Source organism: Sciurus carolinensis, chromosome 4, assembly GCF_902686445.1.
Source record: "Sciurus carolinensis chromosome 4, mSciCar1.2, whole genome shotgun sequence".
Lineage (NCBI taxonomy): Eukaryota > Metazoa > Chordata > Mammalia > Rodentia > Sciuridae > Sciurus > Sciurus carolinensis.
Genome location: NC_062216.1, coordinates 131,848,211 through 131,992,389, shown reverse-complemented (window position 1 = coordinate 131,992,389; position 144,179 = coordinate 131,848,211). Strand labels below are relative to the sequence as shown.

At 33.7% G+C, this 144,179-nt stretch overlaps 1 pseudogene; it reads right to left on the bottom strand.

The window, feature by feature from the left end:
* Positions 1-62,712: 62,712 nt before the first annotated feature.
* Positions 62,713-140,956, bottom strand: LOC124982941 (40S ribosomal protein SA-like; annotated as a pseudogene).
* Between the last annotated feature and the right edge of the window lie 3,223 nt (positions 140,957-144,179).

Sequence of the window (144,179 nt, the reverse complement as noted above, 5' to 3'; positions counted from 1 at the left end):
TCTGCCTCTTTATTGAAGTGATCTTTCACTTCCTGTATTTTCTCTGATACCATCCCTTATTTCAGAGATCAGTCTAAGTATGGACCTTCTAAACCCCTTCTCTAACATTTCTTCTACTGTGTTGTCCATGGATTCTATTGTTGTAACATCTTGGTTTGTTTGAGGTGCTTTATTCCCTTGTATTTTCATGTTGTTTCTATGTCTTCCCCTCTAGTGGTAAGGATTTGAGGCTGTAGTTTCTACCCTGTAGTCTTAAAGTGTCCCTGAAGGCTTCTAGTACCTCACCTTTATGGGGGAGACCAATGTCAATAGTACCCAATGCAAACAATATAAAACCTTAAACCAAATATTTCATATTAATGCATCTACAGTTTTGTCATAATATACAGAAATGATGTGTTCAATTATTGTCTACAACATAAACAGTAAAAGTTTGCTAAAAGGGTTTACCATTTCAAATGATGGACAAAGAGGGAACAGAAGTAGTGTAGGATGTGATGTATATGAGGGAGAAGGAGAGGATATAGAGGTAAAATTTATAGTAAGAGCAGAGAATTAATAGAGAAGTCGACTGTTAGCATGAGAGAAGTGACAAAGAGAATCCAGGGAGACAGAGAAGTGAGAGAAAAAAATTATACAGATCTTTTAAAAGTAAAAATGTAAGAATACACAACTAAACTGTAATGTACTATTAAGACATTAAAAAAAAAAAAAAGAGGAAACGCAATGTAAAATTGCTTCCATTGGCTTTCAAAAACTTTCTCAGCTTTCCTTTTCCACCCATAGGTGGAGTTGTCTGAAGTTTGATAATAGCTCCAGTCTGGTTGTCAGACTGCTTGACTGGGCAAGCCAATAGCAAATGCCTTCACACCATCTTCAAGTCTTCCCACCCATTGTAGCCTGCTCTTTCTGTTCCTGTGCACTTTAGGATTCACTGAGCTGGAGATAGCCTGGTTTTTAACTTTTTCTCCATGTGCTTCCCCCAGAGGAACTGTCTCCAATCTCTGGCTTTCCACAAGCTTACCATGCCCAGACTGGTCCAAGCAGACTCAGCTACAATCTGAAGGATCTGGGCCTCAGATTCCCCAGCCTCTGCCTTGCTGCAGTCCCAAGATCTCAATGCTGTTTTAGCTTACAGAGAGACCACCAGGTAGGCACTCACACAAAGGTGTAATCCTGCAAAGAAGCAGACAGATAGTGGCCACTACCACACCCAGCAGGACCACATGCAGCAGGAAGTCCTCAGATACAACAGAAATGCATGAACCCAAACTAAATGGCTCCAGGCCCTGGCCTGTGCCCCCAGACTGAGGCATCCGTGCCCAGAGATGGTGGTGGTAAGAGGCAAACTGGCAGGCCCCTTGACCCTGGACTCCTAGTCCGTGGTTGGTGTCCCAAAATGGCAGTAGCCTGTGGGTACCCTGACAATGGGCTTCAGGCAGCAGCAGGCAGCAGTCAGTGGCAATCTGTGGGTGGTTTGTGGGCAAACAGCAAGCTATGGGCAGGTGGATGTCAGATGGTGGGTGATGGGCAGGCAAACCACAAAAAATTAACAGTGGTCAGTGAACAGTTAGTTAGTGCTTTGTGCAAAAAAGACTGGCAATATGCTGGTGAATGGTGGACAATTGCTTGGGAAGAACAGGGGGCAAACAAAAAGGGATCAGTGGGCAATGATGGCAGCCTCATAAAGAAATAGTATTTCCTCTGCTTGAATCCCAAGTCACAGAGTGACAAAGATTGCAGTCTCCCTCTAGTCCGCCATTTGGATTCCCCAATAATTGCATTTTTTAATTAGATGGCAAAAGAAGTCTTCACAGATAACATTGGAGTAAAACCTAAGCACTGAGAAATGGTACCATGCACACATCCATAATAAGACATCCCTGACTGAGGAAGCCCCTGATCATAGTGTATTTAAGCTTCCTCAAGAAGGGAAAAGCATGGACTTGGTGTGACAGTAAAAGATGAAGCAAAAGATAGAAGACTGGGAGCAGTGTTTAGGGATACAAGTAGATCATCTAGGTTCTTGCTGGTCATGGTGGAGGTGTTGGATTTTAGTCATTCTAGAAAATTAAAATAAAAATGAATTTTGTGTTTTTTTGCAAACAGTACTTTATTTGGTATTTATATCTTAAGATTATTTTCTCTTAATGGGCACATGTTACAATCAAAGCATAATTAACTTTCTATCAGCTAGATATATGTACTGCCTAATAATCAATATATATCGAAGTATGGGTTACAGTTAGTTCTTTGTAAGTCTTAATGTGAAATCTACATTCTTCTGTGATTTTTTGCTACACTATCAGGAGGTATGATATGATAGCTTGTCTAGATTCAAGCCAAAGCTTCACTTCTGTGCACCACCCTTGTTACCCTGGATAAATCAGTACCTCCATTGGTACCTCCATCTTCAAAATGAAAAAAAAAAAATTGTACATGTAGTTTTGAGGATTAAAACAATTAATTATAGGAATAAACTATTATTTCAAAAAGTAAATGTCATGTAAATGTTGTCATTATCATATTATCATTATTAAATTATTATTAACAAATCAATTACCTAAAAATTTACATATATGCAAACAATTTGAACAAGTATTTAGGTGTCTTTTCTGCATACATTTGGATTTCCAGACACAGTTCTGAAAATAAAAAATAAAAACAACATTGGATCAACAAGGAACTTTTGTTGATTCCAAATTCTCTTGCACTTGAAAATAGACTTGCCTGTATCTGCTAAAGATGTATTTCTTGCAAGCTCCCCATCCACACATTTATTAATTCAGACAGACTTCCCCTGGTTTTTGGCCTGCATGCACGTTCTTGTAAACAGATCTACAGATGGTTATGACAAGTTCTTGTTTGTGCATATTGGAGGACATGCTGAGTGGCAAATTGCACTCTTGTTTTTCATTAGTAGACCTCAATGAATTTTCTTCCTGTTTCATTTTTCCCTGTGATAGGGCATCATATGGCCCAAAGTGAATACACGTAAATTTAAAGTATCATGGCACAAAATCAAGTGCTGTATCATTCATAAATAAAGGGGGAACAGTAAAACACCATGTTCCTGAATGCCCACTTTCTGTTCTCAAAAACCTAGCAGTTAAGGGAACAATGGATCAGAAAGTCCAGATAAATATTTTCTGGAAGGAAAATGACTTTTCTGGTACACCCTAGAAACTAAGGCAAATTACTGTTACCCGTAGAAAGGTGCTTTGTTGCGTGTAAAATGTACAACATGGAGAAATGACTCTTAAAGTTTAAAAAATTAAATAAATAATTCTATTGGATAAATGAGGTGGTAGAGAGCAATTTATGCTCATTTATTTATTATGCTACTGATACTGAGATAAGTATATTAACAGTTGAACTGAAAAACAGGTAAATTCTGAAGACACGTAAAATCACATAAAGGCTAAATTCTGGTGTTGGTCTATCAGGTAGGTATTTTCAAAGGGGTTTCATTTTGATTTTTTCATCCAAGAAAAGATAAAAAATTTCAGTGGCTTACACAAACACCTTTCCTATACTGCTTTCTAATACTAGTAATTTTCAAGTAAATTATGCCAAGAGAACTGAAAATAGATCAGACCCAGGAAGCATTATAATCAGTTTTATGAGATAATAGACTGAAGATTCTACTTCCAGTGGACCAGGCAGGATATCTGAATTGAAATTTAGTTTTCTTCTGCAAATCCAGTTGATTTGCTTAATGCACCTTACACACAACTTCTAAAGGAGCTCAGCAAAGTTCATATCCACATCAGCTCTGAGAAAATCATCACATTTTGCAACAGTACAGAATACCAAACTGATTATTATTATTTTCTCCCATTTTATCTAGTAGACTTTAAGAAAGCAAAGCTAAAGGATGTTGACAGCAAAGATGAAAATTAGAATTGAGAATTTCTGATTCCATATACAGTTACTAATCTACAGTGCCATTCACTGGAGAAATTGAACAAAATCCATAATACATTCCATAAACTTTAAAGTCTAAGTCATTATAACTCTCAAAAACCTTGATTTTTAAAAAATGATCTTATATTATCCTTCCACAATGAGAACTGCAATCCTACTGAGTTTCATGTTTATAACTTTAGCTGATCTTAAGTGAGTACAGATAAACTGTACAGGGATTTTTGTCAGAGTGGAAATATTAATATTTTTTCATTCCCATATAAGTATAAGGAAAACCCCTACTAAATAGATTTTGTTCAAACTTTCCAAAATGTTCATCTTTAGACTGAAAAAAATCACCTCAAAATGATTTTTGATGAAGTTATGTAATTTGTGAATGATTTAAGTTCTATGTCCCCTTTACCTTTAAATTTAGTGTTCAATATGAAAAAGTTTGGTATCTAAGAATAATACATTTTATGGAACTCATAAATAATAAAAAAAATAAAGGGAAAAGACAAATAGCTTATTTAGCCAAAAGCAACAGAAATTTAAGCTCATGCGGAATTTTTTCAAAATGATATAATCTAACTATATTTGAGAAAGTTTACAGAATTGGGGCAAACTCTGAACTTTTATGCTAGTAAGTATGTATGGTAAATAACTAGATGACCAGTCAGTTTTTAATTCAATAACTTACAAATCTCTTCTGTACTAGTCACTGTTTGCAGAATACTGTGGAAAGAAAATATGGAAAAGTCCTTAAAGTATAGATCATTTTCTTTGGTCTGAGTTTTGCTGAGCAAAGGGTATTAGGAAATAAGGATTAAAAATGAAACAACCACAGTTTTAAAAATTAAGTAACTATAAAGTTTTGTACTCACAGATCCATAAATAAAGGAATTGTAAAAGACTTCAAAGACAACTTAAGTTCAGCAGTTCTTAATATAGTGTGCTGACCAGATCATTGTGATAGTTCTCATTTTATTAGTTAGGAAACTAAAGAATTATAAAGTTCAAATAAGTTGACAGCAAAAATAAAATTATTCAATAGGGAGAACTTTCCTGAATATTACAAATGTTTAGTAGACCTCTTAGTATAATGATAGAGATGTCCTACCAGTTATAAGAATAACTACAAATAAAACATGTCCCTCCCATGTCGAAGAGTCCTTATGAAATAGACCTCTTCCCAGTGAAAACTGCAAAGGACAGTCCAAATTCCTTCAAATAAGAAAACTGAAGTCCATAAAATTGGGTCTCACAAACTATTTTAATCCCCCCTTTTAATTTGATAGTACAATTTGCATGCTACGTAGGTTAGCTGTACTATAGATTTTGGTCAAATCCTGAGTTATCGGTGTTAAGATTAATCATTTTATTCTTAATTTTTCAAATTTGCTAGAGTATAAGAAGTAAATTAACTTGTAAGTAAGGAAAAGTGAAACAAAAGAATTTTAAGTTTAAATATTATTATTTACATTGTTATGATAACATTAAGGTTTTATGTCTTAAGCTGAGTATGGAATAATTAACTTTAAATGCTTAATTTTTAAGGTGCAGAGCATCATATGATGATTTGCTATTATAAAATGTAAAGAATGACAGTACTTAATTTAAACAAATTGGCATGTTTCAAATCATCAGTGGGTTTAAATAAATCCCAAAGAAAATAAAGGACCTCACAAAGAATTATAAGAAACTTTAAAAAGTTTCATATTGTTTTATACACAAAAATCAGAATATTCTAACTATCCTTTTCTTGTATCTATTTTTCTGAATGCTAACCTCTAGATTTCTAAGTTTAGAGAACACTTGATCCTAACCTTCGGATAAGAACAATTTCTTTTCTAGGACCTAGAGTTTGACGTCACATCACACAAAATGATTTATATATATTTATATATATATATATATATATATTTATATATATATATATATATATATATTTATTCTCAACATAGCATTGTCCTGTTTTTTACTTGTTTTTCTCCAATGTGTTTACTTAATGATCAAACTATGAAACTCTTCTTTTTTCTGATACCCAAACACCCTCTATCTTCCTTTACATTCTCCTTCCACATGCACTCATAGAAAGGCATCCTACATTCTTCTGAAATAATAGAGGGGGCCCTACCTACAGCTAGAAATCCTTCCCCATGTCATCTGTCAGAATCCTGCATGTTTCTCTATCTTCTTGGATACAAGCAATTCCAAGATGTACATCTTCCTTCATGCTAATTCATTCAATTCCTTCCTTAGAAGACTGTCTATTGTTTGTTACCATAACTTTCAAAAAAAATTTTTTCTGCTGCATTTTGCCAACTGCTCCTGACTTTCTCCTAGTACCAATAGTTGGATCTGTTTTCCCCAGAATCCTCAGTTTCTTCCATCATTCTATTATGGTTACTTGCTTCTCTTATAATACCCATAGTATTGGCCTCTGGATGTCATAGTCTGTTTTATGGTTACCCAACCAAAAGTGGGATCAAGATTTCACTCCATATTATTTTATTTAGTTTATAGTTATTATATTAGTTTAGTTGCTAATATGGGGGAGATAATTTCACTCTCTCTCTCTCTCTCTCTCTCTCTCTCTCTCTCACACACACATATGCATGCATGCAAACACATCAAGAAGGTATAGAAATCTTTACTTCTTATGTGATGGAACTTTCTAGGGAGAGTGGGACAGACACCCAGTATGAAATGGATTGAGTGGAAGGAACGAATATCAATAGAAGCTCTGGTTTCTGTTATGGTTTGGGTGGGACTGGGGTAAGGGTCCTCATGAGTAGCCCCAGGGGTTGATAGTTAGAACTTCTCTGCTAGAATCAAGGGAGATAGTGTTAGAAATTTCCTTAGAGCTTGTCTACATAAAAGGGGGAGTGGGGAGGAGATATTTGAAAACTGTCAGCAAACATCAAAATAATGTCAGACTTTTTATTAGAATTTATCCCTCATATTTAATCAATAATAGAAAAGTGCCATGTCTCATATAATTAAAATTGAACATACTTAAGTAAATCCTTAATACCTGCATGCCAAGGCTGGTGAGAACGAAAATTTTATTGTGTCTTGTTGAAGAGTTCAAGTATATTTTGAGAAGTGAGAAATGAGGCCTGATTACTATCAATAATGTATAGAACTCCAAAGGGGATAAAAAGTTTCTCACATTAGTTTATAGAGAAATGTGTGAGCTTACATATTGTTTCCTTTTGCTGCAGTAAAAATTCACCACACTTAGTGACTTAAAAATTTTAAAAGTTTACTTATCTTGTATTTCTATAGGCTAGAAGTTTATTTTATGGCTCAGTAGGCCAAAATAAAAATGTCAGGGAGTGGCATCCCTTTCTGGAGACTCTGGAGAGAATCAGTTGCCTTGCTGTTTAGTCGTTTAGGGCTTACCTCTATTCCTTAATGCCCCCTCCTCTGTCTTCAAAGTCTGCATCATTAAACAGTTTGACCATCTTTCTCTGATTCAGTTTTTCTCCTTCCATATTTCACTTCCAAGGACCTTTGTGATGGCATCAGGATTATCTAAATTAGTCAGGATAATCTCATTTCAGGGAGAACTGATTCAAAATTCCATCAGTAAACTTACTTCTTCTTTGCCATGTAATCTAACATACTTAAAGGTTTTGGAGACTAGGACATGGCAATCCTAGGTGGCCATTATTCTGCTTATTGTACATTGATTCATAGATTGAATCTCTTTGAGGCAAAAAATGCTCAGAAATCTCCGTTCCAAAGGGTCAGCTTTAGGTGAAAAATTATTGTTATTCGTTTGACAAGATAGACAGACATTTAGCAACGACCTGAGTCTGATAGGGCAAATTGTCAGTTGGTATGTTTTGTGTTACTAAAATGGCTGCCTGAGGTTGAGCCAATTGTATTTTGTCCTTGATCAAGGAAGTCCTGGTTAAGAGACGGACAGCAATAACTCCCAGTGGAGTTTTTCACATGTAATAATGTGTTTCTATCAGTAAAATATATAAGCTACTGCTTCTCATCACTTAGTTTACTCTGAGGAGATTCTTAGATTGCCAATGGATCTGATAGATGGATGACCTCCTTTACCACCACTGTAATTAGAGACCAAGATCAGGAGAAGCCATTTCCTCCTGTCAGTAGTATACACCAAAGGGCCCATATTTGACCATATTCTGTAGGCCAGATTCTATTTCCACAAGGAAGCATCTGTGGCAATAATGAAACTGTAGGCTGCTGCCTCCATGCCTCGTAGTAAACTGCTAGATAATATGAGTTCCAAACTTGGGGCAGTAACAGCCTCTATCTTTAGAAGGGTCAAGGAAATCTGGGCAGCTCAGGGCCAATGAGTCTCTACGCATGGGCCATTAATATGTCTCTTATATTCCAGCATGGGCAAATTTTCTAGAGTCTTTGTTGTAGGTGACTCATTCAATGTTGGCATCTTTTTAAAATCAACAAAAATAGGCTTAAATAATTTAGTAAATGAGATAAATGTTGATTTAAGAGTTTTTTTTTTTTTTAACTGTCTGAAAGATTTCAGTCTTGTTTTAGACCTGATTTCTATGAAGGAAATAACTTTTTTCTTTAAATTGTCTTTATTATAAATAAGACAATTAATAAACTCTGTAATAAATATACATTTCAAAACCAAAACTCATTCTAATGGATGAAAATTGACTCTCAGTCTTCAGCTTACTATAATTGTGCCAAAGTCTACTCACAATTAGAGTACATAGTTGATTCTACTCACTGGTATGGGATTTTTTTCCCTATCACATTTTTTATTAATGTATTAAATGATGGTATTCATTCTTACATATTTGTACATTTATACAATATAATAATTTAATTTTATCAATTCAGTTGATATTTTTTGAGACCATTGATGGAACAACATTCAATTGACCAAATGATTCCCAGGAAATTAACTGATATGGCAAGATCATGTACTATATGTAGGGCAATGGCTTATCTCCTTCTTGTAAGTTCTGTGTGAGAATTACTATGTTAAGAATGAATGTGTTAAATGAATGTCCTCAAAGGAGAATGTCATCAATGTAATATCATATCTATTCTCTGGAGAATGTTCTATGTGTTTTAAGATCTTGCCTGAAAATTTGTGTGATGTTAAGGTTACTGCAATTTCCTGTAGCTAAAAGTGTATTTTGTTTCCTTTAGAGGTGAAGTGCTAAATAATTAAGAAGTACTCAGAGAAAAGTCCACAAATGAGTTATATATAAGGAACACAGAAGTCAAAAAAAGAGCTCCCAATGACCAAACCTGAAACAATTTGAAACAAAAAATTGAAGAGATATTGGATTGTAACCCAAAGTTTAACATACTCAAATTGATATAAATAATGATTGGATAAATTGATAATTTGGGGTGAAAAAATAAATTCTCATGCAGAAGAATTCTAGTAGTTACGTAAATATTCTTCCCTAAAGAAGAGAGGACATAATTTCCACTCATTAAATATGAGATGCACAGAGTATCATCCTTTCAACGAGTACAGAATGGAAAGGAGAATGAGGTGCATATAACTTTATGGTGGAAAAACTTACCACATACCTTCCACCTTAACTAGGTGATCAAAATGAGTAAAAAGAATCATGTCATGTCATCCATTGGTAGATTTCATATAATGTGATGATATGTTACTTTACCTCTGTGATCTTCCTTCAAACCCAGTGTAATCATAGAATTGCATTAGGATATTACAAGAATTTTTCATCACTGTGACTGACAACAGCAGTCTAGAGGAGGAAAATTCATTTTGGGGCTCGCAATTTCAAAGGTTTTAGTTCATGGTCAGTCAACTCCATTTCTTTGAACCCAAGGTGAGGCATAACATCATGGTGGAACAACATGGCTGAGGAAAGTTTCTCAGCTCATGACAGTTCAGGAATCCTAGAAGGAGCACAAGAAACTAGGGACAAGATAGATATAATCTCCAAGGGCACACCCCTGGTGAATGACTTCCTCCAGCCATGACCCACTTGCTTATAATTACCACCCAGCAATCATTTAATTTATTCATTCATCAAATGGATGAGATACAGATAAGGTTACTGTTCTCATAATCTCATCATTTACTCGTGAATATTTGTGCATTGCATGAGCTTTTTGGGGACATCTCATATTCAATAGTGGGGAATCCTAAAAGTACCCGAGCAAGACTTCAAAACTACATAGGTCTTCAAGCACCAGAAAAATCAGAAACTTTCATAGACAAGAGAAGCCTGAGAACTCATGTCAGTCAAATACAATTCTAGTATCCAGGAAAAGGACATTAGATAAAACAAAGGAACTAAAGACACTATGAATTTCAGTTAAAAATAAACACCAGGGGCTGGGGTTGTGGCTCAGTGATAGAGCACTTGCCTAGCATATGTGAGGCATTGAGTTCCATTCTCGGCATCATATTTAAATAAATAAAATAAAGGTCCATTGACAACTACAAAAATATTTTAAAAAAATAAAATAAAAATAAAACACCAGAGTAAATTTACTGATTGCAGCAAATGAAAAAATCTAATGTAATTTTGTTAATAATAGGGAAACTCGGGCTGGAGAGATAGCTCAGTTGGTAGAGTGCTTGCCCTGGGTTTGATCCACAGCACCGCAAAAAAAAAAAAAAAAAAAAAAATAGGGAAACTCTGTGTGAGCTGTGTGAGGTGTATGGAACACTGTGTACTGTGTTCTCAGTTTTTGGTATATTGAAATTGTCCTAAAAATGGTCTAATTTTTAAAATAAAGATGATGTATAATTGGTGAAATCCACATAAGGTCTACATTTAGGTCATAATATTTTTCTAATGTAAATGTTGTGTTCTTGATAACTAGGCTAAGGATATAAAAGATGTTCACATAAAGGCAAGCAGAAAAGGGACATAAGTGAATCTTTATATTATTCTTCAACTTTTTTGTTAAGTCTAAAAAAGTACTTCAAAATAGAAACTTACCACATTGAAAAGTGTAATTAAATTCCAGTACAAGAAATTCAAAGATTTGTCTTGTGGAGCTGCCCAGATGAATACCTCCTCTTTTGTCAACATCTCTAGATTGGTAAAATATTTTTCTGAATAAAAGTTTCAATCTAAAGATTAATGACAAAAGAGAAAGTAATAAGAAAAATGATCAACACCAACACAATATTCATGTGTGGTGATGTTAGTGAATTTGAAGAACAAGAAAGAATCCTCAGAGAAGTTGAGATGAAGTAGAAAATCACTAACAAAGAAGAAAATCAGAATAGGTTCCCATTTCTTTATGGAAAATTCTAGTGCCATGAAAAATACATAGAAATCATGTCTATAGTTTTCTGTCAAAAAAAGTACTTTTTGTAACCATAGAAGTCATATATTTTAAATAAGTAGGAATTCACACAGAACAAAATCAAGAACCTAACTTGAAATGAAACAAAACAGTTTTTGAGAGAATACCAATGTTCAAAAGATGAGCAAATATGAAATGAATAAAAAATAATAAAAAGATAGGTGGTGGACATTTAATAGAACTACCATAAAGCAGTAATATTATATACAGTTTATAAATACTGTACACTTTGATAAGAACAAATATTGATTTATCTAATAAAACATAGCCAATGAAGTAGAGGGCTATACAAAGTAGGAGATAGTTTGCTAATTTCCTCATATTTTATGGAATAAAGTCCATAAGTAATATAAATGCTTTAAATTGTAATTTAAAAATAAAATTATTTTTGGCACCTTTGTCTAGTATTAGAAAATTGTATTTATTTGGGTTTGTGTCCATGTCCTCTATTCTGTACCATTGATCTACCTGTCTATTTTGGTACTAATACCATGCTGTTTTTGTTACTATTGCTTTGTAGTATAGTTGAAGTTCTGGTATTGCAATACCCCCTGTTTCATTCTTCCTGCTAAGGATTGCTTTAGCTATTCTGGGTTTCTTATTCTTCCAGATGAATTTCATGATTGCTTGCTCTATTTCTGTAAGGTACGTCTTTGGGATTTTAATTGGAATTGCATTGAATCTGTATAGCACTTTTGGTAGTATGGCCATTTTGACAATATTAATTCTGCCTATCCAAGAATATGGGAGATCTTTCCATCTTCTAAGGTCTTCCTTAATTTCTTTCTTCAATGTTTTGTAGTTTTCATTGTAGAGATCTTTTACCTCTTTGGTTAGATTGATGCCCAAGTATTTTATTTTTTTTTTGAGGATATTGCAAATGGAGTTCTTTTCCTCATTTCCTTTTCAGCTGTTTCGTCGCTTGCATATAAAAATGCTTTAGATTTATGCGTGTTGATTTTATAGCCTGCTATTTTGCTGAATTCATTGATGAGGTCTAGAAGTTTTCTGGAGGAGGTTTTTAGATCGTCTAAATATAGAATCATGTCATCTGCAAATAGTGACGGCTTAAGTTCCTCTTTTCCTATTTGTATCCCTTTAATTTCTTTAGTCTGCCTAATTGCTCTGGCTAGAGTTTCAAGGACAATGTTGAATAGAAGTGGTGAAAGAGGACTTCCCTGTCTTGTTCCCATTTTTAAAGGGAATGGTTTCAGTTTTCCTCCATTAAGAATAATGTTGGCCATGGACTTAGCATAAATAGCCTTTAAAATGTTGAAGTATGTTCCTACTATCCCTATTTTTTCTAGTGTTTTGAGCATGAAGGGGTGTTGTATTTTGTCAAACACTTTTTCTGTGTCAATTGAAATAACCATATGATTCTTATCCTTAAGTCTATTGACATGATGGATTATGTTTATTGATTTACGAATATTGAACCATCCTTGCATTCCAGGAATGAACACCACTTGATCGTGGTGCACAATTTTGTTAATATGTTTTTGGATACAGTTTGCCAATATTTTGTTAATACTAGACAAAGGTGCCAAAAATATGCAATGGAGAAAAGATAGCCTCTTCAAAAAATGGTGCTGGGAAAACTGGAAATCCATATGCAACAGAATGAAACTAATCTCCTATCTCTCACCCTGCACAAAACTCAACTCACAATGGATCAAGAACCTTGAAATCAGACCAGAGACTCTGCATCTTATAGAAGAAAAAGTAGGTCCAAATCTTCACCTTGTTGGCTTAGGATCAGACTTCCTTAACAGGACTCCCATAGCACAAGAAATGAAAGCAAGAATCAATAACTGGGATAGATTCAAGCTAAATAGCTTTCTCTCAGCAAAGGAAACTATCAGCAATGCGAAGAGAGAGCCTACAGAGTGGGAGAATATCTTTGCCACTCATACTTCAGATAGAGCACTAATTATTTCCAGAATATATAAAGAACTCAAAAAACTCTACACCAAGAATACAAATAACCGAATCAACAAAGGGACTAAGGATATGAACAGACACTTCACAGAAGAAGATCTACAAGCAATCAAGAAAATATGAAAAAATGTTCACCATCTTTAGTAATAAGAGAAATACAAATCAAAACTACACTAAGATTCCATTTCACCCCAATTAGAATGGCGATTATCAAGAATACAAGCAACAATAGGTGTTGGAGAAGATGTGGGGAAAAAGGTACACTCCTACATTGCTAGTGGGACTGCAAATTAGTGCAGCCACTCTGGAAAGCAGTGTGGATATTCCTTAGAAAACTTGGAATGGACCTACCATTTGACCCAGCTATCCCACTCGTTGGCCTATACCGGAAGGACTTAAAATCAGCATGCTACAGAGTTACAGCCACATCAATGTTCATAGCTGCTCAATATTCAACAGACTGTTAAAAATAAATCCATCTTTATTTACTGTAGTGAAAGTGTTGGGTTATCCACTTATATTTTGAGGATGATATTACCAGCTCTTAAGTCTTATGGATGAATTTTTTTCTGATAAAATTCATATTCAAAGTTCCAAAATATAACTATATTTGAAGATAAATCCTTAAAAGAGGTGACTAATTCACAATAAACCTATTCTAATCCAATCTGATTGGTGATGTCATTGTAAAAAGGGAATTTAGACACATGGACAAATTCCAGTAACGTGTATGTAAGGAAGAAAGACCACTTAAGGCATAGCATCTGCACCTATCCTCTATCCTCTGAGGATAGAGACCTCAGAGGAAACCAAACCTGTGAATGCCTTAATCTTGTACTTTTAGCCTCCAGAACTGTGAGAAAATAAATTTCTGTTGATCAAATAACCAGTCCATGGTACTTCGTTATGATAATCCTAGAAAACTAATACAATGTCTCAGATCATGGACTCCGCAACTGCACCAAATCCTAAACTTTACAATATGCAAGCCCAATGATTGCATGCTTCTTAGTATCATATAGATGTCACTTCGAATTATGGAAAAGAAGATTGGTTTGTGACCTGCCACATTAATGGCACAGATGGAGGCTGGGTATGAAGTGAGTACCACAATTTTAATTCTGTCATAGAACATTCAAATGGACCTAATAAATTAATTCATATCTCAAAAAATAAACATAGCAATTGACACATTGCCTTAAACATAGTGAGTGCCCTACAAAGTTTCCATTGCTTAAATGATTACTGTGTATAACCGTAGATGTAAAGTTATTTAATACAAATTATACCCCAATACACATTTCAGGACTTTGGATAATGAACTTCATAACAGAAGACTCATTGAAGGTTAGAGGGTAGCAAATTCATCCCTGACACTTAGACACCAAAACAGTATTTTGAGCACCTGTCTGGGTAGATGATAGGGGAAAGGAACATAAACCTGGGTGAGAGGACATAATTCTTTTAAAATTGTATGCAAAACATTGTGCATACATATGTATTGAATTTTCAAGGGGATTCCTGAGGCAGAAAATATTCATATTCATTAATTTATAGTGTAAAAAACTACTTTATACCTGATTATTTGAGGAGGCCATTCTAGTTCTATTAGAATGAGAATGAAATAGACAAAGCTGTGATTTATTGGTGCAATATTGAAAACAGTATATTTGAAGCAGCTCCATTCTGTTTGAAAACAAAAGGATCTGAGACTCATGCACAAATAATTACTTTATAATCTTCAAGGCAAATTAAGATAGATTGTATTTAGATATGTTCATATACATTCTTCAGGATGCTCAAGTGATAACATGACCATCATTCACAGTTTTACTTAGCGGTCGTTTTATCCAAATGCTACTTGTATGAAGATTCCAGGGTCACGAACAGGATGGTTTCCTCCAGAACTTACCTCCCAAACAAAGCACAAATGCCCTACACTCTTATGGATGGTTCACTTAAATCCTTCATGTTATATGTGTCCTGCATTAAAATTCATTTGCTAAGTTTTTAAAAAATCTACACTGATATATTCATACGATAAATGTAGGTTTTTCATATTTTGATTTAATTGCAAAAGAAGCAATAAAAGAAGTCTGTTTCTTTTGAATTATTCCAAAACAAAATGAATAATACTTAAAGACAACATAATTTAGTCCAATGTGATTATTTTATTACATTAATTTTAAAATAGCCATATTGGAATGAAAGAAAGGAGAGAAGTGAAACTTCATTCTAACTCATATTTGTTTATTGTGATGTCTAGAGATTACCATAGACCTTTCCATCACCTGAAAGGCTTGTTAAAAGTGAGGATTCTGAACTTCATCAGAAATAAATCAGCATCTCCGGGATGACACTGTGTCTGCACATGTTAAACACATCCCTTTGTGACAGTTATACACATTAAAAATCAATAATCACTGCCTCAAATGTCTTTTTTTTTATAAAAAGCTTATCTATTTGTAATTCAATGTGCATTGTGAGGGGGAAAGTTGAATTTTTTGTTTTGAGTGGAGCAGAATACAAACAGAAGAAATGCTAATGCAGGTTATAGCATCCTTTTACCTGCATTATATTATTTTAATTATTTCAGCAACCTAAGTACTAGTAATGCACATCTAATTATCTTGCTTTTCAGGGAAGATCATTGACAAGTAGACAATTTTAATAAAAATACTAATGAACTGTTCAAGAAAATGTGTTTGTTTTTCTCTATAATTTTTATAGTGATACAATTGTGACTGGATCCTTGGTTATCTAGCTGGAGGATTCCCTGTCTTCCAATTAGCTTGCCCATGATACTATTTTCTTACCTATTAGTGTTTACAAAAATTATATGCTGCTGATAGGTCCAGAAAATAGGTATAAGTCATGCATATGCTACATTCTCTCTGACTTTCCATGAGCTGCTACACACTCACAAAAGATACAAATTTCGAATTGGAAGATAGCCAATCTTGGATTTTTTTGTAGAAAGGTAAATAAACATAGATAATCCTTAAATCAGTGTATTTTTATCTGTTTTACTAACATAGTTAGCTTCTTTTCTACAGGCTCGAAGAGCTTAGTTTGTCAAAGGCCATCTAGTTCTTCAATGGCATATATTTGATGTAGACTTCAGAATTATTTCTATTATAGTATGCTGACTTTCAGAGTACCCAACTTAAATAAGGATTACATTATCTGTCAAGGTAATTACAAAGATATTGTCTAATAAAATAAAAATAATAGGAACAGTCTACTTTCATATTTCCATTTTAAAAATAGAATTCCTAAGTATATAGTAATTATAGAGCAAGCTTTATAAGTTCACATTTATTATCGTGAGTTGACTTAATCTAAATGAAGATGCCTATTATTTCCACAAAATTCTGAGATAAGAGTTACTTCAGGCATATATTCTTTAGATTTATTACCTTGGTGGCTAACAGTTGACAAATATACCCAAGATTCTAGGACCTAAAGTAGACAAAGCCAGATAGAAAAAAATCCCTAACAAGGTATTACTACACAAATTTTATATTAATTTTTTCCAGATTGATAATGGCAAAATATGTCTATTTAGTTACCTATAATGATAATTTAATATTAGAAGTTTAGCAATGGGCCATGAAGAACAAAAAATATAACTTTCTTAAAATCCTGTGTATTTTCATCATGAAATTATCTTTTCTTCATATTCCTTTTCTGTCCTGTGCTATGTGATTCTGATACAGCATTGGTAGGACCCTGATTTTTTTAATATTCAAATAATTTGGTTGAACAAGTTCTTGAGATTTTTGTCCTTTTCTAAGAAGATCTCATAAGTTCTTCTAAAATTTTTAAGTTAATAATCCAAGAAATCATTATTGTTTAAAGTAAATTATAATGTTTGGATTGAGTAATTATCAAAAGACAAATATAAACATGTAATCAAGACATATTTTCATCTTTACCACTATGAAAATTAGTTCACAATTAAAAACCATTGAAGTTAGAACCACGAAGTAAAAGAAGGGGAAAGGAGGAAAATAAAAGTATGTATATGTCTTATAATGTACGGTGAATCGTAAGTTAATAATCTTTATGATCCTTACAATTGGAGAAATTGCTTCTCATACAGAACTTAAAATTGAATAGTTCAAAAATTGCCACAAGAGATACAATCTTTTGAAAATTTATTTATCAAGGAACAAAATAATTTCAAAATTTTACTGGGAACCTTTAGTAGAAAGTATGATAAACTAAATGTATGTATTGTTTTTGACATTTCCAATTATTATTGATGACTTATCTATTTATTCCCTCAGTTCTCTGGTTTTGGTTCACTTATTTTGGGTCTTTGTTGTTCAACCCATACACATTTACAATTTTTATGTCTTCCTGTTGATTTGGAATTTAATCATTATTAAATGTCATTTTTTGTCTCATAACAACTATTTTTTGAAGTCTATTTTGTCATATACTAGTACAGCCTTTCTAGCTTTTGATTATGGTTCACATGGTATATTCATTTCCTATACTTTCCAACTGTGCCTTTGAATCCAAAGTGTGTCTTTTGTAAACTGAATTTAGTTGCATAATGCTCTTTTTTAAAAAAAAAAATCATTTTTCCCATCTCTGCCTTTTGAATAGTCTTTATTCCATTTACATTTAATGTTTTGATTGCTAGAGTAGGATGTGTATCTGTTATTTGTTTCTCATATACCACGTGAATTTTTGTTCATTTATTTTTTATTACTACCTTTGTGTGTGAGTGTGTGTGTATCAAATAAGTATTTTCTAACATACACTTTTAAATTTTTTGTGTGTAACATTAACTTGATAAAAATTATTTTCGTACTTGTTCCTCTAGGGATTACAATTAGCATCTAGTTCACATCAATACCAAGCTAACTTCAATAATACATACAGAAAGAAGATTCCACTCATTTTAATTCAAAATAATTTCAATTCTCATTTTTCTTTGTTGGAACATTATATATACACATTACATATATATATAATATCTTTTAAATATTCAACATAATTTTATAGTTACTATTTTTATCTCAGAAGAAGAAACATTTATATTATGTTTTCATATTTCTTTTTTTTTTTTTTTTTTTGAGGTGGGGTTCTGGGGATTGAACTCAGGGTCACTCCACCACTGAGCCACATCTCCAGTCCTATTTTATATTTTTTTGAGAGACAGGGTCTCACTGAGTTGCTTAGGGTCTTGCTTTTGCAGAGGCTGTCTTTGAACTCATGATCTTCCTGCTTCAGCCTCCTGAACCACTGAGGATCATAGGCGTGTGCCACTGTGTCTGGTTTCATATTTATTTCTATAACAAATTTACCAATCCTCTCTCTATCTTCTTGTGGTCTCCAGATTCTGTCAGATATCCATTTATGTCAGCTTGAATTTCTCTCGTGCTTCTTGTAGAGAAAGTCTTCTAGCATCCAATTCTTTCTGTTTTCTGTTTTTAAGTGGAACATCAAAATTGCTCTTCCATTTTCTGAGTAGAGGTTTTGCTGGTTATGTGTTAAAATTGGAAGGTGACAGTTATTTTTTTTTCCTAAGTTTGAAGATACCATTTCCTCTCCTTTTTTCTGACTCTATGACTTTTGATGAGAAACCAGCTATTAAGATTATCCAGGATCCCTTGTAGATGATAAAGGATCTCTTAAAGCTTTCAAGACTCTTCGATAACTTTGCTTTCTGATAGTTTGCCTATAAAGCCTATACTGCATCTAAATCCAAATCTCTTAGTTCATTCTACTTAAAATCCTTTGAGCCTCTTGGATCTAGAATAATGTTTTTCCTCAAACTTGGAAAATTTCAAACATCATTTCTTCAGAAATTGTATATGGTCTTTTTCTCTTCTAATTATGGGATTACCATTATGCATATATTGCTTCAATGAAGATTTTTCCACAAGTATGCACCATTAAAACTTTTTTATTTTACTTCTTTTTATTCTTTAGATTGAATACGTCCAAATTAACCACACTCAGATTTTTTCAATCTTCTGCCTGTTAGGATCTGCTGTTGAATAAATTTTGAATTTATTTAGTAAAACTTTTATTTCCAGAATTTCTATTTAGTTTTTTTTTTTTCTTTTAAACAATTTCCATTTCTTTACTGAAAATTTCTATTTAATGGGACTTTGTTCTTATACTTTCCTTGAATTCTCTAGACATGATTTCAGGTGTACTTCATATGTGCGTACCTTTCTTCGACAAGGAAAATTATATCAGTTAAGGACATGGAAGTGCCATAGTGTGTTCGTGGGGTCCTGTAAGTCCACAAACATGTTTCAAAGCAGTGCACATGCTTTTTACATAATTTTTGATAACTTTTTTTTATTGAAAATGACATTTTATATGATGTAAACTGGCAACTCTGGAAATCAATTTTCCTACCCCCATCCAATGAAATGCATCATTGTTGTTTGCTATTTCTGTTGTTATTTTTATTGAATAGTTTTACTGGAGTATATCTGAAAAGTTTGTATTCTTTGCCATGTGCAAACACTAAAATCTTTGCATAATCATCTTAGTGACCACCTAGATTTAGCAAATGTATCTTAAAAATCCCTTAAAACAATGTCTTCTTTTCTTGTGTAGAGGCAAACTTCAATGCATTGGCAGTTAGAACTCTTCCCTAGCCTTCATTTCATACGTGGAAAAATCTTCAAGGTCAACTGGAGATTAAAAAAAAAAAAAAAAAAAAAAAAAGATGCATTCTCAACTTTTCCTCTGACATGTAAACAGCATTGTACATGCTATGGACTTAAAAAACTTTACCAACATGCTATATGCATTTCTAAGTTTCTATTGACATCTCGTTCCTTTTTTTTCCCCTTTCGATTTTTAATATTTTCCTTTAAAATTTTTGATCAAATTCTAATTTTCCCCAACTAGTTTCACTACTGCAGGCAAATGCAGTATTGTGCAATCGCCGCTTATTATTTCAACAAACATTCAGGGCATAGATGTTTTTTCATTGATGTAGCTCTGAAACAGGTTGAATGAAGACTTACACTGTGAATGGGGCTTTTCCAAGGAGACGGGAGTCAAATAGTGACAGTTCTTGGAGATGGGGGGATCCTGGAGCAGCAAGCCTATGCTGACACCTCTAGGAACTACTATGCTGTGAGTTTTCACAGCAATCATGGTTACCAGGGGGAAGGTTCAAATGTGACAAAGCTCACTATTACTGAGATTTAACTCCTTTTTTTTAATAAAATACTGCTTGGATTTTTATAAGCCTTTTGATAATTTCCAGAGTTGTGAAAAATTTTATTTTGAAAATTTTTGCCAGTTTTTATTTTTATGGGGGAGCAGATGATTCCCGGAGATCTTTATTACACCATTCCAGAAGTGCTTCTACCAGGCATATTGTGATATTATGAAAAATAGATGAACTTTACTCTTTTTTAAGAAAAGAATCTGTGTAAATATTACTTAAAATTAAGCAAACATCAGTTGTATTCCAAGCAACACTAACAAAATAGAATTACATACAAAGTACAAAACAAAAGCAAGTAAAATTGACATAATATTATTAATATCAGAGGATTTAAATTATTGGAGTTCACACAGCATCTATAATAAAGAGCATCACTTACTGTTACACAAATTTATCATTCTATCTGATAAACAATAGCGTAAAATTCTTAAAAATAAAAATACTGGTTATCCAAGATGGCAGACTAGAGGGTGACTGCATCTCCAGTCGCTCCAGAACCTAGGAGTTAAGAAGGGGAGACATTGAGAGACTCGGACTAAAATAGAGCCACGGGTGAGTCTGCCCACTGGGTTAAGCTCAGCCCGGGTGGCAGGCCCAGATAGAGGTGGCTTATCGGAGCCGGGCAGGGCAGCTAGAGTCTTCCACAGGCAGCCCTGCGCACTCCGGTGGTGGGCCCCTCCCACATAGCCAGGTTCTCCAGGTTCTCGGAGCAGGCCCCCTAGTGAGAGCCTTTCTGATCAGAACAAGCTCCAAGTCCCAGAGCCAGCGGGGCCTGCTCCGGCCCACAAGCGGCTTCAGGGACCAAGACAGGGCAGCCAGAGACTTCCCCAAGCAGCCCGGCCCCCTGCGGAGGGAGGTGCCTTTCAAGGCTAGCTTCTCAGAGCAGACCGCCCAGTGAGAGGTTTTCTACATAGGGCCAGCCACAAGTCCCCGAGCCAACAGAGAGCTTTGATCCACAAACAGCCTCTGGGATCAGGGCAGGGCAGCCAGAGACTTCTCCAGGCGGCTCTGCCCACTCAGGCCTCAGGCTCTTTCCACGAGGGGGATCCAAAATGGTGGACTAGAGGGTGACTGCATCTCCAGTCGCTCCAGAACCCAGGACTCAAGAAGGGGAGGCATTGAAGACTTGGACAAAAATAGAGTCACGGGGTGAGTCTCTCCCACTGGGCGAAACTTGGCCTGGGTGGCAGGCACAGATAGGGGTGGCTTATCAGAGCAGGGCAGGGCAGCTAGAGTCTTCCCCAGGTAGCCTTCCACACTTCGGAGGTGGGCTCCTCACACACGGCCAGCTGCAGGGTGCAGGCCCCCAGTGAGAGCCTTCCACACAGAGCCAGCTCCAAGCCCTGGAACCAGTAGGGGGCTAGGGGCAGCTTTCTTCGGAAGCACTGCATTATCAAGTTCCTCCAAGACTTCAGGCTACTGAAGGCTGGGAGGTGATACACTGGAAATCTACCGGGACACTATAAGCCAATAGAGGAAATCTGCAATATCTCAGGGTCCCAATGACATCTGACCAATATGAGAAAACAAGGGAAGAAAATGTTCCAAACAAACCTAGATACTACATCAATAAAACCCAATGACAGCATAGCAGAAGAAATGTCAGAAAGGGGGTTCAGAATGTACATAATTAAAACAATCAGAGAAGCAAATGAGGAGATGAAAGAGAAAATGCAGGCATTGAAGGAGGAGATGAAAGAACAAATGCAGGCATTAAATGATCGCACCAATCAACAGTTAAAAGACCAAATACGGGAAGCAAGAGATCATTTCAATAAAGAGTTAGAGATACTGAAAAAAAAACAAACAAACTGAAATCCTTGAAATGAAGGAAACAATAAACCAAGTTAAAAACTCCATAGAAAGTATAACCAATAGGATAGAACACCTGGAAGACAGAACCTCAGACATTGAAGACAAAATATTTAATCTTGAAAACAAAGTTGAACAGAGAAGATAGTAAGAAATCATGAACAGAATCTACAAGAATTATGGGATATCATGAAAAGGTCAAATTTAAGAATTATTGGGATTGAGGAAGGCTTAGAGAAACAAACCAAAGGAATGAACAATCTATTCAATGAAATAATATCAGAAAATTTCCCAAATCTGAAGAATGAAATGGAAAACCAAGTACAAGAGGCTTATAGGACTCCAAATATACAAAATTACAACAGACCCACACCAAGGCACATTATTATGAAAATACCTAACATACAAAATAAAGACAGAATTTTAAAGGCCGCAAGAGAAAAGAATCAAATTACATTCAGAGGGAAACGAATAAGAATATCAGCAGATTTTTCAATCCAGACCCTAAAAGCTAGAAGGGCCTGGAACAACATTTACCAAGCCCTGAAAGAAAATGGATGCCAACCAAGAATCTTATACCCAGCAAAACTTACTTTCAGATTTGACGATGAAATAAGATCCTTCCATGATAAAGAAAAGCTAAAGGAATTTACAAAAAGAAAGTCAGCATTACAGAACATTCTCAGCAAAATATTCCATGAGGAAGAGATGAAAAACAACGATGCAAATAAGCAACAGGAGGCACTAGCCTAAAGGAATAGCCAAATAAAGGAGAAACAAAATCATTATTTGTCAAAAAACAAATATGACTCAAATGACTGGGAATACAAATCATATCACAATAATAACCCTGAATGTTAATGGCCTGAACTCATCAATCAAAAGACATAGACTGGCAGATTGGATTAAAAAGAAAAAATCCAACAATATGCTGCCTGCAAGAAACTCATCTCATAGAAAGAGATACCCATAGACTAAAGGTGAAAGGATGGGGAAAAACATACCATGCACATGGACTCAGCAAAAAAGCTGGAGTATCCATCCTCATTTCAGATAATGTGGACTTCAAGCCAAAACTAGTCAGAAGGGATAAAGAAGGACATTACATGCTGCTTAAGGGAAGCATAAATCAGCAAGACATAACAATCATAAATATCTATGCCCCAAACATTGGTTCATCCACGTACGTCAAACAAATCCTTCTCAATTCAGGAAATCAAATAGACCACAACACAATAATACTAGGCAATTTTAACACACCTCTCTCACCACTGGATAGATCTTCCAAACAAAAATTGAATAAAGAAACCATAGATCTCAATAACGCAATCAACAATTTACACTTAACAGACATATATAGAATATACCATCCAACAAAGAATGAATACACTTTCTTCTCAGCAGCACATGGATCCTTCTCTAAAATAGACCATATTTTATGCCACAAATCTACTGTTAGCAAATACAAGAAGATAGAGATACTACCTTGTATTCTATGAGATCATAATGGATTGAAATTAGAAATAAATGACAGAATAAAAAACAGAAACTTCTCCAATACCTGGAGATTAAATAATACACTATTATATGATGAATGGATAACAGAAGACATCAGGAGGGAAATTAAAAAATTCTTAGAAGTAAACGAGAACAAAGACACATCATATCAAAATTCTGGGACACTATGAAAGCAGTACTTAGAGGAAGATTTATTTCATGGGGTGCATTCAACAAAACAAGTAGAAATCAACAAATAAACGACCTAACACTACAGCTCAAAGCCCTAGAAAAAGAAGAGCAAACCAATACTAAAAGTAGTAGAAGACAGGAAATAGTCAAAATCAGAGCTGAAATCAACGAAATTGAAACAAAAGAAACAATTGGAAAAATTAACAAAATAAACAGTTGGTTCTTTGAAAAAATAAACAAAATTGATAAACCCTTAGCCACACTAACAAAGAGAGGGAGAAAATTCAAATTACTAAAATTCAGAATGAACAAGGAAACATCACAACAGACACGAGTGAAATACAAAACATAATTAGAAGCTATTTCGAAAATCTATAATCCAACAAAACAGAAAACCTCGAAGACATCAACAAATTTCTAGAGACATATGAATTACCTAAACTGAACGAGGAGGACATAACACACAACTTAAATAAATCAATTTCAAGCAATGAAATAGAAGAGGTCATCAAAAGCCTACCAACAAAGAAAAGTCCAGGACCAGATGGGTTCTCAGCCGAGTTCTACAAAACCTTTAAAGAAGAGTTCATTCCAAACTCCTCAAAGTATTCCATGAAATAGAAGAGGACGGAATCCTCCCAAACTCATTCTATGAAGCCAATATCACCCTGATACCTAAACCAGACAGAGACACATTGAGGAAAGAAAATTTCAGACCAATATCCTTAATGAACATCGATGCAAAAATTCTCAACAAAATTTTAGCAGATCGCATACAAATATATATTAAAAAGATAGGGCACCACGATCAAGTGGATTTTATCCCAGGGATGCAAAGTTGGTTCAACATTTGGAAATCAATAAATGTCTTTCACCATATCAACAGACTTAAAGTTAAGAATCACATGATTATTTCAATAGATGCAGAAAAAGCATTTGATAAAATACAGCATCCCTTCATGCTCAAAACACTAGAAAAAATTGGGGTAGTGGGAACATTCCTTAACATTAAAGGCCATCTATGCTAAGCCCATGGCCAATATCATTCAAAATGGTGAAAAACTGAAAGCGTTCCCCCTAAAAACTGGAACAAGGCAGGGATGCCCTCTTTCACCACTTCTATTCAACATCGTCCTTGAGACTCTAGCCAGAGCAATTAGACAAACCAAAGAAATTAAAGGGATACGAATTGGAAAAGAAGAACTCAAACTATCCCTGTTCATTGATGACATGATTATATATTTAGAGGAACCTGGAAATTCCACCAGAAAACTTTTAGAACTCATAAGTGAATTCAGTAAAGTAGCAGGTTACAAGATCAATGCTCATAAATCCAATGCATTTTTATACATAAGTGATGAATCTACAGAAAGAGAAATTAGGAAAACTACCCCATTCACAATAGCATCGAAAAAAATAACATACTTGGGAATCAATCTCACAATAGAGGTGAAAGACCTCTACAATGAGAACTACAGAACACTAAAGAAAGAAATTAAAGAACACCTTAGAAGATGGAAAGATCTCCCATGTTCCTGGATAGGCAGAATTAATATTGTCAAAATGGCCATACTACCTAAAGTGCTATACAGATTCAATGCAATTCCAATTAAAATTCCAATGATGTACCTTGCAGAAATAGAGCAAGCAATTATGAAATTCATCTGGAAGAATAAAAAACCTAGAATAGCTAAAGCAATCCTCAGTAGCAAGAGCGAAGCAGGGAGTATCACAATATCAGATCTTCAACTCTACTACAAAGCAATAGTAACAAAAACGGCATGGTATTGGTACCAAAATAGACAGGTAGATCAATGGTACAGAATAGAGGACATGGACACAAACCCAAATAAATACAATTTTCTCATACTAGACAAAGGGTCCAAAAATATACAAAGGAGAAAAGATAGCCTCTTCAACAAATGGTGCTGGGAAAACTGGAAATCCATATGCAACAGAATGAAATTAAACCCCTATCTCTCACCCTGCACGAAAGTCAACTCAAAATGGATCAAGGACCTCGGAATCAGACCAGAGACTCTGCATCTTATAGAACAAAAAGTTGGTTCAAATCTTCAACTTGTTGACTTAGGATCAGACTTCCTCAACAGGACTCCCATAGCACAAGAAATAAAAGCAAGAATCAACAACTGGGATAGATTCAAACTAAAAAGCTTTCTCTCAGCAAAGGAAACTATCAGCAATGTGAAGAGAGAGCCTACAGTGTGGGAGAATATCTTTGCCACTCATACTTCAGATAGAGTGCTAATTTCCAGAATCTATAAAGAACTCAAAAAACTCTACACGAAGAATACAAATAATCCAATCAACAAATGGGCTAAGGAAATGAACAGACACTTCACAGAAGAAGATGTACAAGCAATCAACAGATATATGAAAAAATGTTCCACATCTCTAGTAATAAGGGAAATGCAAATCAAAACTACCCTAAGATTTCATCTCACCCCAATTAGAATGGCGATTATCAAGAACACAATCAACAATAGGTGTTGGCGAGGATGTGGTGAAAAAGGAACACTCATACATTGCTGGTGGGGCTGCAAATTAGTGCAGCCCTTCTGGAAAGCAGTATGGAGATTCCTCAGAAAGCTTGGAATGGAACCACCATTTGACCCAGGTATCCCACTCCTTGGCCTATACCCAAAGGACTTAAAATCAGGATACTACAGAGATACAGCCACATCAATGTTCATAGCTGCTCAATTCACCATAGCCAGATTGTGGAACCAACCTAGATGCCCTTCAGTTGATGAATGGATAAAGAACTGTGGCATATATATACAATGGAATATTACTCCGCAATGAAGAATGATAAAATTATGACATTTGCAGGCAAATGGATGAAATTGGAGAATATCATGCTAAGTGAGGTAAGTCAATCTCAAAAAGCTAAAGGACGAATGATCTCGCTGATAAGCGGATGAGGACATATAATGGGGGGTGTGAGTGGTTAGCATTAGGGTTAGGGTTAGGTTTAGGGTTAGGGATAAGGAGTGTGGTAAGAATGAAGGAAAGAAGGACTGTATAGAGGGAAAAGAGGGGTGGGAGGGGTGGGGGGAAGGGAAAAAATAATGAATCAAACATCATTGCCCTATGTAAACGTATGATTACACAAATGGTATTCCTTGACTCCATGTACAAATAGAAAAACAGCATGTATCCCATCGGTATACAATAATAATAAAAATAAATAAATAAATAAAAATTTAAAAAAAAATAAAAATACTTTTGGAAAGTTTGACTTGAAATCATCAAGTCAGTGATAAATATATTGCCATGCACAAATACATACATAAATAGTTTGAAATTTTTCCTCCTATATTCTCACTCCACTTACTAAAATGAACTAACCAACCAACCAACAAACCAACCATCCAACCAACCAACAAACAAACAAAAACCAGCCCTAGGACTAAGGATTAATAAGTAAATTATTTAAACATTGTCACAATGTATAATTTCAGTGATATATAAAATGTTAAAGACCACAAAAATGTAGTTAAGTACTCAGTTGCCTTTAATGCAAGTGACAGATTTAGATTCATAGACTTGCAATAATGGACTACAAAAAATTTATAAACACCAGAACTGAAATAGAACAAAAGAAATAGAATATGACAGTAAAATTATAATTGATCTACCATGCATGGTTTAGTTTGGAATGTAATAATGCACCCATCTGAACAATAAATTATACATGAAAAAGTATACAAACTCCTTAAGTATGCTAAAAAGGCTTTTGAAACATTTCTCCTGATAAGTTATTTAAAAGTTGGGAGTATAATGCTATTTAATTAATACAAACATATATCTGCTTTCTTTGACATTGTAATTTTAATTCTCTGAGTTGATCCATATACACCAAATTTAAAGAATATTTGAATATAATGCTTCCATATGCAGTTAGAGAATTATATACCTTTAAGCACTTTTACAAATTGAGTTAAAAAGTCAAATACCAAGTTATTTTTTAAAGAACACAATATTATAATTGGTATAATTTCAGTTTTGAAAGAAAATAGGACCAGGAAAAAAGACTTTATAAAGGTAATTGAATTATAATGTTGCTCAATATCCTCAGATGATTTCTGTATTTACAAATATTTTAATCCAATTTCACTATTATTAGTAAATAAACTAAAGTTATTTTAATGGACTAAATAACCAAAAAATTTGTCTGGTATCCTAAGCTCAGTAGTTCCTACATTTATTTCTATCTAAGTAGTAAGCAATTCATTTATCTTGACACATATACTAGAAAATTAGATGAAAGGGTTCACAATCACTTTCTCAGAGTCTTTTATTCCTTTTCATGTGTTCCTAAGCTTTAAAAATAAAAAAAAATAATAATAAAAACTCACCATAGAAACATGAGCACAATCATACTAGTTCCTTACCATTAAAATGTCTACTTTCAGAAAATTCCTATTTTCGGTTATAGACTGTGGTTCAGTCCAAAGCAGAAGTGTCTCTGGGAACAGCTGGGCACAGATGCCTTTTGCATCTGGCCTCTGAAGAAGTAATCCCCAGAGCCCAGATTTCTAAAACAGCTTGTATGTTTACCAGAGTTTTAAAACGAGACGAGTTATCAAAGAAGAACTCTTTAAAAAATTATTCATGGAGGTTTTAAAGTTTCTTAATCCTGTCCATTCTCCAGAGAATATTACTTAAGCTTTCATAAGATCCTTTCTAATATTTGAAGTCTTACTGTCAGAGAGTCAATGCTCATACTGAACTTCATGCAGTAGTTAGGGTTGCTTTCTACTTATTTTTTATCCACTGTGATGAGGGTCCTGTATGCCACTGCCTTTGGGATGCAGAACTTTTCCAAGATTTATTTCCCTAAAATGTAATAGAGTCATGGAAATAGTTTTATTTTACTTTTGGTTTTTCTAGTTGGGTAGCATAAATATTAACTACTCCAAAAATTAATGGTTAATGGAGAAAAGTGTCTGAAAAAAATGCTTAAACTAGATGCAAAGGTATTCAGACTTAGAATTACTTTAAATATTGTTAAGTACAATAGTAAGTACATGATCGTAATGAATGATAAGAGTAGACTTTTCTGTATGTAACAGTGAGCACCCTTAGGTGTTTTTTAAAGATACATATATATTTGCATATAGTGTGTACATGTATTATATATCTTAAATAAGAGGATACTTTTTTAGGACACAATGGAAAATGGCAGAGTAGAAAAAATTAGGAATTAGTCTCTGTACTAAAATACCCACTGAGTTGACAAATGCAATTAGAATCAACTATTTTACCACCTCTAAAATCTAATCAAATACTTGTGACATCCAGGGGAGTGCTTCATGAAGAAAGAGGCTGGAAACACTATCCTTGGAGATACAAGTGAAGCTATCTGATACCAGGGTGGAGAAAAGGAACTTTATGCTCCCCAAAATCAAAGTTGTGACTTCTGATCTGCCTGGTGGGTCATTGGTAATCTCAGATACTGATTATTGCTGAAAGAAATTAAAGACCTATTAACTGAAAAGACAGTTCCTGTTCATGGATTGGAAGACTTAGTATTGTTAAGATGATAATATGTCCCAAATCATTCTACAGAGTCAGTACAATCCCTATCCAAATTCCACTAACCTTTTTGTGCAGAAATAGAAAACCAATAATAAAATTTTAAGTTGCCAAAACAATGTTGGAATAGAAGATAAACATTGAAGGACTTAAACTGTTTCAAAACTTATTATAAAACTATAAAAATCAAAACAGTGTGATACTTGCATAAAGATGAACGTTTAGACAAAAGAAATAGAACTGATAGTCTAAAAGTAACCTAAACATCTGCAGTTAATTGATATTCAATGAATATGTCATGACCATTCAGTGACAGACAATTAAATCTCTAACAAATGTTTCTGAGACAACTGGATAACCACATTAAGAAGGGTGCATTTGGACTTGTATCACACTGCATATTAAAAACAAATTAATTCAATTTATATTAATGACTTACTGTAAGAGCTAAAACTATAAAATTATTTGAAGAAAATTACTAGGGTAAATCTTAATGACTTCACATACCATAAGAGATTTTTAGATTTGACACCAACAGTATAAACCATAAAATAAAGTTTAATAATTTGGATTTCATTAAAAATTAGAACAATATGTATATCTAAAGACATTATGAAGAAAGTGACTATACAGCGTACAAAATTGGACAACATATCTACAAATAATATAAAATTTTAATCCAGTATATATGAGGAATACTTTCAGTTTAATCACAAAAGACTTGAATGATATGCAAATGACAAACACAGGTAAGATCTTTAGCTTCACTGGTCATTAAGGAAAAGGAAACCCAAATCATCATGAGTTACTTACTGCTTCACATTTTCTAGAATGACTATAATTTAAAAAACAACAACAATAATAAAAAGAAAACAAAATACAGCACATATTGGCAAAAGTGTGGAGAAATATGAACCTTCATATATTGTTGGTGGAAATAAAATGAAGATTAGCCATGGTGGCTATACTTGAGAAATTTTGTGATTTCTCAAAAACTCAAATTTGGAGCTTCCATGTTACTCAGTCATTCAGAATTAGGGAAATGAAAACATCAAAACTTGTATATGAACATTTATAGCTGCACTCTTTATAATACCCAAAGGTGGAACCAACTACATGTCCATAAACAGATGAATGAATAAGTTATGATGTACAAATAATAGAATAATATTAAGCCATGAAAAGGAATGAAGTACAGCTACATGCTGCATCTTGTATGAATCGCAAATTAAATTAAGCAAAAAATGCCAGACAATAAAAGTATCATTGTATGACTCTTTTTATATAAAATATTCAAAACAGTCAAATTTTAAAGACAAAAATAAAATTATTGGTTGCTTGGGATGGAGTAGGAAGGAAATGGTGAGTAATTATTTCAAGTATACAGAGTGTCTTGGGATAATTCAGAGTTTTGTAACTAGAGAGAGTTTATGGTTGAACAACATTATTAATGCACTAAATGCCTCTCAATTAGACACTTTGGATAGTAAATTTTGTTATGTGATTTGCACTTCAATAAAAGACATATCTTCTTGTATTATATAATTTTATACTTAACATTTTAAAATATTACATTGCTTCTCACTAAATACTCTTAATTCATTTTCAATGAAGTAGGGATGGATAGTGAGAGAGAGTGGATATAAATCACCTGGAATTGGTACCATTATAAAGAAAAACAGTTTCTAATGCAAATATCCCACTGTTTAATCAAATTATAGAAGAAAAATGGACAGATTTTTAGAATGTTTTGCCTCAGTTCAGAAATAAAATAATGTATTTAACATGTAATCTGTTTTTGTATTCCTTTTCTACTGTAGTTTTCTCTTCAGATCTAGAAAGTTGCCCACAACACTTTCTTACCAGTTTGAAGACAATGGGCATCACAAATGTCTTTTGAATTCATTCCTCAAATACTGCTTATCATCCACCTTTTTACAATGATTATCTCAAGATCTTTACCTCTGTAAGACGAAGATGCAGGAAATAAAAGAAGGTGCAGGAAATAAAAGAAGGTGTGAAATTTCTTAGTCGTGGTCTGAAAAGTACCTTTGGTCAAGTAATCAATTTGTTGTAATTTAATGTGTTTAATGAGATTTCCCATTGATTTAAGACTATGGAGGTACAAATTTCACCCCAAAACTTATGTTCTCTCTCCTATAATTAATGAAAGAAATAATAAAACCTAAAAGGTATTCTTAATATATGGTAGAGATACCAATGGTGTGGTGTCCCAAAGAGGGAAATTTTAGCCTTTTTCTATCAATGTATTCTCTGGGATCCCTCACAAATAGGTACAATGTCTGAATCTGTTTTGGGTTGCTATATCAAAACACCTTAGGTCGGGTACCTGAGGGAGCTTCAAGAGCATGTTGCATACATCTGCTTGGTTTTGATGAGGATCTAGAATCTCAATTATACTAGAATATCTGAAAGAACATTTAAATTATTCAACCTTAATGGATTGGGATTTTAAACACTCTTACTTAAAAATTAAAATTGATCCTGCAAATCAGTGCTTCTCTTCACAGATGGCTCCACCTCTTCAGGGGAAATTTGAAATGATTTGGAGGGTTTTACTGATAATTAAAATAATGGAAGCCCCATTGACATTCTGTGCATCAGGCAGGGATGCTAGACCTCCTGTTATTTGTGGAACAACCCCAAACATTTAAGACTTTTCTTTCATTATGTACGAATTCTGATGAACCAAAGAAGTTGCATGCAAGTGAAAGAATGTGTTTGTAACTATTTGAGATTACAAACTAAATAAATGTTTAAAGTAAAAACATTTTTTGTAAGGTGTAATTCATACCAAACTTTTAACAAATGAAATGATAATGTAAATTGAGAAAACAGTGCACCTTGTTTTGCATGAAAATTATCCAAAAGTTGCCTCAATTGCAACTGAAATAATACCACTTCTGATATTTGAGTCATCACAACAATAGTCTGTTCATCTGATTGTAAAATTTTCAATTTTTGATGATTCTATGCAGAGATGCAAGATTTTTACTACTTCAGTATGTCTTCTACTGAAATCTGCTCCAAAAAGATTAAATATATTGACGTTTAGAATGTTACTAGCATATTACTCATGTATGTAGGTAGGTTATATAATGATTACCTCATTCTTGTGGATAATAGAAAGAACATTATTAATCCTTAGTTAGAGAATAACAATGTTCGATGTGGTATAGTTCACTACCTCTGTAGCAGACCAAATATAGTTGAGCATTAACATCTGCAACAGATCCCCTATGTTTCTTTGTGTTCTGGTAGTGCATACTCTCCAAATTTATCATACTCCCATGTTTTTCTTTCCAAGTTGCAGGTATACTTACCTTTAATTTTTTCCATAGGCCAAAGTGTTTCTTGATTCAGACCATTCCTTTAACTGTGAATGGTGCCTGCCTGCCTTTACTGCTTTGCTAGCTCTTAACTCTTTCAGTCCCCTAGTAAAAATTATTTTCTTAGAGAAGCCTTTCCTGTTCTTTCAGTAAAACTTTTTTCTTCATCATAGTATTTGTAAAGTTCATAGTTACACGTTTGTATTATAATTTGTTCAATATCTACATTACCACTGAACTGTAAGGTCCATGAAGTTGGATACCATACTTTATTTTTCATTTCTATACATCCCCAAATTTTAGAGTGTATAATATTTATATATACATATATATAGTGCATATTTTTATATAGTGCATATTAGTAAATATTAATTTAATAAGCTATTTAGAAATGAAAATGATATGAATTTTATGATTTGCCATAGAATAAAAAAAATCAATTTTGATTGATATATTAAATATTCACTGCATACCTATTACTATTGTTTGAATATGCTGTAATCCCCACACTCATGCTAAAATTGAATCTGCTTTATGAGGTATTAAGAGAATGGAAAGTTAATATGACTATGGTGGTTAGAGGTAGGGATTTTGGGAAGTGAACAGAATTTAAGTCATTGGAATAGAGTCCCCATGACTGAATGCATATCACTTTATGACAAGAGAAAGAGAGACTAGAATCCACACATACACATGCTCTTTTTCCTTGTGATGTCCTGATCCACTAAGGGATTCTGCCAGCAAGGTCATTATCAGATATAGCCCTTTAACCTTGAATCACCAGAACCATGAATCAAAATATACCTCTTTTCTTCAAAAGTATTTTGCCTTGAATAATTTGTTATAGAAAGGATTAATGACCTAAGACAACTATTATTTAATGATTCATGTTTCAAATTCTGAGAATATAGCATAATTCAGTTTACATTACAGTGGAAAGGTAGTTTGACATGCTATGTCTACATATAAAATGATATCTATTATGTATGTAATCACACTGTATATTATGCTAGATAATATATAGTATAAGAATAAAATCAAAGTAGGAAAGAGAGTTAAGAAGTTAGATGACTGTGAGATTTGATTGGGTATCCCAAGAAGGCATATTTAGGAGGTACTACTTCAGTACAGATCAGAAAGAAAGGAGGAATGAGGGAGACAATTTAATACAGAATGGAAGATTTGAGATAAAAAGCAAATTAAAAATAGCTTGCACAAAAATAAGAAAAAAATGAAATTGTTAAGGTGTTTAGCATAAGTGAATAAATGGATTCCACAAATAAGAAGATGGTCTGTGTAGAAATTTCCAACCCAAAATTGAGGGCAACCCAAAAGGAGATTTTTCAAATTGTTGATTCAGGTGCCTAATATGATATAAGTACAAAAATGGGAAAGAATATAAGTTTAAGGTTTTTTTCTGTGGCACGCAGTTCTTTCTATTAAAGTCCTGATACCTTACTTGAAGTATTTGTCTACTTTTTCCTGAGCTGCTGTGGCAACCATCCCCAGACACTAGCTATAAGACATTTCACTGGATCACACGATTATTTAGTGCCCTGTTACAATAATTTCTTCTGTATTAAATGCATGTTTTGCTTGAAATTTCTTCATATGGTAAGCTCTCTCTATGTGGTTTAGCTGGTGATAGCAGCTATGGTGCTTCTGCCCCCTAACCTCACCTGCCATAGCTTCAACTGAGCATGTCCTCTGCCAGCTAAGCAACTGGATCATTGGAGCCATAGCAAAGTCAGTACAGACTCGGTATTTAGGGTTCACAGCAGGCAGCTTTTGTGCCATGGGGGATCCTCACAGACTACCTAAACCAATGCTACCCCAGTCCTCTGGGTGACATGAATGTATGATTTTGTTTTTGCATTATTTGAGATTAGTTTTGCCATCTGCATCCTTAAAAGTTTTCTTAAGATATCCACCATGGCTCATAAAACTTACAGTCACACAGAAAATTGATTTTCTACGTATTTTTCTCTAACCTACAAATTCTTATACAAAACTTACATAAACCTATTGAAATGATGCAGAATAAGTTGAAGCAGGGAAGATGGCTCTGCAGTTCCACAGCAGTCTGATTTTTCTTGTGGCGGGAAGTAGTCCCAAATGTATTTTCTAAGAACCCGTCCTGTATAAATATAAAGAGCAAAGTGCAGCCTCTTCAAACAGAAATTCAAACTCATCAATGATCTAAGTTCAAATCATTTGTATTCCCTATACTCTACTTCTACAAGTATTTTCTAGACAAAATGAGTTCAATGTCTTGACCTTGAAGTCAAGTCATTCCTCATTCCCATCTCCATGAATTTATTCACATTACTTCACATGAGTTTCTTAAAGTAAAATGATACTTAAGTCAAATTCCATTTGTTTGTGCCCTTCCCTGATAGTTTTAGCTTTAAACCATGTAACATGCTTATTTCTACCAAATACTGACTGCTGAGTTCATTTAGAGCTTAATTTTTTTACTTTAAAATTTTGCTCCTAGCTTTTGATTATTATGAAATGTTCTTTGCAAAACAAAAATTTGTTATTTACTGCTTGTCTGTGTCACTCCAAAATTTCATATATTGAACTCTACTCCCCAATATGATGACATTTGGTGATCATGACATTGGGAAGTAAGTAGGTTCAGAGAATGGAATTAGTGACATTGTAAGAAGAGATACAGAGCCAGGCACCATGGCACATACCTGTAATCCCAGTTATGGGACATGTTGTTACTTGAATTCCAACAACACCATGTTTGAACTAAAACCCTTGTAAAATAGTATATATTTTAAAAAATTACAAGCCTGCCTACATTTGGGGCAAATGTAAAACAATAAAAATCTGATTATAAAAAATAAACTGTGAGGGCTATCCTATTTAAAATCCTGATTTGAATTTTGCTATTGATTATTAAGACTGTCAACTTACATATTACCTCAAAGAAAAAATAATACTAAACTGCTGACAGACTATCACTACCATAATATGTACTAAACATGGGACTGTCAAATCTTTCTATTATTGAGTTCATTTATCTTCATTTATAGTTAGTGTTAATTCCTCTTTGACCTCCAGTAAAAAAGGATCTTTTAAGTTTTTTGCTTTATAAATATCAATTATACCTCTAAACAGTATGCACAGCATTGATTCTGCTAAAAGCATGAATATTCCTTTACCAATACTCAAGAATTTTGGGAACAGCAGAGCATGGTGGCAAGCCTGTAATCCTAGCTACTTGGGAGGCTGAAGCAAAAGGATCACAAGTTTAAGACCAGCCTCAGCAACTTAACAAGCCCCTATCTCAAAAGAAAAAAGAAAAAAGTGCTGGGGATATCATTCAGTGGTACTTTTTGAATTCAATCCCCAGTACCAAAAATAATAATAATAAATTTTAGGCTCAAACATATATTTCCTTTAAATCATATCATTTTTTTTAGTGTCTAGAGTTTCTGTCTTCCATTTATGTGAAAGTAATCAAATAGCATGTCCTGAAATATTTTTTGAACTTTAAAATATGTATAAATTTGTCATAATCTGATTTTTAAAGCATAATAGTTAAAATGATATACAGCCTTTCTTATTTTAGTATCATAGGTCCTTTAACATTTTTACAGTATAAAATTTGTTCTTTAAATTTTTTTTAATTCAATATAAATACTTCTTTAAGTTTTCTACATTTTACTGTGAAAAACAAGATTCTGGACAGAGGTGAATACCATTGAGATAATTTGATCCATATAATATTATCTTTGTTACTAACTTGATCCACAGAATATCATCACTAATAGGGTGAAAATTGTTTGTGTTTATGTTTTTTAATTGGTCAATGTAGTAAATAATGCTAATGCACACACCTGATCTCTTGAACTACAATGTCATGATAGTATCTGAAGTAACTAAAGTACGTAAATGGCCTAAGGAGACCATGGTAGGTATTAATACAAATACTAAGCATATTGGGATTAAGGAGCACAAATGTATATTCAGAGTAAGCAAAATGTCAACTCTAATATAGTACCTCCATCAACTATCAGAGTCTACTCAGAAATTTTTTAAAAAACTGAATAACGGAAAGTTTGGAATTTACATATTTTCTATAAATATGAGAGGTTAATAATTATATCTGATTATTGAAGTAAATAACCAGTTGGAAAATAATTAACAAAATTTCAGAATTTAATAGATTATTCCAATTCACCTAAACTATCTAATATCTTTTGTTCTTACCTGATGAGATATAGTGAAATATAAATTGAAAATTAGAGTAATGTCAAAACAACCAAACATGGGAAGCCATAAGACTTTCTAGATTTAGGTAGAAAACAGTGTTTTCATTGTATTTGATTGTTTTTAAGCCAATAATCCATCTGTTATCAAAATCTTAAGATTGTTCTGAAAAACAGGACCCTATTAAGTACCACAGTAGTAGACAAATGTGCCAATATGTAAGGGGAAACTTGAGAGGTCATGCTAAGAAATTGTAGTCATCCCTGAGTCTCACATGTTGCCTCATGATCATTAGATGATGGGTAGTGACATGACTTACCTACTGATTACCTGCTATGATTCAGAGAGAGCAGGACACAGGAAAACATTGCGTTAAAGACACGAGAGAAAAGAAAGCACGAAGTGTCTGTAGTCATTAAATATTCAAGTTTTTAAAACTTTTGATCACAAGTCACAATATTTAAAAAGTAACTGAATACTACACAGAGTTAGAAATGTCTCAAAATATTTACAACTTTGCCCTTTCTCTTCCACTTAATACCAATGAGATCCTAAACATCTTGCTTTTTCATCAAGCCTCGTCACATATCTTGCATGCCTCCTAAGTGAAACTCTTTCATGCTTTCTAGTCTATGTATTTACTCTTCTTTTTATTTCCTCAACAGCATTTATTTGTATTGTTTAATTCCATTTGTAGAAAAACTGTTTTCATAAAGTGTCCTAAAGGAGTTGACCTGTCATTTTCTTTTGCTATTATTGTTATATAACACCATTTACTTTAAGAATCCATTGCCTATTATTTGCACCCCTTCTGATTTCTAAAGTGAATAAAATGATGAATAGATACTATTTTCCACACCCTCATGAAGTTTATACTCCCATGGGAAAGATAGACTGATGTAAATAATTACACCATGTAACTTATATATTGATTGATAATAATGTTACATTGTAAATAACCACAAAACCATAAAGACACACAAAAAATAAGGGGTTATTATTCATTTTTCTAAGGTAGGAAGCTAGGTGGCTTTGCTGATCTTGGTTAGACTCATATACTAAGGGGTATTTGGCTGTAAGGTGATCCAATATGGACATATTTGGGACAGTTGAGACAATTTGAATCTTCCTGACATGTCTCTTACCCTACATCAGTATAGCCTGGGCATATTAGAATAATAAGGAAATAGTAAGCCTCCCTTTCAGGCTCAGACTCAAAATTGACTCATTTTGTCATCACTTGCTCATTCCCAAAGCCAAAAATATCACATGGCTGAACCTAGAACCATATGCAAAAAGATGGTGTCCTTGTATATATGCAGCCTGTGAGTCCATAGCTTCTCTACGATTGTTACTTCGCCCTGCATTTTTTATCATTTTTCTCTCTTCATCTTTACAAGAGGCAATGGCAGGTTTGATCCTTTCTCAGACTTTTATGTTTGGTCCATCTTTCTCATTCTAACAGGGAAAGTTCTCTGCTTTTAAAGACTAATTTGATAAGAGTGGACCCACTCAGTTTATCCAAAATCGTCTTTTTATGTTAAGATTCATATATTAGCTACATCTTCAAATTTCCATTTGCCATGTATTACAACATATTCATAGTGTCTAGGTATTAGGGTGTGAACATTTTTAGTAAATCCTTTGCCTACTGTACCTACATGCCGACTCAAAGATTCATTTCCCTTCCAAATACAAAATACATTCGTACCAGTCCAAATTCCTTAAAGGTCTCTTTCTATTATAGCATCAACTCAAATCCCAAAACTCATTTAAATTTCATCAGCCCAGTAAGTCAAAATCTCTTTATCTAAATAATAATGGAAGTTCTTGATATAATCCATTAAACACAATCCCTGACATACAATGCCTCTTCAGTTGTGAACCTATAAAACTGAAAACATAAGTTATTTACTCTGGATATACAGTAATGGAAAATACATAGGAAATAGTTATAGGTATCCTCATCCAAAAAGAGAAGAGTAAAACCTAGTCAACAGTCCAAGAATTTTCAAAACAAAACTGACTCTGAGTAACTGTCATTGATTTTAACTGCAGACTCTGACCTCTGGGCTTCAACTTCAGAATTATCATTCCTTCTTCATCAAAAGTAGCACATATTTGCTATTTGATTTCTTTCATCCGTCTACTGGTAGAATTTTGGGAACCCACATTTTTTCTTGGTTCCTGTTGAAATGATTAAGGACAGGATCTTACACTTCCTAAAGAATCCTAGTTTGATTGAATGGATCTGTGAGTCATACCTGTCATATATTAAGAGTCTTTTGCATGACTGAGCACTTGGATCTTTTGCTATCTAGGTACCTTGAAAATTTTCAGACCTTCACATTCTAGTTTCATTTAGTTTAGCAGTCCTTTCTTGAATTGCCTCTCTCCCCTTGTATTTTATTGTAAATTGCAAGACAAAGTATTGTTTGATACACAAAGCAATACTCAAAGTAGTATACATTCTGAGAACTTTGCTTAGTATTATCCTCAGCTAAATATTCAAGTTTATTATTCACAAGTTCAGATTTCTACATAACTGCTTGAAATCATTAAAATAAGCTTTCCACCACTACATATTGAGGGTCCCTTTACCAAGTTCCCAATAACATATTCCTCGATTCTTTCTAAGAGTTTAATGGTGGTGTCTTTGTTGTATAAATTTCTACCAACAATCTGTTAACAGAGATGCAGATTTTCCTTAAGATGATTTGTAATTTTTCTTCTGAGTACTCATGGAGAAAATAATTAGAATTCATTTCTCTACCAACAATCTTTGGAAGGGAACCTGTTTTTTTCTATTATGTTCAAAATTCTTCCAGACTCTGCCCACTCACTGATTCCTTAGTGATTTCCACATTCTAAGTACATATTACTAATATATTCCACATCAATGTATCAAATTTTGCTATTAGTTTTTATTTCTCTAGTAGCAAATATCACAGACCTATGATTTAAAATAACACTCATTTTTATTTCATAGTCTTATAGGTAAGAAGTCCAGGCATAGCATAACACAACTCTGTCCTCAATTTAGGATCTCACAAGACAAAATCAAGGTGTCAGCAGAGTTTTGTTCCTTTCTAGAGATTGTGGTGGTTACAGTTCACTTTCAGGATCATGAGGTTGTTTATGGAACATACTTACAGGAAGACACAAGACTAAAATTTCTGTTTCCTTATTGCTCTCACCTGACAACTTTCTCATCTCCTCAGTGCCACCTGTATCACCTACCATGTTTCCCTTTCCATCTTCAAAACCAGAAATAGTCAAGTCCTTTTCACATTCTGAGTCTCTCTGACTTTTGCTACAAATCTCTAACTCTACCTGGTAAAACTTTTTTAGAGCTTATTTGAATAAAAAACAGGTCCATATGGATAATCCATTGTAGATAAGTTCCCAATCCTAAGATCCATAAGCTTAATTATACCTGCAAAGTCCCTCCCCACCCCATGGATGTAACATATGTTATATGCACACAACCCACTGATAGATATGCAGATATTGTCAGGGTGGGGACATGGTCCTGGGTATGCTGCCTACCCCAGAAACCTTTTTTTACATCCTGATAATGAACTACATGAATTCTTTCCACTCAAATTAAACATCAGCAAAATTCACTGAGAAAGTCAGTGAACTAGAGGAAGTCATTTTCTAATAAATCAGTCTTATTAAGAAATTAAGTTTTGGCAATGCTAGAGAGCAAAACAATTAGCATTAGCTAGTCTACTGGTCAATGACAGATGAAGGTTAAAACCATGAGATCCTAAAAATGGCTTTACATTTGACATTGCAGGTGGCAGTTCCACCCTCTGAAGCATTGATACCTATGCATTCTGAGGAAGTGATGGGTGAGATATAAAATGAAAATTTGGAAACGTTATGACTCGAGTAATAAAGGTTGGTGAAAAGAGTCCCATTTCCAGTTCAGTATACTAGTAATTACTCTAGCTACAAGACTGGAAATGACCCCTGGCATAGTGCCTTTTCTGGCAATGCTAATTACATCATCTTACCGAGCATTAGAAGAGGAATCAGAGTAATTGGTGTGGAATGTTGAATTCAAGGGACTTCCTGACCTCATTTCAATTTCAGCAAATAACCCCTGTGAGATAAAACATTTTTGCAGCACTGAGGAGTTGTTCCGTATATGAACTCAGTCTGCCAGACTTCTGCATAATGACTTACAAAGGAAGAACTTACTGAGAATTTATTTTCTGTGTATGTTTTTGAACATAAATCTACTTGACACCCTAACCAGTGGAGAAGATAGGAAATAGCCATTCAATAAGTATTGAAACAGAACTAAAACTGCCAATCTGCTCCCCAAGTATGTGAAGCAAACCATCTGGTTGCATCTTCAAAGATTGTTTTCTCAAGAGGAATTTAGGTGAGAACTACTAAGCAAAGTGGGAAGGTTCTGTCACCTATTCTGTGAACAAGATGACACGTTCCTCAGATAACAGGCACATGCCTCTGCAAATGCAAAGTTGGGCACATCAGGAAGTGTAAAATTGGTATTGAGCAGAGAGGGAGAGAATACAGATGGGCTTTAATTTTTTTAACTCCAAATGAATGACTAATGAATAGAGAGATGAAGATGGAATTCAAAAATTGTCAATTAAACAGCTGTTTCATGAAACACCTCTCTATCACAGAAAACTTAGCCATTTCAGTAAAACTTTCAGAAAGTCAGTTCCAGAAATATAGTCTGTAAAGAAAATAAGCTAATATAGTTTTCACTTTACTGAAACATTTTTTTAAATGTGTTTTGTTTATAAATAATGTAATAAATTAAAACTACTTTCTGTTTATAATTAAATCATGAAAAATTCCACAATAATGTATATGTCATTTAAGGGGAAAATTTCAGCACTGAAATATCTGGTCAATGACATACAAATTAATTTATTTATTCAATCAATTTATATTCTTCTGTTAAGAAGTGCTTATCTGTTCCCACTTGTTTATAATGTAAACTTCAAGGTCCTAGTTCTTACTTTATGCCTTTAATCTTTTGCTTACCTATATCTTCCAACATTCTGTCAAACAGTGTGTATAATCTATTCAAGTTCCACAAATAAGCCATTTGTCTGCCTTCTAACAAGTGCTATTGTGCCTATTGTGTTCTCAAGTCAATTAAGACGTATGTTAAATATCAACACCCTTATCCTTAAGACTTCTTCAATAATTTCAAGCTGAATTAATCATTTTATTTCTCTCTACCATTAGTATAGTTCTACCATCTTTCTTATGGATTTGATGTATATTTGGTATGCAAAGAACAATGAGCATTGGCTTTAGAGTGAGATAACTCATGATTCAAATGCTGGCCCCATTATGGGTCATTAACTTTATAATGTTAGAATATATTACTTTTATTTTATACAAAGATTAATGCTTATTTTAGAGGAAGATTGAGGGTATTGAATGGATACATATATGAAAGCCTCAGTTCCTGTTAATATATACTCAATGGGTGTGTCTTTTTCAAATTTGCAACTTAGTTATATATGTAACTTGTATAACTAACCTCATCTACCTGCTTAGCAAATAAACATATAATTCATTTTATTATACTTTTATTATATTATAAACATATTATGTAAGCATATATCACATATTATATACTTATACTTAGTGCATATGAATTGTACAAAACAATGGACTCATTAGTGACATTTTTATACAGGCACTTGATCATATCTTCCCTCCCTACTACTCTCTCTTACTCCACCTCCAACCTACCCCTGGTCCATTTCCCCTACCCTAATAGTCTCCCTTTTGCATTCTTCTCATCTTTTATTTTATTCATGGTTTTATGGTATATGATCCATTAGCTTACTTCCTACAAATATTCTATATAACATCTTATTTATTATTATTATTTGCTCCCAAAGAGAGATGTGTTATTCAGTTTTGCATCTGTGACAGTTACCTGAGAAAAACAACTTGGAGCAGGGAAATTTCTTTTGACTCACTGTATCAGAACTTTCAATCCATGATAAGCTGGATCAATTACTCTGAGTCAGAACTGAGGCATAACAATACAGTGGACAGATGTGGAAGAGGAAAACTGTTTAGTTTATGCCATCCAGGAAAGCGATTGGGGGGGAGGGAGAGGGAGGCAGAGAGAGAGAGAGGAGGAAGAGAGAAGAGAGAAGATAAACAGATAAACCTTTCCAGGTTGCTACCTCTAATTAAGTCCCACCTCCCAGCAGTCCATTCAGCCTTCAATGGATAATCCATTGATACAGTCAGAGTCTTCATGAACCAACCATTTCCTGAAATCACCAACTCTGAGCACATGAGAAATTGGGGTAAGTTCCAGATCCAAACCTAACAGGAAATGAAGGAATCAAGAATTTATTTACACAGGTTTGGTGCTCTGGCTATACCTATTGTGGGTATTTGAAAGGGATTACTAGAGACCACAGGAGAATAAGTTTGAGGTGTACAAGAATAGCTGTTGTGTTTGTCATTTATCTTAAAAGAAGAACTAGATACCCACTTGTGTACCATAATTGGTCACACCCAAAACATTTTTCAGTAATCTTTTTGGAAATTCCCAGAAATCATTTTTTCTTCTGTTCCTATTGACTTCTAGCATTGTAAGTATGCAGAGAGAAATTTTTCTTAAGTATTCAAAGATTTTTGAGACTGTCTGGAAACTTAATAGAGAGAATGTAATATTTTATAAAATATAGATCAAGAGACGTGTATTTCTGTTACAACTTCATATTTCTCTTTTTTTACTACTATGTTTTTGTGATCGAGTCAAACAAAATCCAACAAGAAATTGCAAGATAGCTAAAATAGTTTCAGAAATTAAGTTGTTAGAAAGAAAAGTATTGATAGGAGTTAAAGGAAGGAAATAAGAAGCGAGAGTGAAGTTTTTCATTAATATATATTTGCCACCACATTCCTTTATTTTCTTTCCATTTCTAAGAGACTGTAGCCACAATCAAGACATAAATGAACTATTCATTAATCATTTTCCCAATGTCCTATCCTCTTTCATTTCAAACTTATTTTCATTATAGCTCACTAACATTTAACAAATTGCTTCAAATTATATACAGATATACATATATACTTATAGATAAATACTCATATGTACATACACACATACATATAGACATAAAAATATTGGTCACTCCGGGAATATTAAAATATCTCCTATTTTATTTTCTTTGACTCAAAACTGTGATAGATAAGTTGATCTGTCATTTCTTAATGTATAATTTTTTCCTGTATTTTTTTTGTTTTTATATCTTAACAGAACTGCTATTCCTAAAATAAATATAATAGTTCCTTTATGTAGTAATTTTGACACCATTGTCAGTAGTTTCTTACCACTTACAATGAAATATAATCATACATTTTTACCTATTCTCCAGACTTTTCTTCCTTAATAGTTAAGTCTTCTATTTGGAGTCTTCTTTTCCTCTTTTCTCAATAACATCAAACACCAATGAGAATTCCTGAGCTGTGGTCCAAACAGGTTGTCAATCTTAAACTACTGGCCTCCAGGAATTATTGATGTTGCCCACATCTTTGTCGTAAAGCACCAACTTAGAAGCTGTGCAGATGTGCAAAAGAAGCAGGAACCACCCCCCCCCACCCCAGGATCTCAGAGAATCTCATCATATGAGGTAAGAACAAGGCGTGAGGAAGAGGCAACCATAATAAGATACTTAACTATTGTAATTGAATAAATGCATGGAACATTTTTAAGATACTGAAAGCAAACAATCAGAGACCGCTTCTAAATGGAGATAACAAGATAAAATTGCATTAATACTACCTTACATAGTAATTTGTGGGAATAAAAAAGAGATATTTTTCAGATATTCAGAGGAAAAAGAGAAGTATAATCATAGAAACTCATGTGATAAGGATAATGTTAATTTTTAAGAAATAAAAGAAGAAGAGACCATTGAAAGGAATACAGGTAAGAAATTTTGGTTAGAGCTTGCTTACTGGTGCATAGTTAGGGCTCAAAATGTATTTGCTGATTTTTTTTAAGTAATAGAAAGTAGGAATTTTCTTAGTTTTGCACTAAGAAAAGAAGAAAAATGACATGTGATTGATTGCAAAATATCCTTCTCCTCTCTTAATCTGTATTATTTGCAATGTGTATTTTCAACTTCTCCCATCAATAAAAAATTGAGATAATTTTCCACACCTTAAATCTGGGCTTGAATTTTGATTTGCTTGGATCAGTAGAGTTTGGCAGAAAAAATAAAAATCATAACAGCTTTGAATACTTTAGTTTTTGTTCTTAGAATCCTACTGAGCTACAATGTAGACAAATTCCTGCAGAACCATAAGAATCATAAGATTCTTTGACTCTGCTGCTCTAATCAATAGCCAACCAAACCCCAGAAACAGAAATTCCTGGGTAAATGGAAGAAGACTGAAGATTCATGAGTGAACCTGGATGAGATCAGAACTGGTCAACTGAATCCAGGCAAACTGCTAACCTCTGCACAAAGGGCAAGTTAAAAAAAAAATGGTTTGGAGGAATTAAGTGAGCCAAATATTTAATTCAAAATAAAATGATGATATGTCATTGGTAAGTATAAATGTAAAATACAAAATGCTTTATTTGAAAAATATTTATTCTTATTAAATAAATTCTTATCTTAGACACTGGAGTAAAACAAACATAAATCCTGTTCTTATGCAATTTATATTCCAGAGGGATGATACACAGTAAACAAAGAAAGTAATATTTATAAAATGTAAGAAGTTGATAAATGCTAAGGCCACATCTAAATAAACTAAAAATGGTGGGTTAGAATTATTATTGGGCACATGGGGAGGAGAGAAGGTTTTAGTTCAGATGGTATTTTGAAACTGAGAGAGAGGCAAAATAAATCCTCATCCAAAATGTGGTTTACATATCATGACTATGGGCACCCCACATGTCAAGAGAATACGTCAGCAGGGAGAGAAAAGTGCATGTAAGAAGTCTTGGCTGATTTGATGGGGGCAGAGGAAGGGTAAGTGTTTCTATCTTCTAGAGAGTGGGTTTGGAGAAAAGTTTTCATGTGCAAGCTGGAGAATTGCAAGTTTAGAAATTTTCAGAGTATCCGAAGGAGGAGGCATGCATGGATGGGATTTCTTGTCAGGTTGTCCATCTATAAAGCCAAAGAGAGCAGGAAGTAAAGATTTTAAAAGAAGTCAATAGTCAAATACGAAAGCATGGAGTATAATTCAGAGAGCCAGGGAAAACTTTACTGAGAATGTAACATTTGAAGAAGACTTAGAGGATGTAGGGTATGATATAATAAATAATTACCTGGCCTTTGTTCCTTGGCATCAGACTTCTAAAATTTCTGGAATTTCCTAAGTGATAAAACTATCCCTATTAGGCAAATGAGGTAACTCATTATGGACCATTAGGTAGTTTTAGGATGAAGGTGTGGGACAAGTCTCCAAAAAGACCAACCTTGTGATTAGAGGTTTGGGACATTGGGCCACCCAACCACCTTAAAGGATACAGGCTAGAGATTGAGTTCAATCACATGACTGATGCCTTCATCAATTATACCTGCATAATGAAACCCCAAGAAAACTCTGAGGTTTGAAGTTCAATAGAACTTCCGGGTTGGTGAACTCATGGAAGTGTTGGGAAAGTGGCATACCCTGATCCACAAGAAGAAGGAGGAAGGACTGGCGTGGAAGCTCTGCATCCAGGACCCTCCTACACCTCATCATATTAGTGTACTCTCCTGAGGTATGTGAACTTTTCTACTCAATTATTAAACCTGAGGTGGGGGAGTCATAGATATCCCTAAATGTGTTGCCAGTTGATCAGAAATATAGCTGCTGTCTGAAGTAAGGATAGTTTTATGGAAGACTGAACCCTTAACTTCGCCTTTTGATCCTAATGCGAGGTGGTTAACACAAGCATTGTATTACATTACATCCAAGTTGTGTTACATCAAGTGGGTTTTCACCAGATTATAAGGAAATAGCCCTGAACAGAAGAAAGGAGAAAGAGTTTTCCAAGCAAAGGGAGTAAGAAAGTCATAGTAATTAGGTCACTGTGGCTAAAGAGGGGTGAAGAAAGTTGATAAGTAGTACACAAAATGAGACAGGTAGAAGGGTGAAGAGAACGTGCTGGACTTTTGGGTCATTGCAAGGGTTTGTTTTTCACTCTGAGTGATGCCTGAGAGTTTTGACCAGAGAAAGAGCAGATCCTGAATAAAATCTGAAAGAACTACATTTTTTGTTTTGTTTTTTGTAACTGGAAAGGCAGACACAGGGACATCTTTTTTTTTTTTTTTTTCCTCCTCTCTTTCCTTTTAGAGACAGAGTTATTCATTCAGAGGCTATTGCAATGACAACACAAGTAGTAATAGTAACTTGGCCAAAATTTAATTAATTTGGCAAGAAGATTTAAATTACAGATATGTTTTTAAAGATAGCAGAAAAAAATGATCTTCTGTTGGAGTAAATATTGAGTGGAGTTAAAGAATATTTATATTTTCTAACTAAGGACCTATCAGAGTTGAGTAGTATGGCTTCATCTTTCAGAAAAGACCTGAGAGACCCAGAGACCATCCTGGGTCACCTGTATCACCAGCTTGGGCCATGGAGGCCCTCTAATGTCAGTAAACTGATCTACACTCATAAAATAAGTCCATTTGTTTATTCTCATGAACCACATTTAACAATACAATTACATGCCAGTCTTCTCTCCTAAAAGGTTGTATCTATACATGGAATTATTAAACTCTCAGAGCTCTTCTTCTGCTCCCAGGATATATTATTGAATTAATTTTACTTCAAGATTTTTAATTAGAAAAATAGTATCACTTCTTGTATTGTTTTGTATTTCAATAAATGTTACTATGAAAAGAAATGCATAGTAAAAAAAGTTATTTCACTATAGACATTTTTTTGTAATCATCTGATGACATTGAACATACTCAGTGTATATTTTAGGAAAAATATCTTTCTGAGGTTAAATATTAATATTTTATTTTTTTCTGTAATGTTTGAAAAATAGGTAAATGTTTAATGAAAAAATACAAAATATTTCTAGATCATAAATGCTATTTAGTTTTTATCACAAGAAGCTACTCACTTATTATTTTCATTGTAAAATATTGCAGTTTATTTTATAAAGTATCCTGATCTATTTCATATCCAGTGTTAACATATAGATATTTTAATAGATTTTTATGTGACACTTATTTTGGTTTCACCACACATACTCTTTGAGTCAACCTTATTATTTTCTGACTATGCTTCAGAATTATCAGCTATCTTGCTTAATGTTGCTTCGAACTAACACTTTTCTACTATTCTATGCCTACCATCCAAATAAATCCACGTGAATATACACACACATGCATTCACAACCAATAAACAGAAGGAGAATCATTTGCAGTCAAATAACTTTATTCCCACTAGAATATTTCAGTGAAAAATAAAATATGTTAATTCATCATGTCTGCTTTAATAGCTAGAAGAGTAAGAGCCAGCATAATGTGTTCTAAGCCCTATTATTTCTTAATAATTGTACTCGTGTCTATTCTTTGGGAATCTTGTGTGATTAAGGAGAGCATTATCAAGTGGGGATTAAAAGAATAATAGTAGTTATAGTAGAAAATTTACATGATTTACAACATGACAAGTTTTCACATAAAATTCTCATTTCTGACTTTTAATCTGCTCTAATATTGTGTTAATATTACTCTATATGAACATAATTTTGACATCCTCCTTCACCTTGCATACAAAGAGAATTGCTTCTTTCTTCTTAGAAGGTTCATAATGTACAGCTGTAGAATTTTTAGTATCTTTTTCCTTTTACCATTTTTTAAATGGATTAATAGCTTTGAATTTCTTAGAAGAAAGCCTAGAGGCAAAAGGAGACAGAAAAAATGTTTAAATGCAATTTTATTTACTATTCACAAGAAGTACAGTATTCAAAATTAAAATAATTTTCAACGTAATGACTTTTCAAAATAAAATACCTGAAATCAGGAATTAGAATAGGAGTCACAAAGCCCACTTTTTTCCCTAAAATTTTATAGTCCTATTGTACAGAAACGTTAGAATAAAATTAATTATGTTAGATAATAAATGAGAGCCCTTTGAATTTCATACATGTATTGTTTAATAATTCAAATCAATATTAAGAAATTTCTTTATAATGATATAATTCTCTTGGATAATTCCACAAATGCATTATACTATGTTTAGTTAAAGTACTGATCAAGATATTTTGGGATATCTAAAATGGGCAAAATATGCACTTTCCCACAAATTATTCACAATAAAATGGAAATATATGACATAGACACAGTTTAAATTATGAAGAGCAGAATTATTTAAATGACAAGTAAATGCCAAAGTTCTAAATAGAAAAAGAATACAGGCAATTGGTTCAGAACATAGCACTAGAGAAGGTTTCATGGAAAAGATAGATTCAGAGTGTGGTATTAAAAGATCCTTAATTTACTATGTTAAAGTTTTGAGGGGCAAATGTGGGAAGTTTAGTTTAAGACACAAAAGACCAAGAAAATAAAGATGTAGAATAGTATTATCAATACGTCAAATACTGTAAAAGAGTTAGAATTTATATTACTCAAAAGATAATAGATCAATTTGTCACTTTTTCAAATGCTGAAAGAAGACAGAAGACTCCTGGGTCAAACACAGTACCCTGTATTATTCCTGGCACAGCAGGAAGAAGGGGTTCCTGTGTCATTAGTTCACATCCTCCTCCAAGGCTTATGGGAGTAATGGAGAACTATAAAGGCTATGCTGCACCTGCTGAGGCTTGATATCAATATGAGGAACCCGGGTCTTAGGAAACTCCCCATCTATCCAGCCTTTGCCTCAGAGGAAGACATTATTTTTATTATCCTAGGTAATAATGACATCTGTCTTTGCCTCAGAGAGAGAGAGACACTTCTCTATCATTCTAGAATGTTTGCTGTCCAAATATCTTTGAAAATATAATCCAGAACAAAAAAAAATGCTATCACAAGATGTACTGAAATTTGAAGGACACATGGAGAAACGTCATACAATAGTACAAACACATGATGCATGTAAACAATGAAATATTTATTGCTATGAATGGAACAACTGTATAAAAATGTGAAATTATTTAATTAAATGTATTTTAACATATTTTTATTTAATTGCTCCATTTATAGTAAAGCTGTGTTTATTGCACATATGTATTATGCAAGATAATAAATATCTGTATATTAAATTTTATGAATATAATACAATTTGCAAATATAATGTTTGTATTAAATATTATATAATTACTTCTTTTATATTATTCTTCTCTATTGTGATACACTATATTAATCAATAGTACATATAGATTATCATATAAGTTGAAGGAGAAAATTTCTAAACATCACTTACTCATCCATTCTCCATTAGTGACATATTTAACCCATAGATTGATTTTTAATAAGTTGCATAAAGATTTTCCTCTTTCTTTTAATGCTACTTTTTAGTTTCTTCTTATTTTCATCCAGTCTTTTCAGTATTGTGCCTAGTTCCTATAGTATTTATATACTAATATCCTAATTCAGATTCAATAAAATTCAAATTCAATAAAATTCAAATGTGATTTTGTGTCTTTTTTTTGTGTATGTGTGTTTGTGTATGTATATGTGATTGGGTCATACAGCTTCAGAGAGAGAGTCAACAATGAAAAAAGATTTGACACTAGAAGAGTCAGTATGTATTCTCTTTTTTAGTGGGAAAAAAAAATCAGACTTTCTGTAGGCAATCTGCCCTTTTGAGAAGAAAGCTATTAGATATTCTTAAAACTAAGCTTTGTTCTGGTTGTTCTCACCATAAGTCTTGCACTTCTTAACCTCCTCTCAGGATCAATCTAAAAGATCAAAGAGAGGGCCTCAGGAAAAGAATATCCATGTCATATAGATCTCACAGAATTAACAACTCCAAATGCCCAAAGCTACTTAGGAAAATTTTTAAAGAAATTGACTACAAATAAGAAAAACCCTCCTAGAGTGGCAATTTATTTTCATCTTATGCAATAGATATCCCATAGCCTGAATGGTAGTTCAATATTATTAGTAGGGACCTAGGGTCTGTCCATCATTCTACCCTGCTTTTCTATGTTTGTATACTTTGAACTTCATGCTTACCACCTCATGACTGCAGGATTCTCGCTGCAATGACATATAGCACATATTCATCTTAAGAAGGAAAAACATTGTTGTATGTATATATCATAAAATATGATTTCCTCACAGCTCTCAGCCTCTATCCCCTTGACCAGAACTGTGAAACAATGTCATCAATTCCTAAAAAAGGGTCTTAGCTTTCACACGTCCACCAAACAAAACTGAGGAAAGAAAAATGAAAACATGTATTACATAGTCACCTAACAATGTCTACCCCAAACACATTTTTTTAATTCTAGAACAGACATTTAAAAAAAAAAAAAAAAAGCTAAAGGAATAAACAAAAGAGCAACAACTTGAGATTGGAAGTGAATTGAGTATTTTGAGACCAAAGACTTAGTGTAAAATTTTACTTGCATTGGTCTGGAAAGAACCAAGTAGAATTTTTAAAAATTCCCATTCAGCAGCCTTTGTACCCAATTACATTCTCTGTTTTTTCTGTGTCTTAGTTAAGCCAGTTTCTTTACCCTTGCACTAAATTCCATCCCTTCTACTTCAATTATTTTGTTAAGGCAATCATTTCTTTCATTATCTTCTTTCTTTTTCTTTGCTTTTTTCTATAGCATAAAAAAGAGGTTTTAAATTTACTCCATTAAAAAATCTAATAGCTTTGTTGGACTCTGATCTCCAGTGAAGGACTCTCCTAATTTGTGCTTGAAATGAATTAACACTACTCACTCTTTCTTATTCCTGTTCCTGATTTTCTCTCAAACTCACTTCAACCGAATTTTTATGCTTAAACTACAATAAACTGCTTTGTCAATGACATGTCCAGTGATTTACAGTTTGCAAAACCCAGTATAAAATTGTTAAACTCTTATTAGCAGTTGGTAGAATTGATCATTTCCTTGTCCTCAAAATACATTTCTTGATTCTTGTTTTAGTACATAATCATCATGTTTGCTCTCTCATTTCACTAATCCTGCCATCTCATCTCTTTACCTGGTTTTTACTCTACTCCCTGGGTTTCATTATGGTGGAATGGCCCATGGATCAATTTCTCAATTTTATATTTGCTATTACTCTAACTCCTCTGATTGTTTTAAATGTCATCTATATGCTAACTCATTCAAAATGTATATCTTCAGCCTAATAACTCTCCACATTCAAAACTCATGTATCATACCACTCCTCTGCTATTTCAACCTTAAAACTAATAGATATCTCAAACTCTATATGGGAAAACCTGGGAACTTCTGATATTCCCACATATGCTCCATGAACACCTTTTTCTATCATAGTTGGTTCAACACCTTCCTTCTGTCTTCTCAGGCCACAAAAACTTGAATTCATAGTTCATTTCTATGTTATTCTCTTACCTTAGATCTTATTGATCAAAAAGTTCAATTAGGACCCTGCCCAGGCCCAGTTCCCCCACACAGATCTCCAGTGCCAACACCCCTGTGAGGACTCAGCGTCTAGCTGCAGCTCCCTATCTACCAACACGAGGGGAGGCCTTTGTCCACTATCGTAGATTACCCCTGACCCAGATGCTGCCATCTTTATTTGGGGCAGCTCCCATCCTGGGACACTCCATTATCAAGTACCTTCCATGCATCAGGCTACTAAAGACTGGGAGGTTTGAATACTATATTACTGTTTTGTTATAGTTTTTTTGTAATAATTATTACTATTTTTCTATTTTTCTGTTATTTTTCTCACTCTATTTTCCTCTTATCTGTTTCCTTGAAGTCTCCTTCACGCTTTTCTCATGCTAACAACCAATTTCTTTTGATTCTGCTTTTACTCTTCCTACCATCGAATACCTCTATATCCTGACTTCTTACCTCATTAACATTACATCCTGCACCCCTCCCCATCCTCTTTGTACACCATTAGAAATTGTAGACTTTATACAAACCTATTGTTTATGCTGTAGATAATAATTGAACACATCATCTGTTTATTACAACTTTTAACATCTTAATAGGGGCTATTTGGTTTAAGACTACATATTGTTTGTATTGTATGCTGCTAATATTGATCTCCCCCTTAAAGGTGAGGTATTGGAAACCTGTAGAAACACTATAAACCTATAGAGGGGAAATTGTAATACCTCGAATCTGCACTGCTAGAGGGGAAGATACACGAACAGCATGAAAAAACAAGGGAAGAAAGTGCCCCAAACAAACCAAGATGCTATATTAATAGTATCCACTGACAGCATGATAGAAGAAATGTCAGAAAGGGACTTCTGAATGTACATAATTAAAATGATCCAAGAGGAACTTGATAATGCAGTGCTTCCGAAGAAAGTTGCCCCTAGCCTGCTACTGGTTCCAGGGCTTGGAGCTGGCTCTGTGTGGCTCTCACTGGGTGGCCTGCTCCAAGAAGCTGGCTGTGGAATGAGCCTGCCGCCAGAGGGAGCAGGGCTGCTTGGGGAAGACTCTAGCTGCCCTGCCCTGTTCTGAGAAGCTGCCCCTGTCAAGGCCTGCCACCCGGGTCGAGCTTCACCCAGTGGGAGAGACTCACCCTGCAGCTCTATGTTAGTCCGAGTCTCTCAATGCCTCCCCTTCTTGAATCCTGGGTTCTGGAGCAATGGTAGATGCAGTCAACCTCTAGTCTGCCAGATAGAGTGCTAATTTCCAGAATATATAAAGAACTCAAAAAACTCTACACGAAGAATACAAATAATCCAATCTAGTCTGCCAGATAGAGTGCTAATTTCCAGAATATATAAAGAACTCAAAAAACTCTACACGAAGAATACAAATAATCCAATCAACAAATGGGCTAAGGAAATGAACAGACACTTCACAGAAGATCTACAAGCAATCAACAGATATATGAAAAAATGTTCAACATCTCTAGTTATAAGAGAAATGCAAATCAAAACTACCCTAAGATTCCACCTCACCCCAATTAGAATGACTATTATCAAGAACACAAGCAACAAGTGTGGGGATGTGGGGAAAAAGGTACACTCATACATTGCTAGTGGGGTTGCAAATTAGTGCAGTCACTCTGGAAAGCAGTATGGAGATTCCTCAGAAAGTGTGGAATGGAACCTCCATTTGACCCAGCTATCTCATTCCTTGGCCTATACCCAAAGGACTTAAAATCAGCATACTACAGAGATACAGCCACATCAATGTTCATTGCTGCTCAATTCACCATAGCCAGACTGTGGAACCAACGTAGATGTCCTCAATTGATGAATGGATAAAGAAACTGTGGCATATATATATATAATGGAATATTACTCAGCCATAATGAATGATAAAATTATGGCATTTGCAGGCAAATGGATGAAATTGGAGAATATCATGTTAAGTGAGATAAGCCAATCTCAAAAAACCAAAGGACGAATGATCTCGCTGATAAGCAGATGATGACATATAATGGGGGGTGGGAGGGGTTAGTGTTAGGGTTAGGATTAGGTTTAGGGTTAGGGTTAGGGAGGTGGGCAAGAATGGAGGGAGGAAGGAAGGACTGTATAGAGGGAAAAGAGGGGTGGGAGGGTGGGGGGAGGGAAAAAATGGCAGAATGAATCAAACAACATTGTCCTGTGTAAATTTATGATTACACGAATGGTATGCCTTTACTCCATGTACAGACAAACAAAATGTATCCCATTTATTTACAATAAAAAAAAATAAAAGAAAAAAAATGATCCTAGAAGCAAAGGATGAGATAAGAGACCGAATGTAGGCAATGAATTATGACTCCAATAAACAGTCAAAAGAGCAAATACAGGAAGCAAAAGATCATTTCAATAAAGAGAGATTCTGAAAAAAAAAAACAAACAGAAATCCTTGAAATGAAGGAAATAATAAATCAAATTAAAAATTCTTTAGAAAGCATCACCAACAGAATAGATGACTTGGAAGACAGAACCTCAGACAATGAAGACGAAGTATTTAATCCTGAAAATAAAGTTGACCACACAGAGAGGATAGTAAAAAATCATGAATAGAACCTCCAGGAATTATGGGATTACATGAAAATACCAAATTTAAGAATTATTGGAATTGAGGAAAACCCAGAAATACAAACCAAAGGAATGAACAATCTATTCAATGAAATAATACCAGAAAATTCCCAAACCTGAAGAATGAAATTGAAAATCAAATGCAAGAGCCTTGCAGGACACCAAATACACAAAATTACAAAAGACCACACCAAGGCACATTATAATGAAAATGTCCAATATTCAAAATAAAGATAGAATTTTAAAGACCGCGAGAGAAAAGTATCAGATTTCTTATAGGGGGAAACCAATACGGGTATCAGTGAATTTCTCAGCCCAGACCCTAAAAGCTAGAAGGGCCTAAAACAACATATTTCAAACTCTGAAAGAACAGGGATGCCAACCAAGAATATTATACCCAGCAAAACTAATCTTCAGATATGATGATGTAATAAAATCCTTTCATGATAAATAAAAATTAAAATAATTTGCAAATAGAAAGTCTATACTACAGAACATTCTCAGAAAAATATTCCATGAATAGGAAATGAAAAATAACAATGAAAATCGCAAAGGGTGGAACTACACTTAAGGAAATGTCAATTGAAGGAGAAACCAAGTCATGTTAAAAACCAAAAATAAGCCAAAATGACTGGCAATACAAATCATATCTCAATAATGATCCGGAATGTTAATGGCCTAAACTCATTAATCAAAATACATCAACTGGCATATTAGATTGAAAGAAGAAAAAAAAAAAGGACCCAATATTATGCTGCCTCCAAAAGACTTATCTCATAAGCAAAGACAACCACAGACTGAAGGTGAAAGGATGGGAAAAAACATACCATGAAAAAGGATTCAGTAAAAAAGCAGGGGTTTCCATTCTCATATCAGATAAAGTGAACTTTAGGTCAAAATTAGTCAGAAGAGATACGGAAGGACATTTCTTACAGCTCAAGGGAACCATAAATCAACAAGACATAACAATTGTAAATATTTATGCCCCAAACAATGGAGCATTTATGTACATCAAACAAATCCTTCTCAATTTCAGGAGTCAAACAGACCACAATACAATAATACTAAGTGACTTTAACACACCTCTCAAACCACTGGATAAATCTTTCAAACAAAATCTGAACAAGGAAACCATAGAACTCAATAACACAATCAATAATTTAGACTTAACAGATATATGTAGAAGATTCCATTTATCAATGAGAAAATACACTTTCTTCTCAGCAGCACAAGGATCCATCTCTAAAAGAGATCATATGTTATGCCACAAAGCAACTCTTAAAAAACACAAAAACATGGAGATACTATCTTGTATTCTGTCAGATCATAATGGAATGAAATAAGAAATTAATGATAAAATAAAAACTAGAGACTACTCCAACACCTGAAGACTAATTAATATACTATTGAATGATAAATGTATAGCAGAAGACATCAGGAAGGGGATAAAAAAATTCTTAGAGATAAACAAAAACAATAATATGACATATCAAATCCACCGCCAACATCATTCTAAAGGGAGAAAAACTGAAAGCATTCCCCCTAAAAACTGAAATAAGGCAGGAATGCCCTTCCACCACTTCTATTCAACATCCTCCTTGAAATTCTAGCCAAAGCAATTAGACAGACCAAAGAAATTAAAGGGATATGAATAGGAAAATAAGAACTCAAACTATGACTATTTGCCAATGACATGATTCTATATTTAGTAGGCCCAAAATCTACATCATGTTGTCATAGGACCAGACTTCCTTAACAAGACTCCCAAAGCACAAGAAATAAAAGCAGGAATCAATAAATGGCATGGATTTAAACTAAAAAGTTTTTTCTCAGCAAAGGAAACAATCAACAATGTGAAGAGAGAGCCCACAGAGAGGGAGAAAATCTTTGCCATACACACTTCAGATAGAGTGCTAATCTTCAGAATTTATAAAGATATATGAAAAAAATATTCAAAATTTCTAGTAATTAGAGAAATGCAAAACAAAACTACCCTAAGATTTCATCTCACCCCAATTAGAATGGCTACTATCAAGAATACAAGTAACAGTAGGTTGACGAGGATGTGGGGAAAAAGTCACACTCACACATTGCTGCTGGGAGTGCAAATTAGTGCAGCCACTCTGGAAAGCAATATGGAGATTCCTTAGAAAACTTGGAATGGAACCACCATTTGACCCAGCTATTCCACTCCCTGGCCTATATCCAAAGGACTTAAAATCAGCATACTGCAGTGACACAATCACATCAATGTTTATAGCAGTTCCATAGTTAGATTGTGGAACCAACCTAGATGCCCTTAACAGATTAATGGATGAAGAAACTCTGGTATATAAACACAATGGAATATTATTCAGCCATAAATAAGGATAAAATTATGACTTTTCCAGGTAAATGGATGGAGTTGGAGAATATCATGCTAAATGAAAGAAGACATTCCCAAAAACCAAAGGTAGAATGTTTTCTCTGATAACTGGACACATAACAGGGAGTGGGGAATGGATAAGGAAAGAATGGAGGAAGGATAGATTGTGAAGAGGGAAAAGAGGGGTGGGGAGGGACTGGAGAAGGAAAGATAATGGAATGAGACAAATGTCATTACCCTATGTACATGTATGATTACACGAACAGTGTGACTCTAGATCATATACACACAGAAAAATGAAAAGTTGTACCCCATTTTTGTACAAAGAATAAAAAAATGAAAAAAAAAAGAAAGCACTTAATGAAGGCTATAGTTTGGACTGGTTTTATAGGAGGTGTGGGAACCTTTAAGAGGTTAGAGCCTAGTAGGAGGCCCTAGATCATTGGGAATATGCCCTCAATGGTGGTGGTGGCCTCTTCCTATCTCTTCTCTCAAGTCTGTTATGAAATGCAGAGCTTTGTTCTTCTACATGCTGCCAACATGATAGGATGTGCTACCTTACCACAGGCCCCAAAGCAGTGAGGCCAACTGGCCACAGACTAAAGAGTTAAAGCAGTTCAATTAGCTCTATCCTTAAAGTGTATCCAGAATTTGATCATATATCACAGCTCTAGTGAGATACCATTATTTATCATGCCAATTACCAAAGTAGTCTGTTAATTGGTTTTCTTTCAAACCAAAGCAATAATTAGAACAGTAATTTTTAAAAGTATCAGTAAGGTCAAGACCTTTCTATATTTGAAATGCAGTAATAAACTCTAATTTCTCTCAGGGTTTAAGAAAACATGGTACATATACATATGTTCAGCCACAGAGAATGAAATCTTGTCATTTGTGCCAACATGGATAAAACTGGAGGTTATTTTGTTAAGTGAAATAAGGCTGACTCAGAAGGAGAAGTCTTGTACGATCTCATTCCTACGTGGAATCTAAAAGTTGATCTGATACAAGTTGAGACTAGAACAGTGGTTAATAGAATCTGGGAAGAGTAGCAGGCGGGAAAAATGGGGAAATATTGGTCAATGGGTACTATGATGTTGAATCTGGATTGCCAACTTGATTGAATTTGGAGACGCTTATGTTTGAGAGACTTCTGGGGGTATCGATTAGGGTGTTTCCAGAGATGATTGACATGTGAGATAGTAAACAGAGTGGAGAGACACTTCCTGAATGTGAGTATTACAGTCCAATAGGCTGGGTGACTGGATGAAAGGGGGGTGAAAAAAAGAGGAAGTCAACAACAGACAAAAGCTCCATTTTAGCCGGTGGGGGGAGAGTGTTGCTTGGATGGCTACTCTGATTGTCTGATCACACAGGGCACACTTCCAAAAGAGACTGTGATCAGTGACTCTCCAGGGAGTTCCCAGGCCTTCAGTCTGCATCATTGGTCCCTCTTCTTCTGAGGCTCAGCTTTTTGCACTGTGCAGCTACTGGTTCCTCCTGCCCTCCAGTCTGCAGATAGCCATTGTGAGACTATCCAACTTCGGATTCTATAAGTCAATCTAAAAAATACTCTTTCATAAAAAAATTTTTTAAAGTAAAATAAAAAATTTGCGTACGTATATTGATTCTGTTCTTCTAAAACAACCCTGACTTAAAAACACACATGCTATCTCTGTACAAATGCACAAATACCCATATGCATTTATGCTAATGTTCAAATATTCAATTGCATATGTGTACATGTATATGTGAATGCACAAGTAGATGAAATATGTATATGTAGTACCTCTAAGCTGAACAGATACCCTCAAAATAAGAGAAAAATGCAAAGTATGGATCCTGGGTAATATTTTAATCCCTTTTCCCAGTTAAACTACCAGGGTCATCTTCAATTATTTTTAAACAAATTAGTGCTCCTTGAAAAATAAAACCTTTCACCAGGTGAAGTTGCTTGCACCTGTAATCCCGGAAGCTCAGTAGGCTGAGGCAAGAGGATCCCAAGTTCAAAGCCAGTCTCAGCAATTTAGAAAGTTCCTGTCTTAAAAAAATAAAGTGCTGAGGATGTGACACAGGGGATAAACACATCTGGTTTCAATCCCTGATACCAAAAAAAGAAAAAAAAAATTAGAAAACCCTGACTAATACAAGTTCTATGTTACAGTTAGGAGTAAGAAATCCTGGAGTGCTATTGTACAATAGAAAAACGATAGTGACAATAATGAACTGGACATTCTAAAAAGTTAGAAGAAATCATTTTTAATTTTTTAAATTAAATTTAATTTTTTAAACATTTGAGTCAGGGTCTTGCTAAGTTGCTTACATACTGGTTAAGTTGCTTAGTATGGCTTTGGATTTATAATCCTCCTATCTTAGCCTCTGAGTCACAGGAATTACAAGTGTGTACCACTGTGCCCATCTTTTGAATATTTTTAACCATAAAGAAATGATAAATGAGGCGATACATATGTTGAACCTTAATTAAATTAAACATATGAAATGTATATATGTATCAAAATATTACATGTACTCAATATGTAAAAATTTTGTTTTATTTTAGTTGAAAATAAATCTAATTCAAATTTTGAAAATTGGTTTTATCCTTCAGTGTTCAACACAAAAATCTTGCCCTTCATCTTCTCTTATTTCCCTCTTACTTTTACTGTGGTCATACTGGTCTCCTGGCTATGATTTGAATTTTCCAAGTATATACATACCTTAAGAACATTTTATAGGTAATCCATTTGCTTTAAATTTGCTTTCTTCAGTTATTTCAAAATGAATTATTTCCCCTTCTTGAAGTTCCTGTTCAAATTCTACCTGAAGTCCATCCTATTATATTTTAAACTGCAACCACCATCACATTCTTAGTACTTTCATCTTTGATCTGCATTCTCTCTCTCTCTCTCTTTGCTTTGCTCTTTCCTTTGCATAACACGTATCACCCTTTACCTACTTTGTAATTTACTATTTGTCATGTTTATTATATACACTCTTACTCCTCTTGAATAGAAGTTCCAAACAGTCCCACTGTTTACTGTGATGTCTCTAACATCCAGAGCTTGACATTTTCTAGATACTCCAAAATATCTAGCTGTGAATGACAATAAATTTGGAACCTGAAGTGCAATGATGCTCAGTAATGATCTGAGTTACAATCTAAGCTCTGGCATTAATTATCTGTGAGACAACAAGAGATCATTTACATTCATAGAAGTTGTTTTCTTTCCTATGAGGTGAAACTTTGTGGTTTTAAGATTTACAGTCAGATTATCTAGGTCTCAGTACAGAGAAGTCTGTCACTCGAAGTCTTGGTATCCTCAATTGAAAACAGGATAAAAATAGTTCTTTCCTGATGAGGTTGTTATAGAGGTATAGTTGTCAGCATTTAGCATTGATACACAGTAAGATACTATCTAGGCTGTAGACAATGGTAGTAATTATCCACATGTGTCTTTTTTAGCTTAAATTAATTAACATTAAATAAAGTAAAGTATTCAGTTTCTTGGGCACAAGAGTCACATTTCAAGAGCTTAATAGACACATAAAACTAGTGGCTACTGTACTGGAAGGAATAAATATATATAATTTCTGATATCACTGAAAGTTCCATTGGATGGTGCTGGTACCGTGATGAAATAGGTTTCTTTTAACTCTAAATTTCTCTAGGGCAATGAACCTCAGTGCTCTGGATCAATCCAATTTGCTTTATAGTTGTAAGTAAATGGCTACTTTCCTCCATTCATACAAAACCTCTAGGTGGTAAATGTATAAATCCATTGCAGAACAATCATGTAAAAGTTAAAGTACGATTGAATGATTCTAGAGTTGTTAGCATATTTCTCCAAATTCAGAGTATGACTCCGTTTGTCTTTTATCAGATCTTAGGAGAAAAGCTTGACTTACTCCCCTTTAGTTGTAATGTTAACTGTGGGTTTTTCATAAATGCCCTTAATATTTTGAAAAACTATTTTTTTATACCTAAACTTCTAGGAGTTTCATTTGAAAAGGGCAGGGAATTTTGTTGAATGCCTTTTATGCATCGATTGATATGATCATGTTTTTTGTCTTTCACTCTATTAATATGAATTCACATTGATTGATTTGTGTTTGTTAAACTAACCTTGCATGCTGAGGATAAATCCCACTTAATCATGACATATGACCTTTTGGATATGTTATTGAATTGAAACTGCTAATATTTTATTGAAATTTTTATATGGATTGTTATCAGAGATATTGGTCTGTAGTTTTCTTTTTTAGTGGTAGTTTATCTGGCTTATGTGTAAAGGTGATACTGGTCTCATAAAGTATGTGAAGAAGTATTCTCTTCAACTCTGTTTTTGGAATAATTTAAGAAGTGTCGATATTAACTTTGCTTGTAAAGACAAGTATAAAGCCATCTGAGTTTGGGCTTCTCTTTGTTGAGAGATTTTAAATCATAATTTTAATATCTTGTTATTTGTCTGTTCAGGTTTTCTATTTCTTCCTGAAGCGTTTTCTAAAATTTATTCATTTCCTCAAGCATAACAAAATTGTTGACATATAATTGTCCAAATAGCCTCATTATACCTTTTATTCCTGAGGCATCTGTTGATACCCACTTTCCCACATCTATTCAACAGAGTACTGGAGGTACTATAAAGAGCAATAATAAGAAGAATGGTACATAAATTGAAATAAAGAGGTAAAATTATCTCTATTTACATGTGACACAATTCTATATGCAGGAAACCACAAAGACTTTAACTCTCCCTCAAAACAACATCACCAGATCTAATAAATAAAGGTGGAAGAAATAAAACTGACCTATAAAAATCCGTAGTATTTTTAAATATATTTTTGAAATATTAAAATTTTTATCAGTGCCTTATAATTATAGATAATATTAGGATTCATTTTGACACAATTATGCATGCATTAAAAAAAATTTATTCTACTTCAGTACATAGTACTTCCTCTTTTCCTCCCTTTCTCCATTCCCCTGCTCTTCTTTCTCTATTCTACTGGTCTTCCATTTCTTTCTTTCTTTATTTACTTATGTAATTTTTTGGAAACATGTTTATTTTCTGTAAACTTATTTTCATTTTGCTTAAGTGTTTTCAGAAGAACGGAGTAGTGGGAGCTGCAGATCAGCCTTCAGTGGCCAACTTGGCCCTCCTATCTTAGGTAGGGAACTACTGGGTCAGCAGAGAGGGCAACTGCCCCTCTGCAGACCAGTCTCAACCTCAGCTTGATTAGCAGTGAACTCAGGAGCTAGAGCAGTCCATTCGCCCTAAAATTCCTTCTTATCCACAGCTTTTTCAATAATGCCTTTTCACTTTCTTCAGGGTCTCTGTAGAGATCAGGCATGATCTTCCATGGGTGTTCACAGGAAAAGGTGCCATGCATGAACAGAAATTCTAAGGCCAGCATCCACCACATCATACCCATAGAGTGAGATCCCTTGATGTTGCACTGAATGGGAATCTCCACATAGCGTAGAGGAAAATCTGTTACGCAGAACAGTGGTAGGCACTTTGACATAAGATGCTTCTTAGCCATAAAAGGTTGGTGGTCAGCCCTAGAATCAGTAACACCAGAACATGTGGCTCCCAAAAAGGCTGCCTTGATCTGTAAAGGTTCCAGAGCTTCTGTGGCAGTAGCAAACTTCAGCAAAGCCTGCTGGTCAGTGTTCCTGGAGGATATGACACTGATATCAGCAGGATTCTCAATGGTAACAACAGCACAAATTTCCAACAGAACCTTTTCCCAGGTCCTCTTCAGATTTATGATGTCGATGCCATCACTTTTCCTCTTATAATATGTTGTTCCATCTGTAAATTAAGATTGGTGCCTCATAAATGGGTTTTTTACTGCAGGAGTTTTGAGGACATCCTCCTGTTTCATTTGTAGGACATCAAAGGCTTCGGACACTTTGACATTTCCCCTTTTAAGTTGTGATAGGAATCAAGAACAGAGTCATATGGACCCCACCCTGGATAATACAGAAAGCCTATTTTTTCAAAGTAGTAATTTATAGATACATATAAATTACCAACATACCATGGTATGTTCTTATATATATGTAGCATAATTTTTTCAATTTCATTCCACAGTTCCACTCTTTTCCCATCCCTCCTCCTTCACCTTCTATCTGCTTCTTTTACTTCTTTTATTTTCATGGATTTCCCCCAACTTTTTCCACTTATTTTGGTCTATCTTATGAATATGAGAGAAAACTTTGACTTTCTGAGTCTGTTTTATTTCATTGAGCATGATTTCCAGTTTCATCTATTCACCAGCAAGTGTCCATAATTTTATTCTTCTTTTAGGTTAGGTAAAGTTCCATTATGTAATATATACAATATTTTCTTTACAACTGTTCATCTGTTGATGAGCACCCAGACTGGTTCTATAACTTGGCTACTGTGAATTGCACTGCTAAAAACGATGTGCCTGTATAAATACAGTATGATGATTTTTAGCTCTTTTGAACTCATACCAAGGAAAGAACATACTATCAAAAGCATGATGCAGATTAAATGCAATCTCTACCAAAAGATCAAATGACATTCTTCACAGAAATAGGGAGAAAAAAAGTTCCAAAATTAATTCGGAAGAATAGAAGACACAGGAGAGCCCAAACAATCCTGAATAAGAGTGATGCTGGATAATAAAAGCTGGTGAGGGTGTGGCAACAAAGATACCCTCATATATTTTTGATGGGAGTGGAAATAAGTGCAACCACTCTGGAAAGCAGTACAGAGATTCCTCAAAAGACTAGGAATGGAACCTCCATCGGAGACAGTTTTCCCTGATATTTCTATATACAATCACCAAGTTAAACAGAAAATCAAGAAAACTCTCTCTTTTATGATAACATTGAAAACTAAAATAAAGATCTTAAGAATATATTTGACCAAGGAATTGGAAGAACTGTACCATGAAAATTATAAAACATTAATAAAAAAATTGAAGAGGGTATGAATAAATGGAAAGTAGTGCACACTCAAGGACTGGAAGAATTAATATTGTTAAAATTGCCATACTACTTTAGCAATATGCTAATTCAGTGCAATACCTATCAAAATCCTAAAGGTATTCTTGAGAAAAATATAAAAACAATCCTGAATTTGTATGGAATTGCACAAGACTCCGAGTAATTAAAGCAATACTGAAAAGAGCAAAACAAAATTGGGGGCACGACATATCCTAATGTAAAATTATACTACAAAGGTACATAGGCAGCAGGTACAAAAGCAGAAAAATAGACCCGTTTAACAGAATACAGAGCCCAGAAAAAAATTCAAACATATACAGTCAACTACTTTCTGATGAGAGCTCCAAATATACACACATATACATACACACATACACAAGAGGGAAATGATGGTCTCTTCAATAAATAGCATCAGGAAAATTGGATTTCTACATGTACAAGAATGAAGTTGAACTCTAATCTTTTTCCACACATAAAAATAAACTCAGAATGGATAAAAGACCTAAATATAAGACCTGAAACCATAAAATTCTTAGAAGAAAACACAGGCAGAAGTCTTCTTGACATTGGACTTGGCAATAATTTCTTGGATATCACATCAAAAACTCAGGCTCCTAAATCAAAAATAAATAAAAGGGAGTACATCAAACTGAAAAGCTGCTGCACAACACTGAGAACAATTGAGAGTAAAAAGATAGCCTAAAAAATGGGAAAAATTTTTTCAAATCAATATGGCTTCAGGGGTTAATATTCAAAATATATAATAGGGAAAATATACAACTCAAAATGAAAACAATAAATAAATGTTATTAAAATATGGCTTAAGGACCTGAATAGACATTTCCCAAAAGATAACATTAAAATGTCCAACAGGTGCATTGAAGAGTGCTTGATATGACTAATATAAGGGAAACACAAACCAAAGTCACAAGGAGATACCATCTCCACCTGTCAGGAGAGCTATCAAAGAGACCACAGATATGAAGTACTGATAAAAATATTTTCATTGCTCTGACCAAAATACCTTACAAGGACAACTTAGAGGAGCAGAAGTTCATTTTGAGATTGTGGTTTCAGAGATTCAGTTTATGGCCATCTAACTCCATTTCTTTAGGCCTGAATTAAGGCAAAACTTCATTGCAGAAGGGTGTGACACAGGAAAACTGTACATCTCATGGAAACTTGGAAACAGAGAGGGGGAGAAAGAGTCGAAGAGAGAGGGAGAAAGGGAGAGGATAGAGGAACCAAGGGGAAGACATAGTCTAAGGCCATGTCCCAAGTGATCTACTTCCTCCAGGTATATCCTATCTGCCTACAGTTATCACCCAGCAGTCCTTTCAAATGATCAAATCCATCAAATGGATTAATTCACTGAAGGGTTTTTACAGTTCTCATAATCAAATTCTTTCACCTTTAAACATCCCTTCATTGCTTAATATGAGTATTTTGGTTGACATTGATGATCTCATTGAAATGGAAAGAAGAAAGAAGGAAGAAGAAAGAAGAAGAGGAGGAGGAGGAGGACGAAAAAGAGTGAGCACACTGTTGGTGAGAATATAGATCAATATTGCCATTTTGGAAAGTAGTATGGAGATTCCTGGAGAAATTTAAAATATAGCTGCCAAATGTCCCAGCAATCCCTTTTCTAGGTATATACCCAAAGAAAATAAAATCACAATTTTGTAAAGATATTTGCACTCTAATGTTCATTGCAGCATTATTCACAATAACCAAGATACAGAAACAAACTCAGTGTCCATCCATACATGAATGGATGAAGAAACTGTGTTGTACATATCCAATGTAATATTATTCAGTCACACAAAAGAAGATATCTGCCTCTTTCAACATTATGGAACTGGAAGAAATTATGCTAAGTGAAGAAAGCCAGACACAGAAAAACATTGTATGATCTCATATGTGGAGCCAAAATGGAGCTAATCAGTGAATTACATACAGATACAAAGTACAACAGTGGTGAGCAGTTTGTGGGTAGGAAGAGAATATGGTGATATGTAGTCAAAAGATTCAAAGTAGAAGATATGTAGGATAAATGAGTTTGTAAATCTAATAATGTACAATATGAGAACTACAGGTAACAATAGTATATTGTATTCAGGATTTTTGCTAAAATAGATCAGAATAACTCATGCCTGAAAGAGAGCCCTTCAGAAGAAATCAATGTTGCAGACACTACCGTGGACTTCAAACTTCCAAATTTATTAGAAAATAAATTTCTGTAATGTGAAAACTAATACACTTAGATAATGTTTCAGGGAGGGGTAGAAAACCTAAGCAAGTTCAGAGTACCTCTGGGATCTTTTGTTTAGGATGTAGTAAATAGGACATTCTTTCTTTCTGACTAAGAAAAATGAGGAAGAATGTAGTCCTAAGAGCTATTGAAAGTCAGGTGAACATCACCAGATGAGCCTCCTAGGGGAAGAAACCAACTCCATAAAGGTAGAAGGTTGGCAGAGTTTGGCAATTTCTACCAGTATTTATTTTATGGGGGCAATAAGTTGTCTATAGTTGATCCACATGATATTACTAATTTTTTACTTTTGGATGACAAAAAGTCAGTTCATAGTAATGAACTTAATGTGTTGCCTAACCTAGAATTTATATTATGCTTTTAAACTGTCTTCAGGGATGCATACATGAAGTTCTATACCTCCGAGAATTTTTTATTTTCTCAATTGCTGCTAAAACATAAATTTTTTTACAGATTAAAGTGAAAAATATTTATTATCCAAGGACTATATTGATCTATTAGAGTATTTGGTGAAAGATTTAAAATAAATCTTGAGTTTGGATAGAGACATGAAGATATTTTAGGTATATATACAGGCACATGTATTGCTGCTGGTGAAACTTTACTCCTTTCCTTCATAGCTGACATCTGTTTGCCTTTTGTTCATTCATTCTTTAAGTAAACATTTAATAAGCCTTTCCCATGCTTTTCACATATGCTTTGTACTGAGAGGAAACAACAAAGTCCTGAGTCAAAGTTCTTTATTACTTACAGGAGTGAGTCCTTAAGCATATGATTACATACATACATATATAAATGTGAGCATGCACTTTAAACAGTCATTGTCCATTTGAAAGAGCTCACCTTAATTCAACTAAATTCAGGCAAACTACATAGACAACTCATGTCCTTGCCCACAATAACCATTCATGGCAAAATATGTAATACACACTAAGGTCCTTCCCAAGTCTTTACTAGAGTTAGCCATGGGAAAATACTCTTTTCTCAGTGGTCTCATCTGTAATGTGTATAGATACACCTAGGACTTCTGGTAACCCTTCTGGACACCATACAGGGAATCTTAGTGGAAAATTGTCAAATACATAGGTTTAGAAGAAAGTTGTGATATTAATTTTTAGTTTCTACACCAATTGTGCCTGAAACAAGTTCATCTTTGGATTGTTCAATTATGTAACCCAATGTCCTTTGCCCTTTTTTTTTTTTTCAGTTAAATGTATTTAGTTTTATGCTACTTGCATCTAAATTATTGTTAATTTACACACCTCTTTCTTCACATGGGAATCTGTACAACATCCTTTAAATTGCCTCTCTCCTTCTGGAAATCTTTATGTTCCCATATAATCCTACATTAAACTCTATAATTGAATTATTAACTTGCAATAGTTATCATTTCTTTTTTACTTTATACTCAATATGAACTTGAGCTTCTTGAAAGGTTAATGACAACTTTTCATTTGTCTTGAAGTGTCTAGTACATAGTCCATGTTAATATTTGTTAAAGTAATGAAAAATTATTCAGAACATAAAATGTACTACAGACATTCATTGACTCAACATACCGTAAAATAAAACATTTGAACTGGAGTCAAATAATACCATAAAGAGAAACTTACATTTTAAAATTATGTAGTTTTATTTTATGATAATAAGTCTTCAAATACATGTTTTTTCACAATTTGCAAAGCTCTCTCATGTAATTTTTCCCACTTGATCCTCACAACAACCCCATGAAATAGGCAGGGTTAATATTTTCATTTTGTAGAAACAAAACTGGTATTTAGAGAGATTATATGAGTTATTTAAAAACTATCTCCAGTCAGGAATAGATCCCGGACAAAGACTAGATATATTATGTATTTATAAGCTATCTTCTGTAGTTCAAAACTAATTTGGTGATTTTGAAGGCGTATGTGTCTTATACTCCTAGTGGCATTCTGTGATGAATAATAATTTCTCCAAATAAATATGAGTAGCATGGTCTTCTCAGCCAGGACATTTTAGAGCCCCATATGTATGTTATATGTGAACAGTCCCATTTGTGGCAATTAGTCATATGTCCTTACTTGCACGTATTGTGAGGTTTCTAAAGAAAATTCTTTAAGCCTTGTCTACAAAGTTTAGATATAGACACATCACTTAGAATGAGTTAGTATATGTCTCAATGGAAATTTGATAATAGAGGACCACAGGATCTTTGAGAGAGAAGGGAGAGAGTAAATAATTATGGAATTATATACTGAAACTAATAAAAAGGACTAAGGGAAATTGAGCAATTTCTCAGAGTACAAAGATGGTTGTTGTACTTGATTCTCCTTGGTTCAAACTCCAAGTTTCCTGTAAGGTCTTGGGGAGAACTAATGAGAAGCAAAAAAAAAAAAAAAAAAAAGGACTATCTCTAGAACTCCAATTTTTTTTCCTGTGAATCAATCACCACTCTTTCTGTCTTCTAGCAGATGAAGAGCAAGATGATCAATGAAGGTCACAACTATGTCTCACTATGATGTGGACATTCTGTAGAGTGTGGCAGGATTCTAATGAGTCACATTAGAATACTGTCTATCCAGTGGCAGAAGGGGAAGCACTAGGGGACCACCTAAATCAGCAGGACCACAGGGTGTGAGAAGTCAAAATGGATTAGCACCTACATTAGGAAGGGTGAACTCCCCAGGAAGGAGCTAAAATGGCACTTTATATGAGAAAGCAGTTGATTTTCTACCTATTGTGAGACTTAAGCAGTCTAGTACCTAAATGGTGACTCCTCAGCATAGCTGAACAAAAGTCTTGTAACTTGGTTCTGATATCATCAGAAAGTAACCTTTTTCTAATATGATCAGAATGACTTTTCCATTCTTCTCCATTTTACCTAGGTCATGGGGAGAAGGGGAAAAGGGTTAGGAAAGGTGTACATATGATTCAAAATTTTTATGTATCACTAGATGTGCATCTTCATTGGCCAAAATTCATTTGATGGCCACACACAGCTTAAAGAGAAGCTAAGGCAGGACATCCTCATTTTGAATAGCAGGAGTTCTCTGGTAATAATTAGATTTCGTTATAGTGAGAGTAAAGGGAGAAGTGCTATTTGGGCATTACTAGCAGTCTGCTGTAATACTATTGTGCAAGCAGCTCAAGAAGGTTGACAGGAACAAACTTGTATAAGTGACATCAATGTGGCCAGACAGCACAGGGGCTGACAGAGGGTAAGAGGGAGAGCAGGAGTAACAACTGGAACAGAAGTCTGGCAAAGGTTAGGTTAGGTGCACATTCCATGTGAAACAACTCTGCCCTTAGGAGGATCCCAGAAAGACATTAGCAGGAAATGTCTTTCTATTTGACAAGTGGGAACTAATAAGCCATTGGTCATAGATACATAGACTGTTAAAATAGCACACGAGCTTCCACAAGACAAGGGCAGGGGGCATTTTAGATGTGTGTCAGAATTTTAGTAACCTTTATTAAAATATTGATCAATATTGCCATTATAATATTATAAGTGAATATTGATTAATATTCACATGTAAATATAGTCACTTTATATCTAGAGATTCATAGTTTTAATGGTCTTATTGATTTTATGTGATGAATAGACAAAATGATATAAAATGTATGTCAGGTCTAGGATGTAGATAGTTATGGGAAGGAAGGAAAGAAAGGATTAAACTTAGGCTCATAAAAGTGAAAGTTCTTAGAGAACAATTTTGACATAGTGTTTAAACTGACCCTTTTAATAAATGGCAACCTTAAGAAAACTCAGCATATGAAATGCATGGAAGGTCAAGTCACTGACAGACATCTCAGGTGAACCCAGGAGAGATGTTTTGATTTGACCTTTTCATGTATCTGGGTCTCAGTTATTGAGTTAGGTGATTATTTTTCTCAGTTTCTAAAAGAGATAACACACACACACACACACACACACACACACAAATGAACAAACAAACCAAAAAACAAAACCGATTTCAGAAGTCATATAATTTAAAATAAATACCCTCAGAATGCCTTAACTTCAACAGACTGGACTTTGTGTCTATGCTGTCATATTGATATTTAAAAATTATTCTCATAGCAAGATTCTTGAAACTGTAACAAAGTATTTACTATAATTCAAGTTTTGGAAGTGTCAAATAATTTGCTTTGGAGAGTTATCTCCAGGGAAAGATAGAACAGGTCTCCATGTGGAATTTGAGCAGTGAGAACAGACTTAACCATACCTGATCCATACCAATGGGCTGTAGTGGCAAAGTCAGGTTTCCCACTGGAGAGTGCTCATAGGGTTTTTCAAGACAGTTTCTCAGAGTTGTGAAGGCTAGATTATTTTTATCATTCTTATTCTAAAAACCAAAAGATATTGCAAAATTTCTACCCCTTGAGGTTTCCCTACAGTAGGTAAGGAATCTTCTTTTTTTGATTCACTATACACAAATGGGGTACCACTTTTCCTTTCTATAGTTGCACAAGATTTGAATTATTCTCTCTACTTGACTGACAAGATTTGAGGCAAGTTATTTAAAATTTCTGGCTTGTTTTGTTTTATCTTTTTTTAAAACACAATTGAAAAATAAGTTTACCTCAAAGGCTTATTGAGATTTCACAAGCTGACACAAGCTAACCATTCAGTAGCCACATTGTGAGTAATGAGGACAATGCTTACAATATTATTTCATGAAAATCTGCTGGAGCTCTCTGTTCCCAGACAAGAAATAAGAATTCCTAGTGAAGAATTCCTACGTTTTCATTTCCTTTCATTATAAGGTTGTGTTTTCTTTATACGAGTTCCTTCTAAGCAGTTGTGCTCTGTGCTACTTCTGCTCTGGTTTGGGGATGTGTTTTGTCCTAGTTTCAGCTCCTGCCTGAAATTCTGAGATTATTTTATGCTATTTGAGGAATGCTTTTTTTAGTAGTGCCATATCCTTTTGATTCAGTGATTACTACCTAATTTCTTTGACTTGAAATTTTTCCACTTAATCATTTTTGGAAAGTGAGAAGATATTTTTATTAAAAAAAATTCTTTTACAACAACTTCATTTTAGTTTCCTGATGTTGCTAGGATGACAAATAGTGACGTAAGAATAAAACTTTGTTGTCTCACAGCTCTGGTAGTTAGAAGTCTGAATTCAGCAGGGCTGTGCTCCCTCAGGGATTCTACATGAGAATTTGCTTTTTGCCTCTTCCAGCTTCTGGTGGCTACCTTGCCATTTCTGTATTTGGGGCCCCACACTGAATTTGCACAAGTGTCTTTGATACCACCATTTATAGGTGATGAATTCTGCTTCCTCAGATGTTGAAGTGTAATGTCAGAGAAGCATGCCAAGGCAAGAATATTGTGCAGATTTTATTTAAAGGTAATAACACAAACATCTCCCAAGAGGGAGAAGTGGGCCAAAACTGATGTTCTAGAATCCCAAGAAGTGGGCACACCCTGCATTTTTTATATATTTGAGTCTCCTTTGTTCTCCTGTTCTCTCCCTGCTTATCTCTTTCCTTCTTGCCTATGTGACTAGGCCTGGGAGATGCCATGACCTGGCAAAAAGTTGGGAAGCAGATGGCAGGGGAAAGGGCCGCAGGGAGGATTCAGGTAGGTAGGGACCAAGAAAGCATTAATTAGCAATTCCCTGCCTGCAATTTTTTAGGGGAGGAATAGTTAGGCAGGTAACCTTGGTGATCAAAATGGCACTTGAGACACTGAAATTCCAATCTCCCAGGGGTGGTCTCCAGCTTACCAGACCAGATGGCCTTCATTCTTGGATTTCACCAGATTTCTTATTCTACATTAACTACCTGTCCTCAATTCTGGCTTCATCTTCACATTTCCTTTCTTTCTGTGCATGTCATTTGGATAAGGATATTTGAGACAGCATTTGGAGATGACCACTGTAATCCAGGGTAATCATCTCATCTCAAAATCCTTAGTTTAATTACATCTGTAAAGTTTTTTTTTTTTTTTCCCCAAATAAGATAACATTTAGAAATTCTAGCAATTAGGCCTTGATATATTTGAGTGGCCTTTATTCAACTATAATATATATACTTGCCTTGCAAAGGTATATCTCCTCCATGATGAGATACCCATCTATTCTGTCCTCAAATGACATGACTCATGTTTTTGTTTGCTAAATTGTCTCAGATTGTAGGATTGTTTGAGATACACATGCTTCTAGGAGTAGGTATTGTAAAAGTGAAATTGCTTTGTAGCAACTTCATTCACCACCCATACCCCTGAGCTAAGCCTTCAATATTAAAGTGCCTGAGGAAATTGCTTTAAGTGTTGAACAACACATCTCATGTTGTACATCCGGCAAATCAACAAAAATGCCTGCCAATCTTCAGGCCTGTCCACAAAAGTTGAAAAAGTTCCTGGTAGAAAAATGTGGGAGGTACAGAGAAACTACTTGTAGTACAAAGTCTGATATTCTGACCTAAGAGGAATTTCATGTTCGTAGAAAAACAGAAGCATTGACCTAGAAGTCACTTATATAACACCTTTCTCCTAAAACAACTCAGTTTATGAATAAGAAAACTAAGTCAACAGTGAGGAAGAAGTTGGGAAAAGGACCTGAGTCCCATAGGAGTCACCACTGGGGCTAAACGCCAAGTGCTTTGTCTCCACTGTTGGCGCTTCCTGCAACCCTTACTGAGGAGGTTTGCCACTTGATTCCATCAACTTCTAGATTCCAAAAACATCCTGAGACACAAAGAGATAAGCCAAATTGACTATTGTGATGTATATTAAACGTTTCATTATTCTTTCCTGTCTTGATAAAGAAAAAAATGAGAAATCAAAGTAAGTGCAAGAATTTGACAAACACAGCACCCCTTCATGTACAAAACACTAGAAAAACTAGGGAAAATAGGAACATGCCTCAACATGCCCAACAAAAGAGGTGAAAGACCTCTACAATGAAAACTACAGAATGCTAAAGAAAGAAATTGAAGAAGACCTTAGAAGATGGAAAGATCTATGCTTTTGAATAGGCATAATTAATATTGTCAAAATGGCCATACTCTCCAACTCCATTCATTTACCTGGAAATGCCATAATTTCACTCTTCTTTAAGGCTGAGTAATATCCCATTGTGTATATATACCACATTGTCTTTATCCATTCATCTGTTAAAGGGCATTGACGTTGTTTCAATAGGGGTAATTGTGAATTAAGCTGCTATAAACATTGATGTGGTTGTGTCACTGTAGTATGCTGATTTTAAGTCCCTTGGGTATAAACCAAGAAGTGGGATAGCTGGGTCAAATGGTGACTCCATTTCATATCATAATAAGTGAACTAAGTCAATCCCAAAAAACCAAAAACTGAATGTTTTCTCTGATATGAGGATCCTAATTCACAATAAGTGGGTGGGGGGGAGGAAAAAATAGAGTTGCTTTGGATTAGGCAGAGGGGAGTTAAGGAGGGAAGGGAGTATAGGGGTAGAAGAATAATAGAACTAATTGGATATTATTACCCTATGTACATATATAATTACATGACTGGTGTTTTTCTACAACAAGTACAACTAGAAGAAGGAGAAGTTATTCTACATTTATGTATAATATGTCAAAATGCAATCAACTATTGTGTATAATTAATTAGAGCAAATACAAAAAAAAAACAGAAAAAAAGTTGAAAATCAAAAAAAACGAAAAATAAGTGCAAGAAAATTGGCCAGAAATTTTTCTTCAAAAGATACAGAGAACACAAGAAAAAAGTTATCTCTACCAAAAAAGGGGGAAAATATCTTAATGTTTCCATTGTCATGGTAACAATGTACTATTCTTATCAAATGTATAAATGCAGAATACCTGAGTGGTCCTCACCAGGGGTTCACAACTGCTTTGTAAAGGGTAGTATTAAGAACTGTACAAGACATGTTTCCAGTTCTTATGTAACCCCACCTTTTTTTTCATTTTGTTACACAAAAACAAGAAGTGGTCTATCTCTTGTCTTTATGTAACTAGGTGGGAGAAAAAAATCACATTGTAAGAAAAGAGGCCAGTTGCTCTCTTGTTCTCATGAATACATTATTCCCCACTGATTCACAATAATAGTGTCACTTATTAGATTAACTAGTTGTGACCTCATAAATCTGAAGCAAAGGGCTTGTGGAATTGGAGCTAATAGAAAATGTCTAATGGGAATGAATGAAAATGAGGCAGACAACGCTTGGCAGTACTTCTGTCACCTAAAGGTGCACGGGAATAATAACCTGAGGATTTGTTAAAATGCGGATTCTGTTTCATAGGTAGAGGTGGGGTATTTCTAACAAGTTCCAGATGATTCTCATATTGTTGGCCCACAAACCAAATTTCATCAGTTGAAGTGGGTGTTTCTGCACATAAATTTGAGTGAACATAAAACCGATGTCTTTCTAGAGCTAATATGTCCTGCATCACAATGATGATGACTGATAACCAAAACTGTCTGGCATATTTACTTTTGTGAAAGTCAAATAACACAGATCTGACCAAAACAACCCAAATATTCTAGGTTCCTTTCAGCTTGACTAAATTTTAAAAGGGCTTCTTTATTCCAGGCCTCTTACCTCTCTTTTCTTAGAGCATTTACTTTAGAAAACTTTGTGACTATAAATCATTTCTTACACTCTTTGAAATATATGTGAATATATCCCCAACCTCTTGCCAGTGACACCTCAGAAAACGTTTTTCCAAGGCCCTGGAAATCACTTTGAAATGTAAACATTGAGAGAGAGAGCATTGCTATCTCTCACACTCCGCAGGAATGTAGGATCCTGATTTCTCTTGGTGGCCAGTTAGCAAACACAGATGACCTAACCATGGAGAAAAACATTTGGAAAATTTTTGCCAAGGATGCTAATTTTTATTGTGTCAAATTGAAAAATCTTCCAGGTTTCCCTCTGTGCTTGAACCTTGCGATACATTTCTGGATTTTACCATATTTACTGCTTTTACTGTTCTAAAAATAAAAAGCAAAAAAGTTCTTCAATCACAACCTCATATATATATATATGACTGCATGACTAGTGTAATCCTACAGTATACAATCAGAAAAATGAAAAATTATACTCCATATATATATGATCTATTAAAATGTGTAAATGCATTCTACTGTCATGTACAACTAATTAGAACAAATAAATATTAATAAAAATAAAAGAAAGACCACTTGCTGTGTAGAGAAGAGACAGAGAGGAAGTTCTAAACATGTAGCCCTCTTAGTAGGCTATAGACATAATCGATAGATGGTGGTGGTTTGAATACAAAACTGTAACCTACACACACACACACACACACACAGTTATTTTGCAAGCACAGACCAGTCTATTCTCTAAACCATGAGGGCTTATCCCAGAGGATTTTCCTGGGCTTCAGTGTTACAAGATGTTTATTGCAATACTGCTGATTATGATTTATAAAAAAATTAAACATTTATGATTCTGTGAAAAAAAAAAAAAACAACATCCTAGCTTCAGCTTCTGCCTTCCTTTCAATGTCTTCCAAACCATCAGTTTGTTCTGATGAAGGAGAGATACCTGGATGCTCTTCTCCTAGGTTCTTTATTCAATTATTCTTTCCTTTCCTCTCCAGATGGAAAATATGGCCTCTTAAAATATGAATTTATATATGACTGGAAGAAGTTTGGGGATCACATTCCAAACTTCCACTTATATATAGCCAAAATATCTTTCCCTGTTTGTGTTATAAATCATCAGAGCTGATATACTGAAATCATTTGCTTTATGTACACACAAGAATTTTCTATTTGTAAATTCTTACTGATATATTCATCTCAATATAGGTCAAGAAAATAATTGCAGTTAGAAAATATACCACCCAAATGAGTTGAGACTCTAAAAGTCTTTTACTTCCAAACATATGTGATGTTTTTAAGTTATACCAAGTGTTTTAGTCAGTTTTGCATCACTGTTACCAAAAGACCCAATGAGAACAACTCAACGGAGAAAAAAATGTATTTTAGCTCATGGTTTCAGAGATCTCAGTCTATAAATGGTTGACTCCATTACTCTGGTTCTGAGTTGTGGCAGAACATCATGGCAGAAAGGCATGGGGGAGAAAAACAGCTCAGGACATGGGAAGAGGAAGCAGAGGGAGAGAGAACTCTACTAACCAGAGACAAAATATATATCCCAAAGGCTTATTCCCAGTGACCTATCTCCTCCACTTACATCCTACCTTCCTGTAGTTAATTCACACCAGTGGATTAATCTATTAATTAAGTTATGCCTCTCATAATCTAACCATTTCACTTCTGAAACTCTTACATTGTCTCAGATATGGATTTTTTGAGGGACAATTCATATCTAAATCATAATATTCCATCCCTAGTCCTCAAAAGCTCATGCCCATCTCATGATGTAAAAATACATTTTGTCCATTTCCAACCACCCCATGTCTTAACAGTTTTAACACTGCCCAAAATTTCAAGTCCCATATCTCATCCGAGACTCAAGGCAAACTTAACAATGAGAACAAAGTTCAAAAGCAAGTTATATTTACCCACTATAAAATGGCACAGATTAAACTTTTCAATTCCAAAGGGAAGAATAGGGGCATAGAAAGAAAGGATGAAACCAAAGCAATATTGAAATTCAGCTGGGCAAACAAGTCCTGTAATTCCATGTCCAGCATCTGGGAACATTGCATTGTGATGTTCTCTCCAAGGGGCTTATGTAGTTCCACACCTATGGCCTTGCTGGTTGCAGCTCCCCATGACATCTCTCTCTCTCGAATTGTCTGTGCTCAATTTCTATAGCTTTCCTTGACATGTGTTACATATTACTGGCATGTCTTAATCTTTGAGGTCTCTTCAGAAGCTTCAGTTCCTTCTCACCTCTCTATTCATTACCCTCCAAGGGACAGCCCACAGAGACTTCAACCCTGCTACACTTTGCCTGACCTCCCAGGCCTTCCTTTAAAATCTCAGTAGAAGCCTCCATGACCCCTTAACTCCAGTATCCTGCATTCCTGCAAAATCAGCTCCACCTGGTTGACACCAAGGTCTGCCACTGTCTGGAACAGTAGACAAATCTTCTGGAAACAGCTCCAGCAGCCTCTGAGTGCCTGCATGGCTTAGTACACTGAAATAACTACTCAGGCACCCCCTCTCAAACAGAGTGACCCTATTGTCTCTTATCAAATAAATTTTGAGTTTTTCATACATACCTCAGATGAGTTTGATCTTGCCAATTCCTGAGATTCCCTCAAATCATCTTTCCTATTTATCTGGATAAAGTATTTACCATCTATTTAGTGGCTATAATCTCCTTTACAACCACAACTTCCTTAGTCCCAATGTTAATCATGCTTTTCTGGACGAACTGCAAGTTTTAAAAATCCATCCACTCTGCTCTGCTTTCTGTTTCTGATTATCACAGTAAACATGGCTACAAGACCTCCAGCAATATCCATGCCACTACCAGAATGCTGTGCTTCCTTGAGTTGTCCTCCAGTATATTAATAAGCACATCACCTTAAGAATCAGTCTCAGAAAAAGTCTCAGAACATGTGCAAAATGTTAAATCTTCCTTGCCAGAAGATAATATTAATGATTTCTAGATCAATTTCCAATTTAGTCTTCTTCCTCTGAAACCTCACGAGCGGAGTCTTTACTGTCCACAGTTGTAGTGGCACTTTGGTCTCCTGAGCCCCCACCAGAATAGCCAATTAAAATCTGCTTATAATATTCTGAGACTATTGCAGCTTGCATCTCTAAACTTTTCAAATAGTCCTCCTCCAACAAACCATGCCCAGAGGTTTCTGAAACCCCTGCTCAGGTTAGTCACAGCAACAACCCTCAAGACTTGGTACCAATTTTCTATTTTAGTCTGCTTTGTGTCACTGTGACCAAAATACCCAACTAGAACAACTTAAGGGGGTAAAAGTTTATTTTGGTTCAGTTTCACAAGTCTCAGTCTAGAGGCAGCTGATTCCATTACGTTGGGCCCAAGACAAAGCAGAACATCAAGGTGGAAGGACCTGGGGAAGAAAAATTGCTCAGAACATGGAAATCAGGAAGGATTGAGAGAGAGATTTTTCTCAACAGGAACAAAATATATACCCAAAGACTCACTCCCAATGACCTACCCCACCAGTTACATCCTACCTGCCTATAGGTACCACCTAATTGATCCATACCCGTGGATTACTCCAAAATTAGGCTATAACTATCACAATCTCATCATTTTACTCTGAATACTCTTGTATTATCTCACACATGAGTATTGTAAATCTAAACTTGTTTAAAAAATTCAAGTCTATTAATTAAAAAATAGTATAAACAATAATGTTCTTACTCTATATTCATTGAAAGCACTGTATAATCTTTTTAAGAGTTATTTATCAGCTCATTTTATCTGGATAAGGTCAAATTCCAAATGCAAATTTTAAAATATTAAGCATTTTAACCATTTTAAAATCTGCCCTGAAAGGAATACAATTTAAAGACAATTGTATTATTATAAGTAACAGAAAATGAAATTATGTAATCAGAATTATTTTAGATTTTTACTTTAAATGGATAAGTGAATTAAACCATATTTGCCTGCTACATGAATTGCTAATTTCTTCAAAACAAATTAAGTAGCACTTCAATGGACTTGTAGGGTTACAATCAGTAAAAAGGAAGAAAAGAACATATTTAATTTAAGAATAGGATCTTCAGAGTCAGAGAAACATGGCTTAAAACATTAGCCTCATGACCTGCTTGCTGAATCATTAGTTACCTAAACTCTCAATCTTGTCTTCCCATATCAAAAGAGATAATAATATGATCTCCCTATATCTGTAATAGTAAAGGGATCTAATGTATGTCAAAGCCTTAGTGTGCTATCTGCATATGTTAAGTGTTCAATGACCAGTAATTACAGATATCACTGACATTAGAGACAAACTGTTATATTTTCCAAATGAAAGTAATCTGTGCCACTCAATTAGTTCTGCTTCTGATGCATAGTTTCACATCAGATCAGGATTGTTGAAACAATACGTCAATTTTAGAGTTGAGAAAGTCCATTTGGACACTTGCTCAATGTCAAGGAACTAGTAATTGGTGATTCCCAGTCATTTGTTTACTGCATAGCCAAGTGCTAGGTACCTTGATTTTATCATGACTATAATGCCTATAACTCTAACTAAAGTCATTCTCTTCCATTAGGTTTTACTGAAAGGGATCTTTCCACCCTTCCTTTCAATAAGGCCAGTTTAGTGAAACAACACTAGAAGGAATTCATGCAAGACAATCTGCTTATAGTTCATATTTTGCCACTTGCAAAAAAAAGTCTCTTTGGAAGGAGGGTATTGCATACCCCCACTGAATCTCAGTTTCTTCAAACGTATAATGAGGACACTATAGAAATGATTGGTAACTGCATTTTATATGTTATTGGAAAGCTATAATAAAATATTATTTTAAAGTGATATTAAACCCACAATATGCTGTACAAAGTATTATTATCATATCTATGACACCGTGAGCGGGGGCTGAAAGCAGATTGCTGTGTAAGGAATCTGTTGGTAATAATCAGAGCTCACATAGGAATGCACATTCATTTGGAAGTAGGATGTTTCAGCTTGTTTTCATTTTTCCTGGTATTATGAGCAATGTATAAGATTTAATTGTCATTTTAATTAAACAACATAGCAACTTAAAAGGACATTGTAAAGATTAGTGTTTGACAGCTCAAATTGAAAAAAACAAATGAGGCTTAAGCTCCTGGAAGTAATGCAATATGCACTGATAAAAAAAATAAAAGTATGCATTTTAAAATATGTATGTTAAATACCTTGAGCTGTATTTTGTAGTTCAATGCTGAAAAGGTAGGCTGAGCTCCAAATTTTAAAAGATAATGTATTTTTTAACCTGAAATGAAGACACTATTAGAAAACACAAAAGCACATATTTAAAGTTCAAAATCAAAACAAATATATATCCTGAAATTAACAGGGTGAGTTCTATACTAATTATTAGAATGCTATTCTGAAATTATAATATCTAGCCTTAAAAAAGTAGTAGGCAATATATTTGGAAGTCACTAAATATAGTTTTTTAAAAAAATCTTACTGTGCCCTATAAATAGAATGAACATATATATATATATATATATGAATATATATATATCTATATATCCTCAAAATCCTTTAATTTTACACGTGTTATATTTAAACCATATCTAAACCATGATTCTTATTCATGGCTGTAATAAGAAGCCCTGGTATCACTTGTATAAAGAACGGTGGAAAGAAGAGAGAAAATCTGACTGGTCTCAATCATTTCTATACACAGGACAAAAGAGAAATTTTATTTATGAAAATTCTTGGGCAGATGGTGATTTCGGCAAGCACATAGGCAGATTGTTTTCAAAGAATCTAGAATATGCATTGGTATATTTAGAAATAACTTACTGGGTACCTACAAAGAGTATCATGTATTCAATAAGATCTCAATTAAGGGATTAAGTCTAATGAGTTGTTTAAATTATGGCTAAAATCTAAATGACAAGGTCTCAGGAGAGGGGTTGGTGGGGGTAATAACAATTAGCACACCAATACCTATTTCAATGTTTACTCTCCATTTCATAAGTTAAAGGTTAATAGGCTTGTCATGTTTATACCCTGCTTAAAGGTACTTCCGTATGCATGAGTTCAATGGAACAAGTCTTTCTAATGTCAAGTGTAAGACTTGAGAAACATAAATGTAATGCAATTACACAACTTAGCTTATTTTTGGTCCCCCATGGCTGATAATGGTAGCTTTATATTGTAGGTGATAAACTCAACAATAATTATCTACTTAATTAAAGGTATAGCAAAGAAGAAACTTGACTTTGGTGGCTCTTTGTTCATATTGAATTTATTTCTAGTTTATAAATTCAGAGTACTGGATTATCTATTCCCTCTTTTATTGTGTCACTCAGGGCAGAGAAAGTTTTAACCCCACAGACAGTCCATGTTCACACTATGAACGACTTGCCTGAATTTCAGTAAGGACAAGATAATGGTGAGGTATGAATAAACTTAGAAAATAATGTGGTTTTATAGAGACTTCATTAAGACATGATTTCCTTCGAGCTCTTCCTTGCTATGGAATATATTTATTTTCCTTTCTAAAATTCTCTCATTGTGTCACTAAAGACTAGTTTTTCATTTGAATTGTGGGTAATTTCAAGATTAATATTCATCAAAATGCAAATGGATCTTATCAATGTTCATCAATAATTATTTAAAGGTAATGCGTACTCAGTGAAGTAAGTGAATTTTTATGAGTTCTATGGAGAATGACCTGAACTAAATTTGAAAAGGAGTGGAAAGTTGATTTAAGCAATGTACTCTTTGTAGAGTAATTTCATATATGTATGACATGTAAAATATACATTAGATGTATACACACACATATATGTGTGTATATATATATATATATATATATATGTATACATATATATATATCCATAAATTTATTTATTTAAACAACTATTGTGACCACAGTCTCCCACTGCCCTTGCCAGCAATATATGCCAGTTAACCACCAAACGTCAGTTTTCTTTGAGGATGATAATGTATCCTCCCAAAAATCTAGCATTAATACCTAAATGCCTTACATTTTTCTGTTCCCCTCATTCGAATAAACCTAGCAATAAACATTCCTAAACTAGATGATCGATAGGGAGTTGGTGATAAATAATATAGAAGCTTGTATAAATTATGGCCAAAGAAAAATACTCTTGGAAATTAATAGATGTACTAAGAAGTATACTGTATAGCCCACTGCAGCATGCTGAAAATTTACTATTGAATGTATGTAATAAATTTGTCACTGAACCCGGAGAAATGTGGAATCCAGCCAGTGAAACTATAGGCTCTAGGATTCACTGTGGAAATGAAAGTTTTTGAAAACTTTTTACAACGGCCTAAAAAGTAAGATAAATTCTGTATGCTTATATGAAATATATATTTCCCTACACAAAAATATAATTCTGAGAATATTCACAATATAGGAAGAAGGTCATAGTATCAATTGGCTCATGAAAAGGGCTTGGAGTTTGCAGAACAAATTTTCAATATTTTAATGCAATCACTTTTGAAATTTTTGTTTTCATTTTGAATATTATTAACTGAAATAGAGGGCATAAAAACTTTTTCAAAGTATTGTTTTAATGACAGTAATGTTAAAGATAAATATTGCTGGTCATATTTCTTGAGTCTAATATAAATTAAGAAATGTGTTTGGTGCACTATTATTATCTCAATATTATATAAAGCTATTACCTGCAGTAAATATCTAAAATATGTCATTTCTTGTGCAAGAGGAAAATAAAAGAAATTTGGGAAGGGGGATGGACATATTTTGGGTAGATTACTGTGCCTCCTTCAACAATCAACTATATACGTATTAAGCAGTGATAGTGAATAAATTTCTATCACTCACTATATAACAAATTATCCCAAACTGAATAATGTAAAGCAACACGAATTTGTTCTCTTCTCTTCTTGTATGTCTGAGATCCAGTGCAGATCTCTCTAAGATAAGATCAAGGTAGGAGCAGGGTTATATTCTTTCTAGAAACTTTAGGAGAAAATTATTTCCTAATAATTCCTAAATCTTCCACCTTCTAGAGATTTTTGGCATTACTTGACTTGGGACTGCTCCGCCATCTTCAAATCCAGTATGGCAGATCAAGTTCTTCTCCCATGGCATTATTCAAGCCTAACTTCTACTTCAGGTTCCACTATAGAAAAACTGTGGTTACAATGGAGCCACCTGGATAATTCAGGATACTCTCCTAATTTTACAGTAAACTGATTAGCAAATTTAATTCCATTTCTAACCTAAAATCCTCTTAACTATAAGTAAAAAGTGACAATGCATAGAAAAGTTTTATTTTAATTCAGTTAAAGATTGTTTATTTGGGTGTTTAACATTCCTAGAAGTTGATTTTAAAAAAATACAGGAATGGAATAATGTTATTATAGAAGAACAACAAGATGTTGATATGGCCAAAAATCAAGGAGAATGCAGGAAAAAAAAAAAAGACGACATTCTACAATATTCTTGAACTTCACGTTGCTTTTACAAATCTATATGACTTGAGGATTTGTTCATCTCCTTCTGCCTTGATTTTATTCTGCCATTTGTATAGCACAGTCACCTTACCATTTTGCAGTTGTTGCTATTCACTATGTGTGCCAAGTCAGAAGATCAGAGGTCTGGCTCAAGTAAATACACAATAAATCAGCGACTTTTCTGAGTGTCCTGGAGTCTAATACATTTTATAGAAATATAATTATGCAAATGCACGCTGAATTGATGCATCTCACTTACTATACCTCTTACTTCTCTTTCTAATAAGACTGTTGCATTTAAATATGTGAAGAGAACCTACGATGACTTCATTTTCCAAATACGTTTTTCCACATCTCAATATTTAAAACTATGCCTGTATAGTCAAGAAGGTACAGCTACAGTGTTTGAACAGGGAATTTTTACATATACCACATATTGCTTAAAAATTTTTCACTTGCAAATATAATTTTAAATATACTATAAAACCCATCTTCATTACCAATGATTGTTATAATTAAATATAATAATTAAATCCAACGAGATACAACTCTAAGTCTCTTGTTAACAGGAAAGACTCTCAGATTTGTTCTCAATTGTTTATAATAAGGTACACAATAAAACTGCAAGAACTACACCTGATGTCAGAATGAGATTTTCAAGTGGGAATCTGGAAACAGTTTAAACTCAGAATCTGGTGCTGAAGATACTTTCATCAAAGACAAGTGAATAAAATATATGATTCTTAAAAAAAAAATCTTATGTATCTATCCATCTCCCCACTAACCATCATCTCATCTACCTACCTGTCCATCTGTTTGCAGTCCATCTTCTGTGAGCATGTCTATATTCCCGACAACTACTAAATATTTAGACATCCACAATCTGTAATTCAATTTGTAAACATACCATGATCAGCTTGACATCACAAAGGTTAACTTAGGTGTGTATTGTTTCATTCATTATATTCATTTTGCTCTTCTAGGGTCCTATCTACATAAACATTACTGCTTTTCTTACTGGTCCAGAGTAGTATCAGGTGACAAAAACTTGTGAGAGGAAACTAATTTTTTACCAATGTCACTGATGATACAAGAGGTGTGAGAACTGTGGACAAAATACACCTCCATTTAAAGTTCTAGTCAAATTTTAAATACAGATGGAGTAAGAGAAATAACTATAAAACCAATCCTATTCCCCTTCTGAATTGTTAAATCATATCTGCTTGATACTAATACAAACAAGTTTTACTAATTTTAACAAAAATTAACTTCATCTAATTCTATCCATGAAATTTGAGCAGATCCAACTGCTTTGGGCTTCTTAAAGGATGAATATTTCTTGCTCCCAAGTTAGAAGAAATAGTTTAACCAATAACACAAGAGGGTTGAAAAAGTTGTCTGGCTTAAACTATTACTCATTATCTGTGAAAATACATTGTTTATATGCCAATATGTGGGTCAGCAGTTTTGCAATCCTTACAGAGGAATAAAATGCATGTGGAATTTTCAAAAGTAAAGTCTCCTCAGTTCCAATCTCAGAAATTTTTATTCAATAAATTCATCCAAATATCAAGCATCTACTTGTACCAGGTACTGTTGCAGGCAATTGAGCTTTATCTAAGGAAAACAGCAAGTAGAAGAGAACAATAATAGACATAATAATTGAATCTTTTAAAGTAAAAATAATTTGAAAAGTATCAGCTCAAAGAAAAAGAAAGGTTGACCAATGTTTTAGTCAGTTTTTTTGGTGCTATGACTAAAAGATCTGACCAGAATGATTTTAGGAGGAAAAGTTTGGGGCACACAGATTCAGAGGTCTCAATCCACAGACAGCAGGCTCCATTCCTCAAGGCTCAAAGTGAGGCTGAACATCATGGCCAAATAGTGTGGTAGAGGGAAGCAGCTCACATGATGCTCAAAAAGCAGAGACTCTTTCCAGATATAAAATATATACCCTAGGTCATGTTCCCAGGGACCCACCTCCTCCAGTCACACCCTACCTGCCTTCAATTATCAATCAGTTAATCCCCATCAGAAGATTGATTCAATGATTGAATCGAGACTTTTATAATCCAATTGTTTCTCCTCTAAACCTCCTGGCATTGTCTCATTATGAGCTCTTGAGGGAGACCATCCAAACCATAAGAACCAACTGTACCTCATTTAGAAAGTGACATTTAACTGAAGTCTTGCAAACATCTTGGAGACAAATGTGAAGTTACTAAATGAGTGACTTGCCCAGCAGATTGAGGAAAAGGAAAGAGACCAATGTGCTCTAATATTATATGTGAAAGATGGATTAGCACAGTTTTTGTGAATGAATTGTAAATAAGTATCTTCTTGCCATGCATGGTGGCGCACACCTGTAATCTCAGTGGACTCGGGAGGCTGAGGCAGGAGGATTAGGAGTTCAAAGCCCACCTCAGCAAAAGCAATGTGCTAAGCAACTCAGTGAGACCCTGTCTCTAAATAAAATGCAAATTGGGCTGGGGTTGTGACTCAGTGGTCAAGTGCCCCTGAGTTCAGTCCCTGGTATCCCCAGGGGATGGATATATATATATATATATATATATATATATATAATTAAGTGAGTTTAGGGCAAGAAATAATATTATTTATCTCTCCAAACCCTCTTGATAAACCCTCATCAATTCCATAATAAAATTCACATTTATTTCAAGGCACGAAATAGTCCTATAGTTCTAGAATCTGCCTGTCCTCTAGCATCATGTCCTGTGATACCTATACTCCTCTCATTGTATTCTTCAGTCATGCTAAATGTAAGCTTTTTTCAATGTGTCATCTAAGGATATACCCACATGACTTTAAAAAGAAAAACTTTCCATCCTAAAATTCTTTTAGGCCTTTATTTCCTTGGTAATCTACAACTTAACCTTTTAAGATCCAATTCAGCCAGTGTGTCTCCAAAGAATTAATCCCTTGCTTCTTTCAGTTTACATATTTTTGCACACTTCCAAAATGAGAATTTATGACCAAGTCCTAATAATGGTTTTTCACATATACATTATTAGATAATGAGGATTTTTTTAAAATGTGACTTCATATTATGGTTTCTCTGCCCATCACTAACTCAATCCTGAAAACTCTGGTCTAATAAATACTTGCAGACAAATGGATGATGAGGATCAGTAAAGAAGGGAAGAAGACAGCGCCTTGGTACTTACGGTTCTGTCCTTTTGAGGGCAGCCATCTCAGTGTGCCAGTTCTATTTTCATGCTCCAAAACATTTATCCCAAATGTGAAATAGAGTTTCTATATGAGCTTGAAAATATGCATGGGCTTCACATTTTTATAAAATCCACTGACAACAAATTATCTGTGTTATGAACAAAAAAAAACAAGTTATCTTTTCCAGTGACAAAGCAATCCGTTAAAATGTTATTGAAGACAGGAATTTTTAGGGACTGTTAAGTATGCCAGAGGAGAATGGGCAGAGAAGAGTAGAAGGGTAGATGGACATGATCAATGCCCAATGAAGCAGGTATGGAAATATCACCATCTATCCCATTAGTTCAATAATCATAATTAATCTTTTTTAAAAGTTTTCAAAGGACACATGGGAAGACAAAATCTCAAACATTTTTGTGTAGAAAATCAGAGTTGTGATCTACAAAAATCTCAATTAACCTTATTTTTTTCTTCAAATACAAATGTTCTATGACATTTCTATCTGAAGAAGAAATATTATTACAAAATAAAAATTTTTTAAAAATCAATCATTTGTCTTGAAAATTTTCTGCTTAGGAAACAAGTCTTTCACAATATTCCTGTTATAAGGGATATTCCAGACTTATTGTACATTTCCAATAGAAATTTTCCAAGAGAAAATATACTTTTCAAGGAACACCATGTCTTGGTTGGTCAGAACTATTAGAAAGTTTTTTTTTTTTTTTAAACAGCCTTCATTTTTCTTTGATCTTCTGAAATAACACTTGATGAATTTAATTTTTTAAAGAAAAAGACTTCAAATAATTGTGTCTATATTAACTTTATTAATCACTTCATCCATAATAAGTGCATCAAATTTCCTTCACCAGTTTTCAAAAACAAAGTATATTTTATGTTATATCAAAATATTAAAAAAAAATCTTCAACCCCTAAACATAAAGCACAACAAAGAGCCATGTCAATTACTGTGGATGGGATTACCCACTTTCCTTCACTGTGTTCTGACACATATCACTAACCTCATAATTATACACACCCAGGACACCACAACAACATTTAACTTGCATTCAGGAAGGAAGGATTGCAAATATTCTATTATTTAGATGGCTGAAGATTAAAGTGCAGTCTTGCTTTATAATCTTGGTTTTAAATCTGAGCTCTCCAAGTGCTGAAGGATTTGATATGGATTGTTTTCTTTCTTTCTTCTTATTCTTTCCTTTTTTTTTTTTTTTTTTTTTTACAGTATTACGCTTGTTCCTTTTTTGTGATTGATTGCAATAGACTCTGGAGTTTTGATGTATTACAACCTTGAATCAACTTATGTCTGTTACTGGTGGAATTGTCCTCTTCTCTCACGACATTTTACTATAATTTGTTATAACCATCACTTCTTGAAAGTATCTTTGATGTCAATAAGGAATACATGCTACCAAAGTCTCTTGGTTCTTTAGTGTTAGTAGCTACTTTTTCCTTGATTGCCCGTAGAATTTTCAAAGTACCGATTCTTATTTTTACTTTCATATATTATTTAGAATATAACACCAGTCATTACTTCATCAGATTTGCCAATTTTAGAAAAAAAGGAAGCTTCCAGCAAGATTCAGATATTTGCATACACATATGAGACTTTAACTCACTTCATTTATAAGTGACTTAAATGATGGATGTAAGTATGTAAATATTTTATAATGAAATTGTTTCACCACATCATCCTATGTTCTGTGTTCTTTTTTTACTAAAAATTACTAGGAATATTACAAAAAATCTTTATCCTTCACTATGTTTAGTTTTCCACATATAATCCAATATTAAAATTTCCCCTTGATATTTTTATCTCTCCATTTAACTTCAAATTAAAGTCCTTATATTCATAATAGTAAGCCTCTCAGCATAAGACTTCTATAGTTTTTAAATTGTTAGTTTGCTTAAAAGGACTCATTATATTTGCTTCACAAATCATATCTTAAGAAAAATATTAATGTTTTTTATGCAAAATTTAAACACTTGTTTATAATACACATCCTCTTTCTCTGACTAAAATCTTTGACTCAAGAAGAAATTAATATATAAACTATGCCTCTAAATCTTTGTTTCCTATCCTGATCTTCAACCACTGATTCTTTCAATAAACATTAAGTATCAACTATGTGCTTAACAGTAAGCTAGCTTGTTTTATAAAGGATAGAATGAACTTACTACTTTGAAATAATCCATTAATAGAAGTAAATATATCTACACAGATACTGAAATGAAAAAGTGCTGCACTGTTTCCTTAAATCTTAAAAAACAATTTCAAAACTTTTCAAAGTCTAATCAGGAAACACCTGTTTCTGCCTGAGGAGTTCAGGAAACTTTATAGAAGTAGTGTAATTTAACTTAGGTCTTTTTTGTTGAATAGGCATTGCAAAAATGAAATTGAAGGCAGTAATGAATGTCCTAACATAGGAAATTCATATGTTCAAGAAGCATGAGAACTCTTGTTCCATTTGGAGAACCACAGATTGTACCATCAACTTTGCCCAAGGTGTAGGACTTGTGAATCCGCCTGGAAGAAGATGACCTTGGAAATAATGATAGAGGTCATAATATGTTTTGTATACTATGTTAGATCTTGACCTTAAAGATGGAAAAATATTGAAATACTTTGAATAAGACTATGTCACCAATTTTCATTTTAGAAAAGTTATTTTTATAAACTATGATAGAGTTGATGGTTTAAAACTGGAATAATCTACATACAAGATTACTGGAGTAATCTATATTCAAGGAGATGATGTTGTGGTTGAGATGACAGTCAAAAACAGAGATTGAAGGGAAAAATGTAACAGTGAAACAATAACAAAAGATATCCTTAAGAATTGTTGAAAATATTAAGAATAGAGGCATCATTAGTATCAAACATCACAAAAGGACAGAAAAGGTAAACAAAGGAAAGATTTAAATTTATTCAAATTAAAAAATATCCCTAAGGGAGTTATAGTCATATAAACCAGACTGGAGGGTTCAGATCTGAATGGAAACACATTTTAGAAAGCAATGTAGATACTTAACAGTGAATCAAACTGTGAATGAATGGATGGATGAAAGAATGGATGAACAAATGGACTGACAGCAATTCATTCTAATAGTCTTCATTCCTCTGAATAGTTTAGATATTGATTCAGCAAATACTCATGCCAGGAGCTGCTTTAAACATTGGGATTATAATATAAACACCACAAAGCCTCAACCCTAAAGCCCTAAAAAGCCTAATCATATGATGGATAAAAAGCTCTTCGATGTGTTTCTATTGCAGTTCCCTATGTAAAAACAGCAGTTACTTCTGCAAATGAATCCCTCTAAGAAAGAAACTAACAGGGAGTAACTTAGGTCCTAAAGTGATGCAGTCCATTATCTCCCAGCAATGTGGTAATTACATTTTTATGCATCAAGAGTGGAAGAGGCATGCATCTGCAGTTAAACTTTTATGCATCACTATTTGCAGAAGTGGAATAAATATCCATCAATGACATGATGTACACAAGAACATCCATCAAGAGTTATAAAAAGGAAAGGAAGATCTGTGATTAATTGTTTATTCTTCAATTCATCAAGCGGTAAAATAAATATTCTTCAATTTAGCTGCTGACACATTCAAAGTAAGGGTGGGATATTTGTTGGTTCAAATTGTGTAGATTACTAATTTCAAGAGAGAAATAAAAATCCATCAATGACATACAAAGTAATTGGAAATGCTATGGAGGATTTATCCAGAGATTTTATTTTCCCAAAGTGCCTTTTCTCAGAACTTGTCACATCAGAAAAAAATCTGCCCTGATTTGTTGATACATCAAATTCTGGAGTAAACTTGTGATATGAGTCAAAGATTGGCACAACTGTTTATGTGACTAATGATAACAAACCTACTATAGGTAAAGTGCCATCACACTATATGTAAGCAATTTTACAGAAACTCTATCAGAAAATGTTATTATTATGTATTATGTAAAAGGATCTTGTTAATTAGATAAGAAAAGATGGTTTGAATTTTTGTGGAGGATACTTCTATTTTACCTGCTATAAAATAAGTGAACAATATTTCCATAGTTCTTTGGCTCTCTAATTTATATCACTATTTGTAATATATGTCAAATTGGAAATTGTACAGTTTCTCAAGTTCATTCAATGGAACAAAGCTTTATGGTATCTGCAGCCCACTGCTGGAACACCTGCCATCATACCAAGAATATTACATGAAAACTGCATCTTGCTTTACATGATCAGTGGTGCATAAAATTGATATCTTTAAAATTCAACCTGCTGATGACTGAAACTAGAAAAGAACATCAATGTTTTTTACCAATCACCTAGTCTGGGAATAACTAAACAATGTTAAAAACAGATTTTTTTAATACCAAACATTGATGTTGGATTAAATGTAAGATGCATTGATTTTCAAGTTCCCTTGGCATATCATTTTAAAAGTTTGAATAAGAAAAAAAAGTACTTAATTTGGATTTACTAAGAGTATAAGCTATGGATTATTCTATTTCTTTTAAAGATAGAAAGCAAATTATCAAATCCAATGTATTCTTCATTATGATAAACCAACACTGAAAATGTTAATTCTATTTATTCACAGTTACTCTTAACAAGAGCATTAAAATCAAAAGATTAACTTCTAGAGTAATTGCAATTTTGCCCCACTTACAGAAATTGGTAGGCAGGAAGATTAATTCATGGATAAAGGATTTCTGTTTTTTCTGTATAAAATAATTTACATCAAAACCATTCATGATTTAATTTTTTTTGAAAAGTTGAGGTTACATTAAAATTCCCTTTTCTTTGCTTCTGATTTCCTCAAAAAATCCATCAAATTTTCAGCCTCAAAACTTTCCAGTTATGAGTGTAATATTCAGACACTATTCAAGAGGTAAAATAGGTAGTGTGCAAAAGAAGAGATATTGTGATCAATAGTTCCCTACCTTTTCCATTTCAAAGCATACTTAAAAAGAAAATATTTGCATGGCATGCTTGATAAACTCGGACAGTGCTTATTCAACTCAACCAGCCAAGATTCAAATTCTAGAGATAAACTCTCTAGCTGTCACAACCTGGATTTACCTTCATTTGACTAGGAATAGAGCAGATTTTTTTTTATTTGAAGCTCCACAAGATTTAATTCAATAGTAGAAGAAGAGTTTCCTCAAATAAAATCAGGTGCTTCTAAAATTAAACCCCCAAAAGGATGAATTTTTTTTACAATCAACACTATTATTAGGGCATTTACATAGTTATTGAATTCTACAAGTGATAAAGCATATGCATACATATAGATAATTACATATATATGTAATATATACATGTAACCTGTGATACAAATGTATCATAAACACAAGCACACAAGCACATGCACAGAGTTCCTAACCCAACTCCTTAATTTTCAAATTTATTCTGGCAAAAATAGCAATATGTATTCAATAGAAATGACACTTCTGATTTTCAGTTTCAATCTTTTCCCAGCCTAGCAATGTATACTAGATACTCTATAGTATCTAGTATGCATGCTCAGCAGCACCAAGGCACAATTCCTAGTCAGCCACAAAAGAGAGTGAACAACCAGCACTCTATAGTGTACTGTGTAGTTAGCACATTTTGGATACAAGTATTCAACACCAACACTTAACGATTTTTGTGTTAGATGATTTTTCCCACCTGTGGGCTATTGTTAAATGTTCTGAGCACATTTAAGGTAGGCTAAGCTAAGCTATGATGTTCAGTATGTAAGGTATATTAAATGCATTTTATGATACTGTGAACTTATGATGGTTTTATCAGAACATAATCCTATCATAAGTTCACTTTCTTCTCCAGAAAAACAATCTTAACAAGTGGTCAGAAAATAGAAAATGAATAAAGTTTTACAATCCAGATAACAGTATCCATGTCATATACTTTCAAAACTGAACAAATTTATTATGATATAGAAATAAATGTAATTATAATAAAGATGGAAAAACGTGCTAATTGGAATGATGATTATTTTACCTGTTTCTATAAAATCTGTATACTCAAGTGTGAGTAGAAGATTCATTGATTTTATAGACATGCTCTTTTAAAAAACAGAGGGTGAATTCAATAATTACTAAACTGTGCCAAACTGCAGTAACAGTTAAGTAGCTAGTTTTCATTTATATGCTTAGAAATTAATGCAATAACTTCAATATATTTTTCCTTGTAAATCAATTTTATATGAAAATACTAATTTCTTTAAAATAGTTTATTCACTAATTAAGTCACTAATATCCATATTGCTGTTACACATCCAATAATTTTGATTATAAGTAGGTCTTTAGTAAGTGATCAAATCAAATGGAGTCATTTCCATTTAATCACCACTCTATTCTTCAATACTATTTGTATATATGTATACACACACACACACACACACACACATATATTTTTTTTTTCTTTTTTTTTTTAAGAAAGGATGGGGAGAGAGAGTTAGCAGTGGGAAAAGAGACTAGAAGGTTAGGGTACAATGTTTCTTCAAGTAGGCATACTATTAAAACAAGTTTCTTTTATCTGGAGAAATACATAGGTAGCTAAAACATAGATAGCTAAAACCCTGATCCTCTCAGCAGGCAGAAGTGGATATGATTTCATTTTGAAAAACATAAACCTTGAAAACTCTACATAAGTTTCTTATTATTTTATTCCTAAAAGCAGACATTTCCTTATTGTGAAGACAAGTAAATTAAAGCTTATAAAAATGTAACATGATGCAGCCAAAATGTTTTGTTCTCAAAGGGTAACACTGAAAGAGGAAATCCAGACCCAGACAGCACTGTTCCATGAAGCCTATGAGTTACCAGGTCCAGTTAAAACCACTCACACATCACGTTTACAAGGCTACTGACACAGGTGCACATAACCGCTTTGCTGTGCATTGTAAAGAACAGAGATGTCAAAAGCTAACTGATGATTTCATAAATGGAAATTACTTGGTTACTTGGGATTATAAGTACTTTAGATGGACTATGATCTATCTGATTTATAGACTGAGTGTATCAACCTTTATTTGAATTATATGTGAGAATGTATGTATCAGATAAGTATTTAGTTTAATTTTTAAACTATTACTCAGGGCATTGGGATACTGATTTTTTTAATGATTCCCCAATAATGTCTTGCATAAAGGTTATCATAACGAATCTGAATTGAGATTGGATTTTATTCTACATAACTATCTCTTCAGGGGAGAGAAGGACATAAAATAGAACTTTGTATCACTTAACGAGCATTTTTTTAAGGTGAATGTACAATTAATGTCAGATTGATTAGGATGATTTTAATAACTGAGGACAGCAGCAGCAGGTAGCAGATGTTAGACTACCCACATGGCTCTAATTTTAAGAATGCATATTAGGTTTCTTTTTTCATTTCTTTAAACAAAAGGCATTTTAATATCTCACATTTAATCCTTTCTCCCACACAGGTTATATTGCAACTCAGACATGACATGTATTTCTGTTTAGATGCTATAAACATTGTGTTATTTAAATATATTTTCTGATAGATATTCCATTTTTGGAGAAGAACTCTTTTTCAATCTTAATGCTTGTATTTTAAGAGCTATATTTTCTCTACTTAAAAACATCCATTGCTTTCTCAAGTCTTTGAGAACATCTAATTTCATTGTGCTATCAAAGAAACTGTTTTTGCTAGAGCAAAAGTCAACACTCACACTATATTTAAGAGAAGCAGGGCCTGAAGTCTAATCCTGATTTTATTGACGGTTTGAGAAATAAAATGAACTCTTCTTGAAAAATAATACGAATTCTATCTGACTCCCACTCTTCATTTCTTAGCTAAAATTAAATTTTTTCTTCAGGAAAATAAGCAATATAGACTCATATCTGTGAGATAACGTTGAGGCAATAATACTCACTGAACAATTAATCTTTTATTTTTTTTTCAATGAGTGAGTTCTCAGTCTCTTACACAACTCTTCAACAATTGCCATTTAGAACCTAAGCTGAACACATGTTTAACTACAGTTAAAAACTGAACAAACTGAAAATACTCAGAGCTTACATTTGGGAAAACTCATTTCCCCCATAACATATTTAATTTGGTCTTTAAATTATTTGTTGTCACTGACAACCTACTTGTTCGTCACATTCACAACATTTTAATCTTCTGGGATTTTGCCCCTTGTAGCACTTTCATGAAACATTTTTAAATTTGACTTGGAAAACAAATTCTTTATGTAGGGTGTTGACGGTTGACATGCTGTCAGACCAACCTGCAGAATTCTCTTCCATCCTTCCCACCTCCTGTAGTCTTCACTTCTTTTACTTTCTCCTCTGCCCAAGCCTCTGCTACCCAGAGAAATTCTTCTCTGCTCTCTACCCTTTTACACATAAACACATACTCCTAAGGAATTGGATATTCTTTCTTTCCCAATAGTTCTGTCAGTATTTATGAGTGTAGAGTTACATATCCTTCAGGACTTTGACTCACACCTTCTGATGTGATAAATAAAGGGGTTACCATATGCTATAGTTTTTCCCTTGTAAAAGGAAGATACATTTACATAAACAAAAATGATGAATAAGTGCTCTGACTTCCAAAGTTAGTACTTTGGTATGGATTGCAACGTGTAAAAAATTCTTTGAGGCAAATGAGATAAATTCTTTTCTTGCTTCTACTTTCTCACATAGTGTCTTTGCTAATCATGTTAATTTTGCATAATTATTATGGCGGGCGAGACCTGGGGCCCAGGGTTATACCACATGCATCCAAAGATGGCGACTGGCAGAGAGCCAAAGGGCGTGCTGAATGCGCCTTGAGAAAAATAGGAAGCGTTTACTATTGGCTGTATGATAATTAGTTCAGTTGCCTAGCGCATGGACAGATATATCTTACGTGTATACTTGAGCCCGTGATTGCTTGACCTTTAATAGGAATGGATGGACATATCTGGTTACAATTGCACATGCATGAGACTGCTTATATATTGAGGGTGTTATCCGAATAAAGCAGAAGCTGCTTCATGAACTTCTGAAGAGTACATGTAGTTTGTCCCGCTGGTTTGCAGCAAGCGGCAAATTATGTTAATGTTTTTAATCAGGCCATTATTTCCCAGTTATGGGTGTTGCCTTTGCATATTCTTTTGCTTATATTTAGAATATCTATCCTCCTATTCACCCGAGTGAAACCGTATGCATCCTTTCAAAACCAATCTTTACTATGAACTTGTCTTCATTCTTCCACTCCTTATAGTATTCAATGTCTTTTTCCTTATGTTTTATGGCACTCTTTACAATACTACTTATGACAGACTTATAAATGTCTGAATTTAATTTGTGTTACTCTCTTCAGTGGCTGAGACCTCTTGGTCTTACACATCTCTGTATTCAAATATCTAATAAAGTTCAGGAGTATATCACTATCCCAGTGTGTTTGCTTAAGTGATAAATAACTGATAGTGGAAATTACCTTGGATAATTTTCTGCTATAAAACAGGAAAAAAATTAAACATGGTAAAAATATAAATTAATCCAGGTAGAAAGAATAACAACACAAATTATACCCAAAGGTACTATTTTCATATTGAGATAGACTATTCATTCAATTGTGTACCAATTCAAGAGTAGGAGAAATAGTTCTATTTGGAATAAATTTCCAACAAAAAATAAAGTAAAAGAATCCTCTGCAAATTAGGAAAATACTGACAGGAAAACTGAGGATCAAAATAATATTGAAGGTAATTTTGCTTCTAATAGAGAAAACCAAAAGTTCAAGATATTTTTCACTGCTTGATGGAAAATTCTTGGGATACTAGAAGAAAATAAATGATTGGATTGTTCTAGGGCTGAAGAATTACAATGAGTATGAGAATATTTTGTGAAAGTTAAAAATTCTTAAGAAGTCCAAAGTGTACTCCTGAAAGATTGGATAAAATTAGTTTTAGTTTTGACTCCTTTTAGACACTTTAGAGGTCAAAAATGGTAGAGAGACTGAAGTAATAGGAATTCATGAAGTAAAAGTAAGTCTCCATAAGATCAAATAACATAATAATGTTTGAATATGAGATTGGAATTTTGAAACAGATGTGGTGTTTTGGTCGAAGGGTGTAATTTTATAATTTATCAAATGGAGACCATGTGTTCTCAGGATCGTGGCAGATTAGACTGGCTGAAGGGCACTGTCCCTCTGAAAAACAAAACCATATCCAGACATGGCATCAAATGTGTTGAATGAATTTCTGGGCACTTAGAGATATATGGACAATCTGTAAAGACCTTCATCTAGCCCCCTTTTCTCACACCACTGAATGTAATAAAACAATCTGAAACATGTTCTTGAAACTCGGAGTTGAGACCAATGAGAGAGCCAGGACAAAACAAATACCAGTATCAATTCTTTGGCAGAGATTACAAACTTTGGATTGACAAGAGTAGAAAGACTAAAACTCAAGACATCTTCATTAGGTCATAATTTTAAAGTGATTGAGAGTGACCCAAAATTAATAGACTCCTAAAAATCAGGCAGTGTTAGTCACAAATCTCCCAAATAAATTCGAGTTGACAATCAGGGTCCACCAGACATCCAGGGCCTAAGGTATCATGAAGTTTTGTGAACACAGGCAACTAAGTACAGTGCCAACTTTTGCAAAAGTTGAAATTGATAATAAAAGCACACAAGATCACTATGCTTTAAAAGAAAATAAATAAAGGATGAATTTGAAAAATCTGAGCATGTTATGATAGTGTGTTAGTTAGCTTTTTGTCATTATGACCAAAATATGTGGCATGAACAATTAAAAGGAGGTAAAGTTTATTTTGATTAATGGTTTCAGTGGTTTTGGTTCATGGTCAGCTGGTCACATTGCCCTGAGCCTGAAGTGAGACAGAACATCATGGCAAAAGGACATGGTGGAGGAATGTTGCTCAGCTCATGGAAGCTAAGAAGTAGAAAAAGACAGAGAAACAGGGGCAGGAACAAGAAATACTCTCTTGGAGTACAGCCCCAATGACCTAATTTCTTCAACCAAGATTCCATCTCCTTCAGTTTTTACTGATTCTTTTTAGTCCATTCAACTATAAATGGATTAATTCACTGATAAGGTGAGAACCCTCATAAAAACTTTACCTCTGAACATAGATACATTGAGAACCAAACTTTACATGATTCTTGGGGGGAACATTTCATATGTAATCTCTAACAAATAGATTTGTATCAATGATCAGGCAAGTCAGAAAACTGACCTAACAAATTTTCAACAATAAAATATAATTAATTCAATCACAAAAATATTTTTGAAAGAATACCAACCAAAGAGAAAAGAAAATTAAATAAATGAAAGATATTTTAAATAAATGAAAGATATTTAAAATATATAGAGGGTAGAATGAATATATGTATCACGGTATTTCTAGAATTAAAAAAAAACACTAGACAGAGTTGAGGGAGGGTTAAAGAGCAAATGATGGATGAAAATTTTCTAATAATGAAATAAGAAAAAAAATTCAGGAAGCACATATCCAAATCAGCATTATTATTATTATTTAGGTTCATGGTTAGACATACCACATAGAATATTCATAAGAAAAATAAATCAATTTTAAAACCAGAGGGAGACTAAAAAAAAATAGATGTAATTTACTACAAAAAAATAGTATTAAATTAACAGAAGACTGCCAAATGGTTACAATAGCATCCAAAGAACAATGGAATTAATATTCTAGACTAGTGGGTTTAAGCAACAGTCAGACTAGAATAATTCACACTATCAAGCAATGATTTGTTTGTAATTGACAATGGTGAAATAATACATAAACCATGTCCTTAGCCATGAACAGCTAGAAAAGTTTTTTGTTTGGTTTTAAAGAAGAAAGCAAAATAAAGTTGTTTGAAACCATTGAAAAACTACTTAGGAAACAACGACTTAAGTAATATTGAAGAAAATGGAATCAAAAACTACTTAAGTTATATTTGGAATTACTTTCCCTTGAAGTAGTTACTGATTTTCAGATTCAAAAACTGAAAGAATGAATAGAAGTACAACATGTTTACAGGTCTGATAAGTCCAAAGAATTGAAGTTCTCACTCTTCCAAGAAAAACAGGCCCAGAGAAGTAAAAGAAAAAAAAGAATAATCAATTTCATTAAGAGTTAGAAATGAATGTACATGCACAAAACACACACACACACACACAAATATAATATAGAAAACTGTAGAAAATTAAATAGTTAACAATTTAAAGCAATACTCTAAGATAACAGAATCAAAACACACATTAATCTTATCAAAGATGATAAAAATGAAATAAATTTTAATGCTAAATATACATAAGAACACCCTAGTAGTAATCTATAGTAAATACTGGAAAACATTTTTAAGTCCAGATTTATTTAAAAATTTTACCATAGTCATTTTTCTTTCAGAAATTTTAGTAAAGATCTCTTTGCAGGTATTTAAATGTAGATGTACAATGATATCTGACTATGTTCATGCCAGTATTACTTATAATTACAAAACCAAACCAAATGAAAGCTATAGAAAAAGCCCCGGAAAATCAAAGCTTGGAAAATATAAAATTTCCACCAAGAAGAATGATTAAAATAATTATAGTGTTTATAACTCTATACAATATTCTAGCCTAATAAGTAAACTACTATTTTAAAGTATGTTTTCTGAGACTTTCTGCTGATTGCTCCTATAAGAACAATATTTCCCTCAGTGTGTAAATATGAAAAATGTAGTTTAAATAGATTAGATTAATCAAGCAAACATCTGTTGACTCCAAAACTCTGTTATAATCCACTGTATTATCTTTTTAAACATTTTTACTGGGGAAAAATATCTGGGAGCTAATATTATTAAAAGTTAAGTATGGTTATATGTACATGTTTGCATGGAAGATGATTTGTAATTTTGTTTTTAATAGTGTATCATTTTTTTAATTTGAAAAACAAAACAAAGCATTTTAAAGAAATGCAAGCTTTATTCCTTCCATGAGAATAATGGAATTAGTATTCTAGACTTCTTCATTGAAACAATAGACTAGAATTATTCTGTCAGGTTATGTTTTGTTGTTGTTGTTTTGGCCATGGTGACCTAAACTGTAAAACAAGTCCTCAGTCATGAATATCTAGAAAAGTCTTTTTCCTTTTCTTGTTTTAAAAGAAGAAAGCAAAAGAAAGTGGTTTGAAGATATTGAAAAGTTACCTAGAAAATAAGGACTTACATGAAAAATCTAATAATCTTGAAGAAAACGGAAGCGTTACATTGAGAACTGGGTGCACATTACAACTTCCTATCAAATACCCCAGAAGGAGCTGAAAAATAAGATTTCAATTCATATTGTATTTGAGAAATATTTATTTAATAACAACATTAATAAGAGTTTTTTATGAAAAGTCTGAATCTAAACTATACAGTTAAGCAAACAAAACTAGATGAAGTTTAAATAGGGACCTGGCCTGAGCTCTACAACTAGTATTTGCAATGATTCTTCACTAAAAGTTCAGATCAAAATGAAAACCATTAATCAAGAAACCACTAGAGCATCATTATCAATTTAATATTATTAAATATTGGATTTTCTCAAAGGAAAACAAATATATTCAGTGTTTTCATCTATAAGCTAGGTAACTAGAGTTTTAGAGGAATACTTCATTAGGTATGTATTATATGCTAGGCACTGTCACTTAACTAGAAGATGAAATGATGAATAAGTTGTCTTAGTCTTTAAGGAGTGTAGAAGGAAGATAGGCATGTAAAATTATGTATACATACTGTGATAGTTGTAATAACTAAGAATTTGCAAGAAGCTTAAATATGTGATCATTAATTCTGTCTGTAAGGAAAGACCCAGGAGGAGGAGTTAGAGGGAACTTCATATTAGAAATGATCTTAAGAGGTATAGGGAAGGCAGAGAAAGAAATAGCAGACCCAGAAATTCTCCAGTAAAAAAATAATACCATGGAACATAAATAGAATTTTAGTAGAAATCTAGGGAGGTATAAGTGCCTCTTTCATCTCAAACAGAAGGTCAAGAAACTTGGCAAGAGAGTAGAGAGAAATTAAAAACTTGTAGAATTAAAAAATAAACTCCTTTGGAAATAAAGGCCATCTTGGCAGCTGTACAAAGGAGATAGACACCGCTAACATGTAATAAAGGACACTGATGTCAGAATTGACAAATTTAACAAAGTAAGTGGAAATTAAAAGACCAGAATAGGGAAAATTCAATAAATAAAGCAGACTTATAAAAAAGACCCAAAATATGCAGAGTTTTCATACTTTTTGTCTTTGTAAAAGAATTCCACCCTAATAGAACTAAATATAATATAAGAGAACTTTGGAGGGATAAATAAATACTTGAATCTGTAGTTTGAAAAGGGAACCCTATTCTAGAATGAAAAACACACTATTAACCTTCATATGTATAAAAGGGATAAAGAAAGAATCCTTCAGGTATTTAAACAAAAGACTACTAACTTCAACTCTACAACAACCAGTACTGGTGGTACACAGGAAGGTTGAGGGTGAGGTGGGTGGAGTGACTACCAGTCCTTGAGGCAAAAGAGCAAAGACTCAGGAATCACATGTTCCCAGTAATCTGTCATTCAAATGCAGGACTGAGAGATCAGTTGGATTTAACTTAGTTGAGCTTTCTCAAAAAATTCCCACAATACTAATTTCAGTCACCTAAAAAATGGTTTAGAAAACTACTCCAAAAGAATTACTGATGGTCAATGATTCTGTTCAACCAAGACTCAAAAAGCATGGATAGATAAAAGTTCAACTTCCCTTGGACCGACATGCTGTAGGAGCTGGAGAGATCAGGTGTAGTTCTTCCAATATGTAGTAACTGCTGGAATCTTGAGCATCAACTTCAGACGTGAGTAAAAACACCTCAAGGTGTGCTCAGGCCAGCAAAGAAGCTCCCAGTCACAACATGGCATGGAAGGACAATATCATCCCTGGTATGTCCTATATAAACTACTGATCCACAGCTTCTGTGACAATAATAAAATAATTGCTTATGGGGCTAAAACTGGGGAGATGCACAATGAGGCAATAGTATCTGGTATTGAAGATGACCATTATACTGTATATCTAACCTCTCAAGTCATTAAAAGTAACACATAAACAATCACATACAGAGAGGAGAAAAGATTGAATATATTTCAAAAGATTGAAAATGTAAATAATATACTCTGTCAGAATGCATCGGTATTGTTTGTTGTTATTCTTCAACTTTGCCTCTATAAACACATAATTAAAAATGGAAGATAGAGCTAATAATATATTCTTGCTAAAGGACCAAACTCACATATGAAATCAACTACTATAACTGTACAATGACAGGATATTTAAATATTAAATATCCAAATATGAATTTGTAAAAATCATTTCAAGTGCAGAGTAGTGGGATTTGTAGATCAATGTTGTTTTAAAACAAAACAAAACAATAAACTATTCTACAGACTGTGTTTACCTACAAAGTATATCTTAAAAAATATAGGTAACTGGTAAGTGTGGTTTCTTCCAGGGAGGTAAACAGGTAAATGGGATAAAGTGAATGAAAGAGAAATTTCCTTCTCAAGGCATGCCCTTTAGTACTTTTTGTGCAGATCTTATGGAATTCACATTTCTCATTCAAAATAAAAATGAGGTATTACAAATAATTCATTCAGGTTAATCTTGAGGTTGTATAGTAAATTTTATAAAAGGAAGTTAATTAATGTAACAATAAAAAGAAGAATGGAGGAAGCTTAGATTAAGTAGAGGGAAATGAGAGGGAGGAGGGGGATGGGGTATGAAAGATGATGGACTGAAACAGACATCATTAACCTATGTATATGTATGATATAAATGGTGTGACTCTACATTGTGCACAACCATAGAAACGAAAAGTTGTACCCCATTTGTGTACAATGAATAAAAATGCAGCCTGTAAAAATAAAAAAAGAAGGATTACTATAGCAAAAAGTAAATTGTCCTTTTGAAGCAAAATTCAATATGTGAGACATTCCATTAAATTTAATTAGCTAGTATTTTCCAACATGCATGTATCAGATTTTCTTTCAATGGACAACCTATGCTGGTTACAGTTTCAAAGGAGGAAAAAAAAAAGTTTAACTCAAATTTACTTCTGAATTAATTCTATAAGTAACCCCAACAACTGAAGTTAAAAAATCTTAACTCTTCAAGAAACATTCATCAGATAAATATTTTTTATGAATGAGCATCTTACTCATGGAAATACAGCAAATCGTATATTCATGAGTACTATGCAGTAATAGGAGTACTTTTTAAATAACTAAAATTATATCATATCATATGCAGTTAAGAAATCTTTGCAATGTGAAATATTTCCTAACATGTGAAAACATATTTTCATGTGTATGTGATACAAGCAAACAATAAGACATAAAGCAAATGCGAGGTACATATTCAAAAATATTAACTTTATTTTAAATGCACTTACTCTGAAACTTCTTTGTGTTCATATACTATTAGATATAATCCATGTTTCTTTCTGCCCATTACACCTTAATCATTGTAGATTTATTATTTGAAAGGTAATTCAGATGACTTGATGTTCAACTCACTGAACTAGAAAGACATTTTAAAAATATCAATAATAAAATGTCATGTAAGACACTGGCTTCAGACTCTTCACTGCATTTTTTGAATGGCAGACCATGAAAATAGATACATAGAAAAAGGACAAGTGGATACTGTTAAAGACAAAATTACTACAATTTAGCTTAAAGGTCCTAATTGGCTTCATTTTTCATTTTGAAACAGAGCAACACTTCATTCTACAGAGTAGAATAGGTGTTCCAATGAGCCTAGTGCCAAGTGGAGGGATTGGTATTGTACGTAGAAAAGGACTGGAGAAATCAGGAGAGAAAAAGAAGTGGATCAGTCATTTCAATGTTACTTTCCTTATAAGCAAAGGAGAGTGAAACAGAACAATAGAAAAATAACTAAGTAGTTACCATCAAGTTATTTTAAATTACTTCTTTTATATTAAGGATTTCATAATCATATCACTTAAACTGGCCTGTTTGTGAAATTTGGCTGTTATCTCTCAAATCCTGATTTATTGGGAGAGCAGGAAAACATCTTACTTTCAGTTTAATGACATGGAACTTTAGCGTGAGGAACTCTGTTTTGATTTTTAGCCTGTTCTGTTAGGGATTAAGATAGAAGCTTAATCCAAAACAATGACCTCTTATGATTTCTATTTAATAATACTAATTCATATTCACTTTGGGATTTCACAAAGCCCAAGTTACTTGACTATTTTCTTTTAACCAGATTCATTTTTTATTAATTATCATATTTAGCTAAAGCTGAATAACTAGTAGATATATTTTATGAATAATGAAAAAAAATCATAATTTTCTCCAGTAAGATAAAAAACCTTTTTTTTTCCTAAGAAATATGAAATCCTTTCTATTGCTCAGGGAAAAATATTCTCTTTTATGCATGCTATCTTTTCTTAAAAGAAATTTTCCTTGCTAATTAATATTTCTAAAAGATATTTCCTCCTATACTAATAAGATAAATATGCACTAATATGCAGAAAAAATATGTTCTTGGTTAATTAAATTAATTTATGAATCCAAATTTCTATATAATACTTTTAAAGATTGTCTCATCTATACAGACTTCTTATCTTTACATGATTAATTCAAACCAATATTATTTATGAAACCTAGTACTGCCTCTTTCTTCTATATCAAAGTTAAATTTTTTTCCTTGCTTTCATTTCCATGTAAAGAAAATATGGCAACTTTTCCCTCCCTATCTTGAAAGAGACCTCTATCTCCCAACAAATATGTCAACAATCACTTTTTCCCAAGTATAGTAAATATTTTCAAACCTGATCCTGTGATAACTACAGTGGCATATTAACTAATAGTTTCCTGCTATGATATTCTTTATGATGATCTTTTATATTTCTGTCTCACACCTACACAAGGCTCTTCAAAAGCACATATTTTTCTTAATTAATTAATTAATTTATGTATTTACTTTTCCTTGACATGTCCAACTTTTAGTTCTCTAATATACTCTGAGTTTTCAAAAAAGAAAAACTACTAATAATTTCAAGGTATTATACCAAGGTAACATTTTCATTGCTTTTGACAAGTAACACATCTGTCATTGATTCTTTTTGCATTAAAAATTTTACTTTAAAATAGAAAGTCTAGGGATGGGGCTGTAGCTCAGTACTTCCCTACCATGTGCAAAGCCATGGGTGTGATTCCCAGCACTGCGAAACAAAATAAAGGTAAAAATCATAAGTCTACAAAATAACACCAGATATGTGTATTTCTTCTGTTATAAAGATATAAATAAGTAGCAAGATGACATTCTGTTAGATGGATAAGAGGAAGTAATGCGGAGACGAGGAAACTGAACTCTAAAATACATGGCTTTTTTGAAGCTGACATTTTAATAATACTTCTTTGGAGTTGCATTGTCCTCATTTTCTTTACAATTCCTATAAAGAGAGATTGTTATCCTAATTAGAGCTTTTAGATCTTAAAAGAGAAAAATGGGTGAGCAAGTTTTCTTTTTCTTCTCTCAAGGAAAATAAATTTCCTAAGTTAGGAAGGGCAAGTCAATAAAGTTGTTCATAGAAAAGACAATTTTACTTCCTGAGAAACAATTTAGGTGTCTCACATGAAACTCAGAACTGATAAACCTACACAGGCTGAGCGTCACTGATCCAAAATTCCAAAATTGTATAAAGTCTATATAAAAGCATAAAGCATAAGTGAGTTTTCTATTTAGACTTGGGTCTCATTCCCAAGATATGTCATCATGTATATGTATATTTAAAATCTGAAAATAATTCTGAAATATGAAGCCCTTCCGATCTAAAACATTTCATATAAAGAATATTCAGTCTGTATAAAACTTTGTTAGAAACTCTATTTGACTGAATCTCCCAGAAACTATCCTCTATTGAACCAGTCCTTAAAAGACTATTCATTGACCTTTGTTTTCACAGGCTCTGCATTGGTGGATTCAAACAGCCAAAGACTGAAAATATTTTAAAAGACAAACGTTTCAGAAAGTTTCAAAAAGTAAAATTTGAATATGCATCATGATGCATACGTTAATGAATTCACACAAATGATGCAATGCTCGGGTATTAGGTTAGGGATTATAAGTATTTAAAAATAATTTAAAATATTCAGGAGCATATGTGTAGGTTATATGCCAATTACACACCATTTTATATAAGGGACTTGAGCATCCACTGATTTTGGTATGCATGGTGAGATCTCTCCTTGAACCAATCACCATCAACCATCTTTTCATGGAAAGATGATTCTACTATTGTTCAGTACATTTAAATATATGGGTCATAATGAAAAGCAAACAAAATTACTGATATTCAAACTTCAGGAGTGAACATAAAATATTTACTTTTATTTTGCACTCTTAACCTCCATTTCAAGGTTCTAACACTATTTACTAAAAACATTGTGTAAATATATATTAACTAATGTATGCTATAGCAGACTGCTGCTTTCTTAAAATCATCTCCAGAATAAGTATCAAAGAGCAATCAGTACAATTTTAGATACCACAGCATCTGACAGTCTTTCAAAGTTAACTAAATTTTCGTTGTTTGTACACTCTGATCAGTTGGTTTCAAATACACCAAAAACAGTATTTGTTTTCTAAAATTAAATACAGAAAACATATTCTCTTTAGTTGGCAGACCTTAAAAGACATATTTTCTCTACCTGCCAACCAACTGGAACCCAATGGGCAGTCACCTTGATATTAAATTTCCCAGTCTTCAGAACTGAGAAATAACTGAGTGTTCTTTTTTGGCACGGGGTATATGGTAATTTGTTATAACAGATAAGACCTCCCAAAATATCCATGTGACTCAGAAAAACTTTGAGATTTACTTTTTAAATTTAAAAATTCCTTTCTATAAATGCACACATTAGGAAAACAACTTCAAACAATACACAAAACTTACTGCCTACAGAAATAATTGAAAATAAAATATGTACAATAAAATCTAAAAATTCACAGTAATGTAAAAATAAGTTACTTTATCTGAACATCAACCTTCTTTCTCTTCATTATAGATTTTTTTCACTTATTGGTTAATTAATTCATTTATTCGAGTGTGAGGCATTTAGGATTTAATGCATGTCAGACATTGTTTTAGGCAGGTAGAGTGAATACAGAATCATTCATGTGATATTTCTCAAGGAGCTTACCATCTAGTGGGCTCACCAAATTTTGATCATTATGAAGTTTTATAGGTTAGACTTGAATATAGTAACCACACACATTGTTTGACTCAATACTTTTTCACCATTTAAATATGGTAGTTTTTGTTCTTTTGCATAATAATACTTTTTCTCACATTTGAAAAAAAGCTTCAATTAACAGCATATAACATGCATTTAATTCTTTTTTATTATTTTTCTATGGCACTGGGGATTGAACCTAGGTCCTGGAACATGCTAAGCAAAAGCTCTACCACTGAACTATACCCTTCAAACTCCATATTTTATGTTTTCAAAGCATTTTGTTGCTTAGGAAGAAAAAAAATCAATGGTGAATCAGTCACCAATTTGGTTACATTCAATATATATTCACCACATTTAATTAAACCTATTTTCTTTCAGGAATCATGCAGGCTATATGTGTTTATGGGTGTAGTTGGAAAAATAGTGTGTGCCTTCGAAGAGACTCATGTTTAGGCTTTGTAGGTGGCTATACGCTGAGTGGAGAAAACATAATTAAGCGAAAGAATTATGCAATAATTTATCATGAAAATTAGCAAAAAGTACAAGTGTTTAGAAAATATGTTCAAGTAACTCTGAGGAAGTCAAAACAGGCCTTAGAGAGTGACTGATAACTTGGGACAACCATTAACAGATTGCCTGTGAGTTTATCCAGGAAATAGAGGACTGCATCCCAGGGAGGAAAAAGAATATTGGGCAAGTGCAGCCGAGTCTTTTTCAGCACTCCTCATGATTTTGTGAACATTCATTTCCCCACATGATGTCTCCAAAAGAATGAAAATGATTCTGTTTTTTGAGGCTGAAACCTAATCTAATATTCCAAACAGCACAGATTACCCATGGGTTAGAGATATGGAATGACCTTGGAATATAGGGAAGCTAATGAGAATTAGAAGTCAAGCCAGGTATGAGCAAGCAGAAATAGGACTTTTGATACTATCCAAAACCATAAAGAAGTGTATACACTAGAAATGTAAATTCAGACTTTATCTTAGATCATAGAATATGGCTGGTATATTGTAAATGATTCAGTAATATAAACAAAAATGCATTTGAGAAATAAGACTGTGCCAAAGACATTGTAGACTATTTTTTTAAGAAAACATAGAAAGCTGGCATGAGACTCAGCTACCATATACATTCAGACCATTTAGAAGAGTTGGTCCTGATAATTGGATTGGAGAAAGGAGAGGACATTTGAAACATCTATCAGAATTAGAATAAATATGACAAACTGAATTTGAATAATGAGAGGGAGGTACGTCTCAAAAGAACAGTTTCACTTTCCTTTTTGGTCTTGGTCAGAGTCTGAAGGAGTGCCCATCAGGATAGAGAAGGGAGTGATTTGCCAGGAAGAATAAAAAGAGTGGAGGGTGATGGAATAATTAGCTCTGTTCTTCATAAGGACATGATTTTTCTCAAAAACCTCAAATGCACAGGCCTTTATTCTGTTTTTTATCTTCAAATAAGGAGTCAATTTCCTTACCTCCTGGTGTTTGCCTGCTTCCTGCCTGAACTATGCTGTTCCCTATTTCGTCCCACAGTTCCAAAGCTATTTTCTCAGGACACTCTGGAACTGATGTCAGTCTTACTGACATTTTTATATTATGGCTTACCATACAAATGCAAGTAGAAGTTTCGAGGGCTATTGAACAGTAAATGTTCCCCATGTATCACATTACAAAACACAGACCTGAGTTAAAGAATTTGATGTCAACTTTCTGTGAAAACGCAGTGTTCAATTGCCCAAAAACTTCAAATTCTACACCTATAGTAAGATTTTTCTAGTGCTTGCAGAATGAACTACTTAAAACAAGCAGTGACAGACACTGGTGAAATACATTTTTAAGGACATATTTTGAGGTATATGCGTTTATCTCTTTTTCAGACCTAACTTGAATTCTTTGGTTTTGTACTCTATTTCAGCATATTCAAAGGAAACTATAGTATGTTTCAAGGTAGAAAACTGTCATGGGAAAAAAAACAGGGTCTACTTGCAAGTATGTTCAAGCAGCCATAAATCACATACCTGTCATATTATAAATAACAGTAAAGGGTACTATTAAATTTCCACTTTAAAGCATGGAATATATTAGATTAAGAGAAGAGAGATGGAGTTCAATCTTGTCTTATGTGTTTTTATTTTTTCTCTTGCTTAACATTATGAAGTCATGGCTTCACTTTAAAAAAGCTCATTTTGTGTTTATAGGATCTTGGTCTGCAGGGTACCTCCACTAATGCAGAATTTGACATTAATACAAATATGCCAGATGCCCAGAAAGATTTTTTTAGCACAGCAATTATCAGAGAAATGAGATCATTCAAAATGGGAAGATAAAACTCAATCAATGTTCAACCAAACATGGAAAGCAATTATGAGTAGAAGACATCACAGAATCAGAATGTTAGCAGCAAAAGAATGGTCATAGGACCAAAAAGAAACCAATCACCTTAAAATAAAATACCAATAAAATACAGAACCAAGACAGGGCTTTAAGTATTAAGTGATTCCAGTAAAATATTTGTGTTACTCCTTAACCTTCTTCCTGTTGCATTAAATCTGTGTGGACAAAGAGTGTATTCTTTTGCTGATTCAATTATAAAAGTATTGTGTCACACCAAACACATTTTGGGCGTACCAAACACATTTTGGGCGATCTGAAATGTTATCATTAAGGGACAAATAAGTGAAATCACCAGGATTAAAGTTACCTACACTTATTATTACAAATAACTTTCTTAATTTGCCTTATTGCTATATTAATATGAATAATATCAGATATGATATGTATATAGGCAACATATACTTTGATTTTATTTTCATTATCAGACCTATATCTACCCAATTACAAATATTTATTTTGTCATAAAGAAGCAAGCTTGATAAATTTTGATTTTTTTATAACACATATTTTATCTCGAAGGACAGCACAAAACTTTTATTACCTTACAAAGTCAAAGGAACCACACATTATTGAAGAGAACTTGTTAAGTCTTCAATTTATGTAAAGTGTCTTATAGTACAAGAAAAGTAAAGAAGCATGAAGAGTTTGTTAAAAATTTAATTTTTTCTTGAAAGGATAAAAGTATACAAGTCAGAAGTATACAGCCTAATTATTGCAAATGGACACAACTGTGTAACCACTACCAATGTTAAGAATAGAACATTATCCTTAGCTTCCTCATTTACCCAACCCTCTCTTTCTGTCCTACTACAGGTAACAACTATTCTGGTTTTTAATACTATATATTAGATAACTGTTTTTGATGCTTATAAAAACTGAACAATACTATATATATTTCTTTTTGTTTGTTGAATCCACACTATTGTATATGAAAGAAGTTTGTTCATTTTTAATGGTGTATATTAATCCTTTGAATTATATAAAAATATGTTTCAGTTGATGGATTTACAGCATTCTATGGACTGAATTGTTCCTCTCAAAATCCATATTTTGAAACCCTAAACTTCAATGTGATTATATCTGGAGAGAGGGTCTTTAAAAGATAATAAATGTTAAACGAGACTATAAGGACAGGGTGCAAATAAAATAGAATTGGTGCATTATAAGAGAGAGAAAAAAGAAATTCTCTCTCCCTCTTTCTCTCTCTCTCTCTCTTTCTCTCTCTCTCTCTCTCTCTCTCTCTCTCTCTCTCTCTCTCTCTCTCCCCCCACCTGTCTCTTTTTCTCTCTCCTTCTCCCTCCCTCTTTTCCGCCCTCCACCATTTGAGGATGAGAAACTTAGCACAAACAAAGCTGTCAGTAAGCCAGCAAGAAAGCCAGGAACTAAATCTTGTTGGAATGTGAGAAAATAAATTTCTCTTTTATTTCTTTATTCATTTACTTTGATGGCAACCTCAGCAGACTAGGATGGTATACAGGTTATTTCAGGCTATTCAGAACAGGGTCACCACGGGCATTCTTATGTTTCTGTTCTTTGGAACAAGTATATATACATTACAATTGGGTATCAATCAGAAGGTGTGCATACGTCCAAATTCAGTAGATAGTAAAAAGTGTTCCAAAAAGTTTACAATTTTGAATTCCCACCATTGATGTATGGTTGTTCCAGTTCCAGTTGATTTACATACAAATCAGAGTTTGTTGTGGTCATTCTCTTTAATTGTAGCCATTTTGATGTGTGTGTGTCATTTTCTAGAATATCATTTTTGTAATAGATTTTAACATTCTTTTCACTTCTTTTTTCCTTGAAAACTTTCTGCTATTTCTTCATGTATTTTAAAGCAATGACCATTTAAGATGAATACTAGTGGTTACTGATACTTATTACAGTGACAACACGAAAAACCAGTTTGTGTGCTCATTTGAGAAATTGCAAAGGCCAATGATATCCTTAAATCGAGAAAGTTTTTCTTAATTTAATTTATTTTTTTTTTTTTATAATTTAGTATAGTTTCTGACACCTGCAATAGAGGTCCACCTTCACCCACAAGTGAAATTCAGCAACACATCTGCATTATTATAAAAAAGTGTCACTCTTCTCTAAATTACACTATGTCCACATCAATAGTCATTGTTGCCAGATACTTATCAAGTAATACTTAGTAGAAGTCTATTTTATGGCATTTCGCCTATCAGTCCTTTTGCAGAGAATGTCTTATGTGGGTACTCTTTGGCATATTTTATAATAGTATGGGAGTAAGATAGGACTCTTTGTTTTAATAGACATTATTAACATTGGAAATTAATTCTGGTATCACAAGTCAGATACCAGTTGTGAAAAACTTGCACTGTATCGTCTACTGAGGAAAAAAAAGAGAGAGAGAGGGAAAGAAAACTCTACTTTCAGACATAGTAGACAAATAGTTCATTCTGTACCAGGCTTACCTGGGTTTTATCTATATTACTCAATCAAAGCCTTTCCATAATCATTATGGATGTTCCTGAAAATAGGACCTATTTTTGCTGAGCTCTCACTTTGAAAGAAAAGATTATGGGAAGAAAACTATGCAAAATTTTCAAAATTATATGAATTATTCCTGTAGGCTGGAGTTGAGAATGACAAAGATTTGCCTGTTTTGTTGAAGACTGAAATTTACAGAAATTTTAAACACAACAGAATTCTTTTGAAGGCACTTCTGTTCTGTAAACTTGAGGTTTAATTGTTTTCTTCCTGAAGCAACTAAAAATAGTGCAACATTTTGTGAGGATGACATAATTGGATTGAAGACTCAGAAAAGAATTTTGCACCTTCTTCAATTCAAAAAGTCTTAGTGCTTGTATTCCTTTACCCAGGACAGTCAATTTCTGATAGTGGGAGCTATGGGAGAGTGGACCATGTTTATTGTAACTTACCTTTGAGGATTAATTTTATCACTAAATTCAAACAGAATGGAAAACTGGAATGACTGGATTTCAAGTAGCAGAAAATCTGCATTTAAATTCATTTTTAAGCAGAGTCAACTGTACTTTGGTATTTTTTTAAGTTACGTTTCAAAACTATTATGCATTATTTCATGAAAAATGTGAGTCTTTTATATATTAGAATAATTTTTTGTGAATTAATACTATAACAAAATACATTTCATATAATTTGATACATGTTTTATGAAAATATGGTTCTGAAAGTTCCATTAACTTGATTACATTAAGTTATTGGTCCCTCAAAAGAGAAGACACGAGTTTGATAAAATAGAATTTGAGGTTTGTAGAGTAAGTGAACAACAATTTATATATAGACAAATTTTCAACTACCAATAACTTCTTAGGGCACACATTTTTGTGCAAGGTTTTTAGTATCCTGAAAGAATATCTAATAAAAGATACCACTTTATAACTAGATTCTGGTGTTTTACTAATGGACAAATAACAGATGAGATTGTGAACTGTCTGATCATAAATTATTCTACTACAGCAAATAGTATTATTTAGGTATGGAGTAAGGAAATAACAGTTTTACTTTTTAAAGGAAGAAAGAACTTGCAAGAACATGCTCTTTATGAATTACATAAAATGTGTTTTTATTGAATCAGTGATAAATTGAATTAGGAGAAATGTAGAGAGGCATAAATGATATTATTTTGTTTTGTTTTTGCTTAAATAACACTTTAGCCAACGTTATAGTTTGTGATATGAGACTTAATGCATCATTAGTTTCTCACAAAGATATTGGTAAAATAGAAAGAAAAAGGAATAGTGTAAAAAGGTAACAAATTTCTCAGTCACAATCATGGAATGGCAAATCATGAGATTTTTTTCAGCCCCCATATTTGTGTGTTACTTTTTCATTTATGTAGATAGATGTATAAAGATATATATATATATATATATATACACACACACACATATATGTATATATACACATATATACATGTATAGATTATATATCTTTGTATAGAGAAAATATATTATCTGCAAGCTGGAGACACAGGAGGGTGATGGTATAATTCATTCTGAGTCAAAGACCTGAGAACCAGAAGAGTCAATAATGCAAATTCCAGTCCAAAGACAGAAGCAGACAAAATGAGATATTCCGATTTAAAAAGTGAGGCTGAAAAAAGTGACCAATTCCTTTTTCCTCAGACTTTCTTTTCCTTTTTTCTTGTACTAGGGATTAAATCTAGTGATGCTTTACCACTGAGCTACTTTCTGAATCTTTTTTATTTTGAGACAAGATCTGGCTAAATTGCTGGGTGTCTCCTTACCTCAGACATTCTCTAATTGGGGCCTTCAGGGAACTGGATGATGCCCAACCACACTGAGGAGAGTTATATACTTTACTGAGTTTACTGATTCAAATGCTAATCTCATCTGAAACATCCTTATAGACATTTCTATACATTGGGCACTTCATGGCCTACTCAAGTTGACACACAAAAGTAACTAACTATCACTTATTGCAAGTATAACTCTGATAGAGATATTTGGCATTTTCTTTGCATTCAAAGAAAGTGACCAAAACCTGGCACAAGTTCATCATTCTTTATCATTGTTATAAACTGAAAAAACAAAAAAAACAAAACAAAAAAAAAATCCAAAGTACCATAACCTCGACAAAAAGAAGGGAAAAGGTAAAAAGCACTCTCCTTAAAATGTAAAATATATGAGACTTGCAAATGTTCAATACTTTGACACTACATGTTACTCGGTGTTTTCTACGAAGTAAATGCTAAGACATAATTAAATGTGTAAACAAATGTTATGGGTAATACATGTGAGGGAAACAGAAAGTTGTGAGAGACATCAGAACAAGGATTATTTCTTAAATAATAAGATGTAGTAATTTTGAAATTTTAGAAATACACTAAGACTATTGCATGAAGAATTAACTGGTAACCTGCAAGAAAACTAATTAGAGAAACACTAGTTAGGTTATTCAATTTGCCGATAAGGAACGTATGTGTTATTGCAATGTCTGTTTCCTCTGTGATTATATTTGATTATATATCTTTGTGATTTGTTTTTATTGGTAACCTTTTCTTATTTCAATTTATTTTAGGAATATCACTTATAAATAATACTTATTATTCCTAGTCAATATAAATGGTTTTATTGTTGTAGCCTGTTCTTGTTTTGATTTTTCTTAACTCAATTAACTTCTATATACATGTTTTTACTATCTCTGAATATATATGAAATGGTTTATTTCCTGTTTACAGGCCATTATCTTATTTGCATATATTACACCTTTTGTTAAAAACTGTATATTTTAAATAATATAGTGTGGCAACTGTAGAAATCAAAGCCTTACCTCACCCTAGGAAGTGTTTTTATTTGTTTAAATAGTCTTTGTGAACTAATCCTGTAATGTCTGTATATATTTTTTTCTTTTTTCATGTTTGGTAGCTGAATTCTCTGCTCAGTTAGTTTATGGGTCAACAGATAAATGGACAAAGATTTCCTTTAATGACTAAAACCAGTACTCTTTAGTTTCCTATGAAGTGCTCTGTGCATATTGGGAAATTCCTTTGATATTCAGTCAGTTAAAAAATCTCGCCTTACTCCGGCGGTGGGCCCCGCCCACACAGCCAGCTTCTCCAGGTTCTCGGAACGGAACTGGCCCGCTGGTGAGAGCCTGTCTGACCAGAACAAGCTCCGAGTCCCGGAGCCAGTGCAGCTCAGCTTACTCTGGCACACAAGCAGATTCAGGGTCCAGACAGGGCAGCCAGAGACTTCCCCAAGTAGTCTGGACCCCTGCGCTGGGAGGTGCCGTTCAAGGCTAGCCTCTCGGAGCTGACCGCCCAGTGAGAGACTTTCTACATAGAACCAGCCACAAGCCCCCGAACCAACGGAGAGCCTCGATCCGCAAACAGCCTCTGGGATCAGAGCAGGGCAGCCAGACACCTCTCCAGGCGGCTCTGCCCACTCCGGCTGCAGGCTCTCTTCTCGGGGCGATCCAAGATGGCGGCCTAGAGGGAGACTGCACCCCCTGTCGCTCCAGAACCCAGGAGTTAAGAAGGGGAGGCATTGAGAGACTGGGACTGAAATAGAGCCACGGGTGAGTCTGCCCACTGGGTAAAGCTCGGCCCGGGTGGCAGGCCCAGATAGAGGTTGCTTATCGGAGCCAGGCAGGGCAGCTAGAGTCTTCCCAAGGTAGCCTTCCACACTCCGGCAGTGAGCTCCTCCCACACGGCCAGCTGCATGGTGCAGGCCCACAGTGAGAGCATTTCAGCACAGAGCCAGTTCCAAATCGTGGAACCAGTAGGGGCCTAGGGGCAGTTTTCTTCGGATGAGCTGCTTTATCAGATTCCTCCAAGACAGCAGGCTACTGAAGGCTGGGAGGTGATACACTGGAAATCTACAGGGACACTATAAGCCAATAGCGGAAAACTGCAATATCTCTGGGTCCCACTGACAGCTGACCAATATGAGAAAACAAGGGAAGAAAATGTCCCAAACAAACCTAGATACTACATCAATAAAACCCAATGACAGCACAGCAGAAGAAATGTCAGAAAGGGAGTTCAGAATGTACGTAATTAAAACGATCAGGGAAGCAAATGAGGAGATGAAAGAGCAAATGCAGGCATTGAAGGAGGAGATGAAAGAGCAAATGCAGGCATTAAATGATCGTACCAATCAACAGTTAAAAGACCAAATACGGGAAGCAAGAGATCATTTCAATAAAGAGTTAGAGATACTGAAAAAAAACCAAACTGAAATACTTGAAATGAAGGAAACAATAAACCAAGTTAAAAACTCCATAGAAAGCATAACCAATAGAATGGAGCACCTGGAAGACAGAACCTCAGACATTGAAGACAAATTATTTAATCTTGAAAGCAAAGTTGGCCAAACAGAAAAGATGGTAAGAAATCATGAACAGAATGTACAAGAATTATGGGATATCATGAAAAGGCCAAATGTAAGAATTATTGGGATTGAGGAAGGCTTAGAGAAACAAACCAAAGGAATGAACAACCTATTCAATGAAATAATATCAGAAAATTTCCCAAATCTGAAGAATGAAATGGAAAACCAAATACAAGAGGCTTATAGAACTCCAAACATACAAAATTACAACAGACCCACACCAAGGCACATTATTATGAAAATACCTAACATACAAAATAAAGACAGAATATTAAAGGCCGCGAGAGAAAAGAATCAAATTACATTCAGAGGGAAACCAATAAGAATATCAGCAGATTTTTCAATCCAGACCCTAAAAGCCAGAAGGGCCTGGAACAACATATACCAAGCCCTGAAAGAAAACGGATGCCAACCAAGAATCTTATACCCAGCAAAACTTACCTTCAAATTTGACGATGAAATAAGATCCTTCCATGATAAACAAAAGCTAAAGGAATTTACAAAAAGAAAGCCAGCATTACAGAACATTCTCAGCAAAATATTCCATGAGCAAGAGATGAAAAACAACGATGCAAATCAGCAACAGGAGGCGCTAGCCTAAAGGAATAGCCAAATAAAGGAGAAACCAAATCATGCCAAAAACAAATATGAGTCAATTGACTGGGAATACAAATCATATCACAATAATAACCCTGAATGTTAATGGCCTGAATTCATCAATCAAAAGACACAGACTGGCAGATTGGATTAAAAAGAAAAATCCAACAATATGCTGCCTGCAAGAGACTCACCTCATAGAAAGAGACACCCATAGACTAAAGGTGAAAGGATGGGGAAAAACATACCATGCACACGGACACAGCAAAAAAGCTGGAGTATCCATCCTCATCTCAGATAATGTGGACTTCAAACCAAAACTAGTCAGAAGGGATAAAGAAGGACATTACATGCTGCTTAAGGGAAGCATAAATCAGCAAGACATAACAATCATAAATATCTATGCCCCGAACATTGGCTCATCCACGTACGTCAAACAAATCCTTCTCAATTACAGAAATCAAATAGACCACAACACAATCATACTAGGCGATTTTAACACACCTCTCTCACCACTGGATAGATCGTCCAAACAAAAATTGAATAAAGAAACTATAGATCTCAACAACACAATCAGCAATTTAGACTTAACGGACATATATAGAATATACCATCCAACAAAGAACGAATACACTTTCTTCTCAACAGCACATGGATCCTTCTCTAAAATAGACCATATTTTATGCCACAAAGCTACTGTTAGCAAATACAAGAAGATAGAGATACTACCTTGTACTCTATCAGATCATAATGGATTGAAATTAGAAATAAATGACAGAATAAAAAACAGAAACTTCTCCAATACTTGGAGACTAAATAATACACTATTATACGATGAATGGATAACAGAAGACATCAGGAGGGAAATAAAAAAATTCTTAGAAGTAAACGAGAACAAAGACACATCATATCAAAATCTCTGGGACACTATGAAAGCAGTACTTAGAGGAAGATTTATTTCATGGGGTGCATTCAAAAAAAGAAGTAGAAATCAACAAATAAATGACTTAACACTACAGCTCAAAGCGCTAGAAAAAGAAGAGCAGACCAATACCAAAAGTAGTAGAAGACAGGAAATAGTTAAAATCAGAGCCGAAATCAACGAAATCGAAACAAAAGAAACAATTGGAAAAATTAACAAATTAAATAGTTGGTTCTTTGAAAAAATAAATAAAATTGATAAACCCTTAGCCACACTAACAAAGAGAAAGAGGGAGAAAACTCAAATTACTAAAATTCGGAACGAACAAGGAAACATCACAACAGACACGAGTGAAATACAAAACATAATTAGAAGCTATTTCAAAAATCTATACTCCAACAAAACAGAAAACCTCGAAGACATCAACAAATTTCTAGAGACATATGAATTACCTAAACTGAACGTGGAGGACATACACAACCTAAATAAACCAATTTCAAGCAATGAAATAGAAGAGGTCATCAAAAGCCTACCAACAAAGAAAAGTCCAGGACCAGATGGGTTCTCAGCGGAGTTCTACAAAACCTTTAAAGAAGAGCTCATTCCAATACTCCTCAAACTATTCCATGAAATAGAAGAGGAGGGAACCCTCCCAAACTCGTTCTATGAAGCCAATATCACCCTGATACCTAAACCAGACAGAGACACATCGAGGAAGGAAAATTTCAGACCAATATCCTTAATGAACATCGATGCAAAAATTCTCAACAAAATTTTAGCAAATCGCATACAAATATATATTAAAAAGATAGTGCACCACGATCAAGTGGGTTTTATCCCAAGGTTGCAAGGTTGGTTCAACATTCGGAAATCAATAAATGTCATTCACCATATCAACAGACTTAAAGTTAAGAATCACATGATTATTTCAATAGATGCAGAAAAAGCATTTGATAAAATACAGCATCCCTTCATGCTCAAAACACTAGAAAAAATTGGGGTAGTGGGAACATTCCTAAACATTATAAAGGCAATCTATGCTAAGCCCATGGCTAATATCATTCTAAATGGTGAAAAACTGAAAGCGTTCCCCCTAAAAACTGGAACAGGCAGGGATGCCCTCTTTCACCACTTCTATTCAACATCGTCCTTGAGACTCTAGCCAGAGCAATCAGACAAACCAAAGAAATTAAAGGGATACGAATAGGAAAAGAAGAACTCAAACTATCCCTGTTCACTGATGACATGATTATATATTTAGAGGAACCTGGAAATTCCACCAGAAAACTTTTAGAACTCATAAGTGAATTCAGTAAAGTAGCAGGTTACAAGATCAATGCTCATAAATCCAATGCATTTTTATACATAAGTGATGAATCTTCAGAAAGAGAAATTAGGAAAACTACCCCATTCACAATAGCATCGAAAAAAATAAAATACTTGGGAATCAATCTCACAAAAGAGGTGAAAGACCTCTACAATGAGAACTACAGAACACTAAAGAAAGAAATTCAAGAAAACCTTAGAAGATGGAAAGATCTCCCATGTTCCTGGATAGGCAGAATTAATATCGTCAAAATGGCTATACTACCTAAAGTGCTATACAGATTCAATGCAATTCCAATTAAAATCCCAATGATGTACCTTTGCAGAAATAGAGCAAGCAATTATGAAATTCATCTGGAAGAATAAAAAACCTAGAATAGCTAAAGCAATCCTCAGTAGCAAGAGCGAAGCAGGGGGTATTGCAATACCAGATCTTCAACTCCACTACAAAGCAATAGTAACAAAAACGGCATGGTATTGGTACCAAAATAGACAGGTAGATCAATGGTACAGAATAGAGGACATGGACACAAACCCAAATAAATACAATTTTCTCATACTAGACAAAGGTTCCAACAATATGCAATGGAGAAAAGATAGCCTCTTCAACAAATGGTGCTGGGAAAACTGGAAAACCATATGCAATAGAATGAAATTAAACCCCTATCTCTCACCCTACACAAAACTCAACTCAAAATGGATCAAGGACCTTGGAATCAGACCAGAGACCATGCATCTTATAGAAGAAAAAGTAGGTACAAATCTTCAACTTGTTGGCTTAGGATCAGACTTCCTTAACAGGACTCCCATAGCACAAGAAATAAAAGCCAGAATCAACAACTGGGATAGATTCAAACTAAAAAGCTTTCTCTCAGCAAAGGAAACTATCAGAAATGTGAAGAGAGAGCCTACAGAGTGGGAGAATATTTTTGCCAACCATACCTCAGATAGAGCACTAATTTCCAGAATCTATAAAGAACTCAAAAAACTCTACACGAAGAATACAAATAATCCAATCAACAAATGGGCTAAGGAAATGAACAGACACTTCACAGAAGAAGATATACAAGTAATCAACAGATATATGAAAAAATGTTCAACATCCCTAGTAATAAGAGAAATGCAAATCAAAACTACCCTAAGATTTCATCTCACCCCAATTAGAATGGCGATTATCAAGAACACAAGCAACAATAGGTGTTGGCGAGGATGTGGTGAAAAAGGTACACTCATACATTGCTGGTGGGGTTGCAAATTAGTGCAGCCACTCTGGAAAGCAGTGTGGAGATTCCTCAGAAAGCTTGGAATGGAAACACCATTTGACCCAGCTATCCCACTCCTTGGTCTATACCCAAAGGACTTAAAATCAGCATACTACAGAGATACAGCCACATCAATGTTCATTGCTGCTGAATTCACCATAGCCAGATTGTGGAACCAACCTAGATGCCCTTCAGTTGATGAATGGATAAAGAAACTGTGGCATATTTATACAATGGAATATTACTCCGCAATGAAGAATGATAAAATTATGGCATTTGTAGGCAAATGGTCGAAATTGGAGAATATCATGCTAAGTGAGATAAGCCAATCTCAAAAAACTAAAGGACGAATGATCTCGCTGATAAGCGGATGAGGACATATAATGGGGGTGGGAGGGGTTAGCATTAGGTTTAGGGTTAGGTTTAGAGTTAGGCTAAGGAGAGCGGTAAGAATGAAGGAAAGAAGGACTGTATAAAGGGAAAAGGGTGGGAGGGGTGGGGGGGGAACGGAAAAAAAAAGAAACATCATTACCCTATGTAAACGTAAAAAAAAAAAAAAAAAAAAAAAAAAAAATCTCGACTTCACCCTTGCTTTCTGCTTGCACAAAACTGCAAGTTTATCCAAAATTTGGAGCTTTACATTTTCTCAGGTTGTCCTAAACATGTACGCAACCGGGAGTACACACCAAGTCCTGCATATGCATGTGATCTGTCAGAGTCTTAAGAATATGCATAAATATTTCAAAGCAACTTTGAGCATCTCATTCCTCAATTTTTATTTTGAACTTCTGGTTAATATTTACCCCAAATTCACCATCTCAGATAGCCACAAAATTAAACAATTGCCTATAATTGATTCTGACACCCCACCATCACCCAGCTAAAAAGTTTTTACATTGGATAAATTCAGAATTTGGTTAAACAAAGACAAACAGAATCTTCAAATGAACCACCAGACTAATTAAAAAAAAAAAAAATCTCAATTTCTTGGGACTGAGTCTTTGAAGGAGCTCTAACCACATTTTGTCCCCTCTGGTTGTTTCCAGGCTGTTAGTTGTCAAAGTTAATATCACACTGGGGAAAAGGGCAAATTAAAATGCCACGAAAATCACTGTTACTTCTGATATTCAATTGTTTTTATTTACTACTCCTTAGATTACTGCAAAATGTTGATGGATTTCCAAATTTCTTAAGAAGTTTTATTTTACAATTTTTTTTTCCTACCATTTTTCTCATTGTTTTTAGGGAAGTGAGAAATTTTGCGTTGTTTATTGCACTTTTTATTGATGCCAGCTGTTTTTTGCTATATAGATTACATTTGTCCTTTGCATGTTTGTGTTGTGAGTGTGTGTGTGTGTATGTGTGTGTAAATTTATGTTAATGTACATAAACACAGATTCAATTCTCTGTATCCATGGTCTCCACATTTGTGGATTTAACCAACAGGAATTGAAAATATTCAGAAAAATATTGTATTTATGCTAAATACATGCAGACTTATCTTCTTGTCATTATTCCCTAAACAATACTGAATAACAACTGTTTATATAGCATTTATGTTGTATTAGCTATGATAAGTAATCCAGAGATTATTTAAAGTATGAGGGAGGATGTGCATATGTTAATACAAATACTATGTGATTTTGTATAAGGAACATAAAATTCCACAGATTTTGGTCTCGTGGAAGGTCCTGGAACCAGTCCTCCATTTTTATCAAGTAAATACTTTATATAATATTTCTGTTTTTAATTTATGTTATTACATTATTTTCTTATTGTTGCTGTGACAAATTGCTACAAACTTCTGTGACTCAACAAGAAATTTTTTCTCTTACAGTTTTGATAGCAGATCACTAACATCAAAGTTTTGGTAGAGCTGTTTTTAGAAGATTCAGTGTTACTTTTCCAACTTCTAAAAGCCAGTTTTATTCCTTGGTCAAAGGCTCCTTCCTCCATTTTAAGAGCCAGCAATGTCTGATTGAGGCTTTTTCACATTGCAACTCTTTGGCTGTGATAGAGTCAAATTTGCTGCTGACTTACTCCAGTAGGCACATTTGTGATTTCATTGAACCCACTCAGACAATACAGGGCACTTTCCTCACTTTAAGATCATTAACTTAACCACAATTGCAGTGCCTCCATTATCATGTTAGATAATATATTCACAGGTTCTGAGGATTAGAACATGAACATCTTTAGGGGATCATTATTCAGCCTACCACAGTAACCTTTAAGATTTTAAAATTAGTTCTATTCCTGCAATAGGACAATGTCATATAAGTTCTAATTAAGATTAATCATTTGACATACAGTTTTACTATTTCCTGATACCTTGTGCTGGTCTTTCCATCCCACGATCAGCTTAAGCTTTAATAATATTTAGTCCTAAATTTATAATTAAGTGATTGATTTTACACTGTATACCTTTTCTTTTAATAATTTTTTGTTACACACAAGTACAAATAATCAAGCAGTACAGCTGTATGTAGGATAAGAGGTAGAAGAATCTCTACCACTCCCATAGGCTTAAATCCAGGGATTTATATCATTAACCATTTTTGTTTATAACTCTTTTAATGATTTTTCACTATAACATTAATAATGTGCTTGTATTTTAATTTTTTGATTTATTGATTCAAATCTTCATTTACTATACCTTTGTTATTAAAAATAATTATTGGTATACACTATTTTTCTCCTCTCCTTTCCCCTTTTAACTTTTATTTTCAATTCTCCTTTACAATTTTAATAGTTTTATAATATTAACATTGAACATAATGTTTGAAATAAACTTTAGATTAAATTAGACTTAAATTTGCAGAAAAGTTAAAAAGATTGTTCCCTATAACCTCACAACCAGTAGTGCTATTGTTATTGCTTATATTATTAGTGTGATAGTTATTATGATGAACTAAAATTAAGCTATAATTATTAAAGTCCATACATTATTTACATTCTTTTATTTGTGCCTAATTTTTTTTTTCTTTCCAGGAACCCACCTAGGATAGCATAAGAGTTGTCTTTTTTCCTTCGGTTCTTTTTGGCAGTGATGGTTTCTCAGATTCTGCCCCATTTTAGATGACCTTGATAAATCTCAGGAGTGTTGGGCAGGTATTATTATATAGAATGCCATCCAACAAGGATATTTAAGATACATAATTTTTAGATTGAAATGATGTTTCAGATTACTGGGGGGAAAACATGGAGCTAAACTGCCGTTGTTAATTCACTCCATACCAAGGGTACACATGACCAGCTTGGTTTCTAGCTACTGCTGGTAACCTTAATCTCCCAGCTGAGGAAAGTTTTACCAAGTTTCTCTGATGCAGTTACCCTTTTTTCCTCATCCCATGTAATACTCATTGAAAATAAGTTATGTAAAGCCCAAATTCAGAACTGAGCTGTGATCATCCAATTCATTCAAGGTAGAGTAGTGTTTAAGTTATTTGAGATTTTCCTGCAAGGAATATTTGGCTATTATTTATTCTTATTGATTTGTATATTCAATCATTTATTTAAATCAATTATTTAATTGAGATTTTCTTTTCTAGTATATATTTTAATGGTAGAAATTTACCTTTGAACTTGGTTTCTGCTATATCCACAAACTTTGATAAATTGTGTTATATTAAATTAGTTCAAAATATATTTAAATTTTTCATGATACTTCTTTGAATCATGTATTATTTGACTGTGTTGTCTAATTTCCAGGTGTTTGGGGTGTTTTCTAGCTCTTTTCCTTTATTGATTTTCTTGTTTAATTCCATTTTGAACTGAGAATATAGTTTGAAAAATTTAAATTCTTTAAAGTATGTTAGGACGTGTTATATGGGCTGGAATTTAGTTTATCTTGGTGAATACCCCATGCAAGCTTGTCAAGAATGCATATTCTACTGTATGAGATGAAATATTCTGTAAATGTCACTTAGATCAGGTTGATTGATAGGGCTGTTCAAATGATGTACATTCTTAAAGATATGCTGCCTGTTTAATCTAAAAATTACAGAGAGAATTACTATTTGATTTATCCATTTTCCTTTCAGTTCAATTTTTGCCTCATGTATCAGGTAAAATAATACTCTGTTACCTTCCTGGTTAAGGGATCCCTTTATTTAAGATTATTATGTCTTCCGGTAAAATTGATTCTTTAATTTTTATGTAATATATATTTCATAATCTTCCTTGTTCTGAAGTCAGACTTCTATGAAACTCAAATACTTACTACAGATTTCTTTTGATTAGTGTTAGTCTAGTATCATATTTTTTTCTTTCTTTCTTTTAATGTATTTTTACTCTATGAATTATTTTTTCCCACCAATAGCTTTACCATGACCAAAAAGTACTACCTGTTAACTAATAGTCAGTTGATAAAGATGTTGCTTACTCCAAGTAGTTGATCTTCTCCACTTATTCCTTCTCGGGTTCTCTTCCTTTATACAGATTCACATTTCTGACCTACATAATTTTTGTTATTACTAAAGAATGTCTTTCCACATTTCTTATAGGTCATGTATACTGGCAATAAATTCTCACATTTTTGTGTTTTTGTGTGTGTGTCTGAAAACATCTGTTATTTCTCTTTCACTTTTGAATGATCATATTTCTGAATCTGAAATTATACTTTAGTGTGTTTGTCCCCAAACAATTGATGATTTCACTTTGGTTTCTTCTGTTTAAATGTTTTCCGATAGAAGTTTACTATAAATCTTATCCTTGTTTTTCTATTGGTAAAGGTACCCACTGCCACACATTCTGACTTTGCGCAAGAATTGTTTCATTTTATGCAATTTGAATATTACTTATCTATGTATAATTTTTGTTGTGATTGTTTGTTTTGATTTTGAAATCTATTCTATTTGGTGTTTATCAAGCTTTTTTGACCTGTGGCAAGTGTCCACCATTATTTTGGAAAAAAAATTTTAATTATTTTTACATAACACTGTCTTCTTTCATATTGTAATATGCATGTATTTTAATTTTTGAAGTCATTCTAGATTTCTTGAATACTTTGGTTTTTAAAAAAAAATTTCTTTGTATTTCATTGTGGGATGTTTCTTTTGATCTGTCTTTAAGTTCACTGATTCTTATCTGGGCTATATACTATATATTTCTCATAATTTATATCTCTCTACTTATATTACCCAGAGAGCCTTGAAAGCTATCTTTTCCATTTTTTCTATCTTTTCCATTTTTAAAATTTAAAATACTTCTTATAATTCCAACATTTCTGTGACATCTTAATTTCGTCTTGATAGTTTTTATTGTCTTTCAGCATAGCTTGTAATTTTTCATTTTAAAAAATACATGTTATCAATAGTCACCCTACTGCACAGTAGCACACAAGAACTTCTTAGTCCTATAACTTCTAATTATAACTTTGTCCTCATTGATTAACCTTTTCTCATTTGTCCCTACTGATTACTCACCTAACCTCTGGTAACCACCACTTTCTGCTATGAGATCACCACTTCTATGAGATCAACATTTTATATTCCACATGTATTTGAGATCATGTGATACTTTTCTTTATGTGCCTGGCTAGTTTCACTTATTACAATCACCTTCAGTTCTACCTATGACAGGATACCATCTTTTTCAATGGCTAAATATTCCCTTGTGAATGTTTACCATATTGTCTTTCACCATTCATCCATTTAAGGACGTTTAGGTTGATTCAATTTCTTGACTATGGAAAATAGTGCTAAAAGTAAACATGGTAATGCAGATGTATCTTTGACAAACTGATTCCATTTCCTTTGTATATATGCCCATTAGTAAAATTACTGGATCAAAAGTATGTTTACATTTTTGAGGATGTTTTTCATAATGATTAAACTAATTTACATTCCTACTAATAATGTGTAAAACTCTCCTTTTTTTCCACATATTTGACTAATTTTCTGTAGTTTTTGCTAATAGTCATTTTAAGTGGAGTGAAGTGATACTTCATTTCAGTTTTGATTTGCATTCTCTTAAGATTAGTGATGTAGAATGGTTTTTTTCATACATCTGTTGGCCAATTGTATATACTCTTTAAAGAAATGTTTATATTGGTCTATAGTACAATTTTTAATCAGGTTGTTAATTTTTTGCTGTTGTATATTTGGATTTCCTTATATATATAATAGATATCAACCCTTTCTAAAATTTCTAGTTTGCTGATATTTTCTCTCATTCTGTTGTTTTTTTAGTCTCAATTGTTTCCTTCACTAGGCAGAAGCTTTTGAAATTGATTTAATACCATTTTTCTATTTTTAGTTCTGTTCACTATTCTTCTAGAGTCTTGTCCAAAAAGTCCTTGCCCATTCCAATATTATGAAGAATTTCTCTTGTGTTTTTTCTTGGTAGTTTCACTTTAAAGTCTTACATTCAAATTATTGATTCATCTTGAGTGTTCAGTGTTTTAGTGATTCTGTATTCCAAAGCTATGGCATTCACAAGTGTTCCTTGAATGATGTAAGTATTATTAACACTAGCTTCCACTCCCTTTCATGTCTTTAGTATTCTATTTCCTTGTCTTGACTGATATGGATGAAATTTTTCTTTTTTTGATGAGAAAGAAAATAATGAAGTACAATTTAGTAGGAGTGATTCTTTCTTCCAAACTGGAAAAAGGAATTGAGAGTGTTTTCACATAGAGAGTAAAATTCTGTTATAGAGAAGATTGTAGCTGTATTGTATAATAATTACTCTTCCTCTTTCTTGGCCATAGTCACTAGGACATCCTTATTGGTTAGTCCCTATATATTGAATGTATAGTGGGAATATTAAAGGTAAATCCCATATATTGCGGTACCTGTGTGTAATTGGGATCACAAGGACTTTGAAATTCTCAGGCTCATCCACTGTTAAATCCCAGAAATTCAGCAGAGTTACCATTTAAGTATTTTTATAGTATATAGGATTTTATTCAGCTTTTTCATCACTTTTACCAAAAGACCTGACAAGAATAACATAAAGGGGGAAGAGATCACAGTTTCAGAAGTCTCAGTCCATAGATGATTGACTCCATAGCTCTGGACCCAGGTAAAGCAGAATATCATAGTGGAAGAGAATGGCAGAGGAAAGCATCTCAGAACATGATAGACAGGAAGTAGAGAAAACTCTGTTCACTAGGAACAAAATATAAATCCCAGAGGCACATCTACAGTGACCCATCACCTCCAGCCACACCCTACCTGACTACACTTACTATCTAGTTATTCCATATCACATGAATTAGTCCACTGGGTAAATTAAGGATCTAATAAACTCAATGATATCACCTCTGAAAATTCTTGCTTTTTTTAACACATGAACTTTTGGGGGACACCTCATATCTAAACTATAACATGGTTTACGTGACTTTAAGCAGATTTCAACTCTGTCTCGCATATGCAGCCATCTCTCCAGATTTCAGGGTGGAGTTTGTAACTTTAGTTATCTTGGAAGTCAAATGAAAGTCTTTGATTTTCAGTTCATCAAGGTATTTCAGAATTGAAGGAGTGATAACTCTATCAGTTTGATCCTCTATAAGTTTAAACCTTTAGAAGTTAAATCCTCTAGTTTTTATATAAAATAAACTAATTTTTACTGATTTCACATTTTATGACCTAAGGCAATGTTATCCTCACATCCACCTTCATCTTACCATCTATTTTACTTTGCAAATTGTGTCAATCACTTTGTGTTTTAAATATTTTATTAGGCAGATTTTCATCACTGGAACCAAAATACCTGAAAAGAACAACTCAGAGGAGGAAAGATTTATTTTGGCTCATGGTTTACAAGTCTCAGTCCATGGAAGACCAGGTTCATTGCAAAAACATCATAGTGAAAGAAAGTGTCCCAGCTCATGGCAGCCAGGAATCAGAGAAAGGAAGAGACCAAAGAGAAGAAAGATCCTTTCAGGGCACACTACCAGTGACCTACCTCCTCCCCTCCAACTAGGTTAATACCTCCTTGTAATCCATTCGGCTACAAGGGTTAGAATGCTGTGATCCAGTCATTTCAACTCTACATATTGCTGCATTGCCTAAAGCACAAGCTTTTTGGTACATTTGAAATCCAAACACACACACACACATATGCACACTAACACACATTCACACACATATATATATGGCATGTGCTATACACACATTACCATAGCATTTGATTTGTTTTGTAATGTTACTTTTCCATTCTATATATAGGTTATAAAAATAAATGATGTTTGTAATATTATACTAGCTGCATAATCAGGTGGTAAAATTGCCTATAGAGAAATCATACATTTATAGTTGTGTTATTAAAGTTATTTTACTCTGAAAAGAATGATGAACTGTAAAGATTGAAATGATTATTTTGCTTACGCTCAGTCAATTCCTAAGATATTTATATACTTTAGTTTATTTCATATTCTAACACTACATTTTTATATGAGATATAAATTAACTTAAGATCTTATGTCTTTTTTTTCTTTTCATATCATGTTGTTAAAATTATCATGTTTTAAATTATTTATTAAATGGTAAGGTGGCAGATTGAATCTTTTCTGTATTTTTCCATTTTAACGTTAATTCCACTCTCTTGTATCAATGTTTTATCTTGCTATTTATTTATTTATTTATTTATTTAATTTTGGTGTCTCTACAGGTAAAGTTTTCAAGACAGCAATATGGCAAATAATGTTTTTTTAGTCCCTCCAGAACCAGTTGCTGCTTTTGAACCCACTTTCTACTCCAAGAAACTACCCACCGTAAACTGCATCCAAATGAGCACATATCATCTGACTTTCTTTCGGGCTTAGTCCATGAAAAATTCTGATAGATCAAAGAAATATGCAGGAAAGGTTAGGGTACAATATTCCCAGTTTCTTTCCCTTCAAGGGTTTCTCAGGGGGGATAGATATCTACTTTGACTGAAGGTCACATAGAATCGTTATTTTTTATTTTTTTTTACATGACTCTTTCCATTTACCAGCTTCATTTGTTTATTACTCAGTTTTTCCAGAGAAGCAGAATATGTACAACATAATATAGATAATATAGACAGATGGATAGATAAATAGAGAGTAAATGAATTATAGAAACAGACTGACATGACTATGAAGACCAAAATGTTCCACCATTTCCTGTCTGAAACTGGAAAAGCAGTAAATCTAGTGGTGAAACCTAGTTCAAGAAAAGAGATAATTCACCCTGTCCCTGCTTGCCTTTTTATTCTCTTTAGATTTCAACAGATTGGATGCATTATGCTGGTGAACACTGGTGAGGGTAGGTAGTCTTTTCTCAGTCTCCTCTTTGAACCATTTATCTCTTCTGGAAATACCCTCACAGATACACTCAGAAATAATGTTTACCAGCTATCTGGGTATCCTTTAACTTACTCAAATTGACATATAAGATTAACCATTACAACTTTTTTTTAAATAAATGAACTCTCCTAAGTATCAAATTTGAGTGTGCTTTTTCCAGCTAAGACACTGATACTTAGAATATGTATAACATACCTAAATATACATAAATGTGGATATATATTTGAATATATATTTTAATATTCCAACACACATGCACAATACACACACATATGGTCTCCTTAAGTTTACTGTATAATGAAATCTCACTTCTAATTTACATTAGAATTTACATTAGAATTCCTACATACAAGCCCCCCCCAACCACCTGTACATGTATAACAAACACCAAGATCATGGTCTTCCATAGCTTACAGAACAACATCCCAATTCTTTCTCTTTTTTTGCAATCTGAAGACAAATACCTCTGTGGTACAATGGGGATGGGGAGGCTCGCTCATGTTGCTCTTCAAAGGTACTGCTTCTATCAGTTACTTTAGTGTCTGTTCATATTCCCACCCAGTTCTCAGATTTGTGGCCTTTGGTTATCTTAGGCATGAGCAAATGTGCTTTTTTCCTTTTAATATTCTGATAGATGCAGTTTAATTATATAACATGGATTTACCTATACATCTGGCTCTTGTGAATAGCAGTTTTTCCTAACTTCACTGTCTGATTCCCTTAAAATGAGGTGGTACTTGACATCTGTAGACACTAACATTCACTCATACCAAAGTCTTGCCTATTTCTTTTTCTTTGTTTTTTTCCCCCTTGTATTGGGGATTGAACTCAGGGGAACTTAACTACTGAATCACACATTCCAAACTCGTTTTATTTTATTTTATTTTATTTTATTTTATTTTATTTATTTTATTTTATTTATTTTGAGATAGGGTCTTGCTAAGTTGCTTATGCCCTCACTAATTGCTGAGGTAGGCTTAAAACTTGTAATCTTCTTGCCTCAGTTTACCAAGTCACTGGGATTACAGGTGTGGACCACCACACCTGGCTACAAGTTTGCCTTCCTTGTTCTTACCTTCTGAATGGGGCCAATTGTGAAAACAATAACCTTAGAATGCAATAATTTTCCAAAGCATTTATTGCTTTCTGATAGTTACTATCTTTATATGGAAGTAGAAAGATGACCAAAAAGGGAAACTGGGTAGGGAATTTTGTTTTGAAATGTTGGGTTCATGATGAAATAGCATCACCATGAAATAAAACCCTGTCATGTTCATAAAAGATTTTTAGAAGGTGGAAGAAACTAGTTTGTTGTCTCCACTATGATTCTATTCTATTCTATTCTATTCTATTCTATTCTATTTTCTATTCTGCTATATTTAAAATAGGATAAAAATGTACAACCAGTTGGGTATGGTGGCACAAATCTGTAATCCCACTGACTTGGGAGGCTGAGACAGGAGTATCTCAAGCTTAAAGCCAGCCTCAGCAATTTAGCAAGGCTCTGTCTCAAAATTTAAAATAACAATAATAATAATAAAGGACTGAGTGAGGATGTGACTCAATGGAAAAGCTTTCCTGGGTTCAATTTCCTGTATCAATAAAGTATATGTAACCAACTACAGGGATTAAAAGTAAGTACTTAGATGGAAATAGAGGTACTAAGTTACATAGGGTCAATTTTCTCAGTTCAATGTATATATTCAAAATTGGCACTCTCAGTTTAAAGGAATTCAGTAGTTGAACACATCACATTATGAGTGTTTTGATGGCAAACTATAGGAAGGGAAATAATGGAAAGTGGAAGGCCCCATAATTGTCATTTATCTTATCTTTGAAAGAGATTGCTCAAAAATGTGGAAATCTTTGCCTCTTGTCTGGTAATGGGCAATACTAGAGAGGATAAAGAGCAAGTCTCCACTTGTCCAGTGAAAATTGGAAGCAGAGCTAATCATTTCAGGAAGTCTCAAGACAGCCTAGGTTAAAAAAAATAAAAGTAGTAAAATAAATCTCAAACAAATTGTGTCTGAGAGAGAAATTCCACACCTATGATGAAAAAGTTTTCTTTCAATAGCCACATCATTTATCCTTTTTTATTAAAATTGATTATCTTGTTTTTGTGTGTGCGAATGAAAGTTTCAGGGTTTTCTTTGCATTGATTCTTAGTGAAAGTACTTAGTTCTACTAGATCTACCAAGTTTGCACTGCTATTGATCAATAAATATATTGGAATGAAATCAGTCATCTGAACTTCTTTCGACAAGTATTTATCTACCAAATTACATATGACATGGAAACTTAAAATGATTCAGTAATTGTAGTTCATCATATTCAGTAATATTGACTGATCTCAGAATAATACCAAATAAAACTTTCTGTATTTTATCCTAAAACTTATTTAAATATAGATTTGGACTGGTCAAATAATTCACATGCTTTTCTTATAAACTATAAGTTTTGCTTCTTTACACAATGCTTTGATTATGACAGGAAAGTGAAATAAAAACATGAACTCAATGTTTTGAATATTTTATAAAAAAAGATATGCTGGAGAAATACAATTAAACCTTTTCTATTTCCATAAGTATTACTGGGAGAAAGACAATATCATTTAATTACTTCTTGTGGTACCACAGTCACTGTATTAATCTCTTTATTTGTATGAATTAAATAAACCTAAAAATAAAAGCAACAAAAATAAATATGAATTATTTTTGTGACTATTACCACATTTTTATGAGAAATTTGAAACTAACTAAACTTGAGAAATGGGCTAAGGGTCACATATCTGCTGTTGGCAGAATTAATCTCTATCTGTTTCCATATTCCAGAGTGCCTTGTTCTTATTTTCATTCTCACTCTGTGTCTGCATATGCATATTATGCTAAAACAAGACTGTGACTCAATTTTATCTAAAGTCAAAAGCAGACAGTAAGCCAGCATCAACAATTAAAATTGAGGCGCAAAATTGTGAACTGACTACCAACTTAAAATGACAAAAGAGAATTAAAGCACGTTTCACTGATTTTATTGATAAAATGCTGGAATACATTTCCTGTTTCACAAATACAGGCAAAGGAATTAGTGATTTCCTCAAATCAAGGAGACTCTGAGCAAGCTATGAAAAAAGTCCTACATGTGACCCCAGAGCCCTGAGAGACACTAAAATTGTGATCACACACACACATACACACACACACACACACAAAGATAACTGAAGATGTGAATGGCTAAAATTTGAGCATTAAATGCACCATCCTTAATAATATGCCAAAGGTGGATGTTTTGCAAGGAACAAATGTGGCCCATGTGAAGGAGAGAACTAGCATGGAGCTAGTTCTAGATGGAATTTTCCCTACAAAACCCCATGGAGAAGGAATAGACTTAAACACAAGTGTTAAAGAGAAAATTCTGAATACCAGAGATTGAAGAGTTAAAAAACAAAAATGCAGCCAGAAAAAATTCAGTAGTCTTAACCCAGAAATATAGATGACACCCTCTCTCATGTACAGAGAGTTCCTTAAGGAATTTTCAAAACCAGATATTTTGTAACAAATTCATTTTAAACACTTTCTAATCCCAGAGAAAGGGTTCTTAACAGTGTCAGTTCAGCAAAATAGCTCTAGTTCCTTATCCTCCATCTTCAACTTTTTTCAACCTTAAAAAGATCTAAAAGAATAGTTAACAATCAAATCAAGAGGACAGAATCACAGTCAAAGGACAAAGATAAGAACACACATCTCTTTTTTTACCACATTATTCCCTGTCATCTCAGGCCATAGTTAAAAGGTAAAAGAAGTTTTGTTTTGATTTGATTTGGTTTGGTTTGAATTGGTTCTGTGCTTGTTTTAACTGATAAAGTATATAAATGGTGTTTATTAGTGGGATACCATGTAATAATATTTCAATATGTATACACATTGCCTGTTTAAATCAGGTTGAACCTATTTATCTTCTCAAATGTTTGTCATTTACTTGTGATGACACCTTTCAAAATTTTCTTCTAGCTTTTTGAAATGTATAATGCATTACTGTTATCTATAGTCACTCTACTGTGCAATATCACACCAGAGCATCTTAGTACCCTGACTTCATAACCACTGATCAATATTTCCCCTGTCTTGCTCCCCCTACTCTCCTGGTATTTGATAACCATTCTACCCCCAACTGTTAAGAAACCAACATTTTTGTTTCCACATATGTGTGAAATCATGTAGTCTTTATCTTTCTGTGCCTGGTTTAGTTCATTTAACAAAATGACCTTCAGTTCCATCCATGTTGCTGCAAATGCTTTTATTCTTTTTATGGATGAATAATATTCCATTGTGTATTTCTGTCACATTTTCCTTATTTATTAGGTGATGAACAAAGGTTATATCCATTTCTTTACTACTGTGAGTAATGCTGCAGTAAACATGGAAGTGCAGATGTCTCCTCAACATACTTTTATTTTATTTGAACATACAACCAGCAGTAAGATTGCTAGATCATATGGTAGTACAATTTTTTTTTTATTTTCTGAGGAATCTCTAGCTGTTTTCCCTAATGGCTAAACAAATTTCATTCCTATCAGTGGTATCTAAGAAGGGGAGCAGATTAAAATGAAGTTTAGATTTTTATTATTATGTATGACTAGATACTTTAAATTCTCAAATGAGACAGTTGTCATTGCTTGAAATAACTTTAGAAACTTTAATTACCCAACTGTCCAGAAAATTCAGAAATTATACTCAAAATTTCATCAAATTGATGAGGAAGAACTAGTCTCACACATTTGATTTAAACAAGTTATACAAGTTGGGGGGAAATACAGTTGTTTTGGTTGCATATTCCAATCCTACCTGGCCCAATTCTAGCATTATTTTCATGTTTCCTTCATCATCTGTCAATCCTGATTAAAAGATATGTATCATATATGCTAATCATTCCCTCATATATTAAATAACGTTCAGCTATGTAGCAGATAATATGGTAGGCCCTGGAAACATAAGACAGAAACATATATGAATAGAAGAGGAACAAAGAAAATATAAAGATATAACTATGACCTTGTTATATGCATGCAGGTTGCCTATAATAAAGAGGTTTGACCTGTCCTTGGCTATTCAGGGATTCCTTGGAAAGTAACATGTAAGCTGAAAGCCCATTAAGTAGTTAAAAGATGATAATTTAGGATAGAAAGGAAGCTATCTGCAATATTTGTAGGAAACATGGAAAACATAAGGAACTAGAGGGAACATGGTAATAGAGTAGGAAGTAGAAGCTAAACTCCACAGGTCTTTGTAGGCTTAGAGTAGGACTTTTCTAAAAAAAGGGTACTGGAAAGTCTCAGAGATAAGCACACTATGCAGCATAACATGAACCATACCATCTCCCAACTGAAACAACTGTCAGGCTTAGAACTGGAAATAAAATTAAGTTCAAATCTTTTCTTTTTTAGAGGTTTTTTACTCAAGCCTAATAATTAGCTTAAGGAGATGTTCTCAAATTGCACCATGTTCAAGGATCTTTCTAATCTCTTGATCACTTCAGCAAATATGACTGCGGATACTGACAATTAAAAATGCAATTATCATTTTTGTTGTGACAAAAATTAAATGTTAGCACTTCTATTTTCTTGTTATTTTATGATTTCCTTTTGCTCACTAGTAGTATAAAAAATAAGTAATATCTAGACTGAGAATTAAGCAAAGGGAAGTAAAGGGAAAATGTTACAATTTTTCCTTCCTTTTGTAACCATCTTTAAAATGACAGACTAGAATTTATTGAAGTTTTGGAAGGGAAAGAGAACTATGTTATTTGCAGAACTTAGATTTGTTAAATGAGGAGAGAGCTATTTGAGAAGTAAAAAGAAAAATGTTGGCTGTCTGAGGATATCTTTACAGAGAAGATTCTCAGAACATAGGAAACGTGTATCAAACACATTGATAATTTGGGAGTTTCTAAAAATAGATTATTGCTACTATGCAACCCAAGTTCATAGTTTAGATATATTAACTGTCAGTAGGAAAGAGAAAAATCTATTGTCCCCTGATGTGATCTTAAACCTACTAATTTGTTTAATCTCTATAATCATGATTTTAAACTTACAGAATCTATTAAAGGTATATAAAATCTGCACAAGTTTAAGGCATGTTAAATCATTGAGATGCCCATTTCTCATTGCTGAGAAAAAAACTTATAGAAGATTCCTAACATACCATTAGAAATAAATCAACAAATTCAATTAAATTCTCATGACATACAAGCACAATCAATGCACTAGTAATGATATACCACCATTTCATGAATGTGATTCATTTCTCATAATAATAAAAATCCCAGTGAACACAGACATGGGACATGGCCATGTTGGTTAGAGAGCTATATTTAAATAGCTAGTAAATTAAGTTGTAATGTTAATTAAAATTATATAAAATTAACATGCAAGCTGCATACACATATGTTGAATATTGGAACAATTTCATATTATCTCTGACAGGTACACTATAGTGTTCTCAGTAAGCTTCCATTAAATTAAATGAAGTGTTTCATTTTAATCAGCAAATGGTTGGATTCAAACATATGATCAAATATATAGCTTAGAGAAAGACAGAATCCTGAAAGGGAGTTTGTCTATTTTTGCCCACTTAGCATAACATCATTTTGATTATAAGTGGCAAATGATTCCTCCTACTGAGATACTTGACGAATAGCATGGAAATCCTAGACTTAATGAAAATAACAAAAATTTTAAAAAATTTTCTGATGTTCTGATATTCACTTCCAGATCTTCCTCACTGAGGTTTTGGTGGGGACTGTTGTCCAACATGATGAAGGCAATGGTTTTAGTGACTCATGTCTTTGGCTTTTCTAATTCAATATATATATATATATATATATATATATATATATATATATTTTTTTTTTTTTTTTATCAGATAGCAGTTTTCTCCATTTCCACTGTTCTAGGATTCTGCATTTCCTTTTCCAAGGCCCTTAGAATGGTTTAATATTTGCATCTGCAAATATTTTGATTTCAGTTTAATTATAAGCCAACCAATTTAAATATAGGAATACACTTCCCACACATAAATTCTGTAAAATGCTGATTGCCTATTTTATTTGTAAAGTAGCAGCCTAATCCTGGACTTCTTTGTATTTCTCACCTGAACACACTGAGTCTGTGTTTTCTTTGCTTTTTTATAAACATCCTTGGTAGTATAATTTTCTTCATGCTCAGAATCAGAACCAAAAGTATTTCTAATGCCAGAGGAATCTCTGGGTATAGTAGAGATTGCTAATTGGCCACCAAGGTTCATTCTCCTCTTCTTTAACAATAGACCTCTTTGAATATTAGTTCAGCACATGACCACCTCTCTGAAGTATAATGTGTGTGTGTGTGTGTGTGTGTGTGTCTTTGTGTGTGCGTGTGAATAAATTATATGTAAAGTATATATAAAATAATAAGAATATCTAATGGACTTAAAATACAGAAATAAAGTTCACAACAATAGCATGTCTTAGGACATTATGAATGTAATTAAACTATGCTAACTTCCAGGAAGAAATAAAAGCAGTAATTCCTATTAAGCTTATATGACTCAAGGTTTTTAAAAATTGATTTCTAATAACAAAAATTTAATCAAAAGGTTCAAACCTGTTACACTACCCTAGGTGAATTATAAAATTGTTAAAAAGAGAAATAAATAATGCAAAAAATTTATCAGAAAAATATTGAAGTCCTTATATATTTCCATAAATAAAGTTAAAATTCATAAAACAAGATAAGAGAAACTCCAAATTTTACCCTAATAGTGAAATCTCCTCATCTACTAAGTTAACAATTAACCTAAATATCTTTTTACTTATATCTCTGGAATATTAAATATATATTTATTCAAACCTAGAAGAAAAATTAAATAGAATCTCTTCATAAAAACGAATGTATGCTAAAGATGGCCAATATATTTATAGCACATAAAACATTTGTTCAAATTAGAGCAAATTTTAAAGATGTAGAGCTCTGTTGGATCATAGTTTCAGTGGATTAATTATTTTATAATCTTGGAAACCATTATATGAGGTTAAAATAGAATCAAGTGTGCAGATAAAAGAAAATAACTGCAGTAATTTAATTTAACTGCCCAGAGTTACTTTTACCCTGAAAGACATAAATGTCAAAAGTAACGGTTATTTTGTCCTTATTCTTTGCTATCTGGGAAGTGGATGCCTTGTTCAGTGACTACTTGACAGATTGCTGGGTTTCTTGATGCCCAGAGAAGTAGTCTGTTTCCCCCAGGCCTACTGCTGGTAAACTGGCACCAATCAATCTCCCTTTTCTATTTTACTGTCACTTTTTATTACGGGGAAGTCTTACTGTTCCTTAGGTTTTCAATTAATTTTTTTGAAAATATTTCTTTCTGTTACACACTTGAAGTATACTTTTTCCTTGTCTTGGTTTATTTACTTCTTTTCCATGCCATACCATTTTCTTTTAGCAATCCAATTCAAAAATCAAAAATGTTCTTTTGTATATTTAGGAACCTAGAAATCTAAGAATTTTATTTTTGAAAAAAATTCTTTTAAAGTACTCTGCTCTGCACTTAGTTCTCTCATTTTCATTTCTCTATCAGCACATCATTTACCACCCAAACAATGAATATTGTTAATATATTAATGAAATTTTCAGGGAAAAATATTCAAGAATTGAAAATTCAAATGTTTTATTATTTAAAGTTAAAACACAGGAAGCAGGCCATGTATTTCAATAAATCAAAATATTGGTGGAAAACTGACTTTGAATTTAAGAAATCTATTTTGAAGTGAGCATGTAACTAGATAATTTTTGAAGTTACTCATTTGCATTTCCCCTTTCTTCTGTACCTATTCCATCTCAGAAAAAGAGGAAGCTTTATTCATCAGTGGAAATATGTAGCCAGAGTTTAACTAGAAATCCTTGAGCCTTTATTCATACAGCCACCAGAAAATTTTAAGCCTACAGAAGAAAATAGAATTTTAAAAGTCCTCTACCTAAAAGAAACAAACAATAAATTCCCCCAAGGTGGAAGGAGTAGAAAGTTAAACAATTGGATGGAGACAGCATTTGATTCTTTGATTCTAGGCAGCCTCCAAGGAAGATAATAAACCCTGAGAGAGAAAATAACCAGACAGTATATCTAGAGAAAAGAGGCCAGGGATGCCTAAGTCATAAAAATTCCCCACAGTCCAAAGTTGACCACAAATATCAGAACCAGTAATGCTCATGGAAACCTGGCAGGAGACACTGTTTGTCTATCTCAGTAGCAACCGCACTGAGGTGGGAGAGGACACCCCTCCCCATATCCCTTGACTCTGGGTAAAATTTCAAGACCTTAGTCTAATCCTTACAGGATGTGGAAGTCCAAGTATTATGACTTTTCAAATTTCTCTATTCGCTAGGATGGAAGTTCACATCAAAATTAGTTTAACATTGAAATCAAAACAAAATAAAAAGTGAAATTTCTTGAATACAAGGTTGTTGACACTAATTTAAAACTTACTATAAGCCTCAAATTTTAGTTTTTATTTCTTATCAAATTAAACAATATGTACTTCTATTCAATTGAATATATTAATATGTAGAGTAGAGGTCATAGTTGCTAACATGCCAGATATACTTCCAGAATGCTGATTAAGGATAATGGTGCCAGTCATTACTATACGGGCCTTGGTTTGATAATATCACTCTCTACCCCTTCTTTGAGGAGCTCCTCCTGTACAAACTCTGGGTTTATCCATGTGAGTTACTTTAGCCAATGAGACCCAGAAACCTGAAACAAGATTGAAAATTGCTTATGGATTATGTCCTCCCTTGTTCCTCTTTGGAAATCTGGGACTGCCATCTGAAAATGGCTAGGATATCCTACTGGAGAACATGACCTGATATTGAGTAGGGATGTGCTAACCTAAAGAAGACTTGGCACACATCTGCTAGACCACTGTCCATCATCCAGCTTAGTTTTTCCCAGGCTAGAAAAACTGATGGAACTAGAAGGCTCATGTAGCCAACTCACAGAAGATGAGATAATACATGATTATTATTTCAAGCCACTACATTTTAGAAGTTTTTATCCAGCAGAGCTAACTGATATAAATTCTATTGTTACTAAAAATTAGTTAATTATTGATAGTATTCTTTTTTAATTTCAAACATCCAGGTTTGAATGGTAAATTATGTGACCAACCTAATTAAAAAGTAAGAACTCATATCCCCAGATGCAGTCAAAAGCAATTTGTTATATGTGAAATTTGAAAGGTTCCCTGTATAAAACTTCTTTTCTCTTCACAAATTAGGAACTAATTAAGGGATAGGTGTAGAAATTAGACAAAAGGAAATAAAAATATCAGCTTTGTCATTGGCAAGTGCTATTTTGGAAAATATGAATTAGCAATGTAGAAACAATGGGTTGGCTGACCCTTTGCCTCAATTAAATTTGCATGCCTTGCGAGAGATAGAGTAGAAAAACCACAGGATCACAGAGACTATGCAATAAATCAAAATAAAATCAAAGAGGGATTATGGAGCCCATGTTTAGAATTTGCCAATAACCAAGAAGTAACCCAGTTCTGCAAATTGTGTTCCAATTAAAGATAACTAGAATTCTGACAAGAGAAAGTCTTTCATATATGCTGAGTTGTTCATAGCAAACATTTGATTATATTACATGTTAGTTTCATTACCTTGAAAAAAGATGTAAGGACAGAAGCACTGGAAAATTCTCTAAGGTAGGTAATACAAAGACCAGGTAAGTGGGTTTTGTAATAGCAGGTCACATATAGGTATATAACCTCTGATCTATTCACTTAACTTTGACAACTCTCACTTTTGTTTACACAAGATTGACTACTTTTGTTCTGTACCTGACCCACGCTGCTTGCTTCAACTTCGATGACGCTGCACTTTATTGGTTTGCCGTAGTCCAAAATAATTGCAAAACTCTTCAACGTCATGCCACTGGGACACTAGGCTATCAATTTCCTAATTGTTCTCTTAAAAAGTTTTTAAAATCTCTTACTTGATTGTCATGCTTCTGCTTTCTGTTTAATGTCATAGTCAGCTTCCATCTGACATTTCTTTATCACACATAGCAGTCTATTTTGCAGTCTCATTGCTCTACCAAACTGGAGTTAGTGAAATTACCAGAAAATTTTGGATCAGTAAAGATAATTAACCTTTGTTATTTCATTTTTCTCAGTCTTGAAGCAGCATTCAATACTATTAATACCTTCTTCCACCTGAAGCCATTTCTGTGTTAGGACTCAACATGCGTTTAATTCCTCCCACCCTACAGCCATGACTTGTCAAAATTTTAGTCAGTTGCAAAGTTATACTCTTTTGATCCAACCTTAAATATTTAAATATCTTTCATTAATCTGTCATAGGACATCTCTCTTTTCATTATGCTTAAACAATCCTCTTCATGCCCATAGCTTCATAAGGAGAACATCCAGATTTATCTCTCTATTCTAGTGTCAAGTGCTCATAAGTTAATATTTTATAGATTTTCTATTTGAAAAATTCCCCAAAGCATTCAAAACTTACTATGCATTCAAAACTTAGTTCACAAACTTGCCCAAACTTGATTTTTCTACATTATTTCTACCTAGGAAATCAATTCATTATCCATGCAGTTTTAAGTCAGAACCTAAAAACTGTCCTAAATACCTTTTTGTCCTGTACCCACTTAAAATAATTTTAATGAGTTTATTAATAAACCCATTTGTCACATTTTCTGTATTCCTCACTCCTACTACTCTAATCCAATCCCAGTTACCAAAATAATGCAAATCATATTCTAATCAGCTCTAGCAGCATTTTGCATCTCTATTTAATTATAGTTCATATTTGTGATTTTAAATTGTATAAGTTACTGTGGTAAGAATAATTCTAAAATGATCTCCATGATTGCTGTAACTTGCAGCTCCTGCCCTGTATACTGCTTGCCCTCAAGTTTTGAGAAAACCATGGCCTATTTCTGGTCAACAGAATATCACAACCATGACAGGATTTTGCAAGCTTAAGTACCTCAACATCCAGATAGTTTTTAATTGAGAGGAAAAGAGTCTTGCATGGCCTGAATTATTCAGATGAAACCCACTTAGAGGGGGGATTTTGTCAGATTAAAACACTTAAAAAATTCAGGTTCTTCTCACAGGTTTGATGAACTAAGGGGCCCTGTTGGAGAAGTCTATCTGGGAAGAAACTGTGAATAGCCTCGAAGACCTATGAATGAAAAAGCCAGCTCCTTAGGGATGCATCTGCATGGAAACAAATCCTGCCAATAACCTTAGGAGCTTGCAAGTGAATTCTTCCCTAATCAAACCTCCATATGAGAATACAGCTTGAATAAAACCTCCACTGCAGCATTGGGAGACACTAAGCAGAGAACTGGACACCTGACCAATGGAAACTATGAGAAAATAAGTGTGTATTGATTTAAGTTTCCAGGTTTGTGGTAATTTCTTATGAAACATAGCAACAATACAGTGATTGCTTTAATATCCATGAAATAGACAGAATATCTCCAAGTTTTGTTGCAAAAACAAGTACTCTGTTTCAAGGATTTATAATACAAGTTTATTTTTCACTGAAGCTCAGCAGTTTACAGGTTCTGGTACACATATGATCATTTAAGCAATAGGTATGAATAGAATCAATTAATTCATTCTTGTAAAATAAAAGGCAGAATATAGCAACAAGATGATTGTTGAGAAAGCAATCTATGAGCAAGTCATAAATTTAACCACAACGGAGGTCATTCCACAAAGGATGATAGAGGAAAAGGAAAACAAGGGAATTTAGATGCACAGAATAATTTAATAATATGGAATAACATCAAGTTGAGCAAAAAGAAAACAATAATATGAAGGAGTTAGTAGATGTGGAAAGATGAAAAATCAATGGCTAGGTGGTATGAGTGTGATTGAGTTACTAGACCAGAGTAGGAGAGATACTTTGCTGGAAATATAAGAAGCAGTGCTCAGAGAAGTTGGTGTTTGAATTTGAGATTTATAGAAGTGGTAACAGTTATTGATAATGACATATTTGACAGGTAAGGTGTGATAACTGAGGAAGAGAATGGAGTGAAAGATAAAGACATTTGAAGTAAGGAAGTCAGCAGGATCAGGATGCATCATCAGAATGAAACAACTCATCAAGGATGATGACAATAGCCATGACTGAGGAAGGATGGTACACTTGCTAAAACCACAAGGAAATAAGGATGGGCATCATAAATAAGTGTAATACGAATTATATAATATAATCTGATAACATGTTCTTTAGATACCTTGGGTTTCTTATTACTTTTTTGTTTTGTCTTTTTTTTTTTTTCTTTTTCAATTTTTAGATTTTGCCTGGCCTGGGAATGGTAATTAATTACTTCACTTATAGTTCAGTTTTATGAGAGAGATGGGAGAAATAAAAGCCACTCCTTGGGACAGTTGAAGGAGGATCCTGGGGCCAGAGTTCTCATCATAGGTATTCATATCAATCATTTTTCAAACCTCCTGTTTTGTTGGTCTTGCAGTCAGTGAGGGGGCGTTCTCAACAGGAGCATTGCCTTAATTCAGGGCTTTACTGTTCTTCCTTGATATTTCAAAAGGTTTCTAATGATTCCCTGCCCCAAATCTTCTCTCCCCCAGAGAGACCTGTATCTGCAGCCAGAGAGACCTGTCTACAGTGAAAGTATAACTAATCACTCCCATATAATTCTTCCCCTTAAAGGATAGAATTAATGTCCAACTCCCTAGATTAGCAGAGTCCGCCACACTTCAGATATTCTAATATTATCTCCTCCTTTCTTTTCTCTCTCTACTCACTCACTCATCACTTTGCTCTGACATCATCTCATTGACTGTAGTGTATGCCTTTATGGCCAAGCAGGACAGAGCTGACTTTTAAATCATGAGTGACTTCATGAAAATTTTAAGAAGCATTGAATCCACCACAATGATGTAGTCCTTTGGAAATGCAATTTGACCAAGCAGAATTTTGAGAATTTGAAGAATCTCCCCTTATTTTGTGTAGATCTAACTGCTGGGGTATACCATGAGAACCACAGGGGACATGATTGCTTTGGGTACAGCCCAATTGTCTGCAGAGATCTCAAAAGCAATAACAAAACTGACAGATTTAATCAATTTATTATCCCTATTCCCTAGCAATTCTAAA